Here is a 138,374-nt window from a genome sequence, read left to right on the forward strand (position 1 = left end):
CGTTGTGTCACTGCTGTACTGCTTGCATCTTGGATCATAAAGATCCCTTGAAATCATCGATAAAAGAACCTATCGTCCTACAAAGAATACGTGTGGTGTCCCTCTGTTCGTAGTGTATCTCAGGGTGTGCGCGCCTGGTTCGGCCTACTTGGGAGAGGTGGGTCAAAGGGGTGGGTAAGACGTGTATCGAACCCCCCTCCGGCGAACGCCTTTCCAACACGGAGGCAATGTCATGAGCCGCTAAACTACAGCCTGCCATGCCACCGGCTAACAGCCCAAGGGTGTGAATTCTGCGAGGTCTTGGGGCACAGCTGGGCCGCTGTCAAGTCATTGGCAGAAGTACATACATCCTCCGTTGGCATATTACCTGTCTTGTGTTCCTCAACTCCTCACCTCAGACATTTAAGGTAACAGACCCCGGCTCTTCAGCAACATCGTGCCATGGGGGCATGCGCGCTGCATAAACACAGAGCTCCAACCAAGGGTGCCGAGTATCAAAACCAGTGAATAGGTTTTAGAGGTGTGTCTCTGGCCTGACAGCTGTAGTACGCCCAGGTGAGAATGGGGCGCTTCTTAAGGTTCGGATGACCATTGCGGTTTGTGGTATCTCCCAGCGGAACCACTGGTAGTGTACTGGAGCTAGCAGGAAACTGGGAGCCTGGGATACCGACACTTGTACCTCGCCTGGTGGGGATGCGGCCAGCCAACATAGTGTGCTGCCGTCCCAATAATTGGAGTAGCAGCATGTCAAACACAATGGGACACTATGTCAATAGAACATTTGGCACGCCCAGTGCGTAACTAGAACTAAACTTCAACGGAGCAGGTAATTTGTCACCGCTGGTGATGCTCTGGGCTGGCGGTGGGTACCCCCCCTGGCCACCCTCTTATCTGGGAGCATTCTAGGATGGGTTAAAGTAGGACTTAGCCAATCCGCAATGCTTGGACCATGCCGCAGACAGTGCGCACTGCCTAAATCAGACAGATTCTCTAAGATAGTATGCCTTGGGGGTTTCACCACAGAAGGAGCTGAACGGGCATAATTCCCATAAGGAATAAGGGACACATGACAAGGGCAAGTACGTCCCTTGCCCATGGCCACACACTTTCAGTTATGAACACTCCTGCGCTGCTGGATTTAGCAAACAAAGGGACTGTTCAAAGGTTAAATAAAATCCCTCTCGCCAGAATAGCCAGAGCAGGCAGGCAGGTGGGGGAGTGGTCACCTAGCATGTGGGCTGCTGTCCCATAGATGGGCACGCAGGTCTTCAGGCACACTCGGTGCTAGGAGAACGGCAGCTAGGTGAGATCAGCACATAGATGGGGCCTTGCAAGCCTGGGTGTCGGTGGCCACCCCACCCAGAGCTGGCTCGGGGCTGAGGCAAGCGAAGCAGTGGAACTTTCCTGCATGGGGGTGAATTGCTCTTGGCACAACTCCCCAGGCCTGACGGGCCTTTTGTTTCAGCAGACACTATCTGACCCAGGATATCGTCAAGGGCTTGGGATATAGATGGGGCCATCTATAACCAGCAGGGATGGTTCTCTTTCATCTGGATTGCAGGAAGCTCTAGACAGGAGAGGTGGCAGGTAAGACTATAGCTGTTTTGGTGGGGGGCTCTGGCGGCGACGGTGGCCGCCTCCAGAGCTGTGGCGGAGTTACAGGGCGATCTGGAAGCAGGCCGGTACCAAGGGTACATCTGCGCGGCATCATAGGGGGTGCCAGAGCCAAATCCGAGAAGCCTCATGGGAGGTTCCCGGAAGCCGTGTCGGCGCCCCGCTAGTCCTTCGGGCGGTTGTGGGCCTGAACAACCGGGGGTTTGCTATGCTACGCTCCGCCCCGGGAAGGGGCGTGAGTAGAAGTTACCAACGGTCACGTGATCCTGTAAGAGAATCACTTGGACGGCAGGAAAGGCGGGGTTCGCCCCAGTGCTGCCCGGCACATCAGGCGGGCAGGCGGCCCAGTTGGTTGCCTGCCCTTGGATCGCCCGTAAGATAACCCACCTATTACATAACGGTGTATGTAATAAACCTGCAGCATTTTGTACCCAATCAAACAGTCTGTGTGTGTGTTATTATTGGGTAATGTATTTTGTTGGAGGGCGGACTGAGGGGTGCCAATGGCGATACTATGGTACGATCGCTGGTTCTCTCAATACTGGATTATTGCAATTCTCTCCTGACGGGCCTACCTAAATCCCACCTCTCCCCTCTCAAATCCATCCTCCATTCTGCAGCTCGCTTCATTTCAGGGTCTAAACGAAGCGACCACGTCACCCCTATCCTGTCCGCTCTTCGATGGCTTCCGATTGAGGCAAGATCCATTTACAAAACTGCCTGCATCACACACAAAGCCTTGCACACGTCCTCCCCTCGTTACCTGGCAAACAAATTGAAATTATCCGGTGGCTCTCGACCTTCTCACAATGCGGAAAAGCTTCTGCTTGAGCCCCCCGTCTTCAAAAGGGAAAGATCGATGGCGCAATCCTTCTCAGGCAATGCGGTGAGAATCTGGAACTCGCTTCCCCCATTGCTCCGTGCCACCTCCTCTAACCGGATCTTCAAAACTGATTTCAAATCTCTCCTCTTCCAAAGACACTTTAAGAACTAATACCTTCATTCTCAGGCCCCTCTAGGAGGTTCGCTCCTCATTGTAAAATGTTGTATTTTTTCCTGTACATTCCTCTCTTCTGCGTGTCGGAATTTGTGTCTATGTAACCTTCATTTTTAGTCTCCTGTTTTTCTTTGTAATGTTTTAATGCGTTCCACTGTTCTTGTGTACCGTAACTGGCTCTATTGTAGAGCGCTCTGACACCTTCGGGTAATGTCCGCGCTTTATAAAAATGCACAAATTTATGAATAAATAAAACGGGATCGACCGCTCCAAGATGGCCGCCGCCGCCGCTCCCAGGCTCTCCTGTGACACCTCTAATTGTCCGTTCTCACTTTCTGACGTTAGAACGTGTAGGGCTGTTGCCTAAACAGACTACAGATCCCAACATGCTCTGTCACCGCCAGACTTCAGTGCGCATGCGTACTGTGTTCACGAGCCAGAAGTTGCACAAGGGCACACGTGAGAGGTCAGCGGAAGAGGAGCCGGGATCGTATCTGGAGGTCTGTGACAGGTAGGGGCCAGAGAGGGCGTGCTTGGCAGCAGATAGTGGGGCTGGGCATGCGGTGAGGCACTGGCTACCAGACAGAGGCTGTCATCATCCACGGGCCGGCAGGAGGGCCGTTAAGGGAAGTTGAGAGTGATCGAGGTCTTGTAATACTCGGGAGAGCACCCCTTGCTCTTAAGATTACCTGGGAACGGTGGTATTATCACCGAGCCTGCCCTGTCAGGGCAGTCCCATTGCCACGTGTGCCTGGCAGCCTGAGGGCATTAATGACCGATAGTGGCCCTGGCTGTGACAAGTAACGGGTCCCGGAGCCGTGAACTGCTGGTCCAGGGGGTGTAAGCGCGTCACAGCATGGTAATTACCGGGCACCCTGCATCTTAGATTGCATTGCCTGCCAGCTGGAGGGTATTAATGACCGATAGTGGCCCGGAGTGTGGCAAGTAGTGGGGTCCCGGAGTTGTCAACTGCACGGCCCGGGGGTGTAAGCCCATCACTGTCTTGTAATTAATGGGCACCCTGTATCTTAGATTGCATTTGCAGGGCAGTGTGAGGGCAATAATGACCGATAGTGGACCGGAGTGTGATAAGTAAATGGGTTCCATGGCAGTGAACTGCTCGTCCAGGGGGTGTAGGCGCATAACTGCTTGGTAATGAGTGGGCACCCTGTATCTTAGATTCCATGTGCATGGCAGATTGAGGGCATCACATGACTGGTGGTATTGGCACATATGTGCTATTGAGTGTTATGTGGCTGGCATTGTAAGGGGCATGGCCACACCGAAGGTCACCCATGCCATTCGTTGTAAATGCCAACATTGAAAAAGTGCATTCATGACTGATAGAAAAAGTATGTTTTACCTTAGACAGTGTATGATAGCCAGGTTGGGGTATTTAATGGCAGGACCCCAGGGTCATAGACTGCACGTCCCAACACTGTCAAATGACCTGAATGAATGCCTGGTAGTAATCACGCCAGTATATCAAAGATGGCTTACTACAAACTTTGACATCTTTAATGCCTAATGGCGGCATGTGTGATCCTATGCAAATATTATATTTTACTGAGTCACCTTCTTCATTTTCAAATGTGAGAGCACCTTCAAATACGTGAGTTCACCATGTCTGCGTGCAAAAACCTCTTTTGTTTGATTTAACAGACAACACGTTTGTTCCATGTATAATAAGAATCTAGTCCACACACAGAGTACATATGACCCCTGACTTGCCTGTTCGCAAACTAATAGCATTGTCATGGTTGTGGAGTCGGGATGTTTCTCCATTCGTGTTTAAAACCTCACTTTTAATATATTACTAAAGCATGATCTGGTAGTGCACTGCCATTAAAAGACAATACATTTTCCATTGAAATGGGTACAGACTTTCCCACTAACATGCAGTTTTATTGATAAAACTATACAGCTCACAAACCATAATGTGGAGATTGGGTTTCAGCAAAAATATGATTTTCACTTCACCAAGTAAAGTGTTCAGAACACCTTCTCTTTGCCAAGTCACCAGACTGAGCCAGTAGAGCCTAGAAACAGCTCTCCCTGGTACAATCTGACTCGCCATATGGAGTGGGCGAGTAGATTTCTCGAGGCCTGCCCAGCCGAAGCATTGAAGAGAATGAGCCTAGCCTAGCCTGGTCCATGCTTAAGGCGTGCAAACTTAGTCCTGGCCCCAAGTCTAACAGGGAGCCTGTGAAGGGCTTGCCAAACATCAGAAGCAGTACTGCGCATTCCCCAAGAAAACATGAGATGGGAGAGGGCACACATTTCAGATGTTTCCAACCTAGCAGTAAGCACAGAAGGGAGACCAAGACCAGTCCACACCTCAGGAAAAAAGAGGGGCATTCACCAGTCCATCGTTGTTGATCTGGCACTGCACGCATTGCAGCCCCAAGCCCAGGAGTGGATGGCCCACACCCTAACCACCACCTTACCATTGCAGAGTTCTGTGGCATTGCCACGCAAAGCAGTCACAACACAGGCCCCACACGTTTGGTCGCCACTGACCAGTAGACCAAATACAAAAATAGCACTGCACAGCCCCGGACAAGCTGATCAGGCAGACTGGATCACGCTGTCGCCAATAAGGGGCGATAGGATGGAGAATATTTCATAAGCCTCAAGCTCAACAGGTAGAATCGTGGGAATTCCACCCACACTCCTGGAATAAACAAGCATAAGCAAAGCCAGTAGGTCTCCTCAATACCTAGAGCTATTGACGTTGTGAATGTCAATGTCTTTTAGCCACGTTGAACAACATCACTGCTGCTGTTCAGCATGGTTGAAAGCCATAGAAGAAAAGCGCTCTGATGCCACCAGCACTGGCTGCGTCATCGCAGGACTCTTCCATAGTGCTGCTTTTAATTGGAGAGTAGCTGAGAAGTGCAGAGTAACTACCTGTGAATAAACTGCTACGTCACGAAGCAGTCTGGAGCAAAACAAAGACCGCGCAAGCAACTGGGTGGTCATGAATGTCCAACTAGGAGCCAATGTACCTTTGAGAAAGAAGCTACAGCCGGCACTCCGGGGAAAAACAGGCTCAAATAGAGTTTTGGTTTTGTAGGTAAATGAAAAGTAATTCAGCCTGTCACGTCTCTTGCAGACAGAACAGGTACAACCCCTGAGGTAGCAGTGCACCTCTCATACGCACATACGTTTCGGTCCTGTCCATTTATAAAAATGCAGTCTCTGCAAGGAAATTCAGTAGTTCTTTGTCGTTGAGATGCAGTCCAGCAGAGAGGACATGATACTGTCCAGTACAGAGCACTGCGGTCCTGCAGCAATAGTCGTTGAACTATGGTTAGGAAAGATGGCACACTACTGTCTCATTTATTGAATTATATCTCTAATCAGAAGAATTGATATGGTTTAAGACCAATCGGTACAAACCTGCAGAGCGGTTCTTTTGCTGTGTGTTTTAAAAGACAGAAAAATAAAAGAATACTCTGTTTTTGCTTAATCGGCTGCTTTTCTGCATTGAAGCAGCAGCATGTCAGATTTTACAGTTGCTCTTTTTTTGTTACTATTTCGCTTTTTATTTAGCGGATGGAGAGGTGTGCTTCTTGCATTTCTCTACCAATTGACTTTTTTTTCCCAGTCATAGTCCAGTACTTTCCTGAGGCCCAATGTATTTGCAATGTTTGCATGTGCCTGCTGCCACCAGATGGAAGTGCAGCTCTTTACTGCAAATGACTTCTACTGAAAGCGTAGTGACCCCTGCATACCTGTTCAACAGAGAGCCCTCAGCTGGTAAAGACTGGGAGAGTCTGGAGTCTCAGACGGTGAGATGCCTTTTTAGGTCGAGCCTAGAGTCAGCGAGACTTGTTGTACTGGAGTATGGAATAGCAGCCATGCCCACTCTCTGCCCATATTTGTCATTGGCTTGTGCCGTTGTCCTTCGTAAATGTAGGCTTCTGATTGGTTAACAGGCTTGTTGGTTCCTCCTTAGTACCGCCTTGTCTTCATTTGTAACCTCCCATGGTGACTGGCCCCTTTACTTCAGTTGTTATACGGTGCGTGTTATTTAGTCTTCTAAGCAGGGCTCGAGTCGGGGTACCACGCGGGTGGACGGCGTCCCCCCACTTATTTTACCAGGTTTTAACGGGTGGATGCCGTCCCCCCTGCCCAAAAGCTGGACTTCACTCTTTGGCCTCTCTGGAGCGAGATCAGAGCTTATTCAGAACGTCTGTCTACCTGCATTCACTGCGGGGGGATTAAACGCAGCCTCCGCGAGGTAGGGTGCAGACCACCTTTCATCTATATGAATACCCATGAGATTCCTGTTGTGACGTCACTTCCGGTGACAGCGTCCCCCCACTTCTCGTCACTTCCGGTGACAGCGTCCCCCCACTTCTTTTTTTTAGGACTTGTGCCCTGCTTCTAAGCACTATTTTCTTTGAGTTTCTCCTACTTTGGCCATGATGACCTGCTTTGCTTACATTCAGCGTGCCATGTGCGCTTTCTCTTTCGAAGTAGCCGGAACAAAGGAGGTCACTTGTTTGCAATGCCATAGTTCTCGTATTTAAATGCGAGCCCTATGGCATTGCAAATATTTTTTGCGAACCCTGCTGGTGTACTGTCAGGAATATTCTCTGCTGGATGCGGCTTTTCCTGACAGCGCGATGATAGATGCCGGGGAGAAGGCCTGGGCACGCGTGGCCTTCAGCAGCTGTTGCTGGAGTCCATGGTGTGTGAATGTCTGTGAAACTTGGCTGAAAGGCTCTCAAATTAAACTCGCGAATCGCTGTTGTACCGTTGATTAGCTCACATGCTCAAGTTACCTGTGGAGTCATATCCTGTAGATGTGAGTGTCCTGGCACAGCACTGCTGTGTGCCTGCTTGGATGGAACTGCACCTTCTAAAGCGCTTACACTTAACTTGGAGTTTATCCGAGTAAAACGTCAGATCTGCCAACTCGGGGAGAAATCTCAATGTTTAAGAGGAGCAGGGGCACAAAAGACCAGGTCTGGAAAGGGTGACACCTTGAGTCCATTACATTTACGAGGGGGTGGGGCCATGGGGAGGGGGGATATGGGGGCGGGGGGGGGCAGGTCTCGGTGCGAAGCATTCACAACTCACTCCCCAAACAAAGATTTTGAGTCGGCCACTAATACACCCTTACTCTGGGGCCAGCCATTCTTTGGTTGATTCTGTCTAGCATCAGCAATAAGCATTTTAAACCCCAAATGCTAGTGAACGTCTTTAAAAGGAAAAAAAGATCTGGCGTCGCCAGTGCTTGCTTCTCCTATATCTGTGGCGCGCAGTCGAATCCTCTGATTCTAACCCTATCTAAAATAGTCGAACCCCCCTCCAGATTTAGCTTGGCTCCCGGTGAAGCTTGACGAGCCAGGGCGGTAGTCGAGACTCTTGTAGGAAAGTACCATGACCCATAGGACAGAGGGGTGCGATAGCAGCCAGACTGAGAGGTCTGGCAACCTCTCCTTTAGAAAAGTAAAATGCATTTATTGTATTGGGTTTATAGTTGCACATATATTGATTTTGTATGGGCCTGAATATTGTGTCAAGATCTAATCTAGAGCACAGCAACAGACTCCATTCGTCCTCGCACCCACACACATGGAAGGCAGCCCAACCATAGGCTGCCTGGTCCGAGAGGAGAACCAGATTTCATCCGTCTCCGATGAGCTGCTTCTGCCCTCGAGAATATGATCGGGTGCTTTCGTATTTCATTTTGAGGGGCGGGAGTAAGCCTGTGACATGTGGCATCACACATCGTCTCTGAAGCTCGCCTGTACATCGCCGCTTACTGCCACATCCACGGGGCCAGGCTGCAGGAATGCAATATACGAAAGCCTTCCTTCTGAGCGTTTTCTCGATAAATGTTCGGATCTCTGTGAAATATTTCCATATTTATTCAGCCCTGTATTAAAACTTATAAAACCCTTTCCATGACAACATTCTGCACTTTTACTTTAATAGATCCAGTTAATCCTCTGGGATCACGGATGTTGATAAAATGGATTGAGCTAGTGAGAGACAATGGCCTTTGGAGAGCAGTGCACACAGTTTTATCATCCTCTGAGGCTCTGATATAAAGGCATTGTTGGAATCGGGTAGCGTGGTGCAGAGCAGGCGGGCCAAACTCCAGAGGAAATGTGCAAAGCATCCACGCAGTACACACATGCGACACACAAGGCACACTACAAAAAGAGACACTACACCAGTTTAGGTAGAAATAACTTTTGTATTGGCAAAACCACTAGGTGTCAGGAAATCTCTACACTGCGCCAACTGGCGCCCGGTTCCAATTTACAGGGGGGAATTATGTACAGGGCAGGGCCAATCGGGCCCCTGCCGGAATCATTGCGATTTACAGATAAAATAATTGTACGTGAGGAATAAAGCTCCCATCCATCCACATTAATCCTGCAATAAAATACATCAGGGCATGACGTGAGACATTAGGCCGGAACACCTGTAAAGGAAACCTCACAGCATCACAATAAACATGACCGTCCCGGGCATCCCTTGAGGCAGGAAATTAGATTAGGCAGAGCATCAATACATTAACCTGGCATTTAGACATAACCATTAACATAGCACTTAAGCACATGACATTCAAAGATAGCGCTGCACCTTTCACGGCGATAGCGCGTTAAAACAAGGCCTTAGCGCACAGGGCATGGCAACTAAACATAGCGCTGCACGGGGCAATGGAATCGCACTTTAAATCAGGCATTTACCCTAGCGCTGCACCTATCATAACATTAGGCCAGCAATCACAGCTCTACCCCGGCACTTCAAATATGGCACGGCAATAGCGCTCAGCACATGGCACCTAAACATAGCCATTGGGCCTAGCGCTGAACATAGCACATCATTAGCGCTGCACAACCCTCATTTACCATAGCGCTTTGAACCTGACACTATAGCATGGTGCTACACCTGGCAAACTGGCGCTTAATATATGGCCCTCACTGGGCATTCTGCATAGCAAGCTCTTGGAGCAGTAGACTTTGCCAGCTCCTACAGCGCTTCCCAATGTCAGGGAACCAAGCGCTACCTCTGGTTCTGGCTTGGAGCCTTCTTTGGGGAATATTTCCCCGGGTCCCTTCTTCCCGTGTCCCGCGTTAGCCAGAGTCACACTGGTGCAAGGGGGGGGGGCGGGCACCGACAATGTGCCCCGTCGCCCTCTCAATCCCAATCCCCCGCTCCTCAAAAAGGCCCCTTCGTGGGGGAGCCTGCCCCCCAGGTGCTTGAAATCGATTCTGGGGGCCGATGCAGCTGCCCGCTGTCAAGTGGGGCAGCTGAGAAACATCCAAACTCGGGCGGTCCCGTTGGAGTCCCCCTCCAGGACTGGGGAACTCAGGGACTGCCCCCACGCGGCCCCGGGGGGAAGGCGAGCACCGAGGTTATGCCCCGATGCCTCCCCCAGCAAACGCGGACCAAGGCCCCACTCACCGGCACTTCCCTGGCAGGCTTCGGCGTCGCTGGTGGCAGGCAGCGCACACGGGGCTCTCCTCAGTGCGCGGAGAGACCCCCGGGCGGCAGCACTTCCTTCGGCGTCTCCTTCCTGCCGATTCAGTAGGCGGGGTAGCTGATCGAGGGGCTCCCTCTGGCAGCGGAGCCCCTCCCGTAACGATCGGGACCAGCTCCGGCCCTCGCTCGGGAACCAATGAGGACGCAGCTTCCGGCGAGGTGCGGCCGATGACGCGGCCGGCACCCCGGTCGCCTGGCAACGCTCCGCCGACACTCCCAGGGCCTAGCACCGCCCTCGTGAAAGCCGCTGCGGCCCTCCCCGGACCTCGGAGCTGCGGCGACCTCCTTCGCCAGGGTGCTTCTCCTTCCCGTGGGCCCGGGCGGCGGTGGTGATCTTGGGACACGCAATGCTCTCTCCGCCCGGCCACGCTACCAGCGAGGTCCCGGCCCACGGCGGTGAGTTCTGGTCAGTTTCTTCTTGCTGGGGCAATACGGGGTAGGCTCCCGTTTCTTAATTCAGCGCCAATACGGGGTAGGCTCCCGTGGTCTAACTACACCCACCGCGTGGTGGCACACACACGGGGTAGGCTCCCGATGTTGTGAATAAGTGCCGAGGCAGCTCTCACTCGCGCCGACGGCCGGTATCACGCGGGGTGGGCTCCCGCTGGCGTCGATTTACCATCCATATGGCGACAGCACAGGGGAGTGGACAGACAGCGGCCCCCAGCAGAATACAGTCCCTTCAGATGTAGCGCTCACCAAATCTAGCGCTCTCCTTCCAGGGGGGGGGCTTGTAAATAGCGCTCTCTCTTTCCTGCCCCTTGGTTGAGGGTTTCTTGAGGGGGGGAAGTTGCGTTGGTGGCTGAAGGCGGACTATTTAGTCTCTGCCTGTCGTCCCTGGATTCTCCCCTCGCCGGGCCAGATCAGTGGGTAGTTCAGGATCCCTCACTCACTTGAAAGGCAGCACCTAAGCCCTGTCACTTTCAGAGGCATAGGTCCCTGACTGATCCTACCGCCTAAACTCCTGCGAAGGCTTTTCCAGGTTTGCGTTGCCCCCACTATAGCTTTCCCTCGCCCTGTGGACAGTAGGGGGGGGGTAGGTAGGCTCAGGGCCCAGCACACAGGCCTATGTGGCGGTAACCCCTGGCAGCAGGTCCCCTCTCTCCCAGGTCCACCCTCTGACTGACTGCATGGCAGCCCAGCTCCGCCCTTTAGACGCCCCTCACCCCACCTTCCAGACAGTCCCAGAAGCTTCTAGAAGCATCTGGGGAAACTGGCTCTAACTGGCCTAGGGGGAGGGGTAGAGCACCCTGGGTGCCAGGCTTCCCTCCAAAAGCTGGGGCTGCTGGGAAATAATGCCTAGACTGTCAACCCAGCTCAGTCAAACGGCGCAACCACACAGCTTTGGCATCCATCTTAAATTACATTTTTAAAATGGGGAAACTCAGTCTGCACACATTCAGTCTTTCCATTTACACATTTATTTTCCCAGAAAAGCGAAAAATTTCTGGAAAAAGGGCCAAGTCCAACACAACCCCCTTCCAGCCAAAAGCCAGGGTAGACCGATCAATGCCTTGATGGGCTTCCCTGCTTAGGGCGAGAAAAGGTGGACGCAGGCCCACAACTGCAGAAGCACCCGCAGGTTCTCCTCCACTCTGGAACCCGAAGGTTCCCTCTCTCAAACCTTCCTCGACCGACTGAGCCACCACCCGGGGGTTCCCTAGCTGGTTGTGGCCAAGACTGGCCCCTAGGCCACCCAGATGTCTCTGGCCCTTGCGGTCTCACAGAGTGGGGGGCAGTAACCCCAGGCCCGTAGTACCCGTTGACCACTCTCCTCCTCCTCCTTGCAGTTCCGAACTGCCACTGGTCCTCCCACCTGGGGTCCGCACCCTCAGGCTGACCAGCCCTCAGGGGCGAGGCTCTCCTCCCCCTACCTCTCCTTCCGGGGTTCCTCACCCTACTCCTATGCGAGGCACCCTCAGACCACCACTCTCTCGCCAGTCCAGGGCCTTGACCCTTCAACTGGTTCCCCAGCCTAGGGTCTAAACCCTTAGGCTGCACCGGTGCCGGGGGTGAGACCTCCCTCCCCCTGCACCCCCTCCCAGAGTTCCGCACCCTCCCAACGGGAGTAGCACCCCTGGAAGACAATTCTGGGGGGACACTGCTAACAGATGTCCCACCCGCCAGGTCAGGCAGTACCCATCCCTGGCCTCCCAACCCAGGATCTAGGCCCTGTGGCTGAGCCGGTGCCCGAGGTGAGACCTTCCTCCCTCGGCACCCCCTTCCAGAGTTCCGCACCCTCCCACCTGGAGAAGTACCCCGGGAAGTCAATTCTGGGGGGACACTGTTAACAGATGCCCCACCCGCCAGGTCAGGCAACCCCTGAACCTGGCATCCCAGCCCAGGATCTAAACCCTGCAACTGGGCCAACCCCAGAACCTCGGGAGCTCTAATTACAGATGCCCCGGGTCCTCCTAACACTAGGGGCTCCCCCTCACCGGGCGGCACATCAGGACAGCCTAGGCTCCCAACCTGGGGCCCCCTTACGGAACTCTCCAGGCCCTGAGACTGCGGTTGGGGCACCTCGGGACACCTCCCCGTCTCACTCCTTCCTATGGATAGGTCGTGAGGCCCTACAACCCTCTCTCTTCCCGGGGACCTAGCTGGGCTATTCGCCACCTCTCCCACCTCGCTGGGTTGGAAGATTCCTGCACCACCCCCTTCAGGGTCACTCCCCAATGCCTCCTCAGACACCCTGGCCCTCTCCCAGAGGTCTGCCTCCTGTGCAAGCTCCCTTGGGTCGGAGAACCCACACTGTACTAGGTGGTGACGCAACCTGGGGGAACAATTTCTGAGCATGTGCTCCCGGATGAGTACCTGGCACAGCCCTTCCCACTCATTCACTGCACTCCTCACCACCCAATCCTCCAATGCAGTCCCACACACCTCCACAAACTCCCCCCAGGACTGGTGGGACAGTTTTCCCCTGCCCCTGAACTCTAACCTGTCCCCCTCTTCCTGGGAATCAGGCACCGTCTCCTGGGCTCTGGGAGTGGGACACCCTACATTGGAACCACTCTCGCTGCCACCACTGGATCCCACCCTTACTGGTGAATCCAGACCACAAAAACCACTCTCAGGGGACAACCTACCCTCCCGAGCTGGTCTCTCCCTGGCAAAGGCCCTCTCTGCCTCCGCCATCCTCTCCTGCGCTAGGACCTTCTCCGTCTCTAGCTTCTTCTCCTGCACACTCAGCCGCGCTAGCTCCACCTTGAGCCTTCCCAGCGCCAGCTGATGCTCCCTCTCTTCCCTCCTATCTACCCACTCTTCTGGGGACAGGGAAAGGGACGGGGCAGTGCCCCCGGGACTGGACCCAGCGCTGGACTCCCTAACTCTGGTGTCCTTACTCGATACTGGCGTCTCCCCCCGGTCATCTTCCTCCTCCTCGTCAGTGTCACCTACCTCCTGGGTTATGGACTGGGCCCCCTCACTCTCGGAGTCCTCCCTACACTGGAGGTCCTCCTCCGGGTCTCCACTAAATCCACCCTTTAAATATGCGGAGGGGTAATCTGACAGGTCCCCACCAATCTCTAAGGGTTCCCCCCTCTTGAGGGCCTCATAGAGAAATAGCTTCCTGCGTGTGTTGCCTACTGGGGGTATCCCTCTCTCCCTGCAGAAATAAATCACTTCCTGCTCCGTGTACTCCCCAAGATCACCTTCGTTGTAGGTCAACCCCATCCTGGCAAGGTACACCCGGGACACACCACCCACAGTGCAACAAGGGGACACAATTTAAAAACACTTCCAGGAGGAAATCACAATTATGGAAAAAACAATAATTCCCCAAAACCTGAGATTACATTACACACTCAGTTTGCAGTGCAACCCGTGGTCGCTGCGGTACTGCGCAAACACAAGTCCTATCCCACCGCTGAACACCAATGTTGGAATCGGGTAGCGTGGTGCAGAGCAGGCGGGCCAAACTCCAGAGGAAATGTGCAAAGCATCCACGCAGTACACACATGCGACACACAAGGCACACTACAAAAAGAGACACTACACCAGTTTAGGTAGAAATAACTTTTGTATTGGCAAAACCACTAGGTGTCAGGAAATCTCTACACTGCGCCAACTGGCGCCCGGTTCCAATTTACAGGGGGGAATTATGTACAGGGCAGGGCCAATCGGGCCCCTGCCGGAATCATTGCGATTTACAGATAAAATAATTGTACGTGAGGAATAAAGCTCCCATCCATCCACATTAATCCTGCAATAAAATACATCAGGGCATGACGTGAGACATTAGGCCGGAACACCTGTAAAGGAAACCTCACAGCATCACAATAAACATGACCGTCCCGGGCATCCCTTGAGGCAGGAAATTAGATTAGGCAGAGCATCAATACATTAACCTGGCATTTAGACATAACCATTAACATAGCACTTAAGCACATGACATTCAAAGATAGCGCTGCACCTTTCACGGCGATAGCGCGTTAAAACAAGGCCTTAGCGCACAGGGCATGGCAACTAAACATAGCGCTGCACGGGGCAATGGAATCGCACTTTAAATCAGGCATTTACCCTAGCGCTGCACCTATCATAACATTAGGCCAGCAATCACAGCTCTACCCCGGCACTTCAAATATGGCACGGCAATAGCGCTCAGCACATGGCACCTAAACATAGCCATTGGGCCTAGCGCTGAACATAGCACATCATTAGCGCTGCACAACCCTCATTTACCATAGCGCTTTGAACCTGACACTATAGCATGGTGCTACACCTGGCAAACTGGCGCTTAATATATGGCCCTCACTGGGCATTCCGCATAGCAAGCTCTTGGAGCAGTAGACTTTGCCAGCTCCTACAGCGCTTCCCAATGTCAGGGAACCAAGCGCTACCTCTGGTTCTGGCTTGGAGCCTTCTTTGGGGAATATTTCCCCGGGTCCCTTCTTCCCGTGTCCCGCGTTAGCCAGAGTCACACTGGTGCAAGGGGGGGGGGCGGGCACCGACAATGTGCCCCGTCGCCCTCTCAATCCCAATCCCCCGCTCCTCAAAAAGGCCCCTTCGTGGGGGAGCCTGCCCCCCAGGTGCTTGAAATCGATTCTGGGGGCCGATGCAGCTGCCCGCTGTCAAGTGGGGCAGCTGAGAAACATCCAAACTCGGGCGGTCCCGTTGGAGTCCCCCTCCAGGACTGGGGAACTCAGGGACTGCCCCCACGCGGCCCCGGGGGGAAGGCGAGCACCGAGGTTATGCCCCGATGCCTCCCCCAGCAAACGCGGACCAAGGCCCCACTCACCGGCACTTCCCTGGCAGGCTTCGGCGTCGCTGGTGGCAGGCAGCGCACACGGGGCTCTCCTCAGTGCGCGGAGAGACCCCCGGGCGGCAGCACTTCCTTCGGCGTCTCCTTCCTGCCGATTCAGTAGGCGGGGTAGCTGATCGAGGGGCTCCCTCTGGCAGCGGAGCCCCTCCCGTAACGATCGGGACCAGCTCCGGCCCTCGCTCGGGAACCAATGAGGACGCAGCTTCCGGCGAGGTGCGGCCGATGACGCGGCCGGCACCCCGGTCGCCTGGCAACGCTCCGCCGACACTCCCAGGGCCTAGCACCGCCCTCGTGAAAGCCGCTGCGGCCCTCCCCGGACCTCGGAGCTGCGGCGACCTCCTTCGCCAGGGTGCTTCTCCTTCCCGTGGGCCCGGGCGGCGGTGGTGATCTTGGGACACGCAATGCTCTCTCCGCCCGGCCACGCTACCAGCGAGGTCCCGGCCCACGGCGGTGAGTTCTGGTCAGTTTCTTCTTGCTGGGGCAATACGGGGTAGGCTCCCGTTTCTTAATTCAGCGCCAATACGGGGTAGGCTCCCGTGGTCTAACTACACCCACCGCGTGGTGGCACACACACGGGGTAGGCTCCCGATGTTGTGAATAAGTGCCGAGGCAGCTCTCACTCGCGCCGACGGCCGGTATCACGCGGGGTGGGCTCCCGCTGGCGTCGATTTACCATCCATATGGCGACAGCACAGGGGAGTGGACAGACAGCGGCCCCCAGCAGAATACAGTCCCTTCAGATGTAGCGCTCACCAAATCTAGCGCTCTCCTTCCAGGGGGGGGGCTTGTAAATAGCGCTCTCTCTTTCCTGCCCCTTGGTTGAGGGTTTCTTGAGGGGGGGAAGTTGCGTTGGTGGCTGAAGGCGGGCTATTTAGTCTCTGCCTGTCGTCCCTGGATTCTCCCCTCGCCGGGCCAGATCAGTGGGTAGTTCAGGATCCCTCACTCACTTGAAAGGCAGCACCTAAGCCCTGTCACTTTCAGAGGCATAGGTCCCTGACTGATCCTACCGCCTAAACTCCTGCGAAGGCTTTTCCAGGTTTGCGTTGCCCCCACTATAGCTTTCCCTCGCCCTGTGGACAGTAGGGGGGGGGTAGGTAGGCTCAGGGCCCAGCACACAGGCCTATGTGGCGGTAACCCCTGGCAGCAGGTCCCCTCTCTCCCAGGTCCACCCTCTGACTGACTGCATGGCAGCCCAGCTCCGCCCTTTAGACGCCCCTCACCCCACCTTCCAGACAGTCCCAGAAGCTTCTAGAAGCATCTGGGGAAACTGGCTCTAACTGGCCTAGGGGGAGGGGTAGAGCACCCTGGGTGCCAGGCTTCCCTCCAAAAGCTGGGGCTGCTGGGAAATAATGCCTAGACTGTCAACCCAGCTCAGTCAAACGGCGCAACCACACAGCTTTGGCATCCATCTTAAATTACATTTTTAAAATGGGGAAACTCAGTCTGCACACATTCAGTCTTTCCATTTACACATTTATTTTCCCAGAAAAGCGAAAAATTTCTGGAAAAAGGGCCAAGTCCAACAGGCATATTTTGACTTATGCTGCGTGTAGGGCCGGACTGAGGACCCGAAAGAAGTCCAGGCAAAAATGCTCAAACCGGCCCTACTCCCTTCACAATCTCTCTCTTTGCTTCTATCCATTTTCTCTCTTCTTTTCTTTACTCTCTCTTTTCCCACTGTGATTGCTTTCTCTCTACCAACCCCTCCTTCTTCCATTCTCTGTCTCTCTCTGTCTCTCTTTCTCTCTGTCTCTCTCTCTGGTCTCTCTCTGGTCTCTCTCTTTCTCTCTCTTTCTCTCTGTCTCTCTTTCTTTCTCCCCCCCCCCCCCCCCCCTGGGCTTTCAAAGCCGGCTCCAGCCCACCGGGAAAATGCCAGGTGGAATAAAAGGCCTCTCTGGCCCCCGCTGCGTGCCACAACATTCACACTGAGTCGTACAGTATTGGGTTGAGACCAGAGCTGGTGCAAATAACTGAAGGCATCATTTGAAGTTTGATGGAATGAAAGCATCGTAGCATATCAGCCACGCTCCCCCCCCCCCCCACCCCCACAAAACATGGCTGTCCACCCCACCCTGATCCGTAACATAGTCTTGTTAGTTCCTCCTTAGTAGCGCCCTGTCTTCTTTTGTAACCTCCCATGGTGACTGGTACTTTTACTTGGCTGGTTACACGGTGTGCGTTATAAGTAGGTGAGCACTATTTCGTTTATTGCTAACTAATGAAGACATTGGTGGCTGCTTTATGTTGTATTTGGTGCCACATTTTTTTAAAAAAATTACTTTTAATAAGAATGCGGCGTCTGCTGCAGGGACACCGCGCTTTCTTATACCTTTTTAAAAAATATAAACTTGGCATGCTGAGCACGGCACCCGCTTTAGGGACACCGCTGAAGCTTGTAATTGGTAGGCTATGGGCTAATAATTGCAAACAACATGTCTCAAAGAGACCGCGCATGCGCTGTCTAGCCGAGACCTAAAAATGATGCAAGGAGGAGACGACACACCTGCCCTCCAGCAGACAGGACTTCAGCTTGGCCCGGCAGGCAGTTACACCCAGCCCAACACCCAGCAGGGAGCGCACACAGGGGAGTCCACATTGGCATCCATCGAGGAAGGATAATGCCAACATCCATAGAATCAACCACAACCCCATGCCCAGTCCCAGCTGGGAGACATGGAAGGGATGCATAACTACCGAAGCCATCCTTACACAGCCACAAACAATCCGGGGGGAGGCCCAGGAGTAAAGCAGGCCATCCGGGGGGAGGCCCAGGAGTAAAGCAGGCCATCAGGGGCCCAGGAGTAAAGCAGGCCATCAGGGGGGAGGCCCAGGAGTAAATCAGGCCAGCACTAACCTGGCCCCAAGCAGAGGCACAGGAAGCCAGCGACTGCCGGGAACACATTCTACAATAAAAGGAAATAACTTAGAAAAAGCCTTAAGAAAACCCACAATGTAGGCAGGATGTGCCCCCCAGAAACAGGAAGACATGCGGACTGCTTCCCAGAGAAACAAACAAAGCAGAAGGACTCGGGTTTGAGGTGGTTCTTTATAGGCGCCCCTGCAGGGGGAGGGGTTTGACATGTTTAGTTTTAGGCAGGCAGCAGCGTACCTGTCTCCAAGGTATGGACCTACCATATGATCTAAGAGCTGGAACCAGGAAGTGATGAGGTCATAACTGCCAATGGGGGCTTCAAAGACTGCTTCATTTCATGCTGTCGACTTCTTTACACGTCTTCTCTGAACCATGGTTCTTATACCATCTCTTGTCTGCACTAGGGTTTGGCTTTGCGAGGTTTTTTGCCGCTCTTTGCAAACGTTGGAAACTTTGAATAGTTTGGAAAGTTTTTCCCTTAGGGACATCTGTCTGAAAATTGTGACTTAAGCCCCAGTTTGAGTTGCACAACTCATTCCCTATTATCACAGACATTGTTGCATAAAACAGTAGATGCACATCGCTCTTATAAAAAAAAAAAACATCCCACAAAAGTGAGGGTGCGTAAGCAAAGGTCTAAAGCAACAGCCTGGGAACACTTCACGAAGGGCCAACTTCGTGGAAGTTCTCGCCTTTGACCCCCGTGGTTAAAAAACAAAAAAAACTGCTACAATTTGAAACAGTCAGGTTTGTTTCTAACATTCTACTGTTGGGAAATGTGCGGGCTGTTAACTTTTTATTTTCAAAAGGAAATAAAACCCGTTCTCCCTCTGTGCATGGCAAACTCGCACTTGACGTCAAGTGTAACATGGCGAACTCAATTGAACATCCGTGCACATTTTAGATAATGTGCTTGAACTACAGATCCCAGCATGTAGTTGTCTTTGAGTTGGAATGAAAGACTTTCCAAGGTCACTTTCCCTTTTGCTCGGTGGAGGTCGGATCCTGACGCTGGTGTCACCTTCTGTAACCTCCGCTTTTCACTTGTGTGACTGACGCAGCAGGGGGCGGAAACCACTTCAGCCATAGATGACATGGATTCATGATTCATGTGTGCAGAAGACCATATATTGTTGTGTGTATCCTCGTGCGTGCTGGAAGGTGTGAAAACCTTACGATGTTCCCCTTTCATGGAGCAGCGATGAAAGCAGCCCGCCCAAGCCTGCTGTGACTGACCCTTCTCTGGGCTTCAGCGGACCCCATGTCCAGGCGCTGGAACCTGCTGCAGAATCCCGAATACAGGCCTCTTAATGGCCTGGGACGTGTGATCTGCTGCAGGGGTGAGGGGCGCGTGGGCAGCGCGAGGTGTCATTCCCTTCTAGGGGCGCAGAAGCCTTCAGACCCCTGACGTGCTGTGGCATCACTCGGAGGTGACGAGGGACTGACTGCCCAGTGTGGGGAGCGAGAGATAAGGAGGGGGCCCAGGCTTGTGCTCATGGAATTCCTGAGAGCCCAGTGGCGATGATGCTACCCCCCCCCCCCCCCCGCGTCCCCCCCGTGATAAAAATAGCAAACAGGAGTTTGCAAAGCCAGTGGTCTGGCCCTAAAGTGCTAATGCGTGCAAACTGTATGTGTGCATGCACGTGTCTCCATGGAGGGTCACATTCAAGACAGGTTGTCTTTCCCAATGCTTGTTTTTTTAAGGAGCTAGATTTTGTGACCGTGTGTTTGTGTGTATGTAAACGTATGTGTGCACATGTTGTTGGGCTCGCACATGATTCCTGATTTTAAACATTAAAGTCTGCTACAGTGAAAAGAAAAACAAACAAGCACTGGTACTCCCAAATGTTCTGGCTGTAATGTGCCAACACTCTTAACACAAGCAATCAGCAGTGCTGTGTACATGTGTTGCGTGCACAAATGCTGTTTCACATTAAATCCTACCTCATTTTCTTTGCCAGTGTCGAGGTGAAAAAAGAAGCAAAAGTGATTGCTTTCTGTAGAAAATGTGCAAAGGAGTGAATGTGGCAAACGATGTGAAGATTGAGTCTATACTTTCAAAACTTAAGATGGACCCTTCACACCTTCCAGTGAAAGTACTTACTGGAGGCGGAGTGATATACAGAGAGCCATGGAAGTACTTACTGGAGGCGGAGTGATATACAGAGAGCCATGGAAGTACTTACTGGAGGGGAGTGATATACAGAGAGCCATGGAAGTACTTACTGGAGGCGGAGTGATGTACAGAGAGCCATGGAAGTACTTACTGGGAGGCGGTGTGATGTACAGAGAGCCATGGAAGTACTTACTGGAGGCGGAGTGATATACAGAGAGCCATGGAAGTACTTACTGGAGGCGGAGTGATGTACAGAGAGCCATGGAAGTACTTACTGGGAGGCGGTGTGATGTACAGAGAGCCATGGAAGCACTTACTGGGAGGCGGAGTGATATACAAAGAGCCATGGAAGTACTTACTGGAGGCGGAGTGATATACAAAGAGCCATGGAAGTACTTACTGGAGGCGGAGTGATATACAGAGAGCCATGGAAGTACTTACTGGAAGGTGGAGTGATGTACAAAGAGCCATGGAAGTACTTACCTGAAGGCGGAGTGATGTACAAAGAGCCGTGGAAGTACTCACCTGAAGGCGAAGTGATATACAAATAGCCATGGAAGTACTTACCTGAAGGCAGAGTGATCTACAAAGACCAATGGAAGTACTTACCTGAAGGCGGAGTGATCTACAAAGAGCCATGGAAGTACTTACCTGAAGGCGAAGTGATATACAAATAGCCATGGAAGTACTTACCTGAAGGCGGAGTGATCTATAAAGAGCCATGGAAGTACTTACCTGAAGGCAGAGTGATCTACAAAGAGCCATGGAAGTACTTACCTGAAGGCGGAGTGATCTACAAAGAGCCATGGAAGTACTTGCCTGAAGGCAGAGTGATATACGAAGAGCCATGGAAGTACTTACTGGAGGCGGAGTGATATACGAAGAGCCATGGAAGTACTTACTGGAGGCGGAGTGATATACAAAGAGCCATGGAAGTACTTACTGAAGGCGGAGTGATATACAAATGGCCAGTAGGATGAAGTGAGTTGTTAATACCCTGCTGGGCAGAGCCCGCGCCCACTCCATTAATATTTGGGAGGCTTTGTAACAATACTTCTTGCAGACTTCGGCGTTCTCAAGCAAGACCTAAAAAGGATTGAATTCTATGTACACAAAGCTGGAGGACGTCTACGATGCAGCGTCGGATTGCACAATAGCGAAGACATTGGCTTTACTTCTGATATGGCCTAGGGAGTAACAACTGTATCGCGGCATTACATTGCTATGGCTATCATACCACATAGGCTCTACTTTTTCCTGTGAAATTACCAAGTGAGACTAAGAAAATAGAAGAATACTCAACCTTTTATCATCTTTCGCTTTGATTGGATTACGTACTGGCCCCAAAAGATGAGCGGAACGCAAGGGTCTAAATGCCACCCCTGTCGCAACATAACATCTGGCCGGGGTTATTATCCCAAATTCTCTACAATAATTCTCTACACAATTCCTACATTGCCCTGAAGAAGTCCTGTTTTTTCAGGACGAAACGTGTTGGCTGTCTGTCTTTTAAAAGAAAGAATCAATAAAGGAAAGGAAAAGAACTTGACCAGTGTACAACGATTTGGTGGATTTCTTAGAGAATTATTATTCAAAGGACTATTTGAATATTGCTGCAAACTGGTGCATCTCTAATTCTGTGTTTTATTTGGTTGCCCCTGGTAACAGGGGAGTGCTCTTGGACAGGGGGCATTTTTGGAGATTTTGCCCACAATAACTCACTGTGTTTAAACAAATTTCAATTGGTGATTGTATTGGATTGGTGCCTGACTGGTTGCCCTTTTGGTCCACTGTCCTTGTTTGTGTGTTTCAAGACCTAAAACGGATTGAATTCTGTGTACACAAAGCTTGTATGACATAAACCTTTAATGTGTGGTGGTTGAGTGTGTTTATGGCATTTGTAATAGTCCCTCTTGCTTTGCAAGGCAAGCACTCCATTGGAGGTGGAATGATGCATCGCACAGCCAGAAGCATGAGGCGAGAGAGTAACGATACTCTGCCTGGTGCCGAAGAAACATTGGTAACGGGGTTTTCAGACCGCTGTGTTGCTTACGTGGCTTTCCCCATGAAGTGCATAACAAGCCCCTATGCGTTGCTATTCCACCATTCAACTGTAAAGTCCCGCATTCAGAACACTGCCCACTTGTACCTTTGTGTTCACAGAAAAGGAAAAGATGATGAAGATTATGTCGGCCATAACTACAACTTTAGTGTTATACTCACAAATAAACAAGCTAAGAGGTACAACATATTATTTTTGCCAATGCAGACCTATTGGCTTTGCCAGTGCTTTTTGTTGGTTGTGTTCCACATTCGTAAAAAGAAAACAAATGCTTATTTGGTGATGCTGGGCAACGTAACCACACATGCCCGAGAACATGACCTAACACTGCCACCCTGTTTTTCTTCTTAGTGGCGAGCAACACAGCGAGCACAGGGATTTTTGAGGAAGGAAACCGCGCGCATGGTAGAGAGCAAGAAAACGCGTACTCTCCCATGGTGTGCTAAAAGCACAAGAAACAAACACTGGCACAACCTTTAGCTCTGGCTTTGATGTGCTGAACATTGCAGGCTTAGTACATTAAAGCAAGAAACATTAATAGGTGCAAGCAGGAGTGGGCAGAGAGCGCCATAGTTGTAAAGGAGCCCTCGTGGAGCTCCGTGCAAGCGCTTGAGTGGAGGTGATAGTATAGCGCCATAGTTGTAAAGGAGGCCTCGTGGAGCTCAGTTCAAGCGCTTGAGTGGAGGTGACAGTATAGCGCCATAGTTGTAAAGGAGGCCTGTTGTATATATGTGCTTACTTTGTTATGGCTACTTGGGATCAGTAGTCCATTCTTTGTGTTTATATCTTCTCAACCTCCCTTACTATCGATGAGTGTTCTATTTGGTATGTGAATGTTCCAGTCTTGGCAGTTGATGGTCTGGTCAGCTAGCGAAGTGCTTTATCTCTGCTGTGCTATCCTACAACATTTTGGCGACGTTTTTGGCTGACCAGACCAAGGCAGAAGCACAGCGCAGCACGAGAAACACTTCGCATCAAGAACCCAAGACACCTTGTCATCCATCTGCGGCTGAAAGCAGCTGTAAAAGTAAACAGGATACCTCTGGTATGCCGCAAAACTTAAAGAAACCTGCTGTACGGACGAAGTTTTCAACCAAAATATGAAGAAACCGACAGAATCGCCAAGAAAAGAAGAAATCTGCCGCAAGTTATTCGAATAAAAAGTTGAAAGAAACTGGTAACCTGAGAAACTGAAAACCTGAGTAACGCGAGGAAAAGTGGGAAAAGGAACAAGAATTATCAAGAAACTTGTCATTTCTCCATTTGCTGTTAATTCTGGGTCAAGACGACATGACAGGTATGGAAGCCACTTCCTGTATAAGCGCAACCAAGAGCTCATCAGATTGACACTAGGTGACAGAGGACAAAGGATGTCCCAGAATCGTAAGGAGACGAGGAAAAGGAAAAGGGAAAATACGAGAGAACTAAGGTTCTAACCTATCTAGCGGGAGACAACAGATGTCACAGAATCAGCACCGGGATAGGAAAAAAAAAAATATATATATATATATATATATATCTATCTATCCTTTGACCAAGAGTTTTCACGACCAAGTTTCGTGACGACAAGAGTTCCAGTACCACGATAGGAAATCGTGACATGGAGGTTCTTTCTACCGGGACAAATATTCTGCGACTAGAGCCGGGCCTTTTAGCCCATAGTACTGAGACAGTTTGTCAACAAGGAAATTTAATTTAAGTGTAATGTAGAGGCCCGAACCACATCGAGAGGCCTTTAACCCAAGAAAAGAACCAGAACGTCATTTTGGACTGTAAGAAATCTGGCTAAAATTTTTCTTAGGGAGCATTCTTCCAGAACTGTTGAGCATTAGAGGCGTTTGTTGAACTCTTATATCTTCAACTGTGTGCAGTAAGCCGCGACAAACGAAAAACTGATTGGAGAACGTAAGCTGTCTCTTCTTGTTTTTTCGTCAATCGAAGGGGAGAAGGTGGTCATGTCATCGTGATATTCATCATGATTCTCATTGTGATCCTCTTCTTATCCTGCCCTTTGCTTTCGTCATCTGGAAGACCAAGAGGTCGTTGACCTCCTACATGTTTTATGTTGCCTTGCTTTTCCTTTTCATGCTTTAAGCTCTTGTTGTGTGTTTGAAGCGTTTATTGTGTTTTCTGTAAAGGAAGAAGATATGTTGTATATATGTGCTTACTTTGTTATGGCTACTTGGGGTCAGTAGTCCATTCTTTGTGTTTGTATCTTCTCAACCTCCCTTACTATCGATGAGTGTTCTATTTGGTATGTGAATGTTCCAGTCTTGGCAGTTGATGGTCTGGTCAGCTAGCGAAGTGCTTTATCTCTGCTGTGCTATCCTAATAAATCTATCTTACAACCTGAAGACGTGTCCTGATGCCTAACTAAACAACTTACAACAAGGCCCTCGTGGAGCTCAGTGCAAGCGCTTGAGTGGAGGTGACAGTATAGCGCCATAGTTTTAAAGGAGGCCTCGTGGAGCTCAGTTCAAGCGCTTGAGTGGAGGTGATAGTATAGCGTCATAGTTGTAAAGGAGGCCCTCGTGGAGCTCAGTGCAAGCGCTTGAGTGGAGGTGATAGTATAGCGCCATAGTTGTAAAGGAGGCCTCCTGGAGCTCAGTGCAAGTGCTTGAGTGGAGGTGATAGTATAGCGCCATAGTTGTAAAGGAGGCCCTCGTGGAGCTCAGTGCAAGCGCTTGAGTGGAGGTGACAGTATAGCGCCATAGTTGTAAAGGAGACCCTCGTGGAGCTCAGTGCAAGCTCTTGAGTGGAGGTGATAGTATAGCGCCATAGTTGTAAAGGAGGCCCTCGTGGAGCTCAGTGCAAGCGCTTGAGTGGAGGTGACAGTAAACAGCCGATAGGATTAGGTGAGAGAGGATTAATACGGTGGACTGTCATGATTGACAACGTTTTTCAAGTTTAAGCTGTGATTAGACTGTTCTTGTGATATTATAGCTCTCTTCTCTCCTACAGCCTTCACTGCTTGCTACCTAGAGAGAGCCCAGTGGCCAGGGTGAGTGTCTCAGTTGTCCAGTTTTGGCACGCGCAGCGTTGTGAAGCTGGGACGCTAGTGGTTAACGGGTTCCCCACCAAAATGAACAAGTTACCCCCTATAATTCTGATTCTAGGTCTGGGATAAAGGGGGGAAGCAATGGAGCAAGAAACACAATCCTGCTTCACCTGTACTTCATCCTTTGCGCCTCTATAGCGCTACGTGTTCTGACCCAGAACACACTAAACTATATACATATTTTGTAAAAAAAAAAAACTAAATGTATTTAATATCTTTTGCTTTATTTAGTATCATCAATAAGTATTCTATTCTCATATAAATAGTGATTTCACAATATTTGCCATGTCATTACATGAACAACTTATTTATAATACATATTTAACAAAAACTAAACGTGAAAAATGCTTTATTCCCCCATCCTGCACTCACTCATACATACATCAAACGCACTTCTCATACTAGCCATGCATACTGTAGGACTTGGCCTTTTTGGCTAAAGTTCCCTAAACTTTTTGCTTTCCCCCTGGACCGTTTTCCTGACATAGAGTTGCCTATTTAGATGCTTTGGGTACTTTGCCACTGCTGATCAGTGTCAAAGAACAAGTGTTCCCTGTGTAAAGTGTAATGGTAATTGGTTGGCCATGATTGGCTATGATTAGTATGTTTGCCTAGTGATGTGCACTGTGTGTGCCAGGGCTAGTAAGGTGCGCAGAGAATGGAACTCAGGCCTTCAGTGTAGGGCCTGCGTGCAGTTTGCTAAGTTAGCATGTTGTCCTGACAAGTGCAACCACTTGTCAGGCCTTACGTTCCCTTTTGCATACACAGTGGGCCCCCCTGTGATAGGTCCCGGGTTTCACCTGGGCAGGGTGCAGTGTAAGTAAAAGGCAGGACATATACTGAGGTGTGTGCTATGTCCTGACAGTGAAAAACACTCCGTTTCATTTTCACTGGTGAAAGGCCATCCTGCCCATAGGACAGAATGGGGGAGGCTCGGTATTGTGTTTGTTAGCATAGTTTCCCATAGGTGTAAAATGGAGAGGTGAAGTTTAGTATGTATGAACTCGGTGTCAGAACACTTCTTTCTATGCATGTAGTTTTGTCTCTGTGTGTTCAGAAACCACTCTTTTAGAAAGTGGTTGGTTTTGTTCTTTGGACATTTCTGTGTGTCTCTGCTGAATGTGGATTGACTGTCTGGAGGTGAGAGGAGCTGGGGGAGGTCTTGACCCAGGGAGGTGTTGAGATGGCACCAGGCTGACCTACATCTGGAGAGTAGGTGGAGGAGAAGCCCCAGGAGGTGAAGAGGCCTGGGTTGCTGCTATAAAACAATTGACCCGTCTCCTGCTGAGTGATTAAGGATCCAGACCCCCAGTATCCAAGGGAGAATGGTGACACTGGGAGGGAGACACCCATAACTGATTTAGGGAAGGATCAGGGACCCCTAAGCACAACAAACTTCAAAGACATTTAGGGGTATAACTATGAGAGCTGAGGCCCCTGAACGTTGGAATCGAAATGGATTGAGACTGAAAATGCTTGGACCCATTTTGTGGTCGAAAGGAACCTCTGCTAAGGAAGGAACAACTGAAGAGATTGCTGGGAAGGACTGGCCCTTGCTTAGTGATCTGGGGCTGGTCCGCAGTTTACTGTTTTAACCAAGGAAGAGGCTGTTGGGACTGTGCTTTGTGCGCTGGGTCCCCCTGCTTGGAGAAGACTGTGCTTTGTGCTGTGTCTTGTTACCTCAAGGGCCCGAGGTGAGCTGGCTCCCTGTTTGTAAACACAGGAACATACAAGTTTCTGGAGAAGTTTCAAGCGACGTGGTGGGATCGTGTTGTGACAGCTTGAGACCCTCGGAAGGTGTGCCCTGTGATTTTGGACACACAGAGGAGAAGTGAGACTCGGACACGCTGGGTGCGTGTCGTGGTGCACAGGAGGCGTTGGTGAAGAGCGCCTGGTCAACGTGTGCATCGAAGGTGAAGCGAGTCTCAGACGTGCTGGGTGCGTGTCGTAGTGCACCGCAGGTGTTGGTGAAGAGCGCCTGGTCAGCGTGTGCATCGGAGGTGAAGGGAGTCTCGGACGCGCAGGGTGCGTGTCATGGTGCACCGAAGGGGTTGGTGAGGAGCGCCTGGTCATCGAGTGCACCGGAGGAGAAGTGAGGCTCTGACACGGTGAGCGTGTCGGGGTGCGGCCAAAGGCGTTGGTGAAGAGCACCTGGATATCGGGGCACCGGAGTTGGAGTAAGTCTCAGTGAAGCAGTGTGCGTGCTTTGGTGCAACCTGGTACTGTGGAGGTGATTGGCTAATCATTGTGGGCACCGGAAGAAAGTGAGTCTTTGCAGCGCAGTGTGCTTGTCTTGGTGCCTACAGAGACTGCAGGAAGGAGTGCCTGGTGAACGTGCACAGTCTACGTGAAGTCACATCAGCATTGTGTGTGTGGCTTTGTGCCAGAGGAGAACCGGAGGGTGCTGTGGTGAACGTGCACCCGGAGTAACGTAATCTCAGAGGCGTGGGGTACGTATGCCCTGCGGCCACCTGAGACCTTCCTAACAGTCGCGGCCCGGACCGGCATCCCCGGAGGAGCTGAGCTGCCAGGCTGAGCTGCTGAGGCCCCTTGAGAAAGTTCTACACGGAAGGCCGAGTTCGCTGAAGGAGGAGAGGAAGGTGGGGTCGCGCCCCCAGGTAACGTGGATCACTACCTGGGCGGGGTGCGGGCTCGGAAGAACACTCTCGGGCTCTCATTCCTGATGGCGACGTGAGTCTTTGCTTCGGCTCAGATTGGGGCCCGTACTGACCTAAGGAGTGGCAGTGCTGGGGCCAGAGTGAGAAGCTGTACTTTGTCATCGTTGATATGTGTGGGGGGCAACTGTTATCGAAGAGGCTGATTGTCGCAATACACATTGCCAATATTGCTGCTAACAAACTGCCGGACTGTCTTATGACGCCTGACATTATTTCTGCATAACGAAGTGTACGATTGTAGCGCTACACATTGCATTATTTCTCCATTGCAAAGTACAGGATTGTAGCGGTACGCATTGCATTATTTCTCCATTGCAAAGTACATGATTGTGGCGGTGTGCGTTGCATTATTTCTTCATTGCAAAGTACGTGATTGGGGTCTGACGCATTCAATTATTCCTTCATTGCGCAGTACATGATTGTAGCGGTACGCATTGCATTATTTCTCCCATTGCAGGGTACCGGGGTGTATCGTTAAGCGTTGTATTATTTCTCCTTTGCCAAGCACAGGATTGTATCGTTATGCAGTGCGCTATTGTTTGTCCATTGCAACGTGTGTGATTCTAGTATTATGACTAGCATAGCATTTGGAAAGCGGTGATTGGGATTTGAACCTACCAGCCAGCCGGGACGAATAGTACCCTTTATTCTATGTTGGCTTTTGTATCGTGTGGCCTTATATAAAGTTTATACTCCATTTATCAAACTCATGTGGCGTCCATTTGTGGTGTCACTAGTGGGTTGCTGTGAGTGTGGTTGCACGTGCTGTACACTCGTGCCTTGGAGATAGGCCTGGCTGCTCGTGCCAAGCTACTAAGGGGGTGGGCAGGGCTATCTCAAACGGTGTGCTTACTTGCCCTAACGTTGAGAGAGGAGTCCTGGGTCTTGCATTTGGTGACAGTGGTGCGGTACGGGGACTCCAGCTTCCAACACGTACCACTTCCCAGCACCTCCACACATACACAGAGAAATTTATAAAACAGGAAATGTGTTCTGTTCTTCTAAATCAGGTTCCCTCAAGATTTCCTGCCCCTAGAATGCCCGCCGGCCTTAAGATGCCAAGAAAAGGCATCACTGGCCACATAACCTGTTCCAAGCCAAGAGCTGCTTCATTGTGCTACAGACTGGAAGTCGGAAGCTAATGATGCGACTGGGACTTGCTAGTGCCTCCCTGCCTTAGATTGGCCAGTTTGCCCTGTAATGCCCTGCCTGATTCTCTCTCAGGACAGAATGCTCTGGCACTGAAATGGAGAGAGCCCGCGCTGCCTGCTGCTGCACTGAAGCAGACAAGAGAGAGCCCGCGCTGCCTGCTGCTGCACTGAAGCAGACAGGAGAGCGCCCGCGCTGCCTGCTGCTGCTCTGAAGCAGACAAGAGCTGCCTCCATAGTCTCTTGAACGAAAGCTTCCACTTCTGCTCCAGGGCTGGTGGACCCCTTGTCCTTCGTGCTCACCACAATGCTCAAGGGGATCACGTTCATGCTTTTCTTAACGTCTTCTGTGCCCATGACGAGACTATCTCGTCATGAAACCCACCCGCTAGGGAAGCGCCAGGCACAGGAGGGGGAAAAGGGCCTGGCACCCAAGGGGTTAAACTCTCCACTCTGTTTCTTAATTGTGTTGTTGTTTAGTCAATGTTTGAGTCTTGCCTGGTGTTGCTTATCTAAGAGAACAAGATGCAGACAACACCTGCGGCTAATTGGAGAACGTTCACTCCTTGAAGTCAATACCAACTGGATTGTAGATGCTGATGTAAGAGGGCGAGATGGAATGTGTCACGCGAGGATGGTGGAAAGGATGCGGGGATGGTGGAAAGGATGCGGGGGAGTGCTTGAAGTAGACCTCCGTGACCTCTCTGCTCGCATTTGAATCTCACGCTCTGTGCACCAGCCCTGGATGGTGGAGCTCCGAGTGAGAGGATCGCTTCTTCTGGAATCCACCAGCTGTAGAAGGTCTCACTCCTCCACCACCACTCAAGGGTGGGACGAGGCATCCATGTTTGGGGGCTTCTGGTCTTGGGTGTGGAGACCCATGACTACCAGATAGTAAGGAAGCTTCTCTTGTGACGGAGGAGGATGAGTAGTAGACTGGGCTTGAGTAGAGACCGAGTTAGCAGTGGGGGGGGGGGAGGCCGCTGGGGAGACTATGAGACCGCTGCTCCTACCCGTGCTTGCTTTGTGTAAACCCTCTTAAGTCTGACATTTTGAATCCCTCCACGCTTGAACCATCATCAGTAGAACAGTCCGTCATGAAGTCTGGTATTTGTGGATTCTTACATTAGTGGTTGGAGTTCGTCTTCGGTTTTGCAGGTTTTGAATAGCTTTGAACTTGTTTGACGATTTATCATAACATTTGACAAAGTATAAAATCTTGAATTGGATCTTGGAAAGTTTCCTTCTACTCGGTCACTGGGGCAACATTTGGTTTTTCTGTTCAACTTCGCATTGAATTTTACCGGATGGTAACTGGTAGCACGAGATGAGCCTGTACCAAAGTTGGCCCGTAGGACTCATTGCCACCTTGATTCTTCCAGAGCAGATCTTAGCAACAACAAAATCAAGCATTGCCAAAGTCAATAGGTCTCACCTTTGATACTGTACATTGTCAGGCGCTGTGCAGCATTGCACAAAAAAAGACAGTATAATTGTCTCATCATTCCAGTGACGTGCGCCTGCCTGAAAATGCGTGCACGCACCAGCAGAATGACGCAAGCACCATTTGCTTTTATTTATTTTTTATTCAATGATTGAAGATAGTGGAAGCCACTTGGATAGGTGAATTAAAAAATAAACAATTACGTTTAAAAAAAACCATTGATGTGGGGATCGCGTGGTAACATAAGTGGGTGGCAGGGAAGAGTGGGGGGCAGCATGCAATGGGAGTGAGAAGGAGCAAAGAGAGAGAACATGACAGAAGAACATGGGCAACAGAGCGCAGCACCGAGCACTGGGCAGGGGGATTGAAGCACACACACAAGAGAGAGCAGCTAAAGGGTGAAAGAAGTGCATGGAGAAGAGCGAGCAACACAGAACAGGGACAGAGAAGACCATGAGGGAGACAGCTGGAAAACACACGCACTCTTGTGGAGTGCTCAAGCAAAAAAAGCACTTCCCTAAAAGTGAGCAGTGGAAGGTTACAAGTAAATTGCTAATGTTCCAGTGGAGGAGTTAACACCAAGTGGACAGCACAAGCTATGAAATAAGAAGCAAGCAAAGGAATGACAAAGGCAACCAGTGGTATGCAAGAGGCGGGCTTTAAGCCCACTGTAAGAGCTTGGTAAGCTGACCGGAAGTGTTTGCACTGATTGAGCTGTCTGATAGGCTCAAACTAAAAATCAATATACACATAGCTGTAAGTATTTCCTCTTTATCAACATGTTCATATTTGATCGGCGAGTGCTTTCGTTGTAGAGCATTGATGGTGACGTGTCCACGCTCTCCAGTGGACATGTGTGGTTCTCATTTATGCGTGTGTTAGAAACTCTTTCAACTACAAAGCGTTCAACAAGCAACTCCCACTAGAACAGTTGCACTTCCTCCAGAACTCAGCTAGGTAGAAGCGTCCAGTCGCTGCTGCGTGAAGAAGCTCTCACCACCCCTTATAGTCACAGAAGGCTTCACTACCGACCAGGTGGCAACCGTATTATCTGACGCAACAGAATCCCTGGTGCAACTGCCACACACGCACACTGTCTCTTCCTGCAGCAGGAACCTCCGCACACACTGCACCGTCTCCACCCGCAGGACAGGCCAGAGTACACTGCCCCCTCCTGGAGCAGGAACCTCCGCGCACACTGCACCGTCTCCAGCAGCAGGACAGGCCAGAGTACACTGCCCCCTCCTGGAGCAGGAACCTCCGCGCACACTGCACCGTCTCCAGCAGCAGGACAGGCCAGAGTACACTGCCTCCTCCTGGAGCAGGAACCTCAGCGCACACTGCACAGTCTCCAGCAGCAGGACAGGCCAGAGTACACTGCCTCCTCCTGGAGCAGGACCCTCCGCGCACACTGCACCGTCTCCAGCAGCAGGACAGGCCAGAGTACACTGCCTCCTCCTGGAGCAGGACCCTCCGCGCACACTGCACCGTCTCCAGCAGCAGGACAGGCCAGAGTACACTGCCTCCTCCTGGAGCAGGACCCTCCGCGCACACTGCACCGTCTCCAGCAGCAGGACAGGCCAGAGTACACTGCCTCCTCCTGGAGCAGGAACCTCCGCGCACACTGCACCGTCTCCAGCAGCAGGACAGGCCAGAGTACACTGCCTCCTCCTGGAGCAGGAACCTCAGCGCACACTGCACAGTCTCCAGCAGCAGGACAGGCCAGAGTACACTGCCTCCTCCTGGAGCAGGACCCTCCGCGCACACTGCACCGTCTCCAGCAGCAGGACAGGCCAGAGTACACTGCCTCCTCCTGGAGCAGGACCCTCCGCGCACACTGCACCGTCTCCAGCAGCAGGACAGGCCAGAGTACACTGCCTCCTCCTGGAGCAGGAACCTCCGCGCACACTGCACCGTCTCCAGCAGCAGGACCGGCCAGAGTACACTGCCTCCTCCTGGAGCAGGACCCTCCGCGCACACTGCACCGTCTCCAGCAGCAGGACAGGCCAGAGTACACTGCCTCCTCCTGGAGCAGGACCCTCCGCGCACACTGCACCGTCTCCAGCAGCAGGACAGGCCAGAGTACACTGCCTCCTCCTGGAGCAGGACCCTCCGCGCACACTGCACCGTCTCCAGCAGCAGGACAGGCCAGAGTACACTGCCTCCTCCTGGAGCAGGAACCTCCGCGCACACTGCACCGTCTCCAGCAGCAGGACAGGCCAGAGTACACTGCCCCCTCCTGGAGCAGGAACCTCCGCGCACACTGCACCGTCTCCAGCAGCAGGACAGGCCAGAGTAACAACACTAGTCTAGCCCAACTGCACGGTCTACACATAGCCTCAGTACTCACTGCAACATTCAACCAATGCCTCCTCGTGGAGCAGGAACCTCAGCGCACACTGCACCGTCTCCAGCAGCAGGACAGGCCAGAGTACACTGCCTCCTCCTGGAGCAGGAACCTCGACACACACTGCACCGTCTCCACCCGCAGGACAGGCCAGAGTAACAACACTAGTCTACCCCAACTGCACGGTCTACACATAGCCTCAGTACTTGCTGCAACATTCACTGCACTTTCTCTTGTCTCTACCGGAGCCCCACTTTACACCTCTGTTTCTTTCTACACTGTCGGTCCCAGCGTCACCATCCCTCATAGTGGGCTGGTCCGCTACACTCTGCAGTTGCCTTACTTACTTCATCCCTCAAATCACCCCTTCACTTTGCCAGCCCGCCATCCATCCATCCATCCATCCATCCATCCATCCATCCATCCCCTGTCCCTTCTCCCGCACTTGTTTCTCCGCACTGCCCTTGGACCCTTCATCTTCTATGCACTCTCCCATTATTCTAGCCATCAATGATGCTCAACTCACTCACCCCTGCGCTGCTCCTTCTCGCACATCACTCCCTTACTGCTCCAGCCCCCCACTGTGACCCTTGCTTCTCTCTACCGTGTCCCTTCATTTATTCAGTTGCTCATCCTTTCATCCAGCCATCCATCGAAGGCGCTGTTTTCCATCCGTGTGCGCCATTACTCCTTCATCGATCGAACTGTGCCCTCCCTCCTCTCTTCCGTTATCAGGCCACTGGACTATTCTCACATTCATACACTTACCCATCCACACATAGCACTTTTTTCTCTCATAAGGCAGACTTATTGCCTTTGCTAGTGCTTGTTTGTAATCATGTGTATGAACCTGTTGCTCTAATCTAGGGAGTATCTCTGTGTCATCAGTGCAGTTCTAAAAGTGGCCTTCAAGGCGGCCTGGCAGGCCTTGAGAATGAGGAATGGCTCTTCGTAGCTATGAATAGACCCATGGCCTCCCTCGCCATGACTTGTGGTGGGCACGCAGGCGGTGGTCGCCCAGATCCAGTTAGAGGTGGTGAAGTCGCTCTACACTTGCAGGAAACGCCCTCGAGGTTACACAAGCAAGCCTCGAACGTTTCGAAAGTGGTGCATGGATCCTGCAGCCGCTGCGTCATACATGTCGCACGCAGGAGATATTGAAATAAATGCATGTGCGCCATATATCACCTTTCTCATCCGCCTTAAGAATAACTTAAAGGATTAAAGACTTTCGAGTGGCTTCACCATTGTTGAAATTGATAGGTTTTTCACACCTTCTGTTCTAAACCTATTTTACTCCCCTCTAACTTATTTTTCTTAAACACACACACCCTCCCCTTCCCCTCCCCAATCGGGAACTATTTGACAAATCTCAGAGAAACGGGCCAGAAATCAAACGATGCTGCCTGAAGGCTGGAAAGCCTTAAGCTGTATTTACTATCGGGGCAGGGTGGGGAGCGTGGATAAATACCATACCCCACCCCGCCTCAGGGTATGGGGCAGGAGACTCCCCGGGAGCAGCGTTCTTCTGCTAAGCACACAGGGTCCAGGCCCTGGCCTCAAGCTGTGGCCAGTGGCGTTGGGCATAGCCGCAGCCCCCGACCAGCAGTAATGTGCCCTTGGAGTCTGCGTGCGCAGTGTGGCTGAAGGCTGAGTCCTGTATCCTGTTCCATCCGTCATGAAGGTTTATAGACGGTTATATGGGATTTCATAGAAAAACTATTTCATGGAACGCCATTACTGAGAAACCATTTCAGCTAAACTGTTCAATGGACGTTTTCAAAATGAAAGGCATTTACCATTTCATACAAACCAATTCATAGAATGTCTGTTTTTTGGTCGAAATTGCTTTTACATGCTGACTTAGGCTCATTTGTTACGGTGTCATGACAATGGTTGCAGCTCTTGCTTTGAGAAACGCTGTCTGTCAGAGGTATTTATTTCAGTGCCTTACTTCAGGGGACATCATTCAAATCTGTATATTTTACATGGTCAAACAATTACTTTAGATGCTTTTATTTTTCTGACTTAGCACCTCCAAACATAACCCATCTCTGCGCCCACCTCACCCCTAGACATCATCAGTCCCTACCGCCTAAAAACCCCTCCCCACCCCTCAACTGCACCCATTCCTGAACCCTAAAATCCTCTTATACCCCCAAACACCACCCGCCCAGAAATCTAAAGCCCATCACTACACCCTTCACTGGCCCCTAAACTACACCCATCACTGAACCTTCAAAGCCTTTCTACCCCTACACTCCACCCATCCCTGGCCCCTAAACTACACCCATCACTGAACCTTAAAAGCGTTTCTACCCCTACACTCCACCCATCCCTGGCCCCTAAACTACACCCATCACTGAACCTTAAAAGCGTTTCTACCCCTACACTCCACCCATCCCTGACCCCTAAACTACACCCATCACTGAACCTTCAAAGCCTTTCTACCCCTACACTCCACCCATCCCTGACCCCTAAACTACACCCATCACTGAACCTTAAAAGCCTTTCTACCCCCACACTCCACCCATCCCTGACCCCTAAACTACACCCATCCCTGAACCTTCAAAGCCTTTCTACCCCTACACTCCACCCATCCCTGACCCCTAAACTACACCCATCACTGAACCTTCAAAGCCTTTCTACCCCTACACTCCACCCATCCCTGACCCCTAAACTACACCCATCACTGGACCTTCAAAGCCTTTCTACCCCTACACTCCACCCATCCCTGACCCCTAAACTACACCCATCACTGGACCTTAAAAGCCTTTCTACCCCTACACTCCACCCATCCCTGGCCCCTAAACTACACCCATCACTGAACCTTAAAAGCCTTTCTACCCCTACACTCCACCCATCCCTGGCCCCTAAACTACACCCATCACTGAACCTTAAAAGCGTTTCTACCCCTACACTCCACCCATCCCTGACCCCTAAACTACACCCATCACTGAACCTTCAAAGCCTTTCTACCCCTACACTCCACCCATCCCTGACCCCTAAACTACACCCATCACTGAACCTTAAAAGCCTTTCTACCCCCACACTCCACCCATCCCTGACCCCTAAACTACACCCATCCCTGAACCTTCAAAGCCTTTCTACCCCTACACTCCACCCATCCCTGACCCCTAAACTACACCCATCACTGAACCTTCAAAGCCTTTCTACCCCTACACTCCACCCATCCCTGACCCCTAAACTACACCCATCACTGGACCTTAAAAGCCTTTCTACCCCTACACTCCACCCATCCCTGGCCCCTAAACTACACCCATCACTGAACCTTAAAAGCCTTTCTACCCCTACACTCCACCCATCCCTGACCCCTAAACTACACCCATCACTGAACCTTAAGAGCCTTTCTACCCCTACACTCCACCCATCCCTGGCCCCTAAACTACACCCATCACTGAACCTTCAAAGCCTTTCTACCCCTACACTCCACCCATCCCTGACCCCCAAAACTACACCCATCACTGAACCTTCAAAGCCTTTCTACCCCTACACTCCACCCATCCCTGGCCCCTAAACTACACCCATCACTGAACCTTCAAAGCCTTTCTACCCCTACACTCCACCCATCCCTGACCCCTAAACTACACCCATCACTGACCCCTAAACTACACCCATCCCTGAACCTTCAAAGCCTTTCTACCCCTACACTCCACCCATCCCTGACCCCCAAAACTACACCCATCACTGAACCTTCAAAGCCTTTCTACCCCTACACTCCACCCATCCCTGGCCCCTAAACTACACCCATCCCTGAACCTTCAAAGCCTTTCTACCCCTACACTCCACCCATCCCTGACCCCTAAACTACACCCATCACTGAACCTTAAAAGCCTCTTATACCCCCAAACACCACCCGTCCAGAAATCTAAAGCCCATCACTACACCCATCCCTGACCCCTAAACTACACCCATCACTGAACCTTCAAAGCCTTTCTACCCCTACACTCCACCCATCCCTGAACCGTAAAATCCATCACTACTCCTTACCTCCACCCATTCCTGAACCCCACAATCCTCTTTTGATGCCTAAACCCAATCAATCCCTGACCCCTTAAAATGCCTCACCATACCTAAACTCCATCCATCCCTGAACACTCAAAAAACCCTCACCACCCTTAAAGACCACCCATCCACAACCCCTAAAAAAAAACCTTACCACCCATAAATTCTACCCATTCTCCGAACCTATTATTTTTTTTCTTGATCTAAACTCCACCAATCCCTGAATCCTTAAAACCATTCACTACCCTAAACCCCACCCACTCCTGAACCCTAAAAACGTATCACTCCTAACCTCTACCCATCACTTAACTTTAAAAACTCTTACTAATCCCTAAATTCTGGTCCTCCATGAACCCTAAAAACCCTTCATCACCTCTACACTCCACTCATCCCTGAACCTTAAAAATACCTCAGCACCCCTAATATCCATTCATTGGTAAACCCTTAACCCCTTCAGCGCTGCGCGGATTTCCGCGCAGTGCTGAAGGTTCTGAGCGCGGGCGGGGCCATGACGGAACGGTTCCGTCATAAGCACAGCCCAACCGACGTGCATGACGGAACCGTTCCGTCATAAGCGTCGAAGGGGTTAAAGGCCCACACCACTCCTAAAGCCAACCTGTTCCCGGATAACTAAAAAAACCTTTTTATGCCAGAACTCCACCCATTTTTAACCCCTAATGCCCCTGATCACCTCTAAACACAATTACCATCCCTGAACCCCAAACCCCCCTCACTAGTCCTAAACTCCACCCAGGTGCAACGCACTTTTGGTTTTTCCTTAAAATTCTTTCCTTTAAAATGTTTCCATCAATGTTCAATATATTTGTATTTCCTTGAAATTGTCTTTCCCCAAAAGTGGGTTTTCCATGGTTTGGTTTCCTCCAATCTGTTTTCGCAGTTTTTGTTTCCCATTAATTCACATATATCATAATGGACACAGGGTCTGTCTGAAGGCCGCGTCGTACCCTCTGTACCTGGGGTACACAGACGTAGGCAATGTCATGAATGTTTTGGAAGCTGGGCTACTCCTCACAGGATCTGGGGTAAAAATAGGCAATTGAAACAATCAATAAAGAAACAAACGTTGTCAAAGCTGCGATGCCTGTTCTGTACCGTCTCACTGTACTGATGAGTCGCGATACTTCTGACTGACTGCGTCATGCTTATCCGCCTCCTTTACCTCCACAGCTCACCCTTTGTAGCGCCTGAAGATGTCTGGAATGGCTGCAGCGAGCTGTGACTCTACGGCAGCAGCCCCTGAGACAGCCGAGAAGAAGCCCCTGAAGGCCTGCTGCGCCTGTCCGGAGACCAAGAAAGCCCGGGACGCCTGGTAGGTGTAACCGCATCAGCTCCGCGCCCCTGCGTGTGAACAAAGTGTCACAAGTACATAGTAGGGGCCAGAAAAGTGAGGCCACTTGATTTTCCAAAATATGTCTATGATTCTGGACAGAAACTACTCCTCGGGAATCACCCAACAGTAGTTAATGAAAGAACAAGTAAAAAGGTAACACATTGTAACTAAATCAACAAGCATCTACAATGCAATAGGTCTCGCATTTATGTGAGTTTGAGCTATTGGTATTATAAATGACCATGTCTTTCATTTATGTTTTAAAAAACAAAACATAAAAAAGTCATTCTCATTTACAATGTCATCGCTCAAACTCACTAAATGTGAGACCTATTGCATTGCAAATGCTTGTTTAAATGGTTAGCAAAGACCTAACAAAACAAAAATACTTACATTTCGACTGGACATGCCATACGCACTAATCAAAACCTTTGGCTGTCCGCTCCTCTGCAAAAAAAGGAGGGAGTACATAGAGCTTCCTGACTTTACCTTTGCTTTTCGTGTTCCCTTTATTTATTGAGGTCTGTCTGCATCACTTACCAAGCAAGGCCGGCCTTTCCCTCCGTCTCATGCACTGGGAAAGAAAATGATACTGACCTCTCTTGCGGGACAATTGTCTGCGCTTTGTGAAACCCCTCCCATCTACAGATAAGTGAGAGGTTTCTTAATCAGACACACGGGTTGTCTCCGTTCCCATAAGAGATGTTTTATTTCCTACTGTAATAATTATCCCTCCTGGGGATGGAGGGGGGGGGGCAAGGCCTTGAAACTGATTTTGTGTCACCACATATCGAACCGATCAAGAATTTGATGCAGAGAAGCACCGCGTGCTGTGACGGCCATCCTCACTGGCTGAGGTTGTACACTTGAGCTGGCGTCTAACTCACCAGCCTTCCTGTTGTACCCACATCATCACCCAATTGTCAGGTTCAGGGGTTCCCTGGACTGGTGTTCTGACTTGGCTATTTTGGTAGCGTTCTAGCAAAAAGCGCTAGTCTGTGGTTCCCAGTGCATACTGCCTGTTCCATGTTGCTAAAGCCGCCCCTACAAGAAGGAGAGAGGAGCGTTTTATCACATTCGATCGGATTTTTAGGCCTTGCTTCAGTGTTTATGCAACTAAGACTACATTTCAGTCCCCCAGCAGTTGCTTCCTCGGGCCCCCTATTTCCTCATTGTTGGACTTGGCCCTTCTGGCAAGTTCACCCCTAGAACTTTTTGCATTTATCCTAGCCTTTTTCCTATGTTGCATCAGTGGTTTTAGGCCTCTAGGCGCTTTTACACTGTGTCCCAGTGGAAAGTGCGTGCGCTCTGTGTATTTTTAGTGAGACTGACCTGCCCTCCCATAGGAATGCATGGGGGATCTGAATGACCGTGTTAAGTCCTGATGTGAGAGGAGTGCGGGTCGAGTTTGGTATGTGCGAACTTGTGAGTGAATGCTGCGTAATGATGTGTGCGGCGTTACGGTGTCTTGTGTAGAAGTGCCACTTCTAGAAGCTGGCCTGTCTGTATAATAAATGTGCAGTGACTGTCTGGCTTGCGATTGGCTGGTGTGTCTGTCTCCAGGAGTCAGGATGGGTCTGCCCCGGTGGTGAGTGGAGAGATCTGCATGTTGATGGCAGGGAGGAGTACACCTGGGACCTGAATAGGGCTGGGCTTTCCCTACACAATGCTGGCTCCGCCCCCTGTGGTGCGTCTGATGTCCCTGGCCTGTCCTGTGAATAGGTAGAGGGGCTGAGCAAAACAAAGTGCTCAGGAACCAGTTGCATCTGGTTCGCCCCTTCCCTGCACCTTTGGAGACAAAGGATTCTGTGTCTAAAAGAGGGGCTGTGACCCCATGAAAATGTTCTTGTTCTGACTTGAATCTGCCAGGGGCGAGCTGCTGCTGGGGCCCAGGGGAAGGCTTGCCTCCCTGGGCCCTGCCCAGCCCCTGGATGCCCTGGATGCTGGAGGACTTCTTTTGGACCCTCCTGCCTGGCCTGAGGATGGCCGGGAGACTGTCCCTGCCCTTCATTCCTAAGGACTTATTATTTTTGATGGCTGAGGACTTTGTATTTTACCCCTAGCGCTGGGTGAGCGCTTTGGTTCTTTTCCTACAGAGCGCTTTGTTTTTCCCGTACCGCGATGGGCGGCGATCCTTGTCGAGGGAATCCCGACGTAGGGATTCCCCCGCTCTGTCTGGTGTATTGCGGGTGCCCACCCCGCTTATACGTTTGGTGGTTATGGCGGGTGCCCACCCCGCATTTTGCCTGCTTCGCGGGTGCCACCCCCGCTTATGCCTCCTTTCTGTGGCGGGAGCCCACCCGCACTTTGCCGCAAGAAATTATCACCGCCACTGGCCCGATCGCGTAAGGAAGTCCGGCGCGTCTGCCTGACTCTGGGAGGGACCTCGCCGATGCCATTTCCGCCTTCCCCCGGCCGGGAGAAGGCGTCGTGGAAATCTGGCCCGCCAGAAAACGCTAATGAGGAGTTCAATACGAAGGGGACGGGAGCCCACCCCGCCTCCGCGAGTTAAGTCCCAGGAGGGGGCCCGGGTGAAGGCCGCCGATGCCAGCGAGGCTCTCAGGAGTGAGAGAGCCCCGCAAGAGAAGAGTCCCCGGAGACCGAGTTCTGCCTCCACCCCCCCAGCCAGTGAGTGTGCGAGAGAGTCCGGGTGGGGAGAGGCAGAGTCAGAGTGGCCCTGTCTGGCAGCGGGCCGCTCCAACGACGGGGCATAATTGTTTCTAGAGCCCCAGATGGCTCCAACGTTTGGGGGCATGTTATCTTTAGAGCCTCCATGGCTCCCACAATTGCATATTTCAGGTATGTAAAACGCCAGTGAGCGCCCCAGTGCTCAGGGCCAGTCCTTCGTTAGTGGCGCATAGTTGTTTCAGGAGCCCGTGCGCTCCAGGGAACATTATTATTCTAGAGCCCCAGATGGCTCCAACGTTTGGCCCCTCTTGTTTTACTACAAGCCCATGCCGCATTTGAGTATCTACAGCTGCCCAGCAAGTAGTCGGCAGCTGCACCCTTTAGACCCCAGATTATTGTTCTCAGCTGCCCAGCAAGTAGTGGGCAGCTGCAACGTTTAGGACTGCGCAGATTGCGCACCCTTGACTTTCGCTGCCCTTGCAGCGCACCTAGACTTTGGGGGACACAGGGCATTTGAGCCCACTGTTTGAGATGGCCGGTTGGCCAGGGGGGCTGTTGGGATTGTAGGGCGCCAGGCCCTAATGTGATCAATGTGCTAAGAATATTATGGTGTTAGGAAATGTACCGTGTGTAGTATGTTTTGCGCACCCTGTGTTTTATACCTCTAGATATGATTTCTGCATAGGAGGTTGTTTTACCCGTTTAGGTTTATGTTAGGGAGATTATACTTCCCTGTGTGATGTACGCCCCTAGTGTAATTATACTTAGGAGGTAGGTCTAATGCGTTAGACTTGTGAGAGATTGAATAATGTGTTTATGCCCCTGTGATGTATACAAGATAGGTTTTAAACCTGATTCTATTGTGATAATGCTGAAGTCATTATTGCGCCAGTAGTTACTGGTTGTGCTCTACAGTTATTTGTGTTACAGTTGGTATATGTTCTATATTTACAATTGGTGATTTGTGCTAATTCTGACAGTGGTCCATGTGGCCCTGTCTTGTCTAAATAGTCCCCTGTAAAATTCTGCCAAGTGCCAGTTGGCACAGTGTAAATTATGTGATTATAATGTAATGTGTTTATTATAATACAAAGGCTATTTTTATATATAACCTTGTGTGGAGTTTCTTTTGTGGTGGGCCTGGGGTGTTGTTGCTGGGTGCGCGCGCAAACGCTTTACACATTGCCTCCGGGATAAGCCTGACTGCTCGTGCCAAGCTACCAAGGGGGTGAGCAGGGGTTATCTTTGGCGTGTAACTTCCTTGCCCTGACTAGAGTGGTGGTCTCTGCCTGGCTTTGGCCCAAGCCTTAGCCAACCAGAGATCCCATTTCTAACACTCGTCATGTCTTCTCACATCATGGTGTGGGGCCACGCGCATCAGCAGGTTCAGGTGTAGATTACATATTAAGCGTGAACCCCTCCTCTCTTTTGTTTGAGCTCTCACCATGGTGGGCTACAGCGGTTTCTTCTGGATTGCTCCTTGTCTATTATCGTGCTATCCTTCAGGCACTCTTTCCATGCCTGCAGTCCTTCGAATTGCTGGTACTTTTTAAAATGTGCACTTTATCAGAATACATTTACGGGTCGATCTTGAGAGCCAGTTAAAACTGCTTTGCACATAATTTCCTAGGTGCGCATAATGGTTTCTAAAGAACTTTACAGATGAACTGATAGCCGTCCTATTCTCCATGCTGTTTGTTATCTAGATGAGATATTTGATAAATGTAAAAAGAGTTTTCTTCCAAAAACCCTTGTGAGGTAACCACAGCGCTCAGCTCAGTGCGCATCGCAGCAGGGAGTTGCGGAGGCCCGCGCAGCCCACCCAAGACCAGAGCATCATTCGCTAAACTGAAGACTCCTCTTGGCGCTCAGTCTGTATGCTCTGGAGTGAAGGAGCGCAGCCTTGGTAAGCATTGTTAATTAAATTCAAAAGCAACAAGCGGCAAATGCGGTACATTATCTGAAATACAGAGTGGCCGCAGAGGCGCACAGTATAGATGCACGGCCTCGGGGTGCACAGTATAGATGCGCAGCATCGGATGCACAGTATAGATGCGAGGCCGCAGAGGCGCACATTATAGATGCGCAGCATCGGGTGCACAGTATAGATGCACGGCCTCGGGGGGCACAGTATAGATGCGCGGCCTCGGGGGGCACAGTATAGATGCGCGGCCTCGGGGGGCACAGTATAGATGCACGGCCTCGGGGGGCACAGTATAGATGCGCGGCCTCGGGGGGCACAGTATAGATGCGCGGCCTCGGGGGGCACAGTATAGATGCGCGGCCTCGGGGGGCACAGTATAGATGCGCGGCCTCGGGGGGCACAGTATAGATGCACGGCCTCGGGGGCACAGTATAGATGCACGGCCTCGGGGGGCACAGTATAGATGCACGGCCTCGGGGGGCACAGTATAGATGCACGGCCTCGGGGGCACAGTATAGATGCACGGCCTCGGGGTGCACAGTATAGATGCGCAGCATCGGATGCACAGTATAGATGCGAGGCCGCAGAGGCGCACATTATAGATGCGCAGCATCGGGTGCACAGTATAGATGCGCGGCCTCGGGGGGCACAGTATAGATGCGCGGCCTCGGGGGGCACAGTATAGATGCACGGCCTCGGGGGGCACAGTATAGATGCGCGGCCTCGGGGGGCACAGTATAGATGCACGGCCTCGGGGGGCACAGTATAGATGCACGGCCTCGGGGGGCACAGTATAGATGCACGGCCTCGGGGGGCACAGTATAGATGCACGGCCTCGGGGGCACAGTATAGATGCACGGCCTCGGGGTGCACAGTATAGATGCGCAGCATCGGATGCACAGTATAGATGCGAGGCCGCAGAGGCGCACATTATAGATGCGCAGCATCGGGTGCACAGTATAGATGCGCGGCCTCGGGGGGCACAGTATAGATGCGCGGCCTCGGGGGGCACAGTATAGATGCGCGGCCTCGGGGGGCACAGTATAGATGCACGGCCTCGGGGGGCACAGTATAGATGCACGGCCTCGGGGGGCACAGTATAGATGCGCGGCCTCGGGGGGCACAGTATAGATGCACGGCCTCGGGGGGCACAGTATAGATGCACGGCCTCGGGGGGCACAGTATAGATGCACGGCCTCGGGGGGCACAGTATAGATGCACGGCCTCGGGGGCACAGTATAGATGCACGGCCTCGGGGTGCACAGTATAGATGCGCAGCATCGGATGCACAGTATAGATGCGAGGCCGCAGAGGCGCACATTATAGATGCGCAGCATCGGGTGCACAGTATAGATGCGCGGCCTCGGGGGGCACAGTATAGATGCGCGGCCTCGGGGGGCACAGTATAGATGCGCGGCCTCGGGGGGCACAGTATAGATGCACGGCCTCGGGGGGCACAGTATAGATGCACGGCCTCGGGGGGCACAGTATAGATGCGCGGCCTCGGGGGGCACAGTATAGATGCGCGGCCTCGGGGGGCACAGTATAGATGCACGGCCTCGGGGGGCACAGTATAGATGCACGGCCTCGGGGGGCACAGTATAGATGCACGGCCTCGGGGGCACAGTATAGATGCGCAGCATCGGATGCACAGTATAGATGCGAGGCCGCAGAGGCGCACATTATAGATGCGCAGCATCGGGTGCACAGTATAGATGCGCGGCCTCGGGGGGCACAGTATAGATGCGCGGCCTCGGGGGGCACAGTATAGATGCGCGGCCTCGGGGGGCACAGTATAGATGCACGGCCTCGGGGGGCACAGTAGGAGCAGTGATACGAGAATGTAAGATGCAAACAAGGAGTGAGGATTCTGGCTGTATATGGGCCTTACAATTGTATTTAATGGGCTGTTCAGTAACGTTCTGGCATTTCTGCCTTTATTTGGGGTCTCCGAGCACTCCTTGCTCCCTTTCAATCATATTGGCGGTAGCCAACACCAAACTTCCTCTAATCCAACCGCAATCTCAAAACTCACCACTAGATGGCCACGCAGCCCTCTGTTACTGCTGACTCTCCCGAAAGCCTGCAACCATTACTCTGCGTTGGCAGCTGGTTTTATACCGCTGTAAAAACACTTTAATTCCCTGTCGAGATCTCCCCTCAAAATTATTTAATAAATCATAGAGTGTTGCTGCTGTTTGATTATTACCTTGGTGATACCCAAGCAAGAACAGTCTGGAGGCTCCTGTTCTGGGTATTTCAACAATGACATGACCCATTGGTTAGTTAAGGAGAACGTGTCCCGCTCCTATGACGTCGCGCTGCGGGATTCATTTGAAGAGTGCGATTCAGACAACACATCTCTCCGCAGGTCAGACCGCTGCATTGGTTGCCGGTTCTGAAGCGGATCGAATTCAAGGCCTTGACATTGCATTCAAGGCCCAGAAAGGCAGCTGCCCCGATTACATCAAAAATCGCATCGGCCCCTATCCGCAAACTCGCCCGTTACGCTCTAACTCACAGAATCTGCTGTGCGTTCCCTGATTTGCGAAAGCTCGCAGGGGTGGCAGGGCCCTCTCAGTAGTAGCAACCAGATTATGGAACTCTCTCCCTGACAGACTTCGGTTTGTACCGGCTGAAGGGGGTTCAGCAAAGATTTAAACACATGGCTGTTTAGCCGTGGTTAGGTTGAAACCTTGTTCTGCTTGTCATCCTCTTCCGCCCATGTCTTGCTGGATCACGCTAGCGCCGGGAAACCTCTGCTTGAGGTAGCTGATGCGCTTTATAAACGTTGTTGTATTGAGGGTGGTCCACGGAGCTCTTATGTCTATTTTCCCCTCAAAAACATTGTACACACTATTGGCCCAAAGAGAAAAGACGGTCTCGTGGAGGGTGCGGGGCTTTAGGTCTGGTTGTTGGGGGGGAGAAACAGACACGAGGGCGAGATTAAGCAGCGACAGGGTGGGTGGGGGATTCAGCTAATGCCAGGCGCCCGGATTAAAGTGAAAGCGGGCACCCGTGTGCTGCCTGCAGTAAGACAGTAGGAGAAACTCATTACCTCCTCGTAAGTCTTCCTCTCCACCAGAGTTACAAAGTGACCTTTAGCTCCACACTAGAACCCTCCAAAGCAAATTAGCATCCCATGCCCCCCATCTCTCTCCAACGTGGCCGACCTCAGTCACCCTGACCCAGTATAAGGGGAGGGTCGACCCACCCCATCTCCTGTTTGTTTTGTTCTGCGCTGCAGACTCCCCAAGGATGTGTTTCAGGTAAGTGTCGGGTGAGGTCCTGCTCTAGCGGGTCCCTCTGCCCTGAGGATGAGGCCCTGCGGGATTGGGCTCTGCTATTGTATTTAGTCCTGCACTAGCAGGCTCTGGCGGCTTGGGGCTCTACTCTTGCGGGCTCACCTCGGTTTGCTCGCGTCTCTGCTCCGGTGGAGATCGAGCATGTGGTGCGGTTTGCTCCGCATTCTGCCGACACGCCATCTTTCTGAGGAGTCGTGCGGCACAGGACGCTCTCCTACACGCCTCTTCTCCCGTCCCTGCGGTTGGGTGCCCGGAGGTTCTTTGCGTCCTGAGATCTTCCTTCCTGTCCTGCCTCCCAGGGGGCGGTGTACACTTTCCGCTGCCTTCCAACTCCCAGTGTCCTGATGCTCTTTGCATTCCTGTCGATGTGCATTTTGCACGGCAGCAGTTTGATGGATGTTGAGCACTTTACGGTGTGATTGGGATACATCGCAAGTTATCTCCTTGGCCGGAATTCCCAATTGGACCTGCCTTCTGACAGTTAATTGGGCAGGTGGCTGTGGTGACTCCTTGTGTATGGCTGGGAATGCGCCTTTTGTGGACAGCATGCCACTTCCTTTCCTTTAACCTGGGCTGGGAACGTTTTTGTTCGTCACTGCCCCAGCCCGGTAGCGGCGCTCTGCTTTTTAGGTCTCGCTGGCGTTGCAGCGCGAAGCGCTGCCGCCAACGAGACTTATTGTTGCCGTGTTTGCTCCCAAGGGAGACAGACCAGGGCACGCGCAGCGATCGGGGTCTGTGGACGCACTTCTGAGACGCGCACAGACACACGCACACACCTCGCCGCTGCCGATCCCCCTCACCGCATCCCCGGCTGCCTAACGCGCGCGCACACCTCGCCAAGGACCTCGGACTCCACCTCGTTCAGCTGAACTCCCGGGGGCTGAAGCTCGTGTCCGGGGACAGGAAGCCGCCCTTCCAGGTGAATATGAGCATTGGCGCGTTATTCATTGCTGAGAGGGTGGATAGGGAGCAGGTGTGCGGGCAGAGCAGCGCCTGCACGCTATATTACGAGCTAGTTTAAACTACACCTCCACCGCAGTTTGCCAGTTCGAGGTAAAATCAGGAAGACCAATCAGAATCGAGAATGCATTGATTGGCTATACATCTCGGCCAATTAGAAGCGACTCTGTGGGACTCGTGTGACCAGTCTCCAGCGGTTTTACAAGGACCCAGACACAATATTGCTGCTTACTTGTGGAAAGCGCTGTACCTCTGAGTCCGGGTCCTTAATGAAACTTAGACTGAGATTGCTGATTCTTGTTTTAAGAGGCGACCTCCGACTCACGCGAGTGATTTAAAACATCACATATTCTGTACCTCCCCTTGTTTTACGAGGCGACCTCCGACTCACGCGAGTGTGTCATGGACGCGCACGCATGATTGAAAACATCCTTCATTCTCTCAGAACGTGAGAAAGCTCCTTACAAGTGAGTCTAAGCGTTCCCAGACCATATTACCGTCTAAGTCAGCAGGGCAGAGAAAAGCGAGCCTCAGTCTGGTTTGAGCCACACGGGGTCAGAGGTGAAACCACTCCATCTCGCCCCGATGTCTCGAGTTGTCATGGAGGAATAGCATGCTGAAGGCATGGCTCCTAATGAGGATAAACTACTGGTCGGAGCTCGGTCTCACACCTCATTCAATGGCGGGCCCGTAGAAGAACTTCGGCAGTGCTGGTTGTGCTAAACCTTTTAATCTATTAAGCTTCCGGGTCACCAAGTACCTTACGGTCAAGGAAGGGAGAGAGAATTTACGGCGTGGACAACTGTACAGACAATTGGTGTAGCGATTTTAATAGTGGCAAGACAGAAGGCGCCCCATGTGCTTCAAGTCTGTTCCTTGCACCTCCAGTACTAGAACGAAACCTGACGCTTTGGTGAAAAAGCACATTTATTTGCTAATGTATTTGTTTTCATCCGTCGCCCCGTACTGCTGATCAGCAAATCCCCTGGGCGCATCGGCTAATATTGAATCAATGTTATTACACTAGGTCGGCGCAGGTCAGGTCACTATTCAGACTTGATGCTGTTCCTGGCCAACGTAGCTTCAATGACTGCTGGACATCAGAAGGCGCTTATTATTAATTTTCAATGTCTGTCCGAGCCCAGGGAGCTGCAGGCTACCTCCCAATTACTTCCACCTCATGGAATGGTGTGCAAACATTTAATTGCCTGTGCTTTGCTGTTTGCATGGAGCAAAACATGTCAGATTGGTTTCAGTACGCGGTCACTTGGTGAGTTTTTTTTCATTTTAGATCTAGGTTTTCCTTTCTTGTTCTTTAGTTTTTATAAATCGGCACCATTAGCCTTATTTCAGGCGACCAACTTTTTCGTGTAGTCTTTACATCAAGTGCGTGGATCCCCTTTTCACGTTCCCATTAAAAGCGACCGAGTCTTGGTGAGAGAAATAAATGCGCACTTGTTGAGAAGTGTCAAGAGTGTCCCAAATAAATTATTGGGGCTCAACGGGAAGTATGGGTATAGTCAGGGGTCAGAGCTTTAAGTGCGACGAAAAAACTGGGGGGTGGGGGGAGATGATCTCTCAAAGGGCGTGGTCGATGTAATTAAGGGTATGGCTTAAACACATAAGCTAAAACTCTTTGCTTAGCATAGTGCCAAGGTATTTTGCTGCTTCTGTCAATGCATCCAGATATATAAAACAACAAATAACATTACAACTACAGCAAGCCAGAACTATTGGCTTTGTCAATGGTTGTTAGTTGCATAAGATAAATTAGCAACACCTATGGCTTCGTTGTATACAATATTAAAAATGCGTTAGTTTTTGTGGGAGAGGTTGTGGCATTATGACTAAAGCTACTGACTCTGAAGCTGAGGAAGTAGCTTCGAGTCTTAGCTTCCTCTCAATATCGTGTGATTCTAGTCAAATCACTCAAACACCTGTAGTCTACCAACAAAAAACATAAAATGAATATGTACTTGATGCTAATGTAATGTGACCTTCCACCAGTTCGCGCAATATAAAACTGCAAAAAAAAGCGACATGCTGCAGAGTTAAGATTCTTTTTCTTCCACCCTGAGGGTGAGGGCAAGAATGGAGGGCTCCATTGGCACCCGTCTCAGCACCTGCTTTTTGAAACTGCCGGTGCTGAGCACCGGCAGGACCCGGCCCAGTAAAGCCCTGGGTATAGTCTCAAATTAAAGTGTAGGGGCCTTCAAAATAAGCGATTTTACTGTCTCATTGGAAGTCCTGAGGCTTTGCTAAGGGGAGCAGTGAACGCACTGGAGACGTATTGTACACTAAAGGCAATGTCGCACAGAACTATGTTTTGTATTTGTCTTTAGGTCTCGCCTGGCGAACGCAGCGCGAAGCGCTGCGATCGCCAGCGAGATCTATTGTTGCTGACTTGCCTCGGAAGGGGGACAGGAGATGGGCACGCGCAGGCTCTCGGCGGATTTGAGTTGGTGTACGCGCTTACAGCCACGCGGTGTGCACATCTCCTGTCCCCCTTCCTTCGCAAGCCAGCAAGCAGTTTCACTTTCGTCCTCACCAGCCTCAAGTAATTTTTTTTTTAAATGCGCTCCAAGCGCGTCGCGCTTTAAATGTACAACATGCAACACCAGCCTCATGTAACTTTTTATTTAAATGCGCTCCAAGCGCGTTGCGCTTTAAATGTACAACATGCAACACCAGCCTCATGTAATTTTTTTTTTTAAATGCGCTCCAAGCACGTCGCGCTTTAAATGTACAACATGCAATTTTGTTTTTTTTTAAAATGCACACGTGCGCTCCAAGCGCGGCGCGCTTTAAACGTACAGCATGCCCCACTTACCAGCTCTTGTTGCATAAGCTAAGGCTGTATCGGGGTGTGCAGCTCCGGGAAGAGAAGTACCTGACTGAGGAGAACAGGTCAGTGCTGTCTCTCGAGGCTCCGAGTAGCAAACACTAATGGGATTCCTCGAGCACTTTGCCAGTGCCCTTAAGAGCTGTGGTGACGTCACGTGCACTACCTCCAGGGGAAGGATACCGGTGTCCCTGGATGTGTGCGGGCGCGTGCTCCGCGAAGGCCGGATCCGTTCAGTGCGTGCACAGAGGGCCGCGCGCGCCCCCGGTGCTTGTTCTTTTCCCACGGAAGGGCACTCCTTGGTGCAGGGTAGGCTCCGCCCCCACAGCCCATTCCTCCTCCCCCGATGAGGAGCAGCGACGACCAGAGAAACTTGCAATGATGAGCAGGGAATGTGCAGGCTGCTGCGGGTGCAGGAGCGGGCTGAACTTTCCTGGCTCCGGGAGGCACTTCACGGCTGGGGACGTCTAGGGGCAGCCGGAGCCTCGACCCGCAGACAGACCCTACCCGCGGGCACCGCAGCTGCTCTACTCCAAGATCTGGCACCACCCAGGCTGTTCTCCTACCCCTTGAGCCTCCCTCCCTTCCTGGGATCTCCCTCCTTGGGGTCACCCACCTGGAAGCCCCAGGGCTCTCCCCGGCGGCACTGAGGCTGCTCTGGAGAGAGCCGCGGTGTACTGCGGATTGCGCTGCTCGGGCTCCCCGCGTCTGCTGCCCGAGTTGTCTGCTGGAGGATGGCGGTGAAGGGAGCATGTTCGGGCACCGGGATGCTGCTGGTGACGGCCAACGTGGGCACGCTATTCGATGATGTGAGTACTCCGATTCTCACCTTGTTTTTACCCCGCACGAGACCTGGAGCTGAACGGTGCTGTGCCATGACAACTACCGCTCCATTGTGCTGTGCTTACCGCGACGAGTCCGGGGTCAGGTCAGCAGGGTGAGAGCGACAGCTGCACTCGGGCCCTCTCACGCTGGGGGTGGGGGCGGGGGTGACATAGGGTGTGCATGTGGAGGAAGAGAGACAGTAAAAAGAAACTGCAGTTCATATATAGAGGTGTCCGTGTACAGGGAATAAATACACTGCATGTTGAAAGTGTATACCTAGGCTGAGTGTAAATTCAAACAAGCATTTGCAATGCATTAGGTCTCGCATTTACGCGAGTTTGAGCTATTGACATTGCAAATAACAATGCCTATTGGCATTGTCATTTACAATGCCAATAGCTTTAACTCGTGTAACTGCGAGACCTATTGCACTGCAAATGCTTGTTTAATGCTGGTACTGTCCGATTTATGTTATTGCACCTTTTTTGACAATTGCCAGTTTTGTCCCTCTAAAATAAACAAAAGATGTGCTGCATTCAGAGCCACTCAACACATCTTTACCATCAGCTTTTTTGGTAAAATTTTACACAGGGACAAAATATTTAATCCTGACAGGGATCTCCAAGTCCACGGGCATTCCCTTGTCCCTGTACTTCCTTATCTGCCCCCAATAACAAAGACAAACAGCGTACAAGCTGCTGCCAGGTAGAATCCTATCACAACATGCCGCTAGGTGTCACTGCTGTGCTTGGCCCAGTGTGCTGTGGCTAGACTCCGTCCTCATCTCCCAAGTATTGTAAAGATCAGACGTCCGTAGCGCGAACTCGACCTGAAGGTCTGTTGTGCTTTAAATGCGCACCAGTTACACTACACAAGGACTCATTCCTTTTTTAGGGGCGTGGAGATTAAGTGATTTGCCCAGGATCACAGGAGCTTCCACGCACCCCAGCACTCTGAAGTCACTGCCAACCCCACTTTTCAATCAATGAGCACAACGCTCGCACCCTCAAGCTCAGATTCACACTCTGGACTAACGAGGGCACTGAGGATACAGATACCACTCACCTTCTGTTTAATTTCGTTTTATGGTCACAACCGTTCGGACGATTAAAATGTTAGCTTGACTCCGAGAACATTCGCGTGAAAAGAGACCTTCCTTTACTTCTCCAAGCATTTGCCTACTACCTACGACTTGCCATCTGACAACGCCACCATGCCCCTTTGTCGACTTAGACTACTGGGCAACACCCAGCCGGTCTGACCCCAGTTACAACTTGGCAAGCAGTAACAAGGGAAAAGAGGGGGGGGGGGGTGAGTCGCCTACAGCTGGGATTATAGTGGGGCGTCTTGACAAGCCTGCAGCCCGCTGCTGCTGTGTGGTCCCCAGATTTACGAGGAATACATCTTTGAACTACAGCTGTCCTGTGTTTTACTGAGGCACACGAATAACCGGGATATTCAGATCTCTATTAATGCACGCACTCTCAGCCCTCGCACGTCTTGTAGGCACTCGAGCACGGCGAGATTGTTGTTCCACGCCTTCCTTGGCCAGACACGGCTCACGTCCTCCCGGCAGGCCTCATCAGACAGCTTCCATCCGCTGGGCCCACTCTTCACGGGAGACATGACGACTTGAGGCTGTGGGGCCGCCGCGCCCCCGGCTTTCGGGACGTCTACTGCTATGCCATCCCCACCTACCCTCAAAGTCCACAACCCTAACTATGAGAGTTCCAAGACTCGCTGGGACATTACCTTCTGGCACCCACCCCTTCCGCGCCGTACTCTCACGAGGGAAACCCACACAAATACAAACATGCAACATTTTCAAATAGGTTATTGAAAGGCGAGACCTATTGCATTTTCAATGCTTGTTTTATCTGGGATAGAACAGCATGGGGATGAGGGGGGCTGGCCACGGTTTGCTTCTCGCCTTGAGTGCCTGTCATTTTCCTACCAGCTTTTGTTTTGCGACTCACAGTGGGGTTGTGGCTCAGTGGTAGAGCCATGCTTGCATGTATGAAGGCCCGGGGTTCAATCCCCGGCCTCTCTTCCCTCATGCCATATTTATTACCTATGTGGGGGTAGTGGACTCTTTTCGTTGCTCGTTTGTGCTATGGTGAGCGGACCTTTGATGCATTTCGTTTTGCATGGATCTGCCTTTCTTGTTCCTACTCCTTCACGAGGCCTACTTTTGTACTTTGGATTGACATTTGCTTTGCCTGCGCCATTTTGTGGTCCCGTACAGTGCGTTCTCTGTGCAGTTGGAGTCATTGTCCCTGCTCCTGAGACTCCCATCCCTCTTCCACTCTGCTGCAGTGCATTTAATGGGACAGTGACGGCTCGTCTGTGGAGCAATCAGGTACTCTAAGCAGTGGGTATCTGCACTTCTTTTTTCCCTTGACAGCACTGGTCGCACACCCTATGATTTTGTGGATCTCAGGGCCGCAGCTACGAATTGGGTTGTATTCTTGTCCCTACATTGTATCATTCCCCGTTTCCTGAGGTTGGTTCCTCCCTGGCGGTTGTGGGGTGACTGTCTGCTGGGGCAGGAGGCTGTTGGCTCCAGTCCATCCGTTCTGAGGCGGATTCTTTTGCCCCAAGAGGGCTTTTGCTTCTGCTCCTGAGGGGGCTTGCCCTTTCATGGACAGGGTCTTGGCCGGGCCGCCCAGTTCTCCGCCGTCTCCTGGTCTTGGCGGGCTAGTTCTCCCCCGCGTCCTAGTCCTGCTTGTCTTCTGCTTCTGGCTGTTGGGGCTCCGGTAAGGGGGGCATCTGTTACCTTTTGTCCTGACCTGGGAGGCCTCGGATCCGTGGGCTCTGCGGTTTGTCTGAGACGGCTCCTGATTGTTTTTCGACTCCCTCCCTCCGGGGGCTTTCCTTCTCACTCCCCTGCCTTCATCCACACCTGCATGGGAGGCACAGTTGGCAGGCATTCGGGATCTTCTCGAGCAGGGGTTGTTTGTCTTGTTACAGATTATCTTTAGGGTCTTGTAGTTTCCTCCATCCTGTTCTGGTGGATTTGGTTAATGGGGACTTCCTTCCTGTGTTGGCTTTACGGAGGATGCATTAGTTTCTCCCACAGGTTTCCTCTCTGAGGTTCTCTTACCGGTTGTTCTTCCTTTCCTGGTTCAGAGGAAGGTGATGGCTTCCTTGGCCCTGCTGGTTGCCTACCTCCATGTGCATTTCCTCCTTTCGTCTCAGTGGTTCCACCAGTTTTGGGTATGGGAAATGCACTTCCGATTCCTGGTGCTCCCCTTTGGTTTGTCTTCTGCCCCATGGGTCTTCATGATGGTGTTGACGTCCTTGGTCGGGATCATCCGCGGGGATGCCCGGCTGTTATCTGCCTCTTCTTTCTCTTTGGAGGCTCTTCTCGGCCGGCGGGGTCTGCTAGGTCCTGGCCCGTCAGGGGTTCCAAATCCGCCACTAGTTGTCCCATCTGGTTTCTTTCCCGGGACTTGGTGTTCCTGAGGGATCCCTTGGGCATGGTCAAGGAGATGGTGTTTTTTTCCAGCAGGGCGGAGGGTGACCTTGATGGGGGCCTGGTTTGGCTCCTGGCCTTGGATTTCGCCCCGGTCCTTCTGTGGTTGTGGGTGCAGGGCTTGTTGTCTGCGGCTGTCCCTGTGCTTCCCTGGGCTCGCCTTCATCTGTTCCCATTGGTGGCCCATCTCTTGTCCCAGTGGGCCCCTTGATCCGCATCTTCCGTTCGGCCGATGGTTGTCTCCACTGGTTCGGTCTGTTCTTGGTCGGTGGTTGGTGGTGTCCGATCTCTCCTGCTGTCTTCCTTTTCTGGGGTCCTTTTCCTGGTTGGTTACGACCGCTGCCAGCTTGGGGGCTGGGGGCAAGGCAAATTTGGATTCCCGATCTGTACAGGATCGGTTGGTTCGCCTGCAGGTGAGTTGCTCGTCCCGCTTCCAGGATATATGGGCCCTTCATTTGGCTTCTCTGGTGTTTGCCCCTGCCCTCCGTGGAGGTCCTGTTTCTGGTCTTGGCGGTCATTCTGGTTGTGTTGGGCTCCCTCTGTCACTGGGGGGCTGCTGAGTTCGTTCCTTTTGGCTCCTTGCTCTGGTGATTTTGTCCTGGGCGGGGGTGCCGGTGTTGTCACTCTGACGTTTTTTCTCCCGGGGTGGACTGCATGTCGGTTCACTTGTGCTATGTTTTTCATCCCATGGCTTCCTTCTCCCTGATGGCGGCAGTGTCCCTTCTGTTGCAGGTACGGTTTGGGTCTGTGTTCGCTGCTCACTTGCCTTGCTTCGCCCGCGCGTGGCGGCGTGTTGTAGGATCATTACGTTGCCTAGACTCCCTGTTTTCCACTTTTCCTCGGTTTCATTTGATAACACGTGTTTTGTGCTTGATTGGCCTGGACAGGGCATTTGTTGTGTTGACACGGTCCGCTCGGTTCCCCGCCCTTGGTTTCCTCTGCTGAGAGAGTTGGTAGTCCTGGGCTTTTTCTGGGTCTTCCTTTCCCATTGCGGAGCCCTCCGCTTCCTGTGTGGGTTCTGCGTCATCTTCAAGCCTACTTCTTGTATTGTTGAGCCTGCGGTCTCAGGGTTACTCCCTGGTGGTGGTGGTGGTGTTGCTTCGGGGCTTCTATCGCCTTTTCTGTCTTGTTCTCACCATTGGGGGTATTTTTCTCGATGGTCTGTTTCTGTGGGGTTAGACTCTATTTCTGTGGCCCCATTGAGGGTGTTGGCTTTCATTTCTTTTGGCTTTGCCTTGGGCCCGTACACTTCTACTCTTCGGGTTCAGTGGGAGGCCTTGTGGGCGTTCCATGGTCTTCTTTAGCCGGTTTCGGTCCTTTGGTGACCAGGTTGCTTCAGAGTTGTTTCCTGCTGCGTCCTGGGGCTCCTTGCCTGGTGCCATCCTGGGATCTTCCTTTGGTGTTGCTGGTCATTCCGTGGGCTCAATTTGTGCCCCTGGGGTCCGTGGCTCTCCATGACGGTGGGATTTTTGGGTGGCCATCGTATCTGCAGGTCGGATTGAAGTGCTGGGATCCTTCTGTGCTCTCCTCCGTTCTCTTGGGTCCTTCCGGGCCATTTTGTGTGGCGTCTGGTTCCTACGTTACTGCCCACAGTCCCCTCGGTTGTCCACCGTTCCCAGATGGTTGTTGCACACTTTCCCTCCGGTCGGTGGGTCGGGATGGTTTCTGCTCTCTCGCAGTTGGTTGTTCGACGAACAGTGTTGCTGTTTTTGGACCAGACTGCGTCTTTTTACTGCTGTGACATCTTGTTTGTCACTGTTGGGTCCTGTCTAGTCTGGTCATTAGCCTTCTCTCTCCGCCCTGATTGGTTGGATTCAGCTGGTTTTCTTGCTGGCATCTGGTGCCCGGGGTTCTGTGGTGTCTGTCCGGGTGCTGGGTCGGTCTTCCTCGCCTCTGTCTGTCTCCGGGGCCATTGTTCAAGGTCTTCTCTCTTGTGGATCTCCGTTGGGCCTCTGCCTGGTCCTCACCGCACATGTTCATGGTTCACTACCAGGTGCTGTTGGGTGATCCTTCTGAGGTGGAGTGGGGGGCTTTGCTGGTCGATTCTCGGGGCTCGTTCTTCCGGCTCTTGTTGATCGCACCTTCGGTGCTTCTTCTTGGTTGTTGTCCTCCGGTTTTATATTTATGGGCTTCAAACTTCTGTTTTGCATTATCCCATTGTCTGTGGTTTCTTGTGAGTTTCCATGATGCCGCTGGGCTTGGGTATGTGCTCACTACGTAACTCTGGTGGCGAGGAAGACTTGCGAGGAGGCAATGCCCCGGTTACCTACTGGTAATCTTCGTTACTCCGAGTATTGTCTTCCTCGCCACATGAGTTCCTATCCCTCCCTCCCTGTTTGGCTATCGGCTTCATGTGGTTCTTGGGGCTTGTTAGTTTTACAGGAAGTGGGGTGGGTCGACCCTCCCCTTATACTGGGTCGAGGGTGATGGAGGTCGGCCATGTTGGGGAGGGATGGGAGGCATGGGATGCTAATTTGCTTTGGAGGGTTCTGGTGTGGAGCTGAAGCTCACTACGTAAGGAAGACAATACTCAGAGTAATGAAGATTAACGGTAAGTAACCAGTGCATTAATGAAAGTAGTGCTCGCAGGCTTAAGAAGGCATAGCATGTAACAACCGAAGTAAAGGGGCCAGTCGCAATGGGAGGTTACAAATGAAGACAAGGCAGTACTAAGGAGGGACTAACAAGCCGCTTTACGAATCAGAAGCCAGCATTTATGAAGAACAATGATCCAAGCCAATGACCAATATGGGCGGAGGTTCTATTTCATACTCCACTACAACATGTCTCCCAGAGCAGCGCATGCGGCTGACTCCAGGCTCGACCTAAAAATAAAACATAATTCTGAATCTCTGTGCTTAAATACAGATGGGTAAAATAAACTTCTTACCACTGGGAATAAAAGGCATGTTGGTAATCCCACAGGGACCCTTATGACCATTGGTAGTTTGCAGTCCTGCCGCTCGCCTTTCTTCTGAGTCACAAGTCTTCACTACGGTGCTGCTGGTTGTATAAAATTGGGTCCTTATCCTAGAAAATTGACTATAATTTAGATTCGAAACAAACTAAGTTAAGAATAAGGCAGGACTGTTGAATTAGCCTTGTATTTTGTTTGACACTATGTTTTACAGTCTCTGCCCCAAAATTGGGAAAAGAGGTGCCACTCTAAGTGTTAACTGCCCTGGCTGACTGCTCGTGAAGATAGAAGTATCATTTTCTATGGGCAGGCGTAACATGCTAGAGTAATCCTCTTTACAGCACATATAGAATCCAGCTGGCGATCTGCTCTACATCTGCCATAGGTCTTCTATAGACGATGTGTAAAGAAGATGGCAGGATTTGTAGTTGCTGACCAACTGATATGATGAAAACAGAAGAACTGCCCTTTTTATGAAAGTTAGCCGAGGGAAAGATTTGCCGTATATCAAATCTCTCCTCCGGTCACTAGATGAACCCCGAGGCTCGGCGCCCTGATTTCTGCCCGTTTTGAACTATCTTGTTTCCGCACCACACTAAACTGCTTAACTCAATATATTGTTCCTTGGTACTTCCCTTAGGTGACAAATTTTAAATGTATTATATATTTGACAATTCTCTTAGAAGCACAAGATTGTGGGGTGAGGAGATTGGATGGCTGGAAAAGCACATAAAGTGAATTTCAACTATTGTGGAATCACTTTCCCTCCATTCCTTGATGGCATGTTCTGCCAACGACATAACCTTTGCATGCTGGCAATGTACAAAGAAAACTGAGGCATGAAGTGTCAGAGCTGCACAACTTCAGACTGTGTCAAGTGCGAATCAAGGTTGTAACACCAGCTCTCAGCACCTATTGAAATACGTTCTGTGCTGGCGCTTTCACCTGCGTTGCTTCTATCCTGAGGTTCTTCTGTTTGGTTTGCAGCATCATTGAGAAAGGCGAGGAGAGCTGCCAGGTCCTGATCGAAGCGCACAAGGAATGCATGAGGTCTCTGGGCTTCAAAATATGAGGGCGTCAAGGAGCTGGCGTGCTGTGTGTGTGGTAAGTATACAGGCTGTGAGTGACTGCAGGAGGTTTCAGAGTAAGAGTGTTTGTGGGGATGGCATAGTATGGTATACCGGCTGTGAGTGACTGCAAGATGTGCTTCAAAATAAGATTGATTACAGTGTATGTGTGCGTTAAGTAGGGACCACTGTTGAGTGTATGTTCCAAAGGTGAAAGTGCAGATGTGCTGTTTGTATGATGAGGTCACAGACTGAGCAATAAGCCGGGCTTCAACACAAGGAGTCGTTGATAACCAGATGTTGATGGGTATTAAAATGGACACTTGTTAGCTAGAAGATTGAATAGCGTGGAGGTGCACACGTGGTGCGTCTGTGGCAAGTACAAATTGTCATCATGGTATGCAGCTGAGTTTACAAATATGATCATGAATGACCGTCTCTGTGTAATTAATAGAGTCCATGGACATCCAGAGATGTTGATCATCACAACGTGTGTTGTATGGGGGAGCGCAGGCCTCTGGCACAATGAAGCCGGGTGCTATGGTGCTTCCTAAAATATTTCCCTGGGAAGATGCAGTTTAGATAGTGAGAATCGTCTCATGGACCCCTTTGGCCCTTAGTCGTTAGTGTCCTGCTGCCCAGTTTCAAAGGGGAGTACCTGTCGCTGGCAGTTAAGTACCCTGGAGGTGTCTGATATGAGTGTGACCTTTAGCCCTAGCCCCCTCGATTAAATCAGTGAATACAATGTTTATTTCAGGTATGAGAAATAGTCACATCAGAGTATTCATATCACCAAAACACCTCACCGTTTCAAATATCTTTACATATTTGTTTTGGTGGGAAAACATGAAAAGAAAAATATGAGATGGGATTAGCGAGCACTCGGGCAGTGTGTCACCCTACTGCTCAATTTACTGCATTAGAGGATAACGAACAGCCTTTTTAAGCGAACAAAATATTTTAAAATTGAATTGTGTTTAATCTGTTTTACTGTGTTCAAATTTATAAATCTTGCGGTCAGCACTTTTGGGGCTTACCTACTCTGCCGCCAGCATACTCGCGCTAGATGCCTGCCGAATCAGGGCAAGGCACCGAGCACCAGGGATTTAGTGGCGGCCATCTTAGGGCGGGACAGAGCGGTGAGAGCGCTCTAGGCTCAGGGATAAAAGGAGCCCTCTGGCAGTGTGTGGCGGATTAGCGAGCACTCGGGCAGTGTGTCACCCTACTGCTCAATTTACTGCATTAGAGGATAACGAACAGCCTTTTTAAGCGAACAAAATATTTTAAAATTGAATTGTGTTTAATCTGTTTTACTGTGTTCAAATTTATAAATCTTGCGGTCAGCACTTTTGGGGCTTACCTACTCTGTCGCCAGCATACTCGCGCTAGATGCCTGCCGAATCAGGGCAAGGCACCGAGCACCAGGGATTTAGTGGCGGCCATCTTAGGGCGGGACAGAGCGGTGAGAGCGCTCTAGGCTCAGGGATAAAAGGAAACAGTCTTTCTCCGCGATAGCGGACGCGTTTTTAGCGGACGCGCCTCGTCTTCGCCGGAGCCCAGCCAGAGTCAGCCCGTCTGTGCCCGTCCGGGCCAGGCCGGGACTTAGGGCGCTATACTCTGCTCCTACACTATACGGTATGCTAACAGGTGCTACACTTAGGGCGTTACGCCCAACTAACCATGAAAATTGCATAACCCTGAACCCGTTATCAGCCGGCTTACAAACCTGCCCTGAATGTACTCTTTCCTTGACTAATTTTCAGCCCTATCGTGAAACCCATCAGGCTAAGGGTATCAAGTCTCGCCAGCAGGGAGATAGTCCTAACAATTTTATATTTTACTCGGTTAACTGTCGTTCACTACCACAACATAAACTTGATATTCTTCATCTTTTAATGGAAAAAAAGCCTACCGCCATATTCTTAACTGAGACATGGCTTCATGAAGGATCAGGTCCAGACCTTGCCACTGCCCTCCCCCCGAGCTATGCTATTGTAAGGAGGGACCGGGTAGGTCAAACAGGAGGGGGCATTGCCATTATTTATAGCAGAGATTTTGTGTGCAACCTTGAACCTGCAGATATTCCTAATTGCGAAGCGGCATCATTTAAAATTACTCTCAGTCCCAATTTTACCTTCTCTGGCGTACTGATCTATCGACCGCCAGTAAATAATCCCTCCTGGTCAGACAATTTGGTAAATTTTATCCTACCCCAATGCCTAAATGCTCAAAACTGTACGGTACTTGGAGATCTAAATCTTCATTTAGAAGATGTCAACAATAAGACCTGCAAAAACTTTATTGACGACCTTATGGTTCTAGACATGACTGTACGTAATAGGGGTCCTACGCATAAAGCTGGACACTTGTTAGACCCTATCATATCAAACATGAAAGAACTCTCATGGCTTAATACCACTTCCGTTCTTTGGTCAGATCATTTTCTTTTATGTTTCGTTATCTCACTGAAACCTCCAAAACGCCTAGTTATGACTCATCCAGAATCTTTTAGGAGGAATTGGAAATCTTTAAATTTGGAGGATCTCAATAACACGTTGAGGAAAGATCACCCATGCTTAGATGGAGACATGGAAAGCATAGCAGAAGCTACACAAATATGGCTAAATGGTGCAGCGGATTCTTGCCTGCCCTTATCCCGCTGCAAAGGAAAAATACATCGCCCTCCTGCCCCCTGGTACACTGAAGCTCTCAAGAGTGAAAAATCCACATGTAAGACTCTGGAGAGGCAGTGGCGAAAAAACTATGAACTTCATCAAAAAGAAGTCTACCGAAAAGCCAGAAATAGATATCATTCAGCTTGCATGAAAGCCAAAGCATGCTATGTGACCACCAGCATTAACATGGCCGTAAATAAATCCCAGACTCTCTTCAATACCGTAAGAGAGCTGGCTGGTGAAAATTCTAGAGCGGAACCTACCCCCCTTAATACCCAGCAGTGTCAGGACCTGGCTTCGTTTTTTAATGATAAAATTGAGAACATTGTCTCCAACATCAAAAGGGACAGCATGACCACGCATAAACAATATAACATCCCTCAAGCTCTCAGAGGGAATTGTCATCTTGGGGCCTGGCCTCCTATTAATCTGGATACACTGAAGGAACTATTAAAATCGATCAAATCGGGTTCCCCACGTGACCCTATTCCTATCAGTATTTTGAGTAAATTAGTGGACTCTGCTATGATCTCCATAGCTGGGATACTGAACGCCTCCATTGAGCAGGCCACAGTTCCTGCTCTATGGAAACATGCTATGGTCAGTCCTCTACTTAAAAAGCCGGCCGCAGACCCTTTGATATTGGCCAACTACCGCCCAATTTCATTACTGCCTGCCTTCTCAAAAATTCTTGAGAGGCACATCCACAAAGCACTCTCATTCTATGTGGAAAATAACCAGCTTCTTCACTCGTCCCAATCTGGATTTAGGAGTGGTTATTCCACCGAGACGGCCCTACTTGGGGTCACGGAAAAAATCAGGGAGCTCATGGATGACGGCCAAACGGTAGCATTGGTCCTGTTGGACTTGAGTGCGGCCTTCGACACCATTTCTCACCCCATACTGCTTGACAGGTTGGGGGAGAATGGTGTCGAAGGCAAAGCACTGGAGTGGATTAGATCATACTTATCCCTCCGCACTTTCCAGATCTCCTCCTCGGTGGCATGCTCTGAGATATTCCACTCTCCTCATGGTGTGCCACAGGGATCGATCCTGAGCCCGTTGTTTTTTAATTTGTACCTACGTCCATTAGCCAATCTTGCAGAAAATTTTGGTCTTGTTTTAATGACTTATGCAGATGACTCTCAAATCCTGTTTTCACTCTCCAAATCTGATTCATCTGCTCCATCGGCATTGAAAATAGGCCTTCAGGAAATATTTAACTGGATGTCAGCTAACCAACTTAAATTAAATGGGGAGAAAACAGAGGTCCTCCTTTTAGGAAGTAGTAAAGATCTCTGGAGTGATCCCCATTGGCCATCATCATTTGGTAAACTTCCATCTCCAGCCTCTCAGGTTAGAAACCTTGGGGTTATCATAGATGATAGTTTATCTATGACTCAGCAAGCAAACAAAGTGGCAGGCATATGTTTTGCCATTCTTAAATGGCTTCGCAAAATTGTCTGGATGTTACCTCCTACTACCCAGAAGACCGTAGTCAATGCCTTACTGACATCTCGGCTTGACTACGGAAACATCTTATATCTGGGCTCAAACAAAGCGGTAATAAGACGTCTGCAATTGGTGCAAAACGCCGCTGCCAGACTGCTCTGCAGAATCCCTAGATCCGTTAGGATCACCAAACATCTCAGGGACCTGCATTGGCTCAGGGTCGAAAACCGGATCCGTTTTAAAGCCCTGACCTACCTATTTAAAATCAAAGCTGGTATTGCCCCTAAATATCTACAGGACCTTGTTAAACTTTACCTCCCCAATCGCAGCCTCCGTTCTGGTACGGCTGCGAATTTTGTGGTACCAAGGTTCAAACGGGCTAGAATAGGCGGAAGATCATTTTCCTATTTGGGCCCAACTCTGTGGAACACCTTACCCATCCATATACGCAAGGAGGAAAACTTCATGATTTTTAGAAAGAGTGTAAAAACCTGGTTGTTCGACAAATAATGCGCTTTATTGTTTTCTATCCAGTTGTTCTGTGTATTTCGCTGTCCGGCGCCGGGAAACCCTTTGTGGGTAGCTGTGCGCGCCTTACAAGTGTTATAAAATAATAAAATGAGAACTATTTACAACCTGAACAAAGTTAAATTTCACATAATATATTCTAAATCCCAGGAAAGTGTTCAACCCGTGGATTTTGTCGCCCGTGACGTACGTCTGGCTCTTGCCAGTTCCTTGCATCCGCACCTCTTGCCCATATTTTTATCCATTGGTTTGAGGCCACGTTTACTGGTCCTAGCGATAGAAAATTGGTTCTTGTTTGATCCACGGCTTAGCGGAGATCGACACCCTCTGCTCCTGGGCAGTTTTACTTTAGCTTCTTCATTAAGGGGTGCAGTGAGAAGACCCAAATTTCATAAAGGATATTGGCCGAGTGAGGGGAAGTGGTCCCGTCGATTAAAGTGAACTTCCACTGCTTTGGTTTGATGATTAACGTAAAACACTGATATTTTGTATCTGAAGTTGAACTTCGTCCCTGGACAGTTCAGTTGGTGTCTTCGATGCGTGTCACTGAGAGGCAAATCTGAATGCAGACCCCAGTTTTTCCTTTTTTGCTTAAGCAAAAGCATTATAATTTGTCGATCTAGAACTAAGCGTACCTCCCATTCACTCTGGTCAGTACATTTTCGTTTAAATATTCAATAAGAGGTTTTACCGAAGATTGCAAAGAGTGAGCTCAACATGCCATTGCATCAAAACCCAACAAGACCCGTACCGCTGCCGCCCGGAGATGAGTCTGTAGGACCTGGATCCAAGCCTGGTTTGGTCTCTTTCCTTTGTGATGTTTGTGCACATGTGTCCTCTTGGAAGGTAAAGTAACAGCAGGCGATTCATCATCTTAATACTTCGTCGGTAAGACACGACCAATCTACCTAGAGCCGTTGTCGTCGGCACCGTTGTACAAGCTTAAAAGTGAGAATTCAATTGATGCACTGTGAAAAGAAGCTCTAGGATTTGAGTTTCCCTTCCTGCTTTTGATTTTTATTCTTCAGACGAGCCTGGATCTTTGGTTGTTGCTCCTTCTTTCAGTGCAACTCGATCTTTGTTTCACCTCTTCTTGTGTTCCATAGCTTCTTTTTCTTTTTGTTCCTGCTGACAGTCACCTCTATCCTTAACACTTGATTTCAACCTTTCATAACTGTCATTGATCTCTTCCTGCAGGATTACTGGGTTCTGGAGTTGCAAGCCTCAATTTAATAAAAGTCTGTCTGGATGTTGCCTACATTTGAAGCCTGATTCCAGTCGGACTAGTTCCTCCCATTTAACAGTTCTGCGTGTGTTGCCGAGAGCAACAGCGGTGCTGTGGGGTCCGGTTTCATGGTTTTGTTGGAGGTGCAGCCATCTGAGGTGGATATGAGATGATCACGGTTACATTAAGTGTGCCTCCTCTAACATGTTACATACTTCCTTCCAACATTCTGGGTAATCTGGGATGTAATCTGTGAAACTATCTCCGAGTCCAGTTCTCATGGTTATCCTCTGGTCAAACTCCGAGTTCTTCTATTAAAGGCACAGAGGACCTTGGCGGCAATAAGTGTGGCCTTGCTGATGTCGTTTTTAGTAATGTGTCTAGTTAGTTGTCTAAGAGAAGGTCTCTTCACCTGTAGGATACCCCGGCCCTCGTCCTTTTCCTATGTTGGGTCACCATTATCAGTAAGGGTTTCTTGTTGAACCTGAAGTCCTCCGTCCTTACGGTCACAGGTCCTTTTTGGTCCCATCCTTTTAGTCTTTTGCTCTATGATTAATATTTCAGGTTTGCAAGTCATAATTCATTATGGGAAGTAATTGGCGGATGCGTTTTTGGACCTTGAATAAATAGATTATACAGCTGTGGGAGAAGTTAGGTCTAGCAGCTGGCCATACCAAGCTCTGTTGGCATCCATTCATCTCTGTCCTGTTCAGGAATGTTAGTCCCGTTGAAGGGCTGACCCCAAAGGCGCCAATAATGCCGTTTAAGGAGCCAATGGCCGGGTTAATGTAACCCACAAGTCACTGTCCTGCCTAGAAATCTTTCACCTCTATATCAGACTTTGAAAAGTCAGGATGGACAGGCTTAAGGAAATTGTGTTTAAACCTCCAAAATAAGTTTGAATCCCCCAAGTACTCCACCAATTTTGGGGGCGATCTGTCATTAATGGAACTCCCAAAAATATTGCTCTTGTGTTTGACATCGTCATGTGCCAGATGGACCACTGCAATGACGTCTACACCGCAACGCTAAAAAGATTTCAGCAAATGTTAATCAGTTCAAATCACCGGCTCATATTTGGGCAGAGATAATGGGGTCAGATTAGCTCCGTGCTGGGCCCTTTTGGTGGCTCTAAGCAGGAGATTGACGCTGTGCCTATTGCTCAAGGCTGGACTAGTCCTGGACCCTTCACACTGCTCATGCAGCCAGCAACCATATCCTGGCAGAAGATCCCTGCGTGTTCAAGGATCTACGCCTCAGACTGCCCCTAAAGCCTCCCGACTGTCTGGCATGGACCCAACTCTTCCTCTCAAGCTTCTTCCGTGGTGCGTCGATCTTTGCAGTCGTTATTCGACGGGCGGACTTTATATTGCCATCGTGTCGTTCTGTGAAAGATGCATGCGGAGGGCCATAGGGTCCTTAATTCCCCCAGCACCATTAAATGCGTATTTGACCAAGCGCGTCAAACATATTTGGCAGATGTGTGTTTGTACTTTCTTTTGGGGTTGGTACCCAGGTGTACTACATGTTCATACTATGACAGTAGTTTTGCGATTGCCATTCAAAGTGCTGTTTAAAATCAGGCAAGAGCCCCCAGTTCCGTAGCTCTCAACACGCGTATCTTCAGGAATAATTGAGTGATCCTTTCTCACTTCATTGAAAGCATCAACTTTTTCCAATGCGTCCTGGTTGCCAGGAAAGTTTAGAACTTTGGACACTACTTTGATCTAGATGTACAACTGGTTCTGAAGTTAGCTCGATCTTAAATGGTAGTGTCAACAACTAATGTAAAGGTAACTTTTACCCCCATACTCCCACCACACACTGCCATACTGGTCGGGCCACTGTAAATTTCCGTCTTAATTCCTGCAATGTATATGCAAGCATGTCTGCAAACCAGGTCATTGGATCACTCAAAGCTCAGTAAAATTATTCTGTAAGCCAGAAGTCACCCCATTAACTACCCCAACAGACTTTATTTTTTGGGAGGTCGCTCGTCCTTTGACATGCACCAGCTTATTCGGCCAGTAGGACTCCTCGGAAAGAACCACCGCGCACGTTGTGCAGTACAGGTAAGAACCTTCAGGTTGTAACTTAGCACGTATCCATCCTCAAAGGCGGGAGAGCTTTTCACAAACAGATCTGGACCATTCGGAATTCTTTTCCAATGGGACTTTGACAGTCCTCATCGTAGATGATATCCAGAAAGAATCTGGAGATGTATTTCCTCAAAATTTACATTCGATAAGTTCAGAGGTAAGAGACCTCCTTGTAGTTAGTATGTTGTCTGTAAATACAGTCTGTGCTGATGCTACAAGTAAAATAAAACCATTGCATCCAGTGAGTTGTAGTTCTGTGACCTTGGTCTGGGCTCTGCAACCTCCCAAGGGGCTTCTCCCACTGGCCTACTGCAGACCAGGTGTTAAACTCACTATGCAAATGGTTGTTGTTGTGGGTGACAGCCTGAGAGCGACTCCCCCCTGAGTGCAAGGGAGCTGTTCTCCTGAATGTCTATATACCATACAGAAACTCAAGAACTCTGGGTGTCGGTGATGGGCGATGGATTTCTCTATGCCCGTCCATAGTGTGCGGAGTGTAAAACAAATTCTGAAAGATTCCAGAGATGTGAATGAATAAAGTGACACCAGTTTTAAGATTCCTCGGGGAATAAAGCTTGTGACATTTTTCAATAGGCAAAACATTTACCTTGAAGTAACGTTTTCATCTCTCACATAGCACACAGTCTTTGGACCGCTGTTTATTGGCCATGTCCATTACCATATCCGAGAGTAAGGCTCGACTGCTTAATGTCGCTACCCAAGGAGAGTCAAGCGCTCCGTCTCAGTAACTTGGTTATCCAGGTGGAGGAAAGAGTACTGGAGACCCTGGGACACCGGGAATAAACTACATCCCCACCATGGTTGCTTTCCTGTATGCGCTGATATACAAAAACAGACAAAAGGCCTAATTTCTGCCTTTTGAAGGTTATCTTCGGGTCCATAAATATGAAAGATCTCATAAAAGAATTTGAGCATTCTACGTACAAGCTGCCGCATTGTGGCAATTCAGACAACTACGTGGTATTCTGTGGGCAGCTTAACATCTGCTACTTACAAAATACAACTCCATTTAGCATTTTTTTTTATTTAAAATTGATCCCAACAGGCGCCTGTTGACATAGCAGCACATAAACAAAGAACATAACGTGCCACAGTTACTGCGGCTGTCCCTTCTCAGTGCAGAGAATGCAGGACACGTCTGCACCCCTCCCCACCACCCCCACTATGCTTCTCAGTCCCCACAAAGGGGTTGTAGCTCAAGGACAATGCACAGTTCACTTCCATGATCTGATCTGACCCTCTCATCATACCCGAGCGAGGGCGCTCTTTCTGCTGTGCATGTAAATGAGCATTGACAAAGGAATCATTTATAGTGCTTCTCTAGTGAAAAGGATTTCACCAGCTCTTACTCTTCCATTTACTGCTTAGGGAGTTGTGTCTGCATCTTCACACACACAACAGGTGAAACACATCCAGGAGCAGTGTTTGTGTCATTAGGGTACTCAACACCCCATACAAAGTGTCAAACCAGAGACCTAGAAGAATACTAAATGTCTGTACTTTGTGGTGGGGGAGAGGGCGGAGAAGTGAGGAGGATAAAACCAGGGATAAGAACCAGCTGGGTCCTTTGTACCATGCTGAGATTAAAATGTTTCTTTAGACCCGCATCTTCTGAGTCTTTCCGCAGCAGGTGGGATGTGGACATTGAACGGGTTTGGATGGCGAAGAAACAAAGTGGGCTTGTGTTCCCTTCCTCCTCCCCACTTGGTTTCTAGCACTCCATTGTTAGTCGCTGCACCGATGCTTACTCCTGCCCCCGGCCGCTGCTGGTTCCCTCTGTTACATGGTCCCGGTTACCTCCCTAGGTACAGTAATTGTAGTGAGCAGCACTTGCACCTCATAGGCAGAGCAGGTGCACCGCTTGCAGCAGCAGGGCAGGTTGAGGTGCAGGAGCAGGGGTGGTTGAGGTGCAGGAGCAGGGTAGGTTGAGGTGCAGGAGCAGGGCAGGTTGAGGTGCAGGAGCAGGGCAGGTTGAGGTGCAGGAGCAGGGCAGGTTGAGGTGCAGGAGCAGGGTAGGTTGAGGTGCAGGAGCAGGGTAGGTTGAGGTGCAGGAGCAGGGTAGGTTGAGGTGCAGGAGCAGGGCAGGTTGAGGTGCAGGAGCAGGGCAGGTTGAGGTGCAGGAGCAGGGCAGGTTGAGGTGCAGGAGCAGGGCAGGTTGAGGTGCAGGACAGGTTGAGGTGCAGGGCAGGTTGAGGTGCAGGAGCGGGGCAGGTTGGGGTGCAGGAGCAGGGCAGGTTGAGGTGCAGGAGCAGAGCAGGTTGAGGAGCAGGGCAAGTTGAGGTGCAGGAGCAGGGCAGGTTGAGGTGCAGGAGCAGGGCAGGTCGAGGTGCAGGGCAGGTTGAGGTGCAGGAGCAGGGCAGGTTGAGGTGCAGGAGCAGGGCAGGTTGAGGTGCAGGAGCAGGGTAGGTTGAGGTGCAGGAGCAGGGCAGGTTGAGGTGCAGGAGCAGGGCAGGTTGAGGTGCAGAAGGAGGTTAGGTTGAGGTGCAGCAGATGCAAGAGAAAGCTCCTCAGAATCTAGCGCTGCATAGTGTCTCATGACCCACAGTGCCACTAGTTATTGGAATAAGTCTGTGCTTTCCCGATCAACACAGCTTCCAGATAGACCAATCTGGCCTGAGCAACTGCGGAGTAGTGCCCCAGAAGGGAATGCAACACAGGGTCACATGACCAATACCCCTCCAGTCTGGCAGAGCCAGTCTGGTCGTGTGTGCTCTCTTTGCATAAAGAAGGCCACTGCAGTACTCTAGGAGGTTGAACTTGTGGCTAACTACTACCTTAAGACCCTACTCTACCCCCAGATTTAGCTAACCGTCAGAATTTGCCATACCCATACCTTGGTTAATTGATGACATTCCATATTGTGGGTGGGCAGGTGAGTGGCTGGGTGGGTTGGAGGGTTGTGCCCATTCCAAACATATCAGATCCTGGAATGGCGAGCCCCTTCTTGGAACTGGAGAAGACGGTGCGCTTGAGAGGATAAAGGAAGCAGAACCAGCCATGTCCAAAAGGGGGGTCTACAAAAGAAACCCTCTTTTCATGATGGTACACCAGCCACCTGCCGGCCTCAATGAACGCAGGGGCATGGAGACCAAGGGCGCCTACAGCCACAGGCTGCAGGACCGAGTAAACATCACTCCGCTTCTTGGCAACAGCACCCTCTACCACAGGGCCAGTTCACAAGAGGCAAAGGACCTGGTGGGGTCAATCACTCGAAGGGTTCAGGCCCCACCTCTATGTGATTGTCTTCCCTCTCCCATCAGATATACCATTACTTTCACAGTGGGGGTTAGGAATTATTTTTTCAGCAGTCGCATCATTTAATTTCAACCAGTGTGTGCTTGGCGGTGTTATTTCGATACTGCACACAATTGAACACAAACCCAAAAAAACACACGGACTGAAATAAACAGGCCATTCAAATACCCGCCCTTCGGGAGAAAAAGGGACCATTGAAATGGAGCCATTGAGGATGTCCCTCTGCGCAAGAGACTTTGGGACTTATTATGTCGCCGAACCCGTGGTGGCGGTGCGGCTACCGCTGCACCGGCAGTCTGACCGCCATATTCCGAGTCTGGCGGTCGGACTACCACAGGACCACTGCAGCCCCTGGGATCCCATGGCGGTGCTACAGCAGTGTGAGGCTGCAATATTCTGGGGGTGCCACTGCAGCACTGCCAAGCATATTTGAAGTTTTCTCGACGCATCCCTTTTCATGGTGGTGAGCCCGCAATGGAAAGGGTGGCGTTGAGGAAACTAAGTGTTACCTCTGTGCACGAGGATGCATGCAAGGGGTACATGTTGTGCCCCCCTGTATGTCTGCACCCCCAGTTCCAGTACGGAAAGAAATGTACAACATGCTGGAAAGGGCGTTGGCGGTCCCATGACGCTGCCTTTCTGAGGCTCACATATGAGCCTTTGAAAAGCACTGCTGTGGGACTGCCCGACCTGGATTCCAGTTGGAATTCCGTGAGCGGTATGACTAGGAGTTTGGTGGTCTTGGAGCGGGCAGCTGGTGTGGCGTTCCGCTACAAGACCCCAAACTGGTAATAAGCCCCTAAGCACTGTACACTGCACATTTTCCTCTTTCCAAAGAAAGACTTCCGTTCTTTTGACCTGTGCTTGCTGATTCATCTCTACAGAATCGGTTTCACAGCCTCTCTTCACACCATCTTAAGATCTTGCTACGAGTGGCCTATTAAGAGTACCAAAAAGCACGCTGCTATCGGTTAGAACCTGAGGATCCACTAAAATTATGAATTTCCAGGAGAATCAGAATTTCCGTATCCAATTACCCCGGTGAATCTTCGGTTTTTGGCCCATTTTTTTACCCAGGGATTTTAGCTGGTTTGGGCAGCCAGAGTCCCAGCAGAGACGTTCTAGGCCAGCATATTTACTGCTTTACTTGTAATCCCGATGGTTCGGGTAAATTCTGTTACCGGACCAATTGGAGATTACAAATAATTTAGGAGTACAGAGTGGAAATGTTGCTTTATAATTGATGCAGTCTGTAAATCTTGTGTACGTTCATGCTGTAACATGAACAAATGTACTTATTCGCAGCAATAGTTTTGTTCCTTCACTCTAGAGTCACATTAGACCCTTTCCTCCGTGTGTGAGCGTAATGGGGCCTATTCACACACTGCACTTTGTAGTACATTTAGTAGTACCATGATAGCACTACCAAATGCTAGTCACAAACCTATGAGTGTAAATCTCCACCTCCCCTAACTCTTCTATGGTAAAATACGAGCACATATAAGTTTACTACTTAGGAGCTGATTATGATCTCGCTAGGAAAGCCCTCCGTATGACTCTGATCCGGAGCGCTTTACTAGCGAATCGCACGGTGTAAGTCCGACCGAACAAGTACGATGCAGCCGTATGCTGACGGACTCAGTTCGCTCGGACTCGCATTGAACTGTTTGGTAGCTTGTGTACCGACGCATACACAGGCTCTCATAGCAAAGAAGGAGTAGGTGGGGAAAAGCGTACACCCTGTGGCGGGCACCCCATGTTCCCCGCTACACTGTGCATGCTTGGATTAGGGGGACCCATGCGCACCCCCTTGCGACCGATTCGGAGGGCTCCGGGTGAAGAGGGGCCTGCTACGGCCCCCGAAGTCCTATTCCGGCAGCCGTTTTATCTCGCTGAGACCGAGTCCATACAGCTGTCCGAATCGTGCATCGTACCCGCTTGTTCGGAATATGGGTCCATTGCGCGGCACGATTCTGCTCCAAACGAATCAGACGGACAGGATCTGGTTCGGAAATGATTCAGTAGACACGGACGAGATCTTCGCATCGTACTTTGTCGTTCGGAGAGGGGGAAGACTCGGTCAGAAACATAGGCTCCGAATTGGATTTGCTCATTCTAGAAGCCGTCTAGCGGCCTTCCTAGCGAGATCGTAATCGGCCCCTAAGTAGTAAATGTGGGAGTAATCAGGGTTAGTGTTTCAAGAATGAAGTATGCCTACTACAAAATAGGTGGGGGTTAAGGTGGTTGGGGAGGGACGTGTACCCACCTACAAAAGAGTGCGCATCTTGCTATTCACAAACGTAGCTTCTAAAGCTACTACAGAGAAAAAAAGATGCAAAACAGAAGTAAATGTGCTCCAGCTCAGAGCTGGAGTCAGTCCAGCACCACACATGGCCGGCCAACCACTGGTACTGTAGCACCCTCTCATAGAAATCAATGAGAGACTTAAAATAAAAGCCTATAGGAAATAATGCTAAATTATTTGAACCATTTAAAAATATATATAAATGCAATGTTAAAATCTAAAAAATAAACCTATTAAGGATATATTTTTTAAATATTTTGGTAACCATGATTTTAAATGTAATTAACCTAACATTCATTTTTATTAAAATATAATTAAATAACTTTTACTTAACTAAATACATCACTTAATAATAATAACACATATTAAAAAAGATACTTGTTTATACTTTAGGTGTGATTTCTTCTTAGTTTAAACTTCTGAAAAATATTTAGAATTTAATATATTCAAAATAGCTAAAATTTTACATTTGAATTGTGATTAACCTTGCCGCATTTTCTATTTTGTTCTACATTTAAAATTAATATATAAAATATTTGACATTAATATTTAACATGAAAATCCTCAACTGTTGCAAAGTTTAATAAACGTTATCTGAGGAAAATTATAGGAAAAAGAAAACAGTTGATTAAGCTTGAAAAAATTAGTAAACATATTTGTTAAATATTAATGTAAAATATATACTTCTATATTATCAGAACAGAATAAGAAAAATGTTAAACCACTATTAGCCTAATTTTGAATTAAATGTTTAATTTAAATATGTTAAATTGTTTTTTAAAGATCTATTAAAAAAATCCCATGTACCAAAACATTATATATTTTGATTGTATATGAATAATTATTGAAAGTCATGGACTGTTCCAGTGGGTGCATGGTCAAAACTGATTTGCATATGCCTGGGTGGCATAGTGAGCATAAGAACAATTAATTTGACCAAGATCTATTGACTGGGGGTGAATGTTTGATTTACTCTACAATCCATCCATCATTTGTGTGTCTTTTGCGAAACCAGACCAACAGCAGTCATGGAAAGACTTCCTCGAACAGGGGTAAAGTGAGGTTTGTATTCTGTGCATTCTTATACTGTAGCTCTGAGTAAGTCTGTCTTTACATCGAGCCTATATGTTGCCTCAATCATTGCCCCACTTTCTACAATGGTTACAAATGCACTGACCTGCTAAGAGATTGCCAGTACAAAACCTTTCTGATTTTCTTTGAATAATGTTTGTGAATGTAATTATCTAATTCAGTGTCTTAACTCTGTCTCTTTTTTTGCACAGGATTTGCTGATGAACGGATGTTTTTACAGGAGCTGATCAAACCTTTAACTTATTTCTGAGCACTTCAGGAGGCAGCAATGCTGGGTGGCTGCTTTTTCATCACCCGAGCCTTGTCGATTGGCAGATGGAGCCTATTTTTCTTTTAATAAAATGTTTAAGGAACAAGGATGGCCTATTATATTTATTTTATTTGCTTCTTATTTTTACATTATTCTGTGAGGTTTATGAACTTTCAACCAACAGGGTGTTAACGACGACAGAGCACCGATAGACACTCATTGCAATATTAATGAATTAACCAAAAGATATTGCTGCACATTCAGGTCTTAATCACTTTAATTGAGAGAACTCTCTGGTCTCCAAAGACTACCGTGGCAGAAGCACACGTCATGCCATGAAGCCTGTTCTCCCTTACGTAGCACTATCTGTAATGGATACCGTTTTTGACCACTGATGCCTCAAGGGTCTGTGGATCAGTGCACTCTGACTGGAAAACCACATTATACCCTTTGAACTTCTAATCTTCTGCAACAAAAATAAATACCAAGTGAAAAGTAGTTTGTGGTCGGCTCCTCATTTCAACGTTTTTGATTCACTCACATTTCTCTTGCACAAAATACTTCTGTCCCTGGGCAGTAGCAGGCACTCTTGTGCTCTTTGTGTTTTGGAACTGGCAGTTCATCAGCAGAATTCAAAGAGGACGACTTTGGTGCAGAGGTCAAAATCTTGAGTTCGGCCCAATGCATTTCAATGGAGACTGGGGGTACTCGAAGCCACACTGCTTGCAGGTAGGTAGATCGGTTGCAGTGGTTAGAAAGCACAGGGGCACAAAGCAGCACCAAACATGCATCACCAGCAGCACGGTGCAGCATGCTGTCGGTTTGACTGGCGTAGCCATAACCGGTGCTACGGCCGGAACATCGCAGCTGTAGGTGGAGGCGGGCTGCACCGTAGGGGTGAGACAGCTGGATTCTTCAACGGCAGACAGACAAGTCTGTCCTTGGTCTGCTTCAGTTTGGAACGCTACTTGCACGTCCCCTGTCGGGGTGGGTACTACACGGCAGTCAGCTGTATCCGTGAGATCTGGGGCCTGGCAATACCAAGAAGGAGAAACTCATCCAATCTACAGGTCACAGATATTGGCTTTTTCTTCTTTGGGTGCCTTATTTGGGGTAACTACCAAAAACGCTGGCTATCTTTCATCCTGCCCTGCTTGTGTCGCTTCTCTCCAGGACTGCTGCTGGTTTTTGTCTAGGGTGTTATAGGAGTGGGTAGTGGGCCATAGGGTGAGCGTGGAAGCGGCCTAGCCAGGCTTGGGTGCAGCTTGCGTGCCTCCTTTTACGGCATCCCCCCCCCAATAAACTGTAAAGACATGAAAAGAATCTCCCGTGACAGTACTGCTAAAACCCGGCTAGTAGCAAACTCTGCACTAGCCACAAAAAAATCGCAGCCGTAATCTCTCCGCAAAAAAGAATGGAATTCAGGCTATTTCGTGGCGAACCAAGGCATGACTCTCTAATCTGGCTCTGGCCTTAAAAGACCGAGTGGGCAACAGGAAGCTCGTAAAATAGCTAATTCTGAGAGCTCTGCACCAGTCAAAGGCGCCCACAATATTACGGAGAATCCTCCACATGCAGCAAGTCAGGCCCCCTCCTTGGGATTGAAAGCAAGCCCGCCAGCATCGAGCAAAACACCCACAATGAAGGCGCCCTAGGAGATATGCAGCAGGGCACTTTTTCACTATATTCAGGCTTTAACACAAGGATTCAACATAAATCGTCCTGCCTTATAACACCTAAGCAAATGTTAAGTCTGGACAACCATGATGTGTGCTCTTCCAGGGAGATTGCATCAAACTTGTTTGGAGACACTTCTCTGTTCACCACTGCTGTTGAGGCCCCAACTGAGGCCCCAGTTATGATTGCTCCCTTAAGTTTATCGGCTCCACAAACTGCTCCTACATCTGGAATCTCCAAGATCACAGTTGGGCTAGAGGACAACTCCCAGATCCTGCTACAACAAACTTGGGTGGAACTTAAAAGCATGAAACTATCGCAGGAAGAAGAACAAAAGAAACCTGAATCCACGCTGGGTTCAATTTAGTCCTATATCCAGCAACTTGCATCGCGCATCACTGATGCAGAACAGCGCGTATCAGACCTCGAAGATAAGATACCTCTGCAAACTGATCAAGTCACTAAACTACAATCTGAGCTTATTAACCTGCAGATCAAGATGGATGAGGCAGAAAATCGATCACGGAGGTGTAATCTCCGTATAGCAGGGGTTCTGGAAGGCAGTGAAAATGGCTGATCAGTAATAGGAGTCGTCTCAGACCTTATATCTAAGCATGTGTACCCTGAAGTCTCACTACAGAAGGCCGACCTCACTATTACTATTACTCGGGCCCACCGTGTTCCTGTAGTTCAGTATCCCAATGTCAAAATATCCGAGAATTATCATTGTAAACTTTGGCGACTATAGAATCAAGGACAAGAATTTGGCATGTGCCATTCAGGATAAAATATATCGGACTGTGGATAATTTCTCATTTCAAGTATTTTCAGACATGTCCATCTTTTCTGCAGGAAGTAGTTCAGAGGCATGATTAACTCTTTTCAGCAACTAGGGGCTCCTGGCGGGCATTATCTTGAGAGCCCATATCTTCCACTCTGAGACTGCGCAGGAGTTTCTTCAGTCCCTACAGGATCCAGGGGGTAGAAATAAGGGATATCTTTGTTTCTAAGCTCCTCGGCAAGAATTATGGGGGATATATGTCCGCAGTATGCTGCTTCTTTTTCTTTTCTTCGCCACTTTTGTTCTGTCAGTTTTTTGTGTGCTCTTTTTCCCCGTCAGTCGTCCACCTACCGCCTTGAATGCCATGACCCAGCACCCCAATTCAGGGAAGGGGGGGGGGAGGGTTGGCAGGGCCACTGAATGGGGGGGAGAGAAATCATCACCAGGGGGCAAGGGGGCCACCCAGGGAACCCTTGACGGACAAGGGTTTCTGAAGCTAAGGGGTCCATGGGATGGAGGGCTGAGGGGTCGTGGGAGGGTGGGGTGATGGGGGAGGAAGGGTCACTAGAGGGGGGGATAAAATGTAGCAAACATGTAGAAGCTCAAAGGTCCAAAAAAAGTTTTCTTTTTTTTTTCTTTTCTGCCTGTTTCCATGCAATATCTATCTCCAAAAGATGTAATCTAGGACATTAAAGGTAGTGTCTTGTAATGTAAATGGTTTTAATAATAAAGTGCTGATACGATCTATGTTGGCCTGGTTTAAATCCCTACAAGCCAATATAATTTAAGTTTGTGAGTTATTACGGCCCTATTCAAGATTCCCCTGCGACACTGCGGTCTCTGTACAATTGTGCAACTGCTCAGTCTGGGCATTTTGAGATAGGTGGTGATTTTAAAACTTAATGATCAACCCAACAATCGATTGTTCTCGGGCTCACAAAACTCGGACAAAACCAAAGTCGAGAAGGCTGTCACAAACTAATATGTGATTTCGCTTTGGTTGACTGCTGGAGAGACGAATTTCCAGGCTAGAGACAATGGGCCCGATTCACAGAACTAACTTAAGACAAAATCCTAAACTTACTACCATTTTGGTATTCACAGAAGGCACTTACTCATTTCAGTATTCACAGAAGTTAGGAGTCCCAAGGAGTACTACTCCTAAACTGAAAAAAATCCTAACTTTAAGACTTTCGGTATTCACAGAAGGCATTTAGGAGTCCTAAAGTTAGGAGTCCTAACTTCTGTGAGTACCGAAATGAGTAAGTGCCTTCTGTGAATACCAAAATGAGTAAGTGCCTTCTGTGAATACCAAAATGGTAGTAAGTTTAGGATGTTGTCTTAAGTTAGTTCTGTGAATCAGGCCCCATATACATGCCATTCAGGAAGATTTCACTCTTCCTCTGGGATTGATTTTTTTCCTGATCTCCCATGCTCTCATAAAAACTGAGTCTGAGATGCATGAAAATCCTTTCTCGGACCATGCAGTAATCTCTGTAAAGCTTAACCCCTTTGCTGCTAGGCCTTCTCCCCCCCCCCCTGTTGTAAATTAAGGCAGAATGTGATTAAGCATTTACTGAAAACATTAGTGTTTCCCTTTTATCGTGTTTTCCTCATTATGTTGGCCGAAGTCCGGACTCCATTTTGTATTGACATGCTGCCACGTGTTCACCACGAGGAGAGTCCGACCTCTGTGTTAGTTGCTCTTGTAATCTGCCTAGCAACAGTTATAAATAGCTCTCTCTTGTCCGTCTGGCGCATGCCCAGACTTGACCACATCTGTTATAATTAGCTTTGCTTGACCATGTGTTTTCGCGGGCCCAAGGAGTGTGTTAGCTCCGCCCATGTATTGATTTGGTATCGAGAATGACCCTAAATGGTAATGTTCTTCAACTCTGTGGTATCCACCCACTCATGAGCCCCTCTGTTGTGTATAAAAGGGGACAATGTACGCAAGTTCTGTGTGCTACTCCTTGCAATACTGAAGAGTGTTGTGTGGATTGTAGGACCACCCTTAAGGGTTAATAAACGTTGTTTTTGTACTTTGCAGTTTCCGTGCCAACTTCCTTATAGATTTCGTTACAGAAGAGCGAACCCTTGTCTCTTGCGGGCCTAGCTGGGGCTTGTATTCATCAATTGGCGCCCGTCACGTGGGGCTCATCGGCGACTCGGATGCCCGAAGGACTGGTCGCGACGAAGGTGAGGAGTTTGGCCGGGGACGTGATCACTGCCAGCGGCGTCTTAGCCTTGGCATCCCGAGGTGTTTCTTCCTTTCCTTCCGAGCTGACCATCTGGGTGGCGCCGGTCATCGACTGAGACCTCTTCTGTCGGTCCTGCCGTGAGAGCCGTTTGGGCGATTGTGGAGCTTGGCAGTTGGAACCTGGACTCTTGATTGGTAAGAACCGTTGTACGGTACTTGCTCCGAGTTTTGAAGCCTGGTCTGGCTATTTGAGTTTGATTGATGGTGACTAGTCATATTTTGAATTTGTCTTTGTGGAAATATATGCGTTGCAACACATATAGGCAGGTAATGTGGAGAAATTTCTCCGGAGCTGTGTAAACTTTGAACGGTGCAACGATTAAGTGCCATTTTTCTTGATAATACTGCATATTTTGCATTATTCCTAGCATGCCTGCTTTTAGCGCACTTCGTAAGTGGTGCTGCTGTCTTGGGAACCGGTTGAACCTCGAGGAATCTGCTCCAGCTCCCCCAGAGGGGACTCCTAATAGGGATATGTACGTGAAGCATGGTCTTTCTTCCATAATGTACAGCACGTTATGGAGGAAATATACTAGGAAGGATCCTGAGTTGCGATGGCCTTTGTATGGATCGTTTGATATACGTAAGATTGAGTATGTGGAACAGTGTATGTGTAAGCGACGTGCTCGTCAGGATATGTTTGAGTGTGTGCGATTATGGGTGAAGGAAGTGCGTGAGCGAGAGAAACGTGAGAAAGCGCTGTTTGATAAGGAGCAACGAAAGAATGATCATATGCGAGCGCAGGAAGCGAAGCGTCGGGAGGACAAAGAGCAAACGGACAGACAAGAGAAAGAGCGTAGGCTACAAGTTTCGGGTCAATATGTTGTTCGTCAGCCGCTTTATCCTGTCCTTAATAATCCTGATGACGATTTTTATTTACTAGATCGCTCTCCGCCCCCTTATGTTGGCGCATCTGCTCCACGGCCGCAAGATTCTGGCCCGGCTCCGGGTAAGGTCGACACACGGTCCATGTTATCGGCCGAGTATATGGCTGAGCTTCGGAAACTTTCCCTTCGTGCACTTAAGGGCAAGATGTCTATGGATGAGTTGTTCCATGCTTGGGGGTCGTGGCAAGATAGAGAGAGGGTGTATTTTCTGTCTCATTTTTCAGAAGAAGTAATTGCTGCTTTCCGAAAATATTCTAGTGTCCTTGAGCCTGCCGACGTGTCTTCGGATGCCGGAGCATTACGTAATGGTGTTTTTTCTCCCCCTAAGGCTTCTGAGGCGGCTCGGCGGCTGTTCGCTTTGCGGGACGAAGTGCTGGCCCTTAGAGAGAAAGCACGTCAACAAACGGAGGAGGAGAAGCAGTCGGATTCGTCTGCAGCAGGGGGCCACCCATCCGCCTCCCAGTCAGATAAGGATGACATAGTGCATGCTAAACCAATGCGAGAGGCGGCGCCTTTGTATGTTCCTCCTAAGGGAGCAGGGACTAGCTCGGATGTTAACTCCGCCGATGCAAGGGGATATTTTGTATATAATTGGGTTTATACTCCATGGCATAGGGCCGATGTTATGGCATTAAAGAATGCGCTGCCCGACCCCCGCAAGAATCCAGCGGCCTTCTATGAAGAAGTCGAGGGGGCCTTGAATTCTTGCATTATGACCTTAGCGGATATAGACCTATTCTTTGGCCTTATCCTACCGCCGGATACGTGGCGCTCTGTTCGGAAGGTAGATGATGCGGTTGCCTTCAAGGCCCGGTGGTCTGACCTTGAGGATGAGGATAGGGAACGGAAGCCCGCACAGAAACCCCCCCAGAATATTTTAGATCTCCCTGCGGCTATTGTGGCTAAGTTGAAGACGATTATCCCCCCTAAAAAGATTGACTGGAACATGTTAGCTGCATGTAAACAGAAAGTTGACGAGTCAGTCGCGGACTTCTTTACGCGCTTTGAGGAGACGTTTCATGATTTTAGTGGCCAGTCGCTTACTGACGACACGGGCCGCCACCTTTTCGCGGACAAATATGTGGCTAATCTGCTGCCGGCAGTTGCGGCCCGGTTAAAAGCGAGTGAGAGTTCTTGGTCCTCCGCGACACCGACGGCCCTTCTGACCATTGCCCAGTATTATGAGCGTCAGGAGCACGAGGCGAAGGGCCAGGAGGAGAAGAAATCGAAAGATCTTAAAACCAAAGTGATGTTAGCACAAGTATATGGCCCGCCCCGCCGGGGTAATAATAGTAGGGGAAGGGGCGGATCTTATGGTCCCCCTTCGGGCCGATCGGATTTGAATAGGAACCAGTGTGCGTATTGCAAGCAGTTGGGCCATTGGGCCAGGGATTGCCCAGCGTTGCGTGCTTCGCGTCAGGGGCACACTCCGGGTGGCCCGAGAGGTAGAGGGGGCTTCTCGAACTTTAGAGGGAATTCCAACGATAATGTCCGTTTCGATACCGCTGGACAGCACCGAGATAGCTCAAATGTTTTTGATCGCCAGCACCAGTATCATGTATCGGACATCGATCGCTCAGGATATCATGATTCTCAGCATGCATAGGAATGCGTTGGATGGGGGTCCGAATCAGTTGAGGTGCCGGTCGATCAGACGGGTCCTTTTGTATCGGCTGAGGTTTTAGGTTCTACTGATCAGTTCCTAGTGGATACAGGAGCGACACGTAGTGCATTGTCTAGGTACTTGGTTCCGGGGGCTCCCCCATCCGGCTCAATAGTTACATCGGTAGGGTTTGACGGTACACTCTCCCGAAGCCCTCTTTCACAGCCCCTTGCATTTAAAGTTGATTGTTTTTCTGCGCCTTGTCCGTTTCTGCTTGCTCCGTACACACCGGATAACATTATGGGCCTTGATATGTTAAAGTACTTTAGGGCTACAATTCGTTGTTCCCCTGAGGGTGTGAGGGTGATTTTAAATGACAACTACCCCCGATCTGGGCGGATGTGTACAATCTCAGAGGATGCGTTGTTGGCTACCCTCCCCCAAGCTTTATGGGCGACTTCGGACACAGATGTCGGACAAATGGTGATTCCTCCGGTCCACATTAGTGTCCAGGAGGGGGCGGTACTACCACGCCTCCCACAGTATCGTATTTCCCAGGAGGGCGAGGAGGCTCTCATACAGATTGTGCAAGACCTGATCGCAGTGGGAGTAGTGGAAGAAGTTCCCTATAATATCTGTAACAGTCCGATTCTCCCAATTTTGAAAAAGGACACGGATGCAAAAGTCTATCGGTTTATAATTGATTTGAGGGAGGTAAACAAGATCGTGATACCTCAGTACCCGGTGGTTTCCGATATCACGATGTTGCTTACCTTGGTCCCGCCTACGGCGACCATGTTCTCAGTGATTGATTTGAAAAATGCCTTCTTTTCTATCCCCATTCACCCTGATAGCCGATTTCTTTTTGGGTTTACATTAAACAATAGATCTTATCGTTTTTGTAGAATTCCCCAAGGCTATACAGAAAGCCCTAGTATTTATAGTCAGGCTTTGAAGCGACAGTTGGATTCCTTTGTTTTACTTGAGGGGGTCGCCCTCATTCAATATGTCGATGACATCCTGTTGGCGGCTGACACCCTGGAGTTGTGCGAGAAAAGTACGATAGCCTTACTTTCCTTTTTAGCATCCCACAATCACAAGGTCTCTAGGAAGAAATTGCAATTCTGTAGACCAAAGGTGACTTATTTGGGTCACCTTTTGTCTAAGGAGGGGCGTGCACTCACACCAGATCGTATCCAAGTAATTTTGGACACACCAAGGCCATCCACGCAGAAGGATGTGCGTGCATTTTTGGGTCTTGTTTCTTTTTGTAGACAGTGGATATTGGGGTTTTCACACATAGCTAAGCCATTACTAGCGCTCTTGACAAAAGACACGCCCATCCCGATCCCCTGGTCAGATGAGTGTGACGCTGCTTTTCAGCAATTGAGACAGGCCCTTTGTTCAGCACCAGTGTTAGGGACCCCTGATTATGCAAAACCCTTTTCGTTGTATGTGCATGAGAAAGATGGATGTGCATTATCAGTCTTAGTGCAGATGCACGGCGATAAGCAGCGCCCTTGTGCATACTTTTCGGCTGTACTTGATCCTGTCGCCCGAGCATTGCCGGGGTGTTTTCGCTCGGTTGCGGCGACAGCTGTGTCAATACGGCAGAGTGAAGGAATTGTATTGTCCCATAAACTGTTGGTGTTAGTTCCCCACGCTGTTGATGCCCTGCTTAATCAAACAAAGACGCAGCATTTGACCAGTGCCCGTTTAACGGGATATGAGTTGACGCTTTTAGCTCCTCACATTACGTTAAAAAGGTGCGTGACATTAAACCCGGCCACATTGTTGCCATACCCCGAGACACAGCCTGAGGCACAGAAAGCGCATGATTGTATTCTTGTGACTGAGGAACAAACAAAGGGTCGTATTGATCTCCAGGATACGCCCTTTTCAGATGTAGATGGAGAGTTGTGGGTGGATGGATCATGCCTGAAGCTACCAGATGGTACGACTTCAGCAGCATATGCAATTACCACGTTACAGACGATAGTGGAGACAGCACGCATACCACAGAAATCAGCTCAAGCAGCGGAACTGATAGCGTTAACACGAGCGTGTGAGCTTAGTACAGGATTGTGTGTGAATGTTTACACAGACAGCCGCTATGCCTTCGGAGTAGCGCACGATTTCGGCCTACTCTGGAAGGAGAGAGGGTTTCTAACGTCACATGGGGTGCAGATAATGCATGGGGAGTTAGTCCACAATCTTTTAACTGCATTGACATACCCAAAGAAAATTGCCATTGTTAAGTGTAGTGCCCATAGGAAAGTAGTTGATAAGGTTGGAGAAGGGAATGCGTTAGCGGATCGAGTAGCACGGGAGACTGCGATGCAGCCCGGTACTACTGCCATGTATGTAGTGAAGTCACAGGTGGAGAGATGGCATGATGCGAAGGAGGAAGTGCGAGAAATACAAAAGACCGCTTCTGACAAAGAGCGGGAACAATGGGCTAGCGAAGGAGAACTGGATGACGAGGGTTGCTGGAGAAATAAGCAGATGGATAGATGGAAATTACCCACGGCTTTTGTACAACCTATGGTCCAGATGGCACATGGGCTAGCACATGTTGGAGCTTCCGCAATTGTGAAATTGCTTACCCAAGTCTGGGAGCATCCAGAGATTGCTAGCACGCCAAAGAGGGTGGTGCAGACCTGTATGATCTGTCTGAAGTATAACCCAGGGAAAGGCACGCGAACTCCAGCAGGAGGATTTGCGACGCCCACTGCACCCTTTGAGGTTCTGCAGATGGATTACATCCAGCTTGAGCGCTGTAACAATTTGAAGTATGTTCTAGTAGTGGTTTGCGCCTTCAGTAAATGGGTCGAGGCGTACCCTGCGAAAGACAATACTGCAATGACTACAGCAAAGTTATTGCTGAAAGAGTTTTTCCCCCGATACGGCGTCTGTAGACTTCTGTGGAGTGATAATGGCCCTCACTTTGTAGCAGATGTTATAAAGTATGTCTTGAAGGGCCTAGGCATCACCCAGAAGTTCCACGCCGTGTTCCACCCTCAGTCTGCAGGACTAGTCGAGAAATATAATGGTACACTGAAGCTTAAGATCGCCAAAATTCAAGCTTCAACGTCTTTGACTTGGCCAGACGCTTTGCCACTGGCGTTATTGTCAATTAGGTCGGTGCCACACTCTCGAACCGGCCTTACACCCTATGAGATTGTATTTGGACGCCCAATGAACATTTGGGGTCCACCAAGGCCTAAGGCTGTGTATGATGTACCTTGTGTGATGATGAGTGATTATCTGGCACAGTTAACGGATAACTTGGTTTCTATTCATCAACAGGTCCGAGAGGCGCTCCCTGATCGGTCTACCGGTGAAGGACATGGTCTCCGGCCTGGGGATCATGTCATGGTGAAGACCTTTGACAGAACGAACAGTTTGGAGCCGAGATGGGTCGGACCTGAGCAAGTCCTTCTTGCAACGAGGACGGCAGTGCGAGTCTCGAACAGGAAGAATTGGATTCATTCCCTGCACTGTCGAAAGGTACCGCCCGGATTGGTGGAGTCTGCCGTGCTGACCGATCAACGAGACATCCTAGCAGCAGAGACAGGCCGTGCTGCAGAGCCAAACGACACTGAGGAGCTCTTTCCGGACCATACGACTTCTGGAGGAAGGCGATATCATCTGCGACCAAGGAAGTGAGGTTTCCAGTACCGGGACATACTGTCAGAACGGCCCTTGGGTTAGTGAAACGGAGAGCCAATGAGGCAAGGGGGGGGGATCAGCCCTGCATTAGTGTAGCGACACCCGTCTTGGCCCGCTGGTGAAGAAATCAACCGCTGCCCAAGGGGAAGAGTTCTGACAGACTTTTAGTTTCAGGAAGATATCAGGGTATTGTTTCCTTTGACATGGAGAAGAAGAAAATTCATTGTGCGTTGGGGTTCATGCTAACAGTAGCTATCATTGGTATAACCACATGGTTTGTGGAGGAGGCAACTCCAGCCCGAGAGACACTTGTGTTGACGACTCCAGTGCCTGCGGAGCACTACTTTTATACATTGCCATATCAAGAGTTGAAGCATCGACAATCCTATTTGAATAACACTTTCATTCAGATGCTGCATCACACCCACGTTGCTACAAATGCTACGAACTGTTGGATGTGTGGGATGATGCCAGCCCATCAGAAGAAAGGAGGCACGCCATTCATACCACTTCCTTTCTCTCACAATGGCTCTTGTAGAGCATGGTACACTCTGTTGTTTGCCACTCGAAAACCGACAGTGGGACGATTGCTTTTCAGACTTAATAAAGAATGCCATCAGGACAAGAATGGATACCCACAAGCGAATGGGACAATTTGGGAATGGGAAGAATACCGACCGGACAATGAATCCATCCCCTATATCTTCACGAACACCAGAGACACTGTGGGGAAGGATAAATTTGTAATCCAAGTAGCACAAGCCCAAGCGGACCTGTGCGTCCAGAGTGTGGGTTTTATCCCTGTCGGTGTCAGTGATTGTATAACTGTGTTAAACATTGATGGGTTAAATAACAGCACCTTCCTAGCATCCCATAATACCTATTTTGTATGTGGAAATAAAGGTTATTACCGTTTGCCGGCTGGGTGGTCTGGGGTATGCTATGTATCATTCCTATTACCTCCTGTATTCTTAGCACCTGCGTCATATCATAAGGATTTGAAATTGCTGAATAATGTGACTGTAAATAGATATAAACGTACTCTATCTATTGATGAGGTGGATCAAACAGATACCAGCTTGCAACAGTATATTGATTTTAATTTAGGACTGTTTTTCTTTGTTGGAGCCGCTCTGAATAGTAGGAAGATCCGAAGATTAACAAGAGTGGTAGAAGCTGTGACTAATCAGACTGCTGCTGCTCTTGGGAATCTTACGGAAGAATTACAGATTACCAGGATTGTTGCATTACAGAATCGTATGGTATTGGATGTGATGCTAGCTGATCGAGGAGGAGCCTGTAAAATTATTGGAAGTAGCTGCTGTGTGTTCATCCCTGATCATACGCCATCCGTTTATAATGCCATTAATAAACTGCACAAAATAGCAGCTGAAGTCCACACAGAAAACGGCACTTGGTCCTTTTCTGGATGGTTTTGGGCGTTGGTTACTGCCTGGGGTTGGAAGGTTCTAACTGGTCTCTGTATTATTGTAGCAATTCTGTTCCTTTTCTGTATGTGTATTCAATGTGGACCATTGTGCTGTTCCGTATGCATTTCATTCTGCATTCCAGATAAGAAAGCTATTGCCGATGTTGCCCGCCAGAATGGTCTAGCTAAAGAGGTTAAAGGAATGATGATAATTGACATATACGATGATTATTCTTGGAAGCCAGATGTCTTCAGTAAATGCTGAAAGGGTCGTCTGTTGTAAATTAAGGCAGAATGTGATTAAGCATTTACTGAAAACATTAGTGTTTCCCTTTTATCGTGTTTTCCTCATTATGTTGGCCGAAGTCCGGACTCCATTTTGTATTGACATGCTGCCACGTGTTCACCACGAGGAGAGTCCGACCTCTGTGTTAGTTGCTCTTGTAATCTGCCTAGCAACAGTTATAAATAGCTCTCTCTTGTCCGTCTGGCGCATGCCCAGACTTGACCACATCTGTTATAATTAGCTTTGCTTGACCATGTGTTTTCGCGGGCCCAAGGAGTGTGTTAGCTCCGCCCATGTATTGATTTGGTATCGAGAATGACCCTAAATGGTAATGTTCTTCAACTCTGTGGTATCCACCCACTCATGAGCCCCTCTGTTGTGTATAAAAGGGGACAATGTACGCAAGTTCTGTGTGCTACTCCTTGCAATACTGAAGAGTGTTGTGTGGATTGTAGGACCACCCTTAAGGGTTAATAAACGTTGTTTTTGTACTTTGCAGTTTCCGTGCCAACTTCCTTATAGATTTCGTTACAGAAGAGCGAACCCTTGTCTCTTGCGGGCCTAGCTGGGGCTTGTATTCATCACCCCCCCGTGCTAAACCTTTTTTGGGCTATTTGGGGTAGTTTCATGCTTAGGCCCCTGTAATTTTTTTACCACATAAGGTATCCACACCAAATATTGCGTCCTTTTCTTCCAACATCATGGGGATTCTAAAGGTACTCAGGGTTTGTGGATTCCCCTGGAGGGGTCCCAGAAATTAGCCAAAATACAGCTAAATTTTTTGGGGGGAAAAATGGGAAAAAAGTGCTGCAAATGAAAGCGTCTGGGTTTTTCCCTGCAAATGGTATCAAAAAAAGTTTTGTGGGGCTGAAATTACAATTTTCCCAGCTTTTAGGGAATGACAGACTTTTGTCAGAAAACCAAAATATTTTACACAGTTTTGCAATTTTTCTGGGACATAGCTTATTTTTGCTATTTTTTGTGCTTTCAACCTCCTTCCAGTTAATGGTAGAAATGGGTATGAAAGCAATAATGGAGCTATACATTTCTGAAACGTAGACAAAATTCTGAATTTAGCAAGGGGTCGTTTGTGTAAATCCTTCAAGGTTTCTTTATAGAAACTAACCGTTAAATATAGGAAAAATTAAAAATTAGTTGAAAAAACGCTTTTTTGTGTCAACGTTTTCTCTTATAACTTCTAATTATGACAGCTCTTTGAAAGCAATATACCGTTACATCCGCTGGACATTACTGGTTGTGGGGATATAGGACTTCGAGGTTCACCAAGAACCCGACGAACCCAGAGCCAAAAACTGAGCAGCGACATGCAATGGTTTTTTATTATGTACCAGGTCTATAGTAATTATTCTGTAAAAATATGTACATGGAAAAATTGGTATGAAAGACACCTATGTATTTCTGAAATAGGAACAGAATATAGAGTTTAGAAACCGTAGATATTTGCACATTTCTGAAATTGGGAACTCTCATACTAGCATGAGAATTATCGGTCATTTTTCAAAATGACTTCTTTTTTACACATTGTCTTTCATTTGGAAGGCAGAAATACACTGAAAGTCAATAGGTAATAACAGTTGATTTACAAATCTGAATTACCCCAAGTCTCCCGATAAAAATGGTACCTCACTTGTAAGGGTAGGCATAGTGCCCACGACAGGAAACGACTCAAAACTCAACGTGAACACACCACATTTTCACAATGGAAAAATACCCTTTTTTGGCAAAGTGCCTAGCTGTAGTTTTTGAACCCTAGCTCTGCCAGCACCTAGGGAAACCTAGCAAACCTCTATTTTTGAAACCTAGACGCCCAGTGGAATCCAGGATGGGGTGACTCGACTGCCTCTCACCAGGTTCTGTTACCCAGAATCCCTTACAAACCTAAAAAAGTGCCAAAAAAACACATTTTCCTCACATTTCTGTGGTGGAAAGTTCTGGATTTTGCGTGGGTCCACAAATTTCCACCCACCCCGCGTTCCTCAGTCTTCCGAGAAATATGGTACTTCACTTGTGTGGGTAGGCCTAGTGCCCTTGACAGGAAACGGCGCAAAACGCAACGTGGACACAACACAATTTCACAGTGAAAAATGACCCTTTTTTGGCAAAGTGCCTAGCTGTAGTTTTTGAACCCTAGCTCTGCCGGCACCTAGAGAAACCTACCAAACCCACACATTTCTGAAACCTAGACACACAGGGGATTCCAGGGAGGTATGGCTTGCGTCGATTTCCCCCAACGTTTCCTTACCCAGAATCCCCTGCAAACCTCAATTTTAGTTGAAAATATCACTTTTCTCACATTGTTGTGTGGGAAAGTTGTGGCATCACCCGGCTGACACAAATTTCCTAGCACCCAGCATTCCCCCCGGTCTCCCGATAAAAATGGTGCCTCACTCGTGTGGGAGGCCCAAGTACCCACGACAGGCAAGGGCTTAAAATGTATTGAGGCAACATCAGAATTGCCTATCACCAAACAACCTGGTTTTGCAAGGGGGGGGTCACCTGGGTTTTTGGCCCCGTGCTCGGCGGGCATCTAGGGAAACCTACCAAACCCACACATTTCTGAAAACTAGACACCCGGGGAATTCCAGGGAGGTATGGCTTGCGTGGATCCCCCAACGTTTCCTTACCCAGAATCACCTGCAAACCTCAATTTTAGCTGAAAAAATCACTTTTTCACACATTTTGTATGGGAAAGTTGTGGCATCACTGGGCTGACACAAATTTCCTACCACCCAGCGTTCCCCCGGGTCTCCCAATAAAAATGGTGCCTCACTCGTGTTGAGGCCTGTTGGACTTGGCCCTTCTGGCAGGTTCACCCCTAAACTTTTTGCTTTTACTGGTGACCTGGTGGTAGTGATTTTTGGTTTCTGCTCACTTTCCCTGTGCCCCAGAGTAAAGTGCGTGCGCACTCTGAGTGCATGTGGTGAGATAGGCCTGCCCTCCCATAGGAATGCATGGGGAATGTATGTGTCCCTGGTAGTTCCTGATGCGTGGGGTGTGCAGGGTCGAGTCTGGTATGTGCGGACTCGTGTGATTGAATGCTGCGCAATGATGTATGCAGCGTGTATGTGTCTAGTGTGGAAGTGCCACTTCTAGACATGGCTGTGCGTGTGCTGTAAAGGTGCTGACACGTGATTGGCTGGAGCTGGCTGGTGAGCCTGGCTCCAGGAGTCTGGATGGGTCTGCCCCGGTGGTGAGTGTTGAGATCAGCATGTGTGATGTGAGGGAGTGGTGCACCTGGGTCCTGTGAATAGGGCTGGGATTTCCCCACACAATGCTGGCTCCGCCCCCTGTGGTGCGACTGATGACCCTAGCCCTGCCAGTGAATAGAGTGAGGGGCTGAGCACATCAAGGGTGCTCCCCAACCAGCTGCGACTGGTTTTCCCCCTCACCCTGAACCAAGAACAAAGGGAAAAGGTGTATAAAAATGGGGCTGTGTCCCCACAGAGGGGTTCTCTCCCCGGATCCTATCTGAGGGGGGCTGCTGCTGCTGGAGGCCAGGAGGAACCGCCACTGAGGACTGCCTTCCTGCCTGGAGGGCCCAGTGAGCTGGCCCCTGGCCCAGCCTTGCCCCCCTGACTACCTTCCTGAACTTTACCAGGACTTTGTTCCTGGACCTTGCCTGCCAGCGCCTGGGAAGCGCTGCACTTATATTTGAGAAGCGCCTGCATCTGTGGCCAGCAGCGCGGCGCTGCGATACTCTAGGAGGGAACCCCAACGTAGGGATTCCCCCGCTTTGCTCTGGATTCAAAGCAGGTGCCCACCCCGCATTGCGGCGCTCGTTGGCGGGTGCCTACCCCGCTTATTTAATTATTTCATTGGCGGGTGCCCACCCCGCTTATCCCCGTGTATTTTGACCTTAGAACGAAGGCGGGTGCCCACCCCGCGCTTCGGTGTGAATGGAGGGAATCACCGCCGCAGGCCCGGAGTCTCCGCCTCGTCATCTCCCTGCCGCGCTGGGATTGGTCCAGCGGGAGGGAGTGTTGCCCACGTGACCGGGGGCTCGACGGAGGAAGCCGTGCTGTGAGTGGAGGAGGCGCGAGCCACCTCCTCCCTCTTCCCCCGAAGCCACGCTCTGATTGAAGGAAGCGGACGGGAGCCTACCCCGCGCTTCCCTGAGGGAAGAACAGAGAGCGAGTCTGCGAGCAGCAGCGTCGCTGCTGCCCGGCCGGAGTGCTGCCGGTCCCGGAGAAGTGGGAGGACGCCGCCGCGGAGAACCGGTAAGTGTGGGTGTCCCCGCTGGTCTCTCCTCCGCGCTGTGCTTGTTTTAGAGCCCCGAGAAGGCCCCAACGTACGGAGGCATTGTGTGCTTGCTCAGAGCGCTAGTGCGCTCCAACTAAGGGGGCCTCTTTGTCCTGATTGAGTCCCCAGAGCGGGACTCCAACGACCAGGGCATACCTGTTAAGAGTCCCCGAGGCTCCACGTGACTGGGGCGCGTTTCTTCTCGTTTGTGTCCTAGAGCCCACGAGGCTCCCACGCTGTTTTGGGGGCATTAGTCATGCCCAGAGCCCTGTGAGGCTCTAACGTTTGGCCCCATCATTTGTCCAGAGTCCAGGAGAGACTCCAACAACTGCTATATTTGTTTTAAAAGGCACAGTGGTGCCCACGCTCATTTTCCCAGCTGCCCAGCACTTAGTGGGCAGCTGCAACGTTTAGGTTGTGCCTTGTGCGCTCTGGCTTGCGCAGTCTGCGCAGCCGTGCCCTGACTCTGCTGGACAAAGGGCGTTTGAGCCCCTGAGAGGCCAAGTTGGCCTGGGGACAGTTTCCCTGTGTTGTGCCCTCCCCTAGGGTACCTGGCGCAGTTTGGCGCAATTGTGTTTTCCTGCACCTCTGAATGTGTTTTTATGCGTCATGTGCCTTGTTTTTACACCGCTGAATGTATGTTATGCATCATGTGTTTTCCTTCCCTACACCTCTGAATGTGTTGTGATGCATCATGTGTAATGTGCTTATACCCCTACAGGTATTGTGATACTTAGGTGGTTATTCTCCCTAGTACAGGTGGTGCTAGTGAGGTCCTGGTTCCCCGCGTGACATTTTCCTAAGGTGGTTAGGGTTGCGTAGGTGGTACTTACCTGTTACCAGTAGTTACTGGTTGTGTTCTACATGTGTTATTTTGTGCTACAGTAATTTTATATCCTATGTTCTAAGCGCTAAGTTCTAAAGGTGCTAATTCCTGACAGTGGTCCATGTGGCCCTGTCCCCTGTACATATAATCCCTTGTAAAATTCTGCCCAGTGCCAGTTGGAACAGTGTAAATTGTGTGAATAGTATCTACTGTGTTTTGGTATAATACAAAGGCTATTTTGTATATATAACCTACTCTTCTGAGGGGTGCTGGTGAGTGAGACAGCCCAGCCCCGGCCTGGTGCTTAGGGTGAGCCCAGCACACATGTGCCCCACTCTTCCAAGGGGATGCTGGGCTGGCCTGGTGTGCTGCGTGCTTGCCCCTTATCCCCCATTGTGCACTGCTTAAAACAAGTGCCCTTCAGTGAAAGCACGTGTTAGAACAATCGGAGATGCCTGTTCAGGTTTCCTGCCTGTACTCCTGGCTATGCCAACCCCAGACCCTGTTCCCGAGCCACCCCCCCACCCAATAGAAGGAGTCCTTTAATAAGAAATGTGTAGGTTTTATCGAACCAGTGGGGCTTTAATCCGACTATACGAGCCAGTCTCTAATCAGCCCTGTGGGGCAGTTAAAAGATGGGGTTCTGCGCCCCTCAATTGTAGTGTTTTCAGTAGAGCCGTGAGGTCGGTACAGTGAGCCTCCACTGGGGAGGTCCGTGGGTGCGGTGCTAGGACCAAAGCAGGGCACACGTGACCCGTTTTTCCTTCGAGGTAGCGAGCTAGAAGTCTGTCCAGATGGGTAATAACACACTCCGTGACATGTTCACCAGGGGCAGATGCCGTCCAGGAACTGCAGGTACTTTAAATGTAGAGGGCCTGCCTTTTAGTAGCACGGAACCCACAATCCGCATAGTCGCAAAGCGCCTGGAGGTCAGCAGCAAGCGCAGCTCGAGAAATCTAAGCCGCCAATCCCCTGTTTACTCATTCCCTCATGTATTGGCTCTTTCAGTCACAGTTAATCGTTCACCCAATCTCTGAAAGGGTCACTCAATTCACGGAATCCCACTTATTCAGCCATTCAACCTTTTCACTTACGCACACACACAGTCACCCCAGACCAGTAAAACACACCTTCACTCACTCACATTCACTCACATAGCATCAGTCGCATGTTGTCGCAGCCAGTTATACTCCCCTGCTCTTCTTCATTTATTGTTACCGACTCATATTAAAATATATTTAAGTGAAGTGACCTGATTTTGTAGGTTATAGCTTGTTCATATGTTTTTATTGCATCCTATTGTAAGGCCTCCGGAAACCGCACTCACGGCGGTAACTGATGTGTGTGCTACACTCACTGGGTCTCAAGCTGCCCTTAGGCACTCTGTACCACACTGAAACAAAGTAATACACATATACATGCGCGTGCACACAGGCAGCATACATAATTTATATACACTCACGATACATACACGAACTCATAAATACATTATATATTTATATAGCCTGTAACACACGTCATACATAGGTAGAACCTGAAACGTATCATACGCACATATACACTCACACACAATTACCTACAGACACATCCCATATATACCGTGTACCGGGGCCGGCGCGGCAAGTAAAGAGAGGGCGAGGACACGGGCGAGTTGCCCTAAATAGGCCCCCGCCCTCTCCACCCCTCGGGTGCCGGCCGGAAATGACGTCACGACGTTGACCCGGAAGTTATTCGTGATGCCGTCCTGTTACTCCACCTGTGAAGATCACCAAGGGGGAGGGGGGGCGTGCCCGGGTGCCCGGGGGGCCGAGTCCTAAGTGCGCGCTTCATTATATTTCGCGCTTGTCATAGGACTCGTACCCCCCAGGATGGCTCCCAGCCCCTGCCCCCCAACCAAACCCACAAATCAATGCTTGACAACCAGAGCTGTGGGATAAAAAAGGCCATGTTTATTACAATTCATCACACAAACATGACAGTATATAATTCATACAATTTGATACGATATGGAATTATCAAATTCAATAATTCAATCGTTAAACAATATTTATATTCAAGTTGCCCCTAGCCTCGTGCCAGTCGGGCAGAACTCAATTTATTCACCAGAAAACGTTGTCTATTGCTCCAGCACTAAGGGGCCTCTGGCTCGCTTCGCCCAACCAACTGGGAACCACGCATGGGGCAACCCACCTGCGTCCTTGAGGGGTGAGCCCCTGTCATCTGGTCTAGGTCCGCCACCTGAGGGGCCCACCCCTCCACCACCAGGCTGCTCATCGGGGCTCGTAGGGAATAACCAGGGGCGGAAGCCCCATGCCCTATTTTTAAACTGGCGCCCTTGCCCCCAGCCGGTGTCCCATTCTCTCTGGGGTGAGCTTACCGTCTCTCCACCTCAGTGCTGGCCTACGGAATATGCCGGAGGACTCCCCTTATCAATGTAAAGGCAATTTATGTGACCTCTTTACCGCCACACTCTATTCCCTATCCAACACCTCCCCAATCTCAAACTTTAGGGACGGGTGGGTGGGAGATTAGAAAGGAGACACCCGTGTACCGGGGCCGGCGCGGCAAGTAAAGAGAGGGCGAGGACACGGGCGAGTTGCCCTAAATAGGCCCCCGCCCTCTCCACCCCTCGGGTGCCGGCCGGAAATGACGTCACGACGTTGACCCGGAAGTTATTCGTGATGCCGTCCTGTTACTCCACCTGTGAAGATCACCAAGGGGGGAGGGGGGGCGTGCCCGGGTGCCCGGGGGGCCGAGTCCTAAGTGCGCGCTACATTATATTTCGCGCTTGTCATAGGACTCGTACCCCCCAGGATGGCTCCCAGCCCCTGCCCCCCAACCAAACCCACAAATCAATGCTTGACAACCAGAGCTGTGGGATAAAAAAGGCCATGTTTATTACAATTCATCACACAAACATGACAGTATATAATTCATACAATTTGATACGATATGGAATTATCAAATTCAATAATTCAATCGTTAAACAATATTTATATTCAAGTTGCCCCTAGCCTCGTGCCAGTCGGGCAGAACTCAATTTATTCACCAGAAAACGTTGTCTATTGCACTAGCACTAAGGGGCCTTCTGGCTCGCTTCGCCCAACCAACTGAGAACCACGCAAGGCGCAACCCACCTGCGTCCTTGAGGGGTGAGCCCCTGTCATCTGGTCTAGGTCCGCCACCTGAGGGGCCCACCCCTCCACCACCAGGCTGCTCATCGGGGCTCGTAGGGAATAACCAGGGGCGGAAGCCCCATGCCCTATTTTTAAACTGGAGCCCTTGCCCCCAGCCGGTGTCCCATTCTCTCTGGGGTGAGCTTACCGTCCCTCCACCTCAGTGCTGGCCTACGGAATATGCCGGAGGACTCCCCTTATCAATGTAAAGGCAATTTATGTGACCTCTTTACCGCCACAAGGGGGACCAGGGCAGACCGCCCTTCGCCCTCCCCACCCCAAGCGACCTGTGACTCCTAGGTTCTTGCGAACCTGGGCCCCTCACCACCGAACACCTGGGCTGCCCCTCAGCTTCGTAATGACCACGGAAATCGAACAGAGTAAATGGGACTCCACCATGTCGCCTAGAGTCAACGACTCATACTTTAACCCTTCGGCCACCGCAGCAACAAATCCCGGTGCTCTCTCTTCCGCGATTCATCCGTGCACACTCAAAATTGCCACGACGTGCTGGCCTCGACCCAACACCTGCGTTCCTGCCTGTTCACTCATGCTCCGGGCCCAGTACACACCACTTTATCGCCTTACGTGCGCTGCATATCCGATGAATACCCGTTCAACAAAGTAGCAGACCCGTGTACCCGCCACCACTTTGCCACGCCCTCATAGCTCCCGCGCCCGAGTTATCGTAATTTTAAACAAACACGGGTGACCAGCGACCAAAAACCAACGCTCAATTCCCGCACTTCTATCGCAGAACAGTCCACGGCTCCCTTCCCTTTACCTCAAAAACTCCCCCAACACACTTATGGCTCCATCACCTTTTCTTAGGCCGCGCCGCACTTCCGGCCATACTGGCACTCCACTGTTCTCCAGCGTCCGGACCTGCAGCCATGCTCTCCCACAGCTGCTGTCCAGTAACTCCATCAAGCGCCAGTCCTCTAACAACGCGCAATTCGACGAGATTAGAAAGGAGACACCGTGTACCGGGGCCGGCGCGGCAAGTAAAGAGAGGGCGAGGACACGGGCGAGTTGCCCTAAATAGGCCCCCGCCCTCTCCACCCCTCGGGTGCCGGCCGGAAATGACGTCACGACGTTGACCCGGAAGTTATTCGTGATGCCGTCCTGTTACTCCACCTGTGAAGATCACCAAGGAGGGAGGGGGGGCGAGCCCGGGGGGCCGAGTCCTAAGTGCGCGCTTCATTATATTTCGCGCTTGTCACACTCGCTCATTGGCGCGCAAACACACGCGCAGTAAAAACATAGACGGACCGGGACAGTCAAGTGTCTGTCCCAGTCCGTGTATGTTTTTACTCTGTGCTATGTGTATAGCACAGAGGTTCGCACCGTTAGGCACAGAGTTCCTCTCTAGGGACAAACGGACACAGAAGTTCTGCTAAAATATTAGATTTCGTTTTAGATCTGGAAACGGGGCCACCTGCGCCCCAAAAGCCCCGGTCTCTCTTGGGAGACACAGACCGGCACTGGGCAGTAGAAGTGTGTAAGTGTTACTTGTGTTCTGTCTTTTCACAAAGAGGTGCTGGCATCCCAACAACCAGTATTGCATTGTTTACATTTTTTATTTAAAGTTCTTCAAAATGTTCCTTAGTCGCCTGTCTGTGATCTCGGAGTGTAACACACCTGCCCTGGCAGCCCTCTCAGGGGTCACCTGTCAGGGGCTAATATCTAGTCTCACACGTGGCATGAATTACAGTGTATTTACCAGCTGCTAAACTGGACTACAAGGGGCACAGAGGTGGACAGGCCTTCAGAGGGCACCGCCGCTTCCATTTCTGTTCTGAATCCCGCAACTCATTAAGTGCCAAATCAGTGTTATTTTTTAATTCTGCAGGGAACATTTCTTACATATTTCTCAAATTCCTTTAAGAAGAATGACCATATTCTCCATATTGTAAGTTTGTGAATGTGTTTCGTAACTAACTATTGCAATAAGCCTGGCCCATGTAGAGAAAGGGACAACCTTGAATGGGGCACACACGAGACCCCAGGCAGACAACATGATCACCACTTAGTTGTTCTAACACTGAAATAGCTACTACACAAAAGAGTGTTTTCATTGTGCAATGCTTTTGCGCTGGAAATGTATTATGCACTTATGCTGCTGCCGACAGACCCGGGCTTAGTTTGACAACAGAATAAAGTTGTATAGACACTTTGGTGCCAAACTGCCCTGGTTTGAAGAGGCGGGACAGCGATGCATTGCCAACACAAGAGGAGTGCTGGTGTACTCGCTCTGCACAAACACCATCCCGGGGAAGGAACACTCCAGGCAGACGTCAACACAAATTCTACATCAGTCTTGGAACACATTCAGAAAAACTGATCATGGAGACGTGTGATTTAGGTGGCATAGGCTTGCCTCCCGTTACACATAAACGACATGTTCAGACTTCATATAGCTGAGCTACCTCTCAGTCCAACCATCGTTCGGGTGCCAGACACCGGACCTCGCTCATGTGGCATGGGTTCATCACCAAGAGGCAAAAGATACAACCCGAAATGTCTGCTGGGTTTCTGCTCAGATTGCCACCGCCCGGACTTTAGTGCCTGAGGTAGGGTGACCAGGCGTCCCGGATTTGCCCGGACGCTCCGGGTTTTTCACCAGCTGTACGGGCAGATTTCAGGAAATTTAGCTCCTGTCCCGGCTTTTAGAGAGGGCCAGCTGAAAACGGCGGGAGGTGTTTTTTATGTTGTACAAAGCAGGGATAGTAAGCAGTAGTTTCTAGAAAGCAAGTTAATTGACAAGGAAGCTTCTGGGTTTAAAAATTGCATTTTATGTATGTTCTAACTGCCTGTTCTGTAATTCTCTGCTGAGGAGCGCGGTCATTCTGTGCGCTCGCTTGAAGTAAAACTGTAGTCTTGCTTCTATTCTCATGAAATGTCCCGGTTTTTAGGTCTCGCCCTGGCGAGTCTTTTAGTAAGGGCTTCAGAAAATGCTACCACTGTGGCCTAGAGCTTGCGGTTACACGCGGACGCTTACGAGCAGAGGCGCTATATGGCTTTCCTCTCTCGTCATGGGTCATCGACTTTCAAGATACCAGAGCTTTCTTTCACATTCCTGAAGTCGATAGCTTCCTTTTAATTTGCCTATATATCCCTACCTCTTTTCTACCCCTCTACCTCTACTCTACCTCTCTTCTACCCCTCTACCTCTCTTCTACCCTTCTACCACTACTCTACCTCTCTTCTACCCCTCTACCTCTCTTCTACCCCTCTACCTCTCTTCTACCCCTCTACCTCTCTTCTACCCCTCTACCTCTCTTCTACCCCTCTACCTCTCTTCTACCCTTCTACCACTACTCTACCTTTCTTCTACCCTTCTACCACTACTCTACCTCTCTTCTACCCCTCTACCTCTCTTCTACCCTTCTACCACTACTCTACCTCTCTGCTACCCCTCTACCTCTCTTCTACCACTACTCTACCTCTCTTCTACTGTGGAAATATGGATTTTCATGATCAGTTATGTCCCCTATCTTGGACCCCAACGGTTCTATATGCATGTTACAAGTACATGTATGTTCCCTCCAGTTCCAGTTTTTAAGACGCAAACACATGTGCGTCCACCGTCAACATGTCCTCTGTCAGATCCGCCATGAATGGGCTGGATATTCGATTCCTAAGTATGAAAGGCCACCGACTTTATATGGCCCAGTTACTCCATTTTGCAGTTCAGGCGAGTAGGCCCCGATTCTGCCACCAAGCTTTTCCTTGCTCTCTGCCTCTGACAGCTTCAGCTTGAGCTCGCATCTGTATCCATGAACTTTGTCCTACTCCCTGTGCGGCTAACGGTGCCTGCCTCGGCCAGTTTTGCCTGTCTGCCAAGAACTGTATTTCACCTTCGAGTTATCTGTTTCGCTCCTCAGCCGATGCATTCCTGTCTAGTAGTTTAGGTAAACATTTCCTTCAGCTACCGAGCAAAGGGCCCGGCCTCTCTGTCCTCATGCAAGTAATTCATAGCCCTGTTACCATGGAAAGTTTCTGCCCCTTGCATCTCATATAGACACTTAGACGTTTGTACACGCACACACACTCAGTATAGAATAGATTCTGTCCGAGAGTCCTTCCTTTGTGGATAACATAGTTCTTTAAACATAGGATGTTAGATATGATTTGGGATTAGGTTGACTTGACCCCCCAGACTTCTTGTCTCCACATGTAGAGCTAAATGTCAAGTCCCCTTCACCCCCTAGTTATACGTCAATCACACGTCATGCTGCTGCGCGCGCATCTATGCCAAGTATTATCTTATAGATCCACCTATATGTGACCTCCTAACCAATTATGTTTCTTTTTACTCCTCATTACGCCCATTTTCGGTTACGCATGTGAATTATCCTCTTTCTTAGCAATTGTTACGCCTTCTGCATTTGTTTCATTGTAATGTACATTCTATAAAAATGATTGTCTGTCAATAAAATATTGTACTTCACTTCCTGAACCCCCGTGGTGACGGAACCTGAAGGCCGCGACTCGAGTCGGCCATTTTGGAATAAAGCCCATTCAGAAACCTCTTATACCACGGATTCTGCCTCTTATTTTACTGAGCTATTTTATTTAGATTCTGTATCAAATTCAGTCCCGGTAATTAAATTATTTACCACATGATTGGCGCCCGAATAGGGACACTTTCTCATCTCACGCGCCGGTGGTGCGTTGCAGGCCCGGTCTCCTGCCACAGCTGGACGGACCATAACGCGTACCAGCAGGATTTCCTGTAGCTCCCTCCGGTCAAGCGGGGGCGACTGAGGCTGCGATCAACCCAGACGAGGCGGTGAGAAGTGCGAAGTATCCCGACCAGAGCCTAGCTGAGAGAGCAAGATCCGAGGTATACAGAGGCCCACCAGATCGAAGTCCCGACGTCCAGAGAGTTCGATGTCCGCAGTGTCCGAAGTTGTTGAGTCGAGTCCAGTCCAGTCCCGTTTCGAGGCCTTCCGTTCCGAGCTACCCGGTGAGTACCATTGCTGGGGAGGCGTTCTGACGTGCACATAGGTTGTGCCGGTCAAGACGGATTTGGGTACACAAATCCGGTCTGCACTGTTTTAGCAGTGTATATGTACTGTTTAGCAGTATATCAAGTATTCCGAAGTATCTAGTTATTGTCAAGAATTATGCTTGGTGATTAGTTGTGCAGACGATCATCATTGTTGGTCATTTTAAAGGTTAAAATGTTTAATGTTTAATGTTTAATGTTAAAAAACGTCCTGCATATTGTGGTATGAATGATTGTTCATTATTGTGCTTTTTGTACTAAGTGTGTTCAAGTTTAAGTATCAAAATCAGTTGTCAATATGCCGCTCTTTTCGAAATTAAGACAGATCACTACTAGAAAAGGGGTACTTGAAGAAGCAGTTCCTATTCCTCCTAGGGACACTCCAGGGCACTTCATGTATCACAAACATGGCTTAGACGCCATATTATTCCTTGATTTATGGGTGGACTACACCAAAGAATTACCAGAAAGTCAGAGGTGGCCCGCAGCTGGGACCTGGGATGCAGAGTGCATTATGAAAGTAGAAGAAGAGTTGTGGAAGAGGAAAGCTAGACAGTCACAGAAAGACGCTGTTGAGTTATGGCGTAAAGAATCGCATAGACGTACCGAAAAAGCGCTGAGACAGGAAGAGAGAAGTAAAGAAAGTGCAAATAAAGTCCGAGAAAATTTGTTGATTGAAGAGGGTACACGAGTACAAGCAGAACAAGCCGATAGGCAAAGAAATGCCCTTATGAAAGGTATGTATCCCCTTCTGGCCGAAGGATTACCTAAGGCTACTACGGAGATACCAAAAGACTTGCCACCCCCATTGTTTCCAATAAAAGTACATCCTAGAGGACATCCCAGAACCGCAGAAGATGTTTTTCTTTCCTCATATTTAGATGACGCAGCTCCCGAGTATGCTAACCCCGCACCACATAGACCGTCTGCTGGGGGGGTTCAACGTCAAGATCAGGTATCTGTATCTGTGCAACAACAAACTCCGACACAAGCTTCGGCAAGCACATCTGTTTCCGCATCTGTCCCCGCAGCCGATTCTACAGTTGTGTCCACACCTGTAGTTGCTGTAGCACGTTCAACGAATCCTTTCGCGCCCAGTACCCCAGATGGGGCTACCGGAGGTGCTACTAGCATTTATTCTACGCCACCCCGAATAAGTAAACTTACTTTTCAAGAACCAGTACATACACGTACGCCCAAACTTATAAATACTCGCATGCTTAAGGACCTTTTAGTAGATTGTAGATATGACCCGGTGCCCGGCAAAGAGGACAAAATGGTCCTAGCATCGTTGCGTGTTAGACGAGCTGCAACGTTTTTAGGGAAGCTACCAGGAATGACTATGCATCTGGATAGCATATATCATTTTGTCCAAACAGGGAGAGATCCTGAATGCATTAACAGAGCTATGGAATATCAGAAAGTGGAGATACAGGGGGAATTGTTACGTTTTCTCGTAAATTGTGTGATCAGAAATCAAGACCGACCGGGGGTGAACTCGGAAATAATGCAAACTCTTACGAGATGGAGTCAGAATATATCAGACGGAAGACATGATAAACAAGGAAGTATAGTAGCCATGTGCCGAAAAATCAGGAAAGAAATAGAACGTATACATGAAGAGAGATTGGAGACAGACGAGTTTGAGCAAAACGAGGCGTCCGAATCAGGGGATCCCGTAAGACAGTCGGACACCATAGCCTATGTAGGTAGAGGAAGGTCTTGTAATAATACTAGATGTTTTACTGATCCGATACATTCAATATGTCCAGATAATAACAGAACTTATCCGACACCTATAATAAATATGAGGTCTCCTGAACATTCGTTCCAAGCTGCTGATAAAGTACTCCGAGAACGAAGAGGTTACCACCTCCTCGATTCTATGGATGAGCAAGAATTAGCTAGGTCAGCCGTTCATTGGATTGATAGTCCCGGAAAATATGGTGATGATACAGTAGCACACACGTTTTTGAACCTCAGTCCAGATGAACAGCGTTTAGCTGGAATTTACATGATTCAGCAACTTCTTATATTATATAAGAACCAACATTCCGATCCTGGTCCCTTACCTGATATATTAACTGAACTACTCACGAATAGATGGAGAGGTTCTGGTAATAAGTTAATTAAAGAAATACTAGTATCAAGAAAGCAGTACATTCTTTTTGTAAGCCCAGACCCTTTCTCACTGCCCAACAAGGAAAGAACGCCGTATTACATGGATAGACAGAATCCTTTACGAGAGGTGCACCCAATAAAAGGCGAGGACAATCAGTTTCACCGTGTATTTGTATATACACCCATATCTAAAATGGAATTGTTAGAAATGAAGAAAGTGGTACCCAGTCATGACAAAGACCCAGCGGGTTTTCACCGAGAAATTAAAGACATGTTACTGATGGGAGAGTATACCTATCCTGACATTATGACGATATTAAAAGTGCTAATGCCTGCTGGCATTTATGAAAAACTTAAGGAAAAAGAGTGGGAAGTGGGAGACCAAAAGATAGACTGGACAGCATTAGAAACCGAAGAAAGAGGCCGAACTGCAGGTTCAGGGCTCGGGGATAAAGTTAAAGCATTACCAGGTTTACTAGTACAGGTACTGCCGCGTTTATTAACTACGAAAAAGGAAGATTGGGGTGCAATCTCAGCCTGTAAACAAAAACAAGATGAAGACACTAGTGATTTCTATGCCCGTTTTGAAAAATGTTTTGGTATAAATAGTGGTATAAAAGCAAATAGTGAGTCATATCCACATTTATTTGTGACAAAATTAGTGGAAAATTCCTTGCCTCAAGTGAAGAATAGAGTATTGAAATTCGAGAGTACATGGCAAGGTAACACTCCGTCACAAATGCTACAAATGTTACAGTATCATCACAATAGAATAAGAGATGAACAAGAACACGAACAAAGACGTATGAAGGACACTAAAATGAAAATGCTAGTTTCCCAGACAGTACCAGCGGATAGTCACAAAAAGGATGTGACACATTCCGGAGATTCAGCAGTTCCTGTAAAAGGAACATGCAATTACTGTAAACAACTAGGTCATTATGTACACGATTGTCCAGTCCTGAAGCGTAATATCGCTGTAGGTATTGCAAAGGAAAGACCACGACCACTCAGACAGGATCAGAATGAACAAGGAGCTCCGCAGCATGTACAGTCCATGCCAGCTCAGCTACAGTCCATGCCAGCCTCACAACAGCCTATACAGTTTGTGCCAGCTGCACCAGCGCTGCCTGTTGCTGCCACACAAACAACAACACGACAAATGTATCAGACCGCACAATATGAATATCCTGAGTATCAACGTTACGCATGAACCAGCCTAGAGAGGGAAGTTGACTTACCCCTTATCGAGGTCCCTGTAGATCAAGAAGGACCTTATGTGCACAGTGAATTATTAGGTCAAGACAGAAAATTCTTACTTGATACAGGGGCAAGTCGAACAACAATAAAACGTAGTGAAGTTCCAGGGGCACCCCTCTCAGGCTCCCAAAATGTTTCCCTTGGTTTTTCAGGAAAACCTATTGTTAATGAAGTATCACAGCCACTTCCACTTACGATTGGTCCCTTGACACGAACTACAGATTTATTGCTTACCAAATCATGCCCAGAAAACTTTTTAGGTATAAAGACACTGAAAGCCCTAGGGGCTATTATATGTTGTTCTCCGGAAGGAGTAAGATTGTTTTTACGTGATTTCAAAGGTCACTATGTATCCAGAGACATGGATCATCGATTGCAGACTTTACCCGCACATTTATGGGCACAAGGCCCTACTGATGTTGGTTGCATGAACATTACACCATATCGAGTCACACTAAAGGCAGGAGTGGTACTACCACGAATGCGGCAATACAAATTACCACAAGATGCTGTAGTGGCTTTACTGAAAATCATCGACGAGCTTATTGCCCAAGGAGTGGTTGTAGAAACCGACTCCAATGTATGTAATTCTCCGATAATTCCGATTCTTAAACGAACTGATCCAATGGCCCCGCCAGTATATCGATTGGTTATTGATCTGCGCGAATTAAACAAATGCATTGTGCCACAATTTCCTGTGGTCCCCGATATCTCATCATTACTGACAGCCATTGATTCACAAGCTACATTCTTTACAGTAATTGATCTCAAGAATGCCTTTTTCAGCGTCCCCATAGATCCGGAAAGCCAATATCTGTTCGGATTTAGTTTAAATGGACGAAGCTTTAAATTCACACGCGCTCCTCAAGGATTCACAGAAAGCCCCAGCATCTATAGCCAAGCACTGAAACGAGAACTTGACAGTATACACATGCCAGTTTGCACTGCACTGCTTCAATATGTCGATGATCTGTTGATCACCGCCCGAAGCGAACCTGAATGTGAAAAAGCATCACTGACGGTTTTACAATTTCTAGCTGAAAAGGGGCACAAGGTATCCCCTTCCAAGCTGCAATTCTGTGTACAGCGAGTTGTTTATCTTGGTCACTCGCTGTCCAAGGAGGGAAGGCAGCTTACACCCGATCGCATTCAGTTAATTGCTAACATGCCAATACCCAAGACACAAAAGGAGGTGCGGGCTTTTATAGGCCTCACTTCATACTGTAGGCAGTGGATCCCTCAATATGCATTTTTAGCAAAACCACTCATTCAGTTGACAACGCAGGAGGCAACCACATCGACTGTCCTCCCTTGGACTCAGGAACACACACTAGCTTTTGAAAGCTTAAAGAAAGCTCTATGTCAAGCACCTGTTTTAGCGACACCATGTTATTATAAACATTTTACACTCTTTGTTACAGAACGCGAAGGTACTGCTTTGTCAGTACTCACTCAGGAACAAGCAGGATCACGCAAGCCATGTGCTTATTTCTCTAGTACATTAGATCCCGTAGCTCAGGCTTTGCCTGCGTGCCTGAAATCAGTGGCAGCAACAGCTTTAGCAATCAGACAAAGCGATGCCATAGTGTTAGGACATCCGTTGACAGTACAAGTACCACACGCAGTAGAGGTTCTTGTGAACCGAACGCAAACACAACACTTGACCATAGCAAGACTTACAGGGTATGAACTAACATTATTTCAGCCACATATAGAAATCAGACGTTGTAATACATTGAATCCTGCTACACTTTTACCTGTAATCGGAACAGACCCACTAGCTCATGATTGTGTTGAAGTTATTACAATAACGACGAAACCCCGACAAGACTTAACAGACGTTCCATTGTTAGATCCAGACCTGACGTTGTATGTAGATGGATCATGTATGAGAACAAGTACAGGAGATTTAGTGGCCGCGTATGCAGTCACAACAGATACTGAAGTTATTGAAACAAACTGTATAAATACTTTGTCAGCCCAAGCAGCAGAGCTTATTGCTCTGACACAAGCCTGTATTCAAGCCACAAATAAGAAAGTTAACATATACACTGATTCACGTTATGCATTCGGAGTTGTACATGACTTTGGGGTGCTGTGGCGAGAGAGAGGTTATTTAACTTCCCATGGCACCCACATACAGCACGGGTCCCTCATTCATGCTCTATTAGACGCAATTCATCTGCCCACTGCTATATCGATTATGAAATGCAAAGCGCATACGAAGGTTACTGATATCATTTCTCAAGGCAATGATTTAGCTGACAGAACAGCTAAACAGACTGCTCAGACTCGCACATCCGACATGACAAAGCCAATAGTTCCGACACCAACACATTGTATGACGATTAAGGATCCCGCACTTGACATAATTGACATACAGACACATGCTACAGCAGACGAAATAAAGAAATGGACTGAACTAGGAGGGATCCAAACAGACCAGGGATGGATGACGAAGGAGAAATCTGTATGGTTCCTTCCTGACTCTATGGTCCAAGCTATCATAACTACAATTCACAGTCCGGCGCATTTAGGAGAGAAAGCTATGCTAGACAGCATTCAACACATTTGGTTCAACAAACATTTACGAGCAGCGGCTAAGCAAAAAGTCCGTACCTGTATGATATGTTGTCAGTTTAACCCAGGTAAAAGCATCCCCGTAGAGCAGGGTGGATTTCAGCCTCCTGATCACCCTTTTGAAGTCCTCCAGATGGATTATATCCAGATGGAACGATGTCGAGGATTCAAATATGTTCTCGTAGTTGTCTGTGCTCTTTCCCGATGGACTGAAGCATACCCAGTATCAGATTACACTGCCCCGACCACTGCCAAGCAGCTAGTTCGAGAATTCTTCCCACGGTACGGTTTACCACGTGTTGTCTATTCAGATAACGGCCAGCCTTTCTCATCCGAACTGATGAAACATGTTTCACTCTTGCTAGGATATCAGTTGAAGTTCCATTGTGTCCGACACCCCGAGGCAGCAGGTCTCGTGGAACGACATAATCAAACGTTGAAAATCAGATTGTCCAAAATATGTAGGGAGAAAGGTGTTGATTGGGTAGTAGCCTTACCAGTCGCACTTTTTTACATGAGAATGGTAGCACACTCTCGAACAGGGCTATCCCCTTATGAGGTGATCTTTGGAAGACCACCGAATATGTGGGGGACGCCTATACCCCGTAAAATAACTGATGTTGACTGTAATATGCTGACAGATTACCTGGCTTCCTTGATGTCTGCACTACAATCTTGTCGTTCACAGGTAGCTGCAGCCTTTCCCGACAACACTGAGGTGAAACCCCACGACGTAGTTCCGGGGGACCTCGTTCTTGTGAGGAATTTTGACCGAAAGACTCAGCTGGAGCCCAGGTGGAAGACACCCAAGTTGGTCCTGCTCACCACAAGGACAGCCGTGAAGATCGAAGGCAGAAAAGGATGGGTGCATTCAAGTCATATCAAGAAATTTCATGGACTTCCTTCGGATGTAAATAGCCCACCTCGTGTGTCCTCACCCATTGACTCAAAACTACCTTTGGCTGAGGCCACCAGTCAGGAACTTTATAAACTGAAACTCAGGCCTAAACCGTCGGACGATTTGATTGTTTAAGTCCTCTCCAAGGTGAAGCGGTTGAATCTGTCTTCGACATGTATCCCTTAGACCTGAATCATGAAAAATCACGAATAATGTTGAAACGACATGCGTATTGTAAATCACTGCGTAGCCACTGTATAGTGACGTTATTAATTTTGTTTTTCTTGAGTTTTATAATAATCACTGCAAGTATATTGTTGCATATATATTATCCTATTTCTAAACATGTTTTCAATATAACTGATGAACATTCTTTTAGTGATCTACCCCCGCATGAATTGTCCTATAGACTTGCGCTGCGCAATAACACTTTCATTAGTATGTTACATCATTCCCATCAGACTAGTAATGCTACTAATTGTTGGGTGTGTGGCCGACTCCCTCCCTATCAGAATTATAAAGGAGTTTTGCCTTTCTTTCCACATCCGTTTACACATAATGGCTCCTGTGGAGCATGGTTTAGTTTAATCAATTCCATAGACTCAGACACAGCAGTTTATCAAGACCATTGGGTATGGGGAAATCTGAACCTAGTTTTACTCAAAGTCTGCTACCCTGACAAGGAGGGTCGCCCCAAAAGAACAGGAACTGATCTAGAAAATGAAGTATATGGATTAGGTAATTTTACACCTAATCTCATGATTCTGAATGTCGAATCCGAAGTTGAACTAGTTTTGCCCACCATGTCAGTATTTCCAGCTAAAGGTGAATTGTGTGTAAGAAAAATTGGTTCCATACATATGGGCCATAGTAAATGCACTACTATAGTAGAATTCAGTGATCAAGGCAAATCTTCATTTAGAGCTTCTCGCCACTCCTACTTTATATGTGGTCAGACTGCATATATGCGTCTACCTCTAGATTGGGATGGTACCTGCTACATTGCATTCCTTTTGCCACCTGTTTTCCTAGCTCCTCCTGATTATTACAGAAATATTCATTTAGTACACAATAGAGAGCGGAGAGATCTCCCAATTGTCGATTACACTGAGACGGCATGGGACAAGTATGTAGATTTTAATAAAGGCATCTTTCCCTATATAGGTACAATTTCAAATAGTAAGCTAATACGTAGATTAACTAAGACTCTTGAAGCTGTAGTGAATGAAACTATTGCCGCCCTAGGCAACTTGACAGAGGAGCAATCTGCGATGAGGATTGTTGTTCTTCAAAATCGTCTTGTCCTTGACGTCATCCTGGCCGATAGGGGCGGAGCTTGTAGGGTCATCGGATCCAGCTGCTGCGTATTCATACCAGAAAATTCGCCATCTGTATATAAAGCTATAACCCGCCTTCATAAGATTGTGAGCCAGATACACCAGAATCCAGGCACTTGGACTTGGTCCGGGTGGTTTTGGAGTGTGATATCAGCCTGGGGATGGAGAGTTCTATCCTTCCTTGGTATTGGCCTTCTTATACTATTCAGTTGCTGCTTATGCCTGCAATGTGGACCAGCGATTTGTGGTCTGTGTGCCACATCGTGTATTCCACATCACGGTTTTCACTCAAGATCCCGGAAGAAGAAAGAAGAAGAAATGATGCTCCATGAACAAATCGATGGATTAATGAAGATTGATGTCTCTTGATGGGCAAGTAGGGGACAAGGAGGGAATGTGGAAATATGGATTTTCATGATCAGTTATGTCCCCTATCTTGGACCCCAACGGTTCTATATGCATGTTACAAGTACATGTATGTTCCCTCCAGTTCCAGTTTTTAAGACGCAAACACATGTGCGTCCACCGTCAACATGTCCTCTGTCAGATCCGCCATGAATGGGCTGGATATTCGATTCCTAAGTATGAAAGGCCACCGACTTTATATGGCCCAGTTACTCCATTTTGCAGTTCAGGCGAGTAGGCCCCGATTCTGCCACCAAGCTTTTCCTTGCTCTCTGCCTCTGACAGCTTCAGCTTGAGCTCGCATCTGTATCCATGAACTTTGTCCTACTCCCTGTGCGGCTAACGGTGCCTGCCTCGGCCAGTTTTGCCTGTCTGCCAAGAACTGTATTTCACCTTCGAGTTATCTGTTTCGCTCCTCAGCCGATGCATTCCTGTCTAGTAGTTTAGGTAAACATTTCCTTCAGCTACCGAGCAAAGGGCCCGGCCTCTCTGTCCTCATGCAAGTAATTCATAGCCCTGTTACCATGGAAAGTTTCTGCCCCTTGCATCTCATATAGACACTTAGACGTTTGTACACGCACACACACTCAGTATAGAATAGATTCTGTCCGAGAGTCCTTCCTTTGTGGATAACATAGTTCTTTAAACATAGGATGTTAGATATGATTTGGGATTAGGTTGACTTGACCCCCCAGACTTCTTGTCTCCACATGTAGAGCTAAATGTCAAGTCCCCTTCACCCCCTAGTTATACGTCAATCACACGTCATGCTGCTGCGCGCGCATCTATGCCAAGTATTATCTTATAGATCCACCTATATGTGACCTCCTAACCAATTATGTTTCTTTTTACTCCTCATTACGCCCATTTTCGGTTACGCATGTGAATTATCCTCTTTCTTATCAATTGTTACGCCTTCTGCATTTGTTTCATTGTAATGTACATTCTATAAAAATGATTGTCTGTCAATAAAATATTGTACTTCACTTCCTGAACCCCCGTGGTGACGGAACCTGAAGGCCGCGACTCGAGTCGGCCATTTTGGAATAAAGCCCATTCAGAAACCTCTTATACCACGGATTCTGCCTCTTATTTTACTGAGCTATTTTATTTAGATTCTGTATCAAATTCAGTCCCGGTAATCCTGCTACACTTTTACCTGTAATCGGAACAGACCCACTAGCTCATGATTGTGTTGAAGTTATTACAATAACGACGAAACCCCGACAAGACTTAACAGACGTTCCATTGTTAGATCCAGACCTGACGTTGTATGTAGATGGATCATGTATGAGAACAAGTACAGGAGATTTAGTGGCCGCGTATGCAGTCACAACAGATACTGAAGTTATTGAAACAAACTGTATAAATACTTTGTCAGCCCAAGCAGCAGAGCTTATTGCTCTGACACAAGCCTGTATTCAAGCCACAAATAAGAAAGTTAACATATACACTGATTCACGTTATGCATTCGGAGTTGTACATGACTTTGGGGTGCTGTGGCGAGAGAGAGGTTATTTAACTTCCCATGGCACCCACATACAGCACGGGTCCCTCATTCATGCTCTATTAGACGCAATTCATCTGCCCACTGCTATATCGATTATGAAATGCAAAGCGCATACGAAGGTTACTGATATCATTTCTCAAGGCAATGATTTAGCTGACAGAACAGCTAAACAGACTGCTCAGACTCGCACATCCGACATGACAAAGCCAATAGTTCCGACACCAACACATTGTATGACGATTAAGGATCCCGCACTTGACATAATTGACATACAGACACATGCTACAGCAGACGAAATAAAGAAATGGACTGAACTAGGAGGGATCCAAACAGACCAGGGATGGATGACGAAGGAGAAATCTGTATGGTTCCTTCCTGACTCTATGGTCCAAGCTATCATAACTACAATTCACAGTCCGGCGCATTTAGGAGAGAAAGCTATGCTAGACAGCATTCAACACATTTGGTTCAACAAACATTTACGAGCAGCGGCTAAGCAAAAAGTCCGTACCTGTATGATATGTTGTCAGTTTAACCCAGGTAAAAGCATCCCCGTAGAGCAGGGTGGATTTCAGCCTCCTGATCACCCTTTTGAAGTCCTCCAGATGGATTATATCCAGATGGAACGATGTCGAGGATTCAAATATGTTCTCGTAGTTGTCTGTGCTCTTTCCCGATGGACTGAAGCATACCCAGTATCAGATTACACTGCCCCGACCACTGCCAAGCAGCTAGTTCGAGAATTCTTCCCACGGTACGGTTTACCACGTGTTGTCTATTCAGATAACGGCCAGCCTTTCTCATCCGAACTGATGAAACATGTTTCACTCTTGCTAGGATATCAGTTGAAGTTCCACTGTGTCCGACACCCCGAGGCAGCAGGTCTCGTGGAACGACATAATCAAACGTTGAAAATCAGATTGTCCAAAATATGTAGGGAGAAAGGTGTTGATTGGGTAGTAGCCTTACCAGTCGCACTTTTTTACATGAGAATGGTAGCACACTCTCGAACAGGGCTATCCCCTTATGAGGTGATCTTTGGAAGACCACCGAATATGTGGGGGACGCCTATACCCCGTAAAATAACTGATGTTGACTGTAATATGCTGACAGATTACCTGGCTTCCTTGATGTCTGCACTACAATCTTGTCGTTCACAGGTAGCTGCAGCCTTTCCCGACAACACTGAGGTGAAACCCCACGACGTAGTTCCGGGGGACCTCGTTCTTGTGAGGAATTTTGACCGAAAGACTCAGCTGGAGCCCAGGTGGAAGACACCCAAGTTGGTCCTGCTCACCACAAGGACAGCCGTGAAGATCGAAGGCAGAAAAGGATGGGTGCATTCAAGTCATATCAAGAAATTTCATGGACTTCCTTCGGATGTAAATAGCCCACCTCGTGTGTCCTCACCCATTGACTCAAAACTACCTTTGGCTGAGGCCACCAGTCAGGAACTTTATAAACTGAAACTCAGGCCTAAACCGTCGGACGATTTGATTGTTTAAGTCCTCTCCAAGGTGAAGCGGTTGAATCTGTCTTCGACATGTATCCCTTAGACCTGAATCATGAAAAATCACGAATAATGTTGAAACGACATGCGTATTGTAAATCACTGCGTAGCCACTGTATAGTGACGTTATTAATTTTGTTTTTCTTGAGTTTTATAATAATCACTGCAAGTATATTGTTGCATATATATTATCCTATTTCTAAACATGTTTTCAATATAACTGATGAACATTCTTTTAGTGATCTACCCCCGCATGAATTGTCCTATAGACTTGCGCTGCGCAATAACACTTTCATTAGTATGTTACATCATTCCCATCAGACTAGTAATGCTACTAATTGTTGGGTGTGTGGCCGACTCCCTCCCTATCAGAATTATAAAGGAGTTTTGCCTTTCTTTCCACATCCGTTTACACATAATGGCTCCTGTGGAGCATGGTTTAGTTTAATCAATTCCATAGACTCAGACACAGCAGTTTATCAAGACCATTGGGTATGGGGAAATCTGAACCTAGTTTTACTCAAAGTCTGCTACCCTGACAAGGAGGGTCGCCCCAAAAGAACAGGAACTGATCTAGAAAATGAAGTATATGGATTAGGTAATTTTACACCTAATCTCATGATTCTGAATGTCGAATCCGAAGTTGAACTAGTTTTGCCCACCATGTCAGTATTTCCAGCTAAAGGTGAATTGTGTGTAAGAAAAATTGGTTCCATACATATGGGCCATAGTAAATGCACTACTATAGTAGAATTCAGTGATCAAGGCAAATCTTCATTTAGAGCTTCTCGCCACTCCTACTTTATATGTGGTCAGACTGCATATATGCGTCTACCTCTAGATTGGGATGGTACCTGCTACATTGCATTCCTTTTGCCACCTGTTTTCCTAGCTCCTCCTGATTATTACAGAAATATTCATTTAGTACACAATAGAGAGCGGAGAGATCTCCCAATTGTCGATTACACTGAGACGGCATGGGACAAGTATGTAGATTTTAATAAAGGCATCTTTCCCTATATAGGTACAATTTCAAATAGTAAGCTAATACGTAGATTAACTAAGACTCTTGAAGCTGTAGTGAATGAAACTATTGCCGCCCTAGGCAACTTGACAGAGGAGCAATCTGCGATGAGGATTGTTGTTCTTCAAAATCGTCTTGTCCTTGACGTCATCCTGGCCGATAGGGGCGGAGCTTGTAGGGTCATCGGATCCAGCTGCTGCGTATTCATACCAGAAAATTCGCCATCTGTATATAAAGCTATAACCCGCCTTCATAAGATTGTGAGCCAGATACACCAGAATCCAGGCACTTGGACTTGGTCCGGGTGGTTTTGGAGTGTGATATCAGCCTGGGGATGGAGAGTTCTATCCTTCCTTGGTATTGGCCTTCTTATACTATTCAGTTGCTGCTTATGCCTGCAATGTGGACCAGCGATTTGTGGTCTGTGTGCCACATCGTGTATTCCACATCACGGTTTTCACTCAAGATCCCGGAAGAAGAAAGAAGAAGAAATGATGCTCCATGAACAAATCGATGGATTAATGAAGATTGATGTCTCTTGATGGGCAAGTAGGGGACAAGGAGGGAATGTGGAAATATGGATTTTCATGATCAGTTATGTCCCCTATCTTGGACCCCAACGGTTCTATATGCATGTTACAAGTACATGTATGTTCCCTCCAGTTCCAGTTTTTAAGACGCAAACACATGTGCGTCCACCGTCAACATGTCCTCTGTCAGATCCGCCATGAATGGGCTGGATATTCGATTCCTAAGTATGAAAGGCCACCGACTTTATATGGCCCAGTTACTCCATTTTGCAGTTCAGGCGAGTAGGCCCCGATTCTGCCACCAAGCTTTTCCTTGCTCTCTGCCTCTGACAGCTTCAGCTTGAGCTCGCATCTGTATCCATGAACTTTGTCCTACTCCCTGTGCGGCTAACGGTGCCTGCCTCGGCCAGTTTTGCCTGTCTGCCAAGAACTGTATTTCACCTTCGAGTTATCTGTTTCGCTCCTCAGCCGATGCATTCCTGTCTAGTAGTTTAGGTAAACATTTCCTTCAGCTACCGAGCAAAGGGCCCGGCCTCTCTGTCCTCATGCAAGTAATTCATAGCCCTGTTACCATGGAAAGTTTCTGCCCCTTGCATCTCATATAGACACTTAGACGTTTGTACACGCACACACACTCAGTATAGAATAGATTCTGTCCGAGAGTCCTTCCTTTGTGGATAACATAGTTCTTTAAACATAGGATGTTAGATATGATTTGGGATTAGGTTGACTTGACCCCCCAGACTTCTTGTCTCCACATGTAGAGCTAAATGTCAAGTCCCCTTCACCCCCTAGTTATACGTCAATCACACGTCATGCTGCTGCGCGCGCATCTATGCCAAGTATTATCTTATAGATCCACCTATATGTGACCTCCTAACCAATTATGTTTCTTTTTACTCCTCATTACGCCCATTTTCGGTTACGCATGTGAATTATCCTCTTTCTTATCAATTGTTACGCCTTCTGCATTTGTTTCATTGTAATGTACATTCTATAAAAATGATTGTCTGTCAATAAAATATTGTACTTCACTTCCTGAACCCCCGTGGTGACGGAACCTGAAGGCCGCGACTCGAGTCGGCCATTTTGGAATAAAGCCCATTCAGAAACCTCTTATACCACGGATTCTGCCTCTTATTTTACTGAGCTATTTTATTTAGATTCTGTATCAAATTCAGTCCCGGTAATTAAATTATTTACCACACTACCCCTCTACCTCTCTTCTACCCTTCTACCACTACTCTACCTCTCTGCTACCCCTCTACCTCTCTTCTACCACTACTCTACCTTTCTTCTACCCCTCTACCTCTCTGCTACCCTTCTACCACTACTCTACCTCTCTGCTACCCCTCTACCTCTCTTCTACCACTACTCTACCTCTCTTCTACCCCTCTACCTCTCTGCTACCCTTCTACCACCCCTCTACCTCTCTGCTACCCCTCTACCTCTCTTCTACCACTACTCTACCTCTCTTCTACCCCTCTACCTCTCTTCTACCCTTCTACCACTACTCTACCTCTCTTCTACCCCTCTACCTCTATTCTACCCCTCTACCTCTCTTCAACCCCTCTACCTCTCTGCTACCCTTCTACCACTACTCTACCTCTCTTCTACCCCTCTACCTCTCTTCTACCCTTCTACCACTACTCTACCTCTCTTCAACCCCTCTACCTCTCTTCAACCCTTCTACCACAACTCTACCTCTCTTCTACCCCTCTACCTCTCTTCTACCCTTCTACCACTACTCTACCTCTATTCTACCCCTCTACCTCTCTTCTACCCCTCTACCTCTCTTCTACCCTTCTACCACTACTCTACCTCTATTCTACCCTTCTACCACGGCTCTACCTCTCTTCTACCCCTCTACCTGTGGAAATATGGATTTTCCTGGTCAGTTATGTCCCCTGTCTTGGACCCCAACGGTTACATGAGCATGTCACAAGTACATGTATGCTCCCTCCAGTTCCAGTTATGAAGACGCAAATACATGTGCGTCCACCGTCAACATGTCCTCTGACAGATCCGCCATGAATAGGCCGGATATTCCATTCCTAAATATGAAAGGCCACCGGCTTTATATGGTTCACTTATGCCACTTTACAGTCCAGGCAAGTAGGCCCTGATTCTGTCATCAAAACTCCTCTTGCCTTCTGCCTCTGAAAGCTCCAGTCCGAGCCTGCATCTGTGACCATGAACTTTGTCTCATTCTCTGCGTGGCTCACGAAGCCTGACATCAGCCTATTCTCTGCCAAGAACTGTATTTCACCTTCGAATTATCTGCTTCCCCCTCAGCCGATGCATTCCTGCCTAGTAGTTTAAGTAAACATTCTTCCAGTTACCAAGCAAAAAGGCCTAGCTTCTCTGTCTTCATGCAAGTAATTCATAGCCCTGTTACCATGGAATACTCCTACCCCCTCGCATTCAGTGTAGACACTTAGACGCTTGTACACGCACGCACAGTCAGTATAGAATAGATTCTATCCGAGAGTCCTTCTTTTATGGATAACATAGTTCTTTAAACATAGGATGTTAGATATGATTTGGGATTAGGTTGACTTGACCCCCCAGACTTCTCGTCTCCACATATAGAGCTAAATGTCAAGTCCCCGTCACCCCCTAGTTACACGTCAATTACACGTCATACTGCTGCGCGCGCATCTATGCCAAGTATTATCTTATAGATCCACCTATACATGACATCATAACCAATCATGTTCCTTTTTGCTCATTATTACACCCATTTTCGGTTACGCAGCCCAAACGTCAATGTCCTTATCAATTGTTACGCCTACTGTATTCACTTCATTATAATGTATGTACTATAAAAGTTACTTCTTGTCAATAAAGTATGTACTTCACTTCCTGAACCCCCGTGGTGATGGAACTTGGAGCATCCGATTATAATCGATTATTGGAATAAAGCCCATTCCGAAACTCTAATATCACGGATTCTGCCTCTCATTTTACTGAGCTATTTTATAATGTTTCTGTATCAAATTCAGTCCCGGTAAAGGAATTTTTATTTACCACATGATGGCGCCCGAATAGGGACACTTTCTCATCTCACGCGCCGGCAGTGAGTAGCAGGCCCGGTCCCCTGCCACAGCTGGACGGACAATAACGCGTACCAGCAGGATTTCCTGTATCTCCCTCCGGTCAAGCGGAGGCGACTGAGACTGCGATCAACACCCAGACGAGGCGGTGAGAAGTGCGAAGTATCCCGACCAGAGCCTAGCTGAGAGAGCAAGATCCGAGGTATACAGAGACCCACCAGTTCGAAGTCAAGCCCAGTTTCCGACGAGGCGAGTCGAGTCCAGTCCGGTTCAAGTTCAAGTTACCGAGGCCTTCCGTTTCCGAAGCTACCCGGTGAGTACCATTACTGGGGAGGCATTTCTGACGTGCACATAGGCTGTGCCGGTCAAGACGGGTTTGGGTACACAAATCCGGTCTGCACTGTTTTAGCAGTGTATCTGTACTGTTTAGCAGTATATCAAGTATTCCGAAGTATCTAGTAAGTGTCAAGAATTAAGCATGGTGATTTAGTTATGCAGACGATCATCATTGTTGTTTCAGTTAAAGGTTTAATGTTTTAAATGTTTAAGGTGTTAAACGTCCTGCATATTGTGGTATGAATGGTTGTTCATTATTGTGCTTTTGTATTAAGCGTGTTCAAGATTAAGTATCAGATCAATTGTCAATATGCCGCTCTTTTCGAAATTAAGACAGATCACTACTAGAAAAGGGGTACTTGAAGAAGCCGTCCCTATTCCTCCTAGGGACACTCCAGGGCACTTCATGTATCACAAACATGGCTTAGACGCTATATTATTTCTTGATTTATGGGTAGACTACACCAAGGGATTACCAGAAAGTCAGAGATGGCCCGCAGCGGGAACCTGGGATGCAGAGTGCATCATGAAAGTCGAGGAAGAGTTATGGAAAAGGAAAGTCAGACAGTCACAGAAAGACGCCGTTGAGTTATGGCGTAAAGAATCTCATAGACGTACGGAAAAAGCACGTAGACAGGAAGAGAAGAGTAAAGAAAGTTCAAGCAAAGTTCAAGAAAATCTGTTAATTGAGGAAGGTATCCGAGTGAAATCAGAACAAGTAGACAGACAAAGAAATGCCCTTATGAATGGTATGTATCCCCTTCTGGCCGAAGGATTACCTAAGGCTACTCCAGAGATACCGAAAGACTTGCCACCCCCATTATTCCCAATCAAGGTACATCCTAAGGGGCATCCTAGAACCGCAGAAGATGTTTTTCTTTCCTCATATTTAGATGACGCAGCTCCCGAGTATGCTAATTCCGCCCCACATAGACCGCATACCAGGGAGGTCCAACGCCAAGATCCTGCACCCGTATCCTTACAGCAACAAATCGAGTCACAAGTTCAGGCAAGCACATCTGTTTCTGCATCTGTTCCTACAGGTACTTCTATAGCTGAGTCCACACCTATAGTTGCTGTGTCACGTTCGACGAATCCTTTCACACCCGACGCCCCAGATGGGGCCACGGGAGGTGCTACCAATATTTTTTCTACGCCACCCAGAATAAATAAACTTATTTTTCAAGAGTCAGCGCATTCACGTACACCCAAATTCGTACGTGATCGTACGCTTAAGGAACTTCTTATAGATTGTAGATATGACCCGGTGCTCGGTAAAGAGGACGAAATGATCCTGGCATCATTACGTATCAGACGAGCCGCAGGGTATTTAGCGAAGCTACCAGGAATGACTACACATCTAGATAAAATATATCATTTTGTTCAAACAGGGCGAGATCCAGAATGTATTAACAGAGCTATGGAATACCAGAAAGTAGAGATACAGGGGGAACTGTTACGTTTCCTCATAAACTGTGTGATCAGAAATCAAGACCGACCGGGGGTAGATCCGGAAGCAATGAAAATTCTTACAAAATGGAGCCAGAATATATCAGAAGGGAGACACGATAAGCAAAATTGTATAATAGCCATGTGCCGAAAGATCCGTAAAGAAATAGAACGCCTACACGAGGAGAGATTAGAGACAGACGAGTTCGAACAAAGCGAGGAAGAAGGGTCAGGACTGCCCGCAGGACAGTCGGACACCATAGCCTATGTAGGTAGAGGAAGATCTTGTAATAGGAATCAGATTAGATATCATACTGACTCAATACGTCCAATATGTCCAGATAATGACAGGAATTTCCAAATACCTATAATTAACATAAGGTCTAACGAGCATTCGTTCCAAACCGCCGACAAACTACTCCGAGAACGAAGGGGTTATCATTTTCTCGATTCTATGGATGAACAAGACCTAGCCAGGGCAGCTGTCCATTGGGTGGACAGTCCCGGAAAATATAGTGATGAGACAGTAGTACGCACATTTTTGAATCTAACCCCAGATGAGCAGAGGTTAGCTGGGATTTATATGATTCAACAACTCATTATACTATATCAGAGTCAGCATTCGGACCCTGGTCCTTTACCTGACATATTAACTGAATTGCTTATGAATAAATGGAGAGGTCCAGGTACTAAGTTAATTAAAGAAATTCTAGTCTCAAGAAAGCAGTATATTCTTTTTGTATGCTCAGAGCATGTCTCATTGCCTGTCAAGGAAAGAACAACGTATCACATGGATAGACAGAATCCCTTACGAGAAGTGCACCCAATAAAAGGCGAGGACAATCAGTTTAAACGTGTATTCGTATATACGCCCATATCGAAAATAGAATTGTTAGAAATGAAGAAAGTGGTACCTAGTCATGACAAAGACCCAGCGGGTTTTCACCGAGAAATTAAAGACATGTTACTCATGGGAGAGTATACCTACCCCGATATTATGACAATATTAAAGGTGTTGATGCCTGCTGGCATTTATGAGAAACTCAAGGAAAAAGAGTGGGAGGTAGGTGACCAAAAGATAGAATGGTCAGCATTAGAAGCAGAAGAAAGGGCCCGAGGTCCAGGTTCGGGGCTTGGGGACAAAACTAAAGCACTACCAGGTCTACTAGTACAGGTACTGCCACGTTTATTAACTACGAAAAAGGAAGATTGGGGTACAATTTCAGCCTGTAAACAGAAGCAAGATGAAGACACTAGCGATTACTATGCCCGATTCGAGAAATGTTTTGGTATAAATAGTGGCATAAAAGCAAGTAGCGAGTCATACCCACATCTGTTTGTAACAAAATTAGTGGAAAATGCCCTGCCCCCAGTAAAGAATAGAGTATTAAAATTCGAGAGTACCTGGCAAGGTAACACTCCAACACAAATGTTACAAATGTTACAGTACCATCACAATAGAATTAGAGAAGAACAAGAACATGAACACAGACGCATGAAAGACACGAAAATGAAAATGCTAGTTTCCCAGACAGTTCCAGCTGAAGGACATAAAAAGGGTATGACACATTCCGATTCAGCCGGACCTGTAAAAGGGACATGCAATTATTGTAAAAAGCCAGGTCATTACGTACACGATTGTCCAGTTTTAAAACATAATATCGCCATAGGTAAAACACAAGAAAGATCAAGGCCACTAAGGCAAGATCAGAATGAACAAGGAGCTATGCAGCACGCCCAGGCCATGCCAGCCGCACAACAGCCAATACAGTTTGTGCCAGCTGCACCACCGTTGCCTGCTGCTGCCACACAGACAACAACACGACAAATGTATCAGACTGCACAGTATGAATATCCTGAGTATCAACGTTACGCATGAACTAGCCTAGAGAGGGAAGTTGACTTACCCCTTATCGAGATCCCTGTAGATCAAGAAGGACCTTATGTACATAGTGAATTATTAGGTCAAGATAGAAAATTTTTACTCGATACAGGGGCAAGTCGAACAACTATAAAACGTAGTGAAGTTCCAGGGGCACCCCTCTCAGGCTCTCAGAATATTTCCCTGGGTTTTTCAGGAAAACCTATTGTTAATGAAGTATCACAGCCTCTTCCACTTACGATAGGGCCTCTGACCCGAACCACAGATTTATTGCTTACTAAATCATGCCCAGAAAATCTGTTAGGAATTAAAACCCTGAAAGCTCTAGGAGCCATAATATGTTGTTCTCCGGAAGGAGTAAGGTTGTTTTTACGCGATTTTAAAGGTCACTATGTATCTAGAGACATGGATCCCCGACTGCAGACTTTACCTACACATCTATGGGCACAAGGCCCTACTGATGTTGGTTGCATGAATATTACACCATATCGAGTCACACTAAAGGCAGGAGTGGTGCTACCACGAATGCGACAATACAAGTTACCACCAGATGCTGTAGTGGCTTTACTACAAATCATTGACGAGCTTATTGCCCAAGGAGTAGTTGTAGAAACAGACTCCAATGTATGTAATTCACCGATAATTCCGATTCTTAAACGAACAGATCCTACAGCTCCGCCAGTATATCGATTGGTTATTGATCTGCGCGAGTTAAACAAATGCATTGTGCCACAATTTCCTGTGGTCCCAGATATCTCGTCATTATTGACAGCTATTGATTCCGAAGCAACATTCTTTACTGTAATTGATCTCAAGAATGCCTTTTTCAGCGTCCCAATAGATCCGGAAAGTCAATATTTGTTCGGATTTAGTTTAAATGGGCGTAGCTTTAAATTCTCCCGCGCACCTCAAGGATTTACAGAAAGCCCCAGCATCTATAGCCAAGCACTGAAACGAGAACTTGACAGTATCCACATGCCAGTTAACACTGCTCTACTCCAATACGTCGATGATCTGCTGATCACCGCGAGAAGCGAACCGGAATGTGAAAAGGCATCACTGACAGTTTTACAATTTCTAGCCGAAAAGGGGCACAAGGTGTCCCCTTCTAAGCTGCAATTCTGTGTCCAGCGAGTTGTTTATCTTGGACACTCGCTGTCCAAGGAGGGAAGGCAGCTTACACCCGACCGCATTCAGTTAATAGCTAACATGTCAATACCCAAGACACAAAAGGAGGTGCGGGCTTTCATAGGCCTCACTTCATATTGTAGGCAGTGGATCCCTCAGTATGCATTTCTAGCAAAATCACTCATTCAGTTAACCACACAGGAGGCAGCCACATCGACTGTTCTCCCTTGGACTCAGGAACACACACAAGCTTTTGAAAGCTTAAAGAAAGCTTTATGTCAAGCACCCGTTTTAGCAACGCCATGTTACAGAAAACAGTTTACACTCTTTGTTACAGAACGCGAAGGTACTGCCTTGTCAGTACTCACACAGGAACAAGCAGGAGCACACAAACCATGTGCTTATTTTTCTAGTACATTAGATCCCGTAGCTCAGGCTTTGCCTGCGTGCCTAAAATCAGTAGCAGCGACAGCTTTAGCAATCAGACAAAGCGATGCCATAGTGTTAGGACATCCATTGACAGTTCAAGTACCACACGCAGTAGAGGTTCTTGTAAATAGAACGCAAACACAACACTTGACTATAGCGCGACTTACAGGATACGAGCTTACATTGTTTCAGCCACATATAGAAATCACACGCTGTAACACATTGAATCCTGCCACACTTTTACCAGTAATCGGAACAGACCCACTAGCTCACGACTGTATTGAAGTTATTACTATAACGACAAAACCCAGACAAGACTTGACAGATGTCCCATTGTCAGATCCAGACCTGACCTTGTATGTAGATGGTTCATGCATGAGAACAAGTACAGGAGAGTTAGTAGCCGCCTACGCAGTCACAACAGATACTGAGGTCATTGAAACTAATCGTATAAATACTTTGTCAGCTCAAGCCGCAGAACTTATCGCTCTGACACAAGCCTGTATTCAAGCCACGAATAAAAAAGTCAACATATACACTGACTCACGTTATGCATTCGGAGTTGTACATGACTTCGGCGTGCTGTGGCGAGAGAGAGGTTATTTAACTTCCCACGGTGCCCACATTCAGCACGGACCCCTCATTCATGCATTATTAGATGCAATACATCTACCCACTGAAATATCAATTATGAAATGTAAGGCCCATACGAAGGTTACTGATATCATTTCCCAAGGCAATGATCTAGCCGACAGAACAGCTAAACTGACCGCTCAAACTCAAACCCCCGACATGACAAAGACAATAGTCCCGACACCGACACATTGTATGACAGTTAAAGATCCTACTCTTGACGTAATTGACATACAGACACATGCTACACCAGACGAAATAAAGAAATGGACTGAATTAGGAGGGATCCAAACGGACCAAGGATGGATGATGAAGGAAAAGTCTGTATGGTTCCTTCCTGATTCAATGGTCCAAGTTATAATTAACACTATACATAGTCCAGCACATCTAGGAGAAAAAGCTATGCTAGACAGCATTCAACACATTTGGTTCAATAAACATTTACGAGCAGCAGCAAAACAAAAGGTCCGTACCTGTATGATCTGTTGTCAGTTCAACCCAGGAAAAAGTGTCCCCGTAGAACAGGGTGGATTTCATACTCCTAATCATCCTTTTGAAGTACTCCAGATGGACTATATCCAGATGGAACGATGTCGAGGATTCAAATATGTTCTCGTAGTTGTTTGCGCTCTGTCCCGTTGGACGGAGGCATACCCAGTTTCAGATTACACTGCCCCGACTACTGCCAAACAGTTGGTTCGAGAATTTTTCCCACGATACGGTTTACCACGTGCTGTTTACTCAGATAACGGCCAGCCGTTCTCATCCGAATTAATGAAACACGTTTCACTTCTGTTAGGATATCAGTGGAAATTCCACTGTGTCCGACATCCCGAGGCAGCAGGTCTCGTAGAAAGACATAACCAGATACTGAAAATCAGAATGTCCAAAATATGCAGAGAGAAAGGTGTCGACTGGGTAGTAGCGTTACCAGTTGCACTCTTTTACATGAGAATGGTAGCACACTCTCGAACAGGGCTATCCCCGTATGAGGTGATCTTCGGTAGACCACCAAATATGTGGGGGACGCCTATACCACGCAAAATAACTGATATTGACTGTAATATGCTGACAGATTACTTGGCTTCCTTGATGTCTGCACTACAATCTTCTCGTTCACAGGTAGCTGCAGCCTTTCCCGACAACACTGAGGTGAAACCCCATGACGTTGTTCCGGGTAATCTTGTCTTTGTGAGGAATTTCGACCGAAAGACTCAGCTGGAGCCCAGGTGGAAAGCACCCAAGTTGGTCCTGTTGACAACAAGAACAGCCGTGAAGATCGAGGGCCGCAAGGGCTGGATTCATTCAAGCCATATCAAGAAATTTCATGGACTATCCTCGGATATAGACATTGTGCCCTGCACTCCCTCACAGACTGATACAAAGCTTCCTTTTGTTGAACCGAACAAATCTGAAAGTTACAAACTAAAGCTTAGGCCCAACCAGTCGAGCAATTTGATTGTTTAAGTCCTCTCCAAGGTGAAGCGGTTGAATTGTCTCTGACATGTATCCCTTGGACCTGAGTAGAGAAAATACCCGAAAAATGTTGAAACGACAGGCGTATTGTAAATCACTGCGTAGCCACTGCATAGTGACATTATTAATTTTGTTTTTATTGAGTCTTTTAATAATTATTACAAGTATGTTGTTGCACATATATTACCCTATTTCTAGACATGTTTATAATGTTGCTGCTGAACATTCTTTTAGTGACTTACCTCCGCATGAATTGTCTTATAGACTTGCGCTGCGCAATAACACTTTCATTAGTATGTTACATCATTCCCATCAGACTAGTAATGCCACCAATTGTTGGGTGTGTGGCCGACTCCCTCCCTATCAGAATTATGAAGGAGTCCTGCCTTTCTTTCCACATCCATTTACACATAATGGTTCCTGTGGAGCCTGGTTTAGTTTAATCAATTCCATAGACTCAGACACAGCAGTTTACCAAAATCATTGGGTATGGGGAAACCTGAACCTAGCTTTACTCATGGTCTGTTATCCTGACAAGGAGGGTCGCCCCAAAAGAACAGGAACTGATCTAGAAAATGAAGTATATGGATTAGGTAATTTTACACCTAATCTCATGATTCTAAATGTCGTATCCGAAGTCGAACTAGTCTTACCCACCATGTCAGTATTCCCAGCGAAGGGTGAATTGTGTGTAAGAAAGGTTGGTTCCATACATATGGGCCATAGTAAATGCACTACTATAGTAGAATTCAGTGATCAAGGAAAATCTTCATTTAGAGCTTCTCGCCACTCCTACTTTATATGTGGTCAGACGGCATATATGCGTCCACCCCTAGATTGGGATGGTACCTGCTACATTGCATTCCTTTTGCCACCTGTTTTCCTAGCTCCTCCTGATTATTACAGAAATATTCATTTAGTACACAACAGAGAACGGAGAGATCTCCCCATTGTCGATTACACTGAGACGGCATGGGACAAGTATGTAGATTTTAATAAAGGCATCTTTCCCTATATAGGTACTGTTACTAATAGTAAGCTGATACGTAGATTAACTAGAACCCTTGAAGCAGTAGTGAATGAGACTATCTCCGCCTTAGGCAATTTAACGGAAGAGCAGTCTGCTATGCGGATTGTTGTGCTTCAAAATCGTCTTGTCCTTGACGTCATCCTGGCTGATAGGGGCGGAGCTTGTAGGGTCATCGGATCAAGCTGCTGCGTATTCATACCAGAAAATTCGCCATCTGTATATAAAGCCATTACTCGCCTTCATAAGATTGTAAGCCAGATACACCAGAACCCAGGCACTTGGACTTGGTCCGGTTGGTTTTGGAGTGTATTATCTACCTTTGGATGGAAGGTCCTATCTTTCCTAGGTATTGGCCTTCTCATACTATTCAGTTGCTGTCTATGTCTACAATGTGGACCAGCGATCTGTGGTCTGTGTGCCACATCGTGTATTCCACCACCAGGATTTCATTCATCACGGAAGAAGAAAGAAGAACAAATGATGTTATATGAACAGATCAATGGATTGATGAAGATTGATATCTCTTGAAGGGCAAGTAGGGGACAAGGAGGGAATGTGGAAATATGGATTTTCCTGGTTAGTTATGTCCCCTGTCTTGGACCCCAACGGTTACATGAGCATGTCACAAGTACATGTATGCTCCCTCCAGTTCCAGTTATGAAGACGCAAATACATGTGCGTCCACCGTCAACATGTCCTCTGACAGATCCGCCATGAATAGGCCGGATATTCCATTCCTAAATATGAAAGGCCACCGGCTTTATATGGTTCACTTATGCCACTTTACAGTCCAGGCAAGTAGGCCCTGATTCTGTCATCAAAACTCCTCTTGCCTTCTGCCTCTGAAAGCTCCAGTCCGAGCCTGCATCTGTGACCATGAACTTTGTCTCATTCTCTGCGTGGCTCACGAAGCCTGACATCAGCCTATTCTCTGCCAAGAACTGTATTTCACCTTCGAATTATCTGCTTCCCCCTCAGCCGATGCATTCCTGCCTAGTAGTTTAAGTAAACATTCTTCCAGTTACCAAGCAAAAAGGCCTAGCTTCTCTGTCTTCATGCAAGTAATTCATAGCCCTGTTACCATGGAATACTCCTACCCCCTCGCATTCAGTGTAGACACTTAGACGCTTGTACACGCACGCACAGTCAGTATAGAATAGATTCTATCCGAGAGTCCTTCTTTTATGGATAACATAGTTCTTTAAACATAGGATGTTAGATATGATTTGGGATTAGGTTGACTTGACCCCCCAGACTTCTCGTCTCCACATATAGAGCTAAATGTCAAGTCCCCGTCACCCCCTAGTTACACGTCAATTACACGTCATACTGCTGCGCGCGCATCTATGCCAAGTATTATCTTATAGATCCACCTATACATGACATCATAACCAATCATGTTCCTTTTTGCTCATTATTACACCCATTTTCGGTTACGCAGCCCAAACGTCAATGTCCTTATCAATTGTTACGCCTACTGTATTCACTTCATTATAATGTATGTACTATAAAAGTTACTTCTTGTCAATAAAGTATGTACTTCACTTCCTGAACCCCCGTGGTGATGGAACTTGGAGCATCCGATTATAATCGATTATTGGAATAAAGCCCATTCCGAAACTCTAATATCACGGATTCTGCCTCTCATTTTACTGAGCTATTTTATAATGTTTCTGTATCAAATTCAGTCCCGGTAAAGGAATTTTTATTTACCACATACCTCTCTTCTACCCTTCTACCACGACTCTTCCTCTCTGCTACCCCTCTACCTCTCTTCTACCACTACTCTACCTCTCTTCTACCCCTCTACCTCTCTGCTACCCTTCTACCACTACTCTACCTCTCTGCTACCCCTCTACCTCTCTTCTACCACTACTCTACCTCTCTTCTACCCCTCTACCTCTCTGCTACCCTTCTACCACCCCTCTACCTCTCTGCTACCCCTCTACCTCTCTTCTACCACTACTCTACCTCTCTTCTACCCCTCTACCTCTCTTCTACCCTTCTACCACTACTCTACCTCTCTTCTACCCCTCTACCTCTCTTCTACCCTTCTACCACTACTCTACCTCTCTTCTACCCCTCTTCTACAAAAGAAATTCGAGCACACACGAGTTCTCCAGAAACACTGCTTTTATTCCTGGCTATTGGCATGACGCGTTTCATCATAATTGACTTCCTCAGATGCCGCCAAAAATGTTCAAATCTTTCTCAGCCCACATTTTAAGCTGCATGCTCCTCTCCGATTGGCTGAAGCACCGCCGATGGTTGTGCATGGGGGAAATCCCGGACTCAGTATTCCAAATCCGTGCGTAGCAGACACCCGATCGTTAGTACTCTCCCAAGTGGGGGGTGTCTGCTCCTTCCCCACGCCTCCAAGATCTTAGTGTGAGCAGCAAGCAGCTCTCTGGACCCCTCACCCCACCGCTTGATACCCGATATCGCCTGCCGGCATCACTTAGGTAAGTGGAGGCCCCCTGTGAAGTCACAGTCCAAATCCAAGTTGGCCAGGCATGTATACGGGATTGCGGTGGTCCGGCAGTTTCCAAAGAGTTTTTAGAGCTTCCCAAACAAAGCCATATATATATATATATATATATATATATATATATATATATATGAGAGACATACGATAGGGAGTGGCTGACATAAGAGACTTCTTGGCTTTCAGGGTGGCCTTGGCCCTAGGCGTCAACTGGGCGAAGACGTGCGTGTTGCCGATTCACCCTGAATGCAGTGGTGTCACTAGGGTTGGTGTCACCCGGTGTGGGTAACTCATGGTGTCACCCCCTCACAACTTACCGCATGGACCTCCTCCGCCCGAGTCCGCCAGTGGACACAGTTGCCAAATAACGGGACCATACAGAATCCTTAGTAACGTTTGTAAATGTAGGTCCTATATTTACAAAATGTGCCTGTTAACAACAGTGTGATAATGACTCATTAATTAGGTTGTACAGTGGGCTACCTGCTAGTCAACAGTTTATTGGAATTTATAATATCATAGGTATGGTACTTTGTACTCGTGTGGTGTTCCCACTACCCAGCAACACGATATATCAGTGGTCGAAGTGAGGGAAAAAAAGTAAGGGAACTGTGGGCGAAGAATCAGAGGGCGGGAATAACCAAAGGATTGGATCAGTGGATAGAGCCAGAGGCGTGGCCAGAATGCGCAAACATCCCAATTTTTTGTATTTGTTTGGTTTCACTGCCCAGTTTTATTATTTAAGGTTATAATGAGTTATTGACCGTAAAATGTGTTCACAAAGTGGGATATGCTTCTAATCACTGAATGTCCCCAAATACGATAAAATGTGGAAGCACAAGCCATTTGTCTCCGAGCCATGGAGTTTCTGTCATCAGCACTTCTCCCTTTTCCCAAACAGCAGTTCAAACATGAATGGCTAAAAATCCTAGTTTGTAAATGTTTTCTAAATAATAATGGCTCTGCCATATTTGCCTCATAATGAAAGATCTGCAGCATGATCTGACCATTTCAACTAATAAATTGTTTGTAGCTCAAACGTATCAAAAGTTAATAAAAAATGTGACTTGTGTTGCTGCGGAGTAGATGACAGTTAATAGCTCACTGTTCTATGTTAGGATTTTAACTTATAAACTGCAAGTAACAAAAGGATCTCTCTGTCAAAAGCAGTAGCCCACTGGCCTTTTTACATTATGTGCACTTTGTGATCTGCATGGTACATGTTCTTTGCAGCAGGTACATTAACCCTCTGAGCTACCTTTCCATGAGTCAAATTTTCCATTAGACAAAATTCCGATCTCTCTCTAGGAAGAACATTAATCACCAGAGTCACCATGACATTTTTATTGTTACCGAAAATTACTGGAGGCCAGGAAGGAGGAAGCAAGCCCTTTTAAAACCATAATATACTTGCAAAAATGATGCCTCCACCTAAAGTGAGCACCTGGTGCGGTCACAACGGTTGCTCCACCCTAGAGCAGGCCCTTCTCAAGGGTCCTGTGATCTCAAGGACAGGATCACTGTTCTAGGGTGTACTGCTTCATAGGCCTGCCCGCAAGACTGGAGGTGAACTTCAGTATGAATAGTGGTGGACAAGCCTTGAAGGTTAACCTACACTTGTCATGCTAGGGTCCACCTGCTGGTGCTACGTCACCGGGGCTTCTAATGTCTTGCGAAGCCTTCTAAGGTCTAGCATGAGATAGTGCTCTCTCAGGAGAGTGGTCTGGCGGACTGGTTATTAAGGCTGAACCTGGTTCCCCAGTTCCAAATTCAGCAGCTCTGGCCATAGTGCCACATCCTCTCCCCCACTGAACACCATACTGCCCCACTGAGAAAAACTCAGACTGCCTTCAACTACAACCCAATTGTTGCCAGCTATAAACACCTGGATGCGGCGCAATTTAAATTACGCACTGGGCAAGAGCATTATGTGGCCTACAAGTAAAAAGTGACAGCATCCTGGAAAAAGCAAACAATCGTAGGGAATGCAATATTTTGCAAACCATGTGAAATGTAAGCAGGAACAACATGGTTACCTTAACGCTTTTACACTCACTGTTCAGAAATCAGTGAGTGCTTTTGCCTGAAAAGTTAAGGACATGACAACAGGGCCCTGAATGGACCCATTTCAATGGCCATTGCTTATATCCTTACAAAACGTAAGCAGTATGGTAAAAAAAAAGACAACATCCCTAGATACAGAGCAGCAGTACAAATTTTGTTTTTCAATCCTCACATTGCAGTACCTCCAGGATTGGTGCACTAGTTCCAAGCCCAGGGAAAACAAAGCCAAGACAACAAAAATAGCGCTTCACTGGCAAACTCTGTAAAAGTGGCGCTAATGTGTTTGGGTGTGAATAAAATCAATCTGGCCAGTTTGCTACCACTCTGTCTTACTTTATTCAGTTATTTATTTTTCATATTTGTAAACTTTTATTCCCGATGCTGCATTTTGGAATTAAATGTCAGAAAAATACGTCATTGTTAACAGCAAAAGTGATTTTCTTCTTTGGATCCATTTCACAGGGAAGCAAATAAAAGAAAGGAGAGGAGACAGTGTGCACTGCGCACAGGCACGTCCTCCTCCTAAAAGGTTAGGTTGCTCTACGCACACCGGCCCGGCCCTGTTGGTGTCACCCCATGTGAGGGTGTCACCCCGTGCGGTCCGCACCCCCATAGTGACGCCGCTGCCTGAATGTCCGGCCCAAACGGTCATCATGGATACCCACCATATTCGATGGGTGGCTCACACCTTTTTTTATTTAGGTATCAACATATGCCACTCCTCTAGCGATCTCCTTGATGGCACTCGGATCTCAGCACTGCTGCCTCAAATTAAACTTGGAGATCGCGCCCACTAATGGTATGGCGACGGGTCACGTGATCAAAGATGGTAATGCTTTATTACTAACGGCGCCAACGTCCTTGTTCCAGGACCCTCCCATGAGGCTCATGGGATTTGGCTCTGGCACCCCTATTGCGCTCTTGCAGAGGTATCCTTCTGTACCCAAGCTGCTTGCAGATCGCCCTGTAACTCCGCCACAGCTCTAGAGACGGCACCCGTCGCCTAAAGAGCCCCCCACCAACACAGCTTTATTCTCGCTTGCCACCTGCAATATCCCGGGCCTCATTCATGTCCAGTAAGAACAGATTCATGCCCGCCTGCACCAGGTGCACCCCAACTTTGTCAAAATAACCTTTGGTGTTCGCCCAGCATAGCCCATGCCTGCTGAAGCCAAAGCCCCTTGCTCAGCGAACTTGCGCATGGAGCGGGTTATCCTTCTCTGGGAATGTACCAGTGCCTCACATGACCTGCAAGACGGTGATGGCTTCCCAGGAGGGAGCTCTCTCTTAAACATTGCTGTATTACCCTGCAAGCTGATGTGGCTCCCACCTCCTGCAACCTGTAGTTGCAGCCCTTCTCGCATTCTGTGCTCCCTAACGCCTGTTTCCCCAATTATTTGGTACACAGCACAGTTGCTAAGAAGACCTCTTCCACAACCAGCCTATATACTCTGGCTATGCGGACGAGGCATGTTATGCATCACTGAAGCAGCCCGTACCTGCCCTGGGAGCAGAGTGCACCTACTTTGTTGGGGTTGACCAGACATGTGCACAGACCTTTGCGATTAATAAACCATGGCGAACAAGACTGTTCGCATAACGCACACCATTGCAGTCACAGCAACCATATTGAGTGACAACTTACGCCAACTACCAGGCTTGCTTAACTAAAGCTCGATCACAGATACCCACATACCTGCTAACCAGCTGTGACCCTTGATGCTCTATAGGTGTTGCCCCCACTCTATTTATGCAGATTCCTGCAATGTACCCTTCTCCCCCTGTATGGGTGGGAAAATAACTAACATTTCAAATCCCACTGCACTCACATTCTCAGGCAGTCCGGTGGGGGAGAGGGGTTCTTAGCATTGGTTCTGCTACATTGCCTGGCCTCCTAGCCCGCAAGCACCTTCATCTGACAGCTGACTATCTGCTGTGTCGCACGTGCAAACACCGCACCCTGGCGCAAGACGTCCCGTTTTACACCTCTGCTAACAGACTACCTTCAGTGAGGCTGGAGTGAACGGTTGTTTGCTGTGCATCTAACCCTAAGAACTTTGGTTTGCTTTGGCAGGGATCAAATTGTTGCGTTTGTCACACTCAACATAGTGGCAATGTGCAGTTCTTTTGCATTCTACACTTCAGAGTGGGACTACATACCCCACGAGACTACGGAGTCATGTGTATCTTACCAATGATACTATTAGAATCTAAGGTTCCCAGTGTCAAGTGGTGACTATCCCGCCATGGAATATGTGACTTAAGCAAGGGAGTCTTTGTGTACTTGCCATTATCCCTCCTGTCGTACGGTAATTTTGCCTTTACAATTTAATCTGTGGTATTCGCCCCCAGACTTCCCAGGCTGCGTACTGCTGGCCACGTGTGCAGCTGCTGGCGTGATAAGGGAATCACCCGTTGCACCTTGCAATAAAACAACGCCCACTTGAATGTGCTACGTTGTAAGCAATTAAGTGCCTAACATATCTTTTCCCCTTGAAAAGATACCACAAACCGCACTGGTCATTAGAACCATAAGCAACACACAATTTTCACCTGGGCATACTCTACACCGCCGTAAGGCTATAAACACCCATCTTTTACACCAAGCTGTTGCCTGTTCAGTTTAACCTGTGGTGACTGCACCCAGACCTCCCAGGCAGCTTTGTTGCTGACAATGTGACCAGTTGCAGAAATTGAGGGAATCTCACGCTTACCTCTTGCAACTAAAGCGATTATTTAAATTAATATGATATGGTGTGTCCGCGAGAACTATGCACAGGTAATGGACACTCTCCCACGTGAAACCTTTTGGACTAGTCCATCACATTCAGGCAGCCACCCCGCTAGGTGGAGTTTTGCACTCCCCAACTTCTGCTAGTGTAAACCACGGTCACGCCTCTTGTTCAGTTGAATTTAGTGATTCACAATGCTGACAAACCCAGGGGCCTAATATTGGGCTGTGTATATGAGGTCCAAGCTGACCGAATAATCGGCTTGGAGTGGTTGGGTGTCAACATTGCCTGGCTGAAGTGCAATACCTTTGACTCCTGACAAGATGTGCCAATGCAGGGAGAAGTAAAAATTATCCAGCCCGCCTTACTTCCTTCCCCAGCTATTTGTGTATAGCGCTTGTTGGAGCATGACGCTTGTGTATTTTTGAAGTGCAAGTGTTCCCGTAGGTATGCTGCCGCTGGATCAGAGCTCTTTTTTACCCGCTACTGATATTCATTTTAAAAACCACGGAAGGAAGGATGGTTGATTGAAAATCCGAAAGTGGCCAATTGGCTGAGACCCCAGCGGGACCTGGCAGTCGTATTTAAACTTTATATCCTTACAGCATGGCAACACTCTGCAAGATGCCTTGATGCGTAAACGCCTGGTAGTTGCACTACTCCATACAGCGATTATTTAAATTATTAATACTGTGCATATGAATAAAACTATGCACCAGCAGCTGAAAACTTTCACACATTAGTAAATGTGAAACATATTGGATTTGTCCATCGCATTAAGCCATTGAGCCTTGCCTTCACTTGCTGCCCCCTGTGAAAAACACAATGCCCGTGCTCGGGCTGCGATGTGATGATGCCCTGGTGTAGCATCGAACACCTGTTCAAATAAGAGTGCCAACTCCAACTAATAAAAACCTACACCTTGACTATGGGTGGAGTCTAGCACTCCCCAAACATCTGCTGTTGTAACCCACAGTCATGCCTCCTGTGCGGTTCAATCTAGTAATTCATGGCACTGACAACCACAAGGGCCTAAAACTGGGCTGTGTAAATGCGGCCCAGGGTGACCTTAAACAATCGGCTTGGTGTGGATTGGTGCTAACATCACCTGGCTGAAGTGCAATCCCTTTGGCGATCCCTTCTGACCAGATGTGCCAATGCAGGTAGAAGAGAGTTATACAGCCACATTCCTTCCTGTACCAGTTATCTGAGTAAATTAGTGAAAGATGCCCGTTTGAACTGGTAGCTAATACTGTTACTCACTCCTCCAAATGCTCTGCGCAGAGCAGCCCGCTAGCCAATGGCCTACAGCCAGCTCCCTGATACAATCCACTCGTGACCAGGACTCAACAGTGCGGTGAAAGCACGAGACATCCTAGTCTGACCGTAGCTCTTCACCAGGCTCCCACCCAAGAGCCCTCCACAAACATTGTGGCCTAAAACATTCGCCCTGTATGGCGGTTGAGAATGGCCTGCAAACAACTCCTAGGCATTCTTTACCAATGTTGTAAATTGAGTTTCTGTTTGGCTAGGGAATGCCTCTAAGCCTGGCCAAACCCACCTCTCTATTCAGGAGACGGGAGTACACACTCAAACTGACACCTGCCCACCCCCTAGGTGGCTAGGCAGAGACGTTAGCAGAGGCAGTGTAAATTTAATGTGTAAACCGCACTCCCCCAGTAGCACACTACAGGAGAAACTCCATACCAGGTTATTTTAATTACCCTTCATTCCATACAAAAGAAACTTAGTTCCATCTGCCCCTATTACCCTGCGCCACCAAACCTCATCATGATATCACAGGGATTACATAATTCATTAGGTCAATCGGGCCACCGTCCTACAGCTCAGTTAGCACAACCCCATAGTTGCTGGTAGGAACTGTACTTAGCATAACACCGTATGCATCCACTTAATCAGCCCTGTACCCTACTAACACTTGTAGCAGGGCGCAACTCATAAGTTCCTCGTGCACGAGCTGAAGCCCTTCACGTCGCCATCACCAGAAGACGGCATGCCCGATATGGCCTGAGCACACCCAGGCTGCCGACCCTCCACCCCTGCCCTAGCCGCCCTCCACGTGAAAGCAGCTTAGCCGGCGGCACCTGGAGGGAAAATAAACCGCAAAATCCCAGTTCTGCCCTCAGGCACACAAGCGCAACTCAATGTCGTTCAGCCGGAACCCAACGATTAGCATGTAGCCCGACGAGCTGAATCTCTGATCTACTCAGAGGGCACTGCATGGAGTCAGCAAGACACAGCGGGACGTCCAACTGCCAAGTGGACTGGGCAAGGGTGCAGCCACTGGCTGAAGAGAGCCAAACAGGGTCTACCAGGGCTATGGGAGGACTCGACGTGGCTTGTCTGGACATACTCTCCGACTGCCCTCCTGCAATTCTGCACCCTCGACAACCGATACCGGGGTCCATGAGGACACGCACCCTGGAGAAGGAAAACCAGTGGGGTGTAAGTGTTACCTGAGTGCCATAGTTAACTATGGTCCCAACCTTTAAAACACCCGCCTACAAACTCCATGAGATCCGAGTGGCCACCCGAACACCCGCGGGGGACTGGGAGGCAGAGCACCATCCTCCCAACCGCCTCTGCCCAACCAACATGAACAATCCTTCACGCCCCGCCGAAGGGGCTCCATACACTCGACGCAACAGCAGCGACCGGGCAAGCCACGACGACCCGATGCATGCGCCACCAGAGCCTGCGGGACGCACTGATCAACAGCGCTGTGGGGAGAGACGAAAATGTTTCCAAAGCAAAAGAGTTGCACCCAGTGCCTCTGTGCTAGCCCGAGATACATACACCAACCGGTGGGATCAGCATCCTGCTGATGTGCACCAAGCCTACGGAGCAAGACTCCCTGCTCTCACATCTTATACTGGACCAGGCGAGCCCCGAGACGGCTGGGGCAGGACCAAAAGTCTAGACACGAAGCACCACCAGGGAAACTGCTGTGCCCCCGCCACACTATCCTCACGGCCTGGCAAAACCCGGATCCACAGACCTTTGAGATTACAATTCCGGCCTCGTGTGCCTAGCAACGCCCAGACGCATCACGCAGTCAAGCAAATAGAAATTCCGGTATTGGCTGAAGACTACACCAGAAACAGACAAGCGTCACGGACACTAGGGCCGTCACTAAACACAATAGCGAGACAATTAGCCAGTGGCAATAGGCTAAGATTTCCCACCTCCGGCCATAAGACCCAGACAAACTTGGATTTTGGTGGACAAACAGTAGCACCACCACTTCAACTTTGCAAATCATGTGAGAAGGCTTCGGGAAACCGAACAAGAAAGGCCAAAATTGTCTCATTGTCGAATCATCACTTCACTGGCCTATTTTAAAACCCCTGCAAGCCCAGGTACTGTACAACAATACACGTGTCCGGTATCCTATAGGCCATACAATTTAAGGCTCTGATTGGTTGGAGCATAGTAACCCGTACAAGCGGGCCCGACAAATTGTAACCCTACATGCGACGCAACTCGCCACATTCCCGGGTCATGGACCGGACCCACACTCCAACACATGCAAGCGCAAGAAAAACTGATTTAATAGGCTATCCAATACGAGTTGCGCCGTTCTTCCTAAATGAACCACTTCCGCATGCCTGCCAATTGAAAGAGGCCAATGCTTCTCAAATGGTGTGAGTAGTCAGTGGGCTACCCTCCAGCCTATCAGAAACCGCGTCCCAACATACGCACCTAGGAGGGGCAGAGTCGAGGTTTTAGCAAACCTCTTTGCGACTGTGGGCAGCGATCTAGGTAGTCATCGACTGGCTACTTCCCCCGTCTGCTGCTCCGCGTGAGGCCCACTCCGTTCAGCCCCTTCAAAATGCACCAAGCCTTACCCGTGATCCCATCGGTCACGCTCTGGGAATCGAAGGAAGTTCAAGATAATGCCCGACTCGCTTCCCCACACATGCATCAGCCCTTTCGGGCCATCTCAAGGGGTGAAATGCAGCAGAGGACAACACTCCTCCAACCATAGCTTACCCTCCTACACCGCCATGACTGCCCGACACCTCAGCTACAAGCTGGTATCCCCGAGTTTCGGGTTGAAGGGCCCGCTGCCTGCGCGAACCCTCTGTGCAGCGATAAATTGGCCCCTACACGTCTAAAATACATCTCATCCCTGGAGGACGTTACGGTCGCTCCCGGGCTGAAATACGTTTTAAATATTAGACTCTCGCATGTACCCTGCTGCGACCAGCCCAGTGAATGTTGTTTTGTTTGATATTTAAATATGTATTATATATATAGCAATCTGCATTGAAGAATGAGTGGATATATAAATGTCTGGATAGAGGATTTGGTAGCTGTGTGACTGTCTGTTTAAGTGAGTAATTAAAAGTGTCTCACTAAATACATGGGTTAGTGACTAATCTGTGTGAATGTCTGTATCACTATGTCTGTTGTTGTGTAATCTGCTGCATCAGTTGGCCACAGCTACATGAGTATCTATATTACTTATTGATTAGTTGGCTGAGTATGTGTATGGGAGACTGAGTATATGTCTGGTTGAGTGGGAGATGTGTGACTATGTGCATAGATGTATAAGTGGTTCATTGACTAGGTGTATGAGTTTAAGAGTGCATGTGGAAACAGTTGTTTAGGTGAGTAAGTGTGTTTATGGGTGTGTTGATGAGTGAATATATGTCTCAGTGGTACATCTGTAATGAAGTACAAAAATAAAAAGCAGTGTATGTGACTGTTGGTGTATATAAATAACTATTAGTAAGATTTAGTAATTGCTAGAGTGACTGTATGGATGAATGTATACATGTAATAGTGATTTTATAACATAGTAAGTACGAGTTACTTTTTGTATGAATAAATGAGGTGTTGTGTGTATAACTGTGTATGTGAATAAATGTATGTGGGATTGATTCTTTGCATGAGTGAGTAGGATGACTGCATAACCGACTAGGATGACAGCTGATGTATCAATGTCTATATAGGTGTATGAGTGCATTTGATAGTGTTCTATTGATTAGTGACTGCATGTATGAGTAATTCTGTGGGTGAATGGGTAGTTGTGTGTGTAGACCTAGGAATCAGTGAGTGGTTATGTAGTAACTGGTATTGGTTTGTAAATGGTTTAAATAATGGTACTCATTATATAGTGAGTGATCAAAGGTTATACTAGTGTGTGATGAGGTGTATTAGCTTGTCACATGGATGATGTCATCAGTGATGTCATCAGTGATGTCACTGACCATATCATGAATGATGTAATATAAGACATCATCAGCAGTGCATTGCGGGCGCGCAAGTTAGAGTTAGCAGAACTAACTATAATGGAGGAATTTCTATGGTTTTGTACGAAATGTCCAGCTAACTATAACGTACCTGAAACCTATGGTTTTTCAGTGAATTTCTAAGGTTTTTTAAATGCTAATTCCTAACTATAACGTGTCTGAAACCTATGGTTTCTTCAGTGAATTTCAAAGGTTTTTTAAATGCTAATTTCTAACTTGTCCCTTAAAACCTTTGGTTTTTTCAGTGAATTGCAAAGGTTTTTTAAATGCTAATTTCAAACTATAACATGTGTAAACGCGCCCCCTGGCGTGTTGTAAATTGGGGGGTTAAGTCCCTTTGAGTCCTGAGGGTCCCTGCGGGCCAACTAGCCCACCAGGTACCTCCAGTAAGTGCCACAGAGCTGTGTTGCAGAGGTGTTCCAACACCACGCCCCTTTTTACACCTCTCTGCAACTCAGCTCTGTGGTGCTTACTGGAGGTACCGGGTCGGTTAGTTGGCCCCAGGGACCCTCAGGATTCAAGGGGACTTAATCCCCCCAATTTACAACGAGCCAGGGGGCGCGTTTGCACACTTGTTCTATCAGGCCCCGCCCCCTCCCTGCACCACTGTGCAAACGCGCCCCCTGGTGCGTTGTAAGTTTGAGGATTAAGTCCCCTTGAATCCTGAGGGTCCCTGACAGACAAATGGCCCACCAGGTACCTCCAGTAAGCGCCACAGAGCTGTGTTGCAGAGAGGTGGTCCATGGCCACGCCCCTTTTTACACCTGCCTTACCGTTTAAGTGGCGAGCGATCTATCAGAGATCAACTGTGCTTCTGCTTAGCATATTCTGAATAATGTCTACATTTGCACAAACTGCCTGCAGAAATATCCGTGACAAACCTTTGAAAAAGGACTGAGGCACTTTCATAGGTCTGAATGGAGGGCTCAATTATGTGACATCGCTCTAGTGAAATATTTTTCCTCAGTCTAGAGGCACGGAAACAAACTATGCTAAAAGCGAAACCTTGAAACTGCAAACAGACATCTTTGTAAAGGAGGATACGAAACAAGGCACTGCATAAATTCCTCATCATGTAGGGGGTCGTGCTGTGGTAGTGTTTTAGGGTTTCGGGTAGCGCAGTTGTGTTTGGGTACTGTAGGGGGTCGTACAGGGGGTAGTGTTTTAGGGTTTAGGGTAGTGCAGTGGTGTTTGTGTACTGTAGGGGGTAGTGTTTTAGGGTTTAGGGTAGTGCAGTGGTGTTTATGTAGTGTAGGGGTCGTGCTGGGGGTAGTGTTTTAGGGTTTAGGGTAGTGCTGTGGTATTTGTGTAGTGAAGGGGGTTGTGCTGGGGTAGATTTAGGGTTTAGAGTAGTGCAGTGGTGTTTGTGTAGAGTAGGGGGTCGTGCTGGGGCTAGTGTTTTAGGGTTTAGGGTAGTGCAGTGGTGTTTGTGTAGTGTAGTAGGTCATGCTGGGGTAGTGTTTTAGGGTTTAAGGTAGTGCAGTGGTGTTTGGGTACTGTAGTGGGTTGTGCTAGGGGTAGATTTAGGGTTTAGGGTACTGCAGTGGTGTTTGTGTAGTGCAGGGGGTCGTGCTGGGGGTAGTGTTTTAGGGTTTAGGGTAGTGCAGTTGTGTTTGTGTAGTGTAGGGGGTAGTGTTTTAGGGTTTAGTGCAGTGGTGTTTGGGTAATGTAGGGGGTCGTGTATATTTAGGGTTTATGGTAGTGCAGTGGTGTTTGGGTAGTATAGGGGGTCGTGCTGGGGGTAGATTTAGGGTTTAGGGTAGAACAGAGGTGTTTGTGTAGTGTAGGGGGTCATGCTGCGGTAGTGTTTTAGGGTTTAGGGTAGTGCAATGGTGTTTGTGTAGTGTAGGGGTAGTGTTTTAGGGTTTAGGGTAGTGCAGTGGTGTTTGTGTAGTATAGGGGGTCATGTGGGGGTAGTGTTTTAGGGTAAAGGGTAGTGCAGTGGTGTTTGTGTAGTGCAGGGGGTTGTGTTTTAAGGCTTAGGGTAGTGCAGTGGTGTTTGGGTAGTGTAGG

The 138,374-nt window shown here is 48.5% G+C and overlaps 1 protein-coding gene across 2 annotated transcripts; it reads left to right on the plus strand.

Annotated features, from left to right (window-relative positions):
- The first annotated feature begins 2,993 nt into the window (after window positions 1-2,993).
- Window positions 2,994-73,834, plus strand: COX17 (cytochrome c oxidase copper chaperone COX17). Of its 2 annotated transcripts, none has more exons than XM_085620727.1 (4): window positions 2,994-3,122; window positions 38,329-38,470; window positions 58,355-58,471; window positions 73,278-73,834. In XM_085620727.1, the coding sequence occupies exons 2-3, from the start codon at window positions 38,352-38,354 to the stop codon at window positions 58,437-58,439; spliced, it is 204 nt and encodes a 67-aa protein (XP_085476853.1). In that variant the 5' UTR covers window positions 2,994-3,122; window positions 38,329-38,351; the 3' UTR covers window positions 58,440-58,471; window positions 73,278-73,834. The 2 variants fall into 2 exon arrangements, with proteins under 2 accessions (XP_085476853.1, XP_085476854.1); XM_085620728.1 differs by having other exon boundaries at window positions 2,994-3,111.
- The last annotated feature ends 64,540 nt before the right edge of the window (window positions 73,835-138,374 follow it).

Source organism: Triturus cristatus, chromosome 8 (assembly GCF_964204655.1).
Source record: "Triturus cristatus chromosome 8, aTriCri1.1, whole genome shotgun sequence".
Lineage (NCBI taxonomy): Eukaryota > Metazoa > Chordata > Amphibia > Caudata > Salamandridae > Triturus > Triturus cristatus.

Excerpts from the sequence above, each read along its gene's own strand:
- COX17 (XM_085620727.1), top strand. The coding sequence starts at position 38,352 with ATGTCTGGAATGGCTGCAGCGAGCTGTGACTCTACGGCAGCAGCCCCT. Across the intron at positions 38,471-58,354 it reads AAGAAAGCCCGGGACGCCTG|CATCATTGAGAAAGGCGAGG; the intron begins GTAGGTGTAACC and ends TTTGGTTTGCAG.